At 37.4% G+C, this 112,155-nt stretch overlaps 6 protein-coding genes across 13 annotated transcripts; 5 read left to right on the top strand and 1 right to left on the bottom strand.

The window, feature by feature from the left end:
* The first annotated feature begins 6,085 nt into the window (after positions 1-6,085).
* On the top strand, positions 6,086-20,989 carry vaspa (vasodilator stimulated phosphoprotein a). Of its 2 annotated transcripts, XM_051120738.1 has the most exons (15): positions 6,086-6,195; positions 6,304-6,389; positions 13,114-13,285; positions 13,823-13,997; positions 14,091-14,160; positions 14,727-15,042; positions 17,856-17,907; positions 17,953-18,016; positions 18,248-18,296; positions 18,635-18,653; positions 18,743-18,794; positions 19,104-19,172; positions 19,256-19,310; positions 19,392-19,449; positions 19,542-20,989. In XM_051120738.1, exons 2-15 carry the CDS (start codon positions 6,385-6,387, stop codon positions 19,577-19,579), a joined length of 1,194 nt encoding a protein of 397 aa, XP_050976695.1. In that variant the 5' UTR covers positions 6,086-6,195; positions 6,304-6,384; the 3' UTR covers positions 19,580-20,989. The 2 variants fall into 2 exon arrangements, with proteins under 2 accessions (XP_050976695.1, XP_050976694.1); XM_051120737.1 differs by having other exon boundaries at positions 17,856-18,016.
* A 124-nt stretch (positions 20,990-21,113) lies between these two features.
* Positions 21,114-34,087, top strand: akt2l (v-akt murine thymoma viral oncogene homolog 2, like). 4 transcript variants are annotated; one of them, XM_051120734.1, is made up of 14 exons: positions 21,114-21,302; positions 24,518-24,611; positions 24,981-25,109; positions 25,199-25,310; positions 25,398-25,548; positions 25,639-25,770; positions 27,498-27,563; positions 28,080-28,148; positions 28,223-28,345; positions 29,819-29,947; positions 31,309-31,523; positions 31,615-31,702; positions 31,784-31,886; positions 33,676-34,087. In XM_051120734.1, the coding sequence occupies exons 2-14, from the start codon at positions 24,566-24,568 to the stop codon at positions 33,753-33,755; spliced, it is 1,443 nt and encodes a 480-aa protein (XP_050976691.1). In that variant the 5' UTR covers positions 21,114-21,302; positions 24,518-24,565; the 3' UTR covers positions 33,756-34,087. The 4 variants fall into 4 exon arrangements, with proteins under 4 accessions (XP_050976691.1, XP_050976692.1, XP_050976690.1 ...); XM_051120735.1 differs by having other exon boundaries at positions 21,114-21,311; positions 24,521-24,611; XM_051120733.1 differs by having other exon boundaries at positions 21,115-21,302; positions 24,521-24,611.
* Positions 34,088-37,193: 3,106 nt separating this feature from the next.
* Positions 37,194-42,780, top strand: LOC127172519 (NHL repeat-containing protein 3). Its single transcript, XM_051121822.1, has 7 exons — positions 37,194-37,338; positions 37,762-37,917; positions 39,143-39,293; positions 39,367-39,567; positions 40,027-40,118; positions 41,701-41,813; positions 41,888-42,780. Exons 1-7 carry the CDS (start codon positions 37,249-37,251, stop codon positions 42,126-42,128), a joined length of 1,044 nt encoding a protein of 347 aa, XP_050977779.1. The 5' UTR covers positions 37,194-37,248; the 3' UTR covers positions 42,129-42,780.
* A 1,771-nt stretch (positions 42,781-44,551) lies between these two features.
* emsy (EMSY transcriptional repressor, BRCA2 interacting) lies at positions 44,552-64,465 on the top strand. Of its 3 annotated transcripts, none has more exons than XM_051120974.1 (22): positions 44,552-44,606; positions 44,753-44,823; positions 45,599-45,665; positions 46,270-46,375; positions 46,458-46,557; positions 47,515-47,589; positions 47,693-47,868; positions 48,113-48,280; positions 49,557-49,816; positions 50,896-51,130; positions 51,212-51,430; positions 53,083-53,232; positions 53,319-53,492; positions 53,572-53,708; positions 53,782-53,958; positions 55,810-56,005; positions 56,302-56,466; positions 56,542-56,697; positions 58,323-58,477; positions 59,266-59,664; positions 61,644-61,997; positions 62,098-64,465. In XM_051120974.1, exons 4-22 carry the CDS (start codon positions 46,273-46,275, stop codon positions 62,284-62,286), a joined length of 3,588 nt encoding a protein of 1,195 aa, XP_050976931.1. In that variant the 5' UTR covers positions 44,552-44,606; positions 44,753-44,823; positions 45,599-45,665; positions 46,270-46,272; the 3' UTR covers positions 62,287-64,465. The 3 variants fall into 3 exon arrangements, with proteins under 3 accessions (XP_050976931.1, XP_050976930.1, XP_050976932.1); XM_051120973.1 differs by having other exon boundaries at positions 44,553-44,606; positions 59,245-59,664; XM_051120975.1 differs by lacking the exon at positions 51,212-51,430 and having other exon boundaries at positions 44,553-44,606; positions 59,245-59,664.
* A 21,920-nt stretch (positions 64,466-86,385) lies between these two features.
* Positions 86,386-92,053, bottom strand: lrrc32 (leucine rich repeat containing 32). Of its 2 annotated transcripts, none has more exons than XM_051121489.1 (3): positions 91,199-92,053; positions 90,690-90,780; positions 86,386-89,428 (listed from the first exon to the last, which is right to left on the bottom strand). In XM_051121489.1, the coding sequence occupies exons 2-3, from the start codon at positions 90,774-90,776 to the stop codon at positions 87,515-87,517; spliced, it is 2,001 nt and encodes a 666-aa protein (XP_050977446.1). In that variant the 5' UTR covers positions 90,777-90,780; positions 91,199-92,053; the 3' UTR covers positions 86,386-87,514. The 2 variants fall into 2 exon arrangements, with proteins under 2 accessions (XP_050977446.1, XP_050977445.1); XM_051121488.1 differs by having other exon boundaries at positions 91,238-91,528.
* Positions 92,054-96,488: 4,435 nt separating this feature from the next.
* klhl35 (kelch-like family member 35) lies at positions 96,489-109,396 on the top strand. Its single transcript, XM_051120386.1, has 7 exons — positions 96,489-96,522; positions 97,599-98,467; positions 101,506-101,690; positions 104,369-104,487; positions 104,571-104,759; positions 107,000-107,188; positions 107,287-109,396. Exons 2-7 carry the CDS (start codon positions 97,623-97,625, stop codon positions 107,467-107,469), a joined length of 1,710 nt encoding a protein of 569 aa, XP_050976343.1. The 5' UTR covers positions 96,489-96,522; positions 97,599-97,622; the 3' UTR covers positions 107,470-109,396.
* The last annotated feature ends 2,759 nt before the right edge of the window (positions 109,397-112,155 follow it).

Raw genomic sequence — 112,155 nt, 5'->3', positions numbered from 1 at the left:
AAAGCGCCGCGAGGCTTGACGCGCCGCCGCGTCTGCGCTCAGTTGAGTTTCAGTGAGGATCTGCGAGCCGAACCGCATACAGCTGACAGGAGACGCGCGTCAAACAGTCCACACAGCGACTCCACACTCATTTGCATGTTTCTTTGAGCGCTGACCTGCTCAGACATGAAGACGGGCAGCGCGTTTGACTGGGAAATGTCTCTGTTTGTAATGTGAACCACACCCGCTGGACACAAACAGACCTTCACGCTACACACCGAAGACACCTGAAAGAGTCCAGACGCGCTTTCATCTCTTTCAACGGGTTTTTAATGTTTCCAGAGACTTTTTACAATGCAGATAAAGGCGTTTCAACCTCAATCTGGTTTTGAGGAATAGATGATGGATTTGTGTGACTTTACAATTACATTTTATATCACACTGATTGCTTTATTTCGCTCAGATCAGTTGATCTACGGTGTATAAAAGCACGCGTTTCAAGCATTTTTGTTTGTGCAAAGTCACATGAATCATCTTCACTTTCATTTTAAGGCTTTTATAACATCTCGCTGTTTACAGTTCAGTCTGTTCTCAGATCAGTGATGTGGCGTCACCGTATGCAAATCAGACGAGCTGAAGGACACGCCCACAACTGTTCCAGTGTGTCCTCTATCTGTTCTCTCGCTTTACCTCTAGCAGTAATTCAGCCCTTCACTGTTGCTTTGTGCATATGCGGAGATGTTTTACGTGTATAAAAATTCATCTCCTCCCATTCTGTGCTTTACCTGAACTCTGTTTTTCTCTGGTTTGTGTTTGGATTGAGTGTAACTCATGCGTGTTCTTTCACATTCATTTCACTTCTAGTGAACCGCGAGTCACATGTGCAAATCACTAATAAACGACTTGACTGATCGCTTGTGTTTTAGGCATAAAGAAAGTAGAAGCAAATTCTTCATATTCATATTAAGTCTAGAAGTGCTTTGTTGAGTTTGTGTGACTGCTGTGGATAAGAGATAAACTGCAGTCTAATAGAAATAGTAAGCTATTTTTGTGAATGTGCGAGACTTCCGGTTCGTTATTAGCTGCTGTGGTAAAATAACTAGAAGAAGTGCGGTGGACACTAAAACTGATCTGTGCTACAAACCAGCGTGTTTGTGATTATGACGATGTGTTAAAATCATACGATAATACCAGTTTGCTGTATCAAGCAGCATAAAAGTGTTTTTGTATTGCTACAAAAGCACTGACACGGAAGTGTCGCACATTCAAAATATGGACTCTTAATTAAAAATAAAGTGGATGCTGTTGTTAAAAGGAACTGGCACGTGTTTATTTAATATTGTATGTATATTTTCATTGTATTATAAGTGTTGGATATCAACAGGTGTTTTCCCAGATCTGTTCACTGGTGACATTTACACAGAACATCCACAAGAGGTGAGCAAAGAGCTCGAGTCAAACCGCTCTCAGTTATTCGGACACGTTCAGTTCACAAAACTAATAACTGAATCATTCAAGTAGTAGAAACACATTCTCAATATAGAAATCCATGTATTGATCAGTGATTGCTGATTCTTCTAACGGGGAACGTTCACAACCAAGGCAAGCTGAACAGAAAGCGTTATTTATACATTATTAATGGATGTTTTATTTCTGAAATATTTCATTCAGAACGTTCGGAGAACATTCGAAAGTAGCGTTTCCATATTTTTGGAAAATTCTAAAATGCAAGGGCGTAGAATTTCGTAGGGATGCTCAGAACATATTACCTCCAAGAAACAATATGTTCTTATTTAGATCAAACAATTAAATATATCCGGGGTACCCGAAGTGTTTAGAACACACGTGCACAGTTCAACTTTATGTTGTTCTGCTGTTTTGTGTTCATCTGCTTCTCCCATTTGCTCTTTTTACATTGACTATCACTCTATAGACTAATACAATCAACTACAACAGTGATTTCTAATATATTTATTACAATACACACTGATAAATGTCAGATTGTGTTGAATGGTGTGAGATGTCTGGATGTTTTCAGCTGATGCCTGTTGAACTGTCAGCAACTGAACTGCAGCTCAAACTATTTCAAATCTAGTGAATTAAGCTACAAACTCCATCATAATGCACAATGTTTATATCTAACATGTATTTTGAGCTGCAGCTCGTCATATTAATGGAGTGTTTCACTAGTTAGCAGTAAACCGGTTACCACACCTTAAATATGGACTGGGTTTAATCCACTGCACCCCTGGTCTATACAACAAATAATACAACACAAGCCTCTGTTACTATATTGCTCTATGCTGTTTTGAAATTCAAATCTTGGAAAGCTCGATGTATTAAAATCCGTACCAAATGTAATTAGTCAGCATTATTTCTCCAAGTTATGATGTGTATATTCTGTCCCTAATCGAGCAACATCATTTTCAAACTCTTAAAGATCGCGCAAATTCTATTCTATTAAGCGCCTAACATTATCTGACTATAACTCTACCTGGTTTTGCCCAATTTCGTCAATGAAAATAGTCTGAAACAAAGTCACAGCTGAGCCGCATCTCTGTTCAAACTCAGCTCTTCCGTCTATAATGAACGTGCGTTTTTAAACGAGTCATTGATTCAATCGTAAAGAGAGTCGCTTGCTTTATTCTTGAATGCATGATTCAGTGATAAAATCAGTGACTTGCCGCCATCTGCTGACAGTTATAGTTTAATTTATAGTTTCATTTTCATTTTATCTTTTATTATTTTATTTAAATCATTTGATATTTCTATATTCAGAATGTTCTATTTGGCATTTTTGTATTATTAACGTTTATTATTAACATTTATCCCAACATGAATGGTATGTATGCTGAATTAAGAAACGTTTAAATCATTACCTGCTTAAAAATTGTTAACAAAATAATTGTTGAAACATGCATTTAGCCTGTACGAGTAAAAACACTATAACAAAACAGCATAAACAGTGATTAACTGTAAGGCAAATTACATGTATACAAAGCATAAATGTTTATTCAGATTTCAGAATGAGCATTTTGTCTTTTGTAAACATGGTGAACGTCCGATGTTTGTCATGTTCATCTGCTGTTGGCTACTGTAATGTATATGAACGTAACTTTTTAACAAGCAGAGGGAATTCCGGGCATTAAACAAATAAACGTTTACATGCTTAGGACGTTTGCGTTGTGAGAATGTGCAGTGAGACGTCACATATGAAAACGCTGACTTGTTATGTGATGTTTTCTCATTAAAGTCGTATTATTTCCTATTCATTCAATAGAATGTTTGCTAATAGGGAATAGCAATAGTGGCTTCAGTGGCTTCACTTCTATGACGTCATTTGCAATCCAGTTCTCTATTAGAGATCAGTGGTTAAACCATTGCGTCGCAGAATGATTCACTGTCCGATCGCGTGTCGCGAATCATTTGATTCAGATCGGGTCTTCAAAGCGCGTATCGCAAATCGTTTGATGTAAACGCTGTGAAATTCCCTCTATATGCAACATCCCTGTGAAAAATCAAGTTACATACTTAGGTATTGTCATTAATAAAGACCAAAAAACAAGATGTAAACTAAAATTTGGCCCTTTAATAGTGAAAACACAAAAGGAAACTGAATATGTGGCTGCAGAGAGAAATCAAAAAGAGGAAGAATTTTACTCTCTAAAGCTGAAGGATTGTCTCGACTGACTTACGCTGCTCTTTCCTTGGAGGTTGATAAAGGAACATTAAAAAAAGTTGACAGCATGTTAAACAACTTTGTTTGGAAAAATAAAACTCATTATATCAGGAAATCAGTAATAATGAATCCAATAAAACAAGGGGGGCTGGATTTTTTAGATTTTGCTACCTTAAACAACACTTTTAAAATTAACTGGCTTAAGAATTTTCTTAAAAATCCCTCTTCCCTTTGGAATATTATCCCCAATTATATTTTCTCTAAAGTTGGTGGCTTGAATTTTCTTTTACCCTGTAATTATAATGTCTCAAAAATCCCTGTCAAACTTTCTAATTTCCATAAGCAGATGCTCTTGGCCTGGTCCCTCATATACAAACACAACTTCTCTCCGCACAAATATTACTTATGGAACAATAAGGATATTCTTTACAAGAATAAATCACTTTTCTTCAAAGATTGGTTTGAAAACAACCTTCTTTTAGTTGGACAGCTTTTTAACTCACAAGGTAGACTTTATAATTATTCAGATTTTTTACAGAAATATAATATTCCTGTATCTACTGATGAATATGCGATTGTTTTCAATGCCATTCCCTCTGGTGTGTCTTTTCTGTTGCAAGGTTCTACATTTCCATGGCCGTGTTCTTACTCTCTGAATTTAACTGACACAGTGATTGGAGGTGTTTGCTTTTCTGAAGATTGTCGGAAAAATAACTATAAAATCAGAGCTCTCTTCCAGGCTGAGATAACAACAATTCCATATGTAATATCATATTGGAATAATATTGTAGAGAATATACCTTGGGAGAAAGTATGGACCTTGCCTCATAAGTATCTGCTTACCAATAAAGTAAAAGAAATGACATTTAAACTGATTCACAAATGTTACCCGACTAAAGTCTTTCTTAGGAAATATAAGCCTGACATTGAAGTGAACTGCAGTTTTTGTCTTCATTCATTTGTTTTGGCAATGCACCCACACAGAGAAATTCTGGTCTGACTTTTTGGTGTTTATCCAATCTTATTTTGTAAGTGACTTCTCATTTTGTTTTAAAGATGCTTTGTTTGGATTATTTGAATATTCTAAGGAAAATACAGGAAAATATTACAAAATTAATTTATGTTTTCTGTTTCTAAATTTCACATTCATAAACAATAGTTTACTGGCTCTAAACCTCTTTTTTCTTTGTTCATAATGGACTTGGATAGAAACTATTCAAAGTTCTGCTAATGCTATGAAAACTGTATCTCTGTATTCATCCTTTGTGTCATCCTAAGATGTAATTTTATTACCCTGTTTTTTTCTTTGTTTGTTACCCTGGCAACAAGTCTGTATATTCTTGTTTTTGTTTTTTGTTTTTTTAATAATTCAATTTTGTCTGTAATTGTACTGTCTTTGTGTTTTGGATATCTATAATGTTTAATAACATAAATAAATAAATAAATAAAAAAAATAAAACAAATCAGGAGCGGAACGCGGATTGCGAATCATTTGATTCAGATCAGAATTTCAGTACGGGTTCGCAAATCTTTTATTTCAGATCGGTTAATTTGGCCAAAAAAAAAAAAAAAAAAATATATATATATATATATATATACTTCCCCCTAATTTCTATATTTAGTTTTTTATTAAACAGTAAAAAAAACATCAAACCATTAAGGCAGTATAAAAACAATAAAAGAAAGAAAGAAAGAAAAAATGCACAAATAAAAATCCCAAATACAAAATTAACCATATTGTTTTATTAAAGTAGAAGTGTAGTAACCAACTTGTCTAGATCCCACTGTCTGTCGTCTTCCGTTTTGACCCCAGCAATCCCAAAATCCAACCTACACCCTTGCTCAAATGGACTGTTTACTTTATTCGCATAACAAAAGTTTCTTAGAACATGTTTTTGTCATCTGGGTCGCCTTATGAATGTTGGATGCCTACAAGTGTTTCCCAGATCCGTTTGTGTGTTTAATAACAAGTGACATTTACACAAATCACCCACAAGAGCTCAGCAAAGAGCTCGAGTCAGACATCTCCCAGTCCATCAGCTTATTTGATGACTAATAGAAGTCTAGAAGACGAATAGCAGTGCATTGATCAGTTCTTAGTTCTGAGCCAAAGTTCTTCCAAAGTTTCCGAACTTTTAACAATGTTCTCAAAACAGCACAAAGACGTGAATTTAAAGTTAATGGAAGGTTTTATTTCTTCCTTTCAGTTGGACGCTCATGTTTTTGAAATGTTGCAACTTTGTTTCAGAGGACATTCAAAAGTAACATTCCCTCATGTCTGCAAATGATGTAAATAAAACATTGAGGAAAACGTTTTCATAACTTAAAGGAAACGTTAGCAAAACGTTCAGAGAACTCGTTGGCTGTGCTGGTTTTTTAAAGGGCTCGGCGCTGCTTATTAATGCCTCCCTCGTCTCACTTCCGCTATTTATTATTAAGCTGATATTGTCAGGTGTGAGCGCGCGCGTGTTCGTGCGAACGCGCAGAAGTTGAGCAGCAGGACTGAAGCTCTGGAGATGCTCCTCAGCCTCGCTGCTGTCAGTTTAGACCTCATTTCTTATTCTGTCATTCTCATGGTTTTTTCTCTTTCTCTTGTTCAGCGGTTCATATAGTGTGTTTGATTGTGTTTCCCTCTTCGAAACCAGGAAACCGTTTGATGTTCAGCGGATGTTCAGTTTCTCTCGTATCTTCATCAGCAGCGCGGGTGAGATCGATCTCCATCAGTAATGGGGTGAGTGAAAACTGCCACATATTTCACCCGATTTCTGTTTCATTGACTCCGTGTGAGTTTCATGACATGTTCAGACTGATCTATACCTGATGACAGATGCGTTTGGTGCAAACATGAGCTGTTACACGAGTTACAACTGCAGAAGACTCTGCACGCGTTTCTTTGAGATGTTTCTAACGCACATCAGCGATTGATTGTCTAAACTTCAGCGCAGTTGCTTTGTTTTTCATTATAACTGAAGCGACATCAGATATGCATCGTTCAGCTCGGAGGTTCTTTCAGTTCATCATCATTATGATCGTGAGGAGTTCGTTGAGTTCCATCAGCACCGAAAAACACAGCTCTTAGAACTTACACTGATGAGAATTTCTAAAGATGAACTTTAGTGATCGCACAGGATTCACTGTCCAACCTGAGTGAGTGAGTTCCTCTGAATGATCATGAATCATTTAATTTCTGACACCGTTTGACTTTCATCTGCTTCCTGCTTCTTTCTCCATTGAGGAAGTGAAGCAGCAAACTCACACTCGAGTGAACTAGTAAACTCTGCTCTTCCTGCTAGTTTACCATTTGATTAAGTTGATTCTGAACACAAACACACAAATATCATAATCACTATTACATAAGTCACATTTATTTCTGTACAGTGCTTTACACAGTCGAGATGACAGTGGAGTAGCAGCTTCAGTGATAAACAGGAACACAACAGTGTCAGTGTTGCCAAATCCATCAGTTACGAAACATTCCAACAACTTTCACGAAGGTTAATTTGTAACTGCAGTATTGTTGTATTACATTGTTACATTTTGTTACATCTCAACGGATTGTTTAAAAAAGGTTTTTTGCACGTTGTACAAATGTTCGGACAAAACGTTCTAAAACAGTGTTTACCTTATTAATATTGGATATACGTTGAGGGAAAAGATTCTGAGATCAACATTCTTGGAATGTTCTTATGATGTCATTTGTACTTCATGAACGTTCTAAGAAAACAAGAAGTTTCTAGCATGACTTTTTGTGCACTGTAGCATGGCGACATCAAAGGAAGGAAGTATCTTGGGTTACCTTGTAAATACCATAGTATACGATTATAGTACTCACTCAGTAACCTTGATATTACTATCTGATGTGATCACAATACTTTTTTACTGTGTACTTCACCATATTTTGGAGATGAGAATGCACCCAGAAGTGAGTTCATCTTGACAAAACCTTCTTTCGGAGACGCCCTCGTTTGTAAAAACAGTATACAATGATAAATAAACGAAACTTTTTTTAGTTTTAAAAATGCAACAGTTTTCTGTTAGGGTTGCGTGTTGGTTAGAGTTTGATTAATAACTAGCTGTGTGAAAAACCAGCAGTGCTCAAAAGTCCACGTGCTCATCCAGTATTGGTGTGTTTGAACTGATCGGATGTAGAAGTGGCTGTGGTCTGCCAGTGTTTGTTCCATGAAATGTTCATCAGTGATGAGTGAGTAGTTTGTGTTTGAATCTGTCTATAGATTCACGTTCACCTTTTCACTGTCTCAGACAGAAGTACACTGATCTCGTGAAAACAGCAAAGCCTGACCGTTCGTTTCGTTTGCATAAGCTTTAATAAATAATCTGAAACAGAGTTTCAGCATTCATGAATCCGATAGAAACCCAATGAAGAAACGTAATCAGGAAGTCTAGAAAGCACTGAGTATTTACTCAGCGAACAGGCAATGTTCTCGTTACTTCTACTAATATTTTTAAATATTAAAAAATAAATGTTCAGTGTTATATTTTGGGTGAAAATAAAGCTAGTAGACAGTTGTAAGAAATGTTTTGGTAATCTTTAAATAACATTTTAATTACAACAAGAAAACTAGACATTTTAACATTCTTAAAATGATAAAAATAAACATTTAAATATCATTATATTTTGGGTGAAAATAACGTTTGATCGTTATAAGAAACCTTTTTTTTAACCTTTAAATAACATCATGAAAACTGGAAATTTTGTGTTTCAGGAATGTTCCCACAATGTTTTTATAATCTAAATTAAGTTATGGAAATGTAATTTCTGAATGTTCCCTGAATGTTCAGTTTCTTAAATGTTTTAAAAGCATTTTTTCCCGATTATGCCAGTGTTACATTTGATCATTTTCCAAACATTATGGACAGTGTTGGGAAAAGTTACTTTTAAAAGTGATGCATTACAATCAGTGTTGGGGGGGTAACGCATTACAAGTAATGTGAGTTACGCAACAATATTACTTTTTTTCAAGTAACTAGTAAAATAACACATTACTTTTGAAATTCTAAAAAAATATCTAAGTTACTTTTTCAAATAAGTTACTTTTTTCCCTATTTATTGATCAACAGGTCTCCTGTAACATGATGTTACTGTATTCTAGACTAAATGTGAACATGCATTAATTCATCTCACTCACAAAAAACAGATTCAGTATTCCTCAAAATGAATAAAAACAATGAAATGCAAACTCAGAATATGACTCAACCCTGCAATAATTAAATATGTTAAATAAACAAATATCCTTTATGTATTTAACCCTATTTTATTCATTAGTGTCTTTGCTGCCGACCTTCAATGATGCAATTCAACCATACTAATAAGCAAAAATGACTTTAGATAAACTAACGTTTGTGCTTCATTTTTTTTTATAGCTGAAGAGTGATCTCCTGCATGTACTTTTCTTTCAGCCTGAGGTGAATTCATTTCACTTTTGGTGTAAAAGGGCTTTTACATTAGAATTGTTTTATATTTAAAACAAAGAAGCAAGCCCTGCCCACATTTAAAAAGTAACACAAAGGTACTGTAACACATTCCATGTAAAACAAAATTGGGAGTAAAACAAAATTGTATTGCATTACTTTTAAAAGTAGCTTTCCCCAACACTGATTACAATATTGTGTTACTCCATAAAAAAGTAACTAATTTTGTTACTTAGTTACTTTTTATGCAAAGTAATGCATTATGTTTCTTTTGCGTTACTTTCTATATCTAAGCAGGGCTTGCTTCTTTGTTCTTAATATAAAAAGTTCTATTTTTGGCAAATGTAAAAGCTCTTTCACACCAAAAGCCTCAGACTGAATGAAAAGCTAAATGTACGTCTGTACAGTAGAAGACAGAAGACAGAAGTTTAACACCTTTCAGCAATAAAAAAAAGAAGAACAAATTTTAGTTTATCTTGAGTAATTTTGCCTATTATTATTGTTGAATTGGATCATCGAAGGTCAGCAGCAAAGACTTTGGTTAATAAACCTGAATTAAATACATAAGAGATACCTGCATTTAACATATTTTATTATTGCAGGTTTGCATCGTATTCTGAGTTTGCATTTAGTTTTTATTAATTTTGAGGAAAACTGAAAAACTAAATCTGCATTTTTGGTGAGTGAGTGAGATGAATTAATGCATGTTCATATTTATTCTAGAACTAAAGTAACATCTTACTCCTGATCTGTCAACATGAGAACTATTTAAAAAAGTAACTCAGATATTTTCTTGTAAATTAAAAAGTAAAGTGTTACTTTACTAGTTACTTGGAAAAAGTATTCTGATTCTGTAACTTGTAATGCGTTACACCCCACACCGATTATGGAAATGTTACATCTGAATGTTCTGAACATTCTGAAACAGTTACATTTTAAAAATGTTAGATGAATGTCAAACTAAAGCGTTTCAGAAATTTGTACAAATAATGTTTTTGTGCAAACATTTCAAAAACATTATTAAAGAATGGATAACACTGAACTATTGGAAGAACTGGAAGAAAACTTTGCCAGAACGTTTCCTGTTGTCTGATTGTGACCTGGTTAGTGACGTGTGATGGTGTGCTCCTGGTTCAGTGCGATTGATCTGCTGTGACTGTTGTCTTTCTGTCTTCTCACCTCTGATCTGCCCAATAGGTCAATGACACGTCTAAGGTCTTTATTCAGCTGCACTTCTGCTTCCTCTTGCTGCCTCTTATTACTCTCACTTCCTCTTCTTAACACATTTAAAGTCCGAGTTCGGTGGATGGGCATTCGTAACATACAGTGACCCCAAAAACAAAACATCAAGGATCTTTTCTCTTCACGATTGTCACGCTTGAGTCTCAGTGTGTTTGAATCAGCTGGTGTTTAGTGGACGTTTGACGTTCACACGGGTGTTTGTGCATCTTAAATGTGATCGGAACGACTCTCAGTCAGATAGAGATGTGATTGTCGTGTTTTCGGGGTGGTTGATTGTTAGTGAGGTGTAGCTGTCATTTCTGAGCGGAAGTCAAGTATTGTGTTACGTTGTTTAACTGAGAGTGTTGCACAGGAGGACAGACGAGGTTTCCCACATCCTCTCACACACACTCACTGCTGCGCATTTTCAGCGTGTCGGAGCGCATGCGTGTGCTTAAAGAGCGTGTGATCAGTTTCTATATGTGTGAACTTGCTGTTTCACATCTCTTCTCTTTTAATGAACAGCGTCATATTTTCATCAACAGCTCAAATGTTGACAGGTGAAACTGTACTCAAAAGTTTTTTTCTTGGTTTACTGCAACAGTGATGCTCTTCATCAGCTCTTTCTTTCATAAATCAACACACAGTTACTGGAGATGCAAAATGATAGAGGATAAAAGTAATGAATCAAAATGAAGTGTTTATGCCTAACATGAGATCACGATCACTGCTCTGCATCATTTCTGCTGAATCAAAGCCAGTACTTGGTTCTGACTCAAACCAGCAGTCGAACTGCCTTGGTGGAAAATGTGGAATTTTGTTTTCCTCTTTCACTTCACGCTTTATTACAAAATATGATGCATTTTGTGGAATTTTTACTTTCGTTTGTGCATTGAAGAAGTCCCCTTAATCAGCAGAAAAACGCCACAAACACACAATTCCTGTCAGAATCTGTGCCAGATTACAATTATTTGATCAGATTTTCAGATGGATGACATAATCTGATGCCTGATCCTGATTTGAAGGTCAGAATCACAGTCAGTGACAGAAGAAAAGGCAACACATGAGCCGTGTTTTTTTAAAAGTTCTTTAACATTAATTGGATCATTTGAACATATTTTTACACTCATTTGCAGTTTTGAAAAATCTTTCTTATTTTATGAAAAATCTGTATGTCTGTGAAGTTTTTGATGTTTCTGAACTCATCATCAAATTAGGAAATACTACGCCTTTTTTGCAAATCTGCAGAATTATCTGAATTAAAGGTGTTATCAGACAGTTTTTAAGTGTTTCTAAGTGTTATCAGACAGTTTTGAATTGACCGTGTTTAAATAAGTGATAACAGACCATTTTAAATGGTGTTATCAGACAATTTAAAGTTTTTAAGCATTATCAGACAGTTCAACATGTTTTTACATGTTGTCAGGCCGTTTTATGTGTTTTTAAATGTGTTAACAGACCGTTTTAAGTGTTCTTAAAGGGGTCGTCGGATGTCCATTTTCCACAAGTTGATATGATTCTTCAGGGTCTTAATGAAAAGTCTATAATATACTTTGATTAAAAATTCTCAATGGTTGTGTAAAACAACACCCTTTTTACCTTGACAAAATCAGCTCTGCAAAAATCATCCCATTCTGGTCGAGGCTGCTTTAAATGCAAATGAGCTCTGCTCGCCCCGCCCGTTTACTTTAGCCGCATTTAGCCACGTTTAGCCGCTAAACTTGCTAACTAGCACATTATTAGGAAAGGTGATCGAAAAGATTTATTAAAAACCCCTTATACTCACTTCTGCTGTAAGTGAAGCTGGATCACGAATGATTCGCGCGAACACCGACGGATATATGTAGATCGGGAGGTGCATTCCCTTCACAAACAAACGTAATCCACTGCATCTTCAGCGGCTCAGATGTCGGGAGTAAATGACGACCACTATGTTCATTATTACATCCAGCAACACAACACCTCAATCGCTCAATTGGAGATATTCTTGTCTAACTTACATCCCTGCTCCAGCATCAAAACAATGGAGGTCGGACTGTTACAGCTGATCTGAGGTAAGACGCTCATGTCAATCAACTATGGTGGGAGTGGCCTCTGTTGATGTGACGCCACAACGACAGGCATCTGAGAACGGCTCGATTTGAAAAAGGGGATATTATTTTTACAGATTAATTAAAAACCACTGCATGGATTTTTATCATTATAGGGTAGATTTGTACATACACTGACAACACACATTAATGTTCAAACAACATGTAAAAGTGAGCTTAGCTTCCGATGACCCCTTTAAGTGTTATCAGACAGTTTTAAGTTTTTTTAAAGTAAGTGTTAACAGTACATTTTAAGTGTTCTTAAGTGTTATCAGACCGCTTTGAATTGTTCAAGCAAGTGTTATTAGACAGTTTTGTGTTCTTAAGTGTTATCAGACAGTGTGGTCAGAAAAACACCCTAGTTTTGACTTTGACTTGAGTTTATATTTCTGTCCCAAGTGAAAGATATTTGTTCTTGTTTTAAATACAAAATCACTTTATTTGGATCAGTTTCTCAGAAAACAAGACTTTACATTTTAAGCCAATGTTCATCTTCAGAAATGCATTTTAATTTAAGAAATCTTAACTATTTTTAGCAGAAAAAAGACAGAAATATTAAGGAAGATCACAGTTTGCGGTGTGTAACCTGTCGCCGGGGTGATTCATTTTCTGGCACGTTCATGTTTCACTATATGAAGTTGAGCACAGTTGCAGGTTTTCTGGCTGAAGTCAAAGTCTGTGTGCGGTGTGTGATTTTCATGTGTTGTTTTGCAGCGAGCAGAGCATCTGTCAGGCGCGGGCCACCGTCATGATGTATGATGACGGCAGTAAGCGCTGGTTACCGGCCGGTTCTGGCGCTCAGGCCGTCAGCAGGGTTCACATCTTCCAGAACCCCAGTAACAACAGCTTCAGGGTGGTGGGACGCAAACAACAGGCCGATCAGCAGGTAACTGATGAGATAATAAAAACTCTTTAATGTGTGAGACAAGTTTAGACAATCATCGGAAGTTTAGCGTGTGTGTGTGTACGTGTGAAGCCACAGAGGAAGTGTGTGTGTGTGTTTGTTTGTTCTGGAGCGTATGAAGGATCTTGTCGTTGCTGTGCGTGCTGGGCATGATGGGAAAGGGGTGTGTTGTGTGCCGTCCCGGCAGCCGCAGATCTTGGTGGTTAATCTCAGAGATGTTTCAGTCTCACAGCTTCTGAACTGTCTTTCGGTTCCTGTAAATCATGTCAGTGTGGCGGCTCGCTGGCATCTGCTGCACAACACCACAAACAGATACGCATTAATCGAATTAATGGACAGTTCATACATGATTATTCTACTGCGTTCAATAGATTCAGTCCACATAACTGATATTATTTATGTATTTATTTATTTAACCTCTGAGAATATAAAATATGCATTTATTTACTTTATTAGTTTGGAGCTCTGGTGTGTTCGATGAAGATCTGATTCCTGTCTGTCATCTGTGTGTGTCTTCAGGTGGTCATCAACTGTCCTCTGGTCCGCGGGATCAAATATAACCAGGCGACGCCTACGTTCCACCAGTGGCGGGATGCGCGGCAGGTCTGGGGTCTGAACTTTGGCAGTAAAGAGGACGCGGCTCAATTCGCCAACGGCATGATGCACGCGCTCGACATGCTCAGCGGAGATGCTGGTAAGAGTTTACTAGGGTAAAAAAAACATGCTTGTAGGAGTAGAAATGTTGTATAAATGTACAGGAGTAAATGTTTTTGGTTTGTCTTCACAGGCGCGTGTCCTCCTCCTCCTCGACCGCCTCAGAACGGCCCGAGTGCTGAGGAGATCGAACAGAAAAGGAGGTATGACCATCATCATCATCTTTATCATGAAAATCAACCCTGTTTTACCTCACTTATTCTGCACAAATCAGAGTTTGTCTTCTTTTGAACTTTGTATTCTTCTGAATCCTGAAAAATAAAATGCATGACAATTTCCACAAAAATATTGTGCAGCACAACTGTTTTCAACATTGATAATAATCAGAAATGTTTGTTGAGCAGCAAATCAAATATTAGAATGATTTCTGAAGGATCATGTGGCACTGAAGACTGGAGTAATGATGCTGAAAATTCAGCTGCGCATCACAGAAATAAATTACATTTTAACAGATATTCACATAGAAAACAGCTGTTTTAAAATTTTTTACTGTATTTTTGATCAAATAAATGCAGCCTTGGTGAGCAAAAGAGACTTCTTTAAAAAAAATGACAAAGTCTTAATTAACCCAAACTTTTGAAAACAACTCAATCCCTCTTATTTACCATCCAGTCAAGTCCCGCCCACATTTATTGCTCATTAAACATCCTGTTTAGCTGTGAAATGTGTGATGTTACAGAAGTGAAAGTATAACCGTGTGTCTCCGTAGGCAGGAGCAGCAGGAGAGGGAGCGTCAGGAGAGAGAGAGACAGGAGAGAGAGAGACAGGCGTCTGCCGCTCCGGCTCCGCCTCCTGGTCCTCCTCCCGCTCCCGGTCCCGCCTCTGCACCTCCTCCTCCTCCCGGACCTCCACCCGCTCCAGGACCCCCGCCTCCCCCCCCACCACCACCTCCGTCAGGAGGAGGCCCGCCAGCTCCCCCTCCTCCGCCTTCAGGAGGAGGAGGAGGAGGAGGAGGAGGAGGAGGAGGTGGTGATGGAGGTCTGGCTGCGGCACTCGCTGGAGCTAAACTACGCAAAGTAGCCAAGGTCAGTCACGTGATCATTTGATGGTGAATGAGATGCATTTATGTTTGAGATTTCCTGTGTTGTAGTGCTTGATTGACAGGTGAGTTGGCCGTCCCTCACTGCCGTCCTGATGCGTCACAGCTACAGATCTGATCACAAGACCAACCCGGGTCCTCAGGATGACATGTTAAAATGAGCTAAAAGATGTTTCTTAGTTTAGTTAAAAAACATCAACTAAACAGCTATTTTTTTTGATTGTTCAAAATTAGCCAATGATCAGGTCTGATTATATCCAGTCAATCAAAAGGAAGAAAATTCTGGTGTTGAATTTAGCATTAACTATTTAAAAATAGCAACATTAAAGTAGACTCTATATGACTCTATGAATCACCTGTAGTTTAAGCCAGGGTTGCTAGATCCATGGTTTTTCTCTGCACTAAATATTTTTTTCTGGATAATCGGCTGCCGTTATCAATATCGGCAGATATCATTCTGGATAATCGGCTACCATTATCGGTATCACAGATATCATTCTGAAAAATCGGTTATCGGTATCGGCAGATATCATTCTGGAAATCCGGTTATTGGTATCTGGAAAATCGGTTATGGGTATTGGCAGATATCATTCTAGAAAATCAGTTATTGGTATCGGCAGGTATCATTCTGGAAAATCGGTTATCGGTATCTGGAAAAAGGGTTATCGGTATCGGCAGATATCATTCTAGAAAATCGGTTATTGGTTTTGGCAGGTATCATTCTGGGAAATCGGTTATGGGTATCAGCAGATATCATTCTGGAAAATCGGTTATGGGTATCGGCAGATATCATTCTGGAAAATCGGTTATGGGTATCAGCAGATATCATTCTAGAAAATCGGTTATTGGTATCGGCAGGTATCATTCTGGAAAATCGGTTATCGGTATCTGGAAAAACGGTTATCGGTATCGGCAGATATCATTCTAGAAAATCGGTTATTGGTATCAGCAGATATCATTCTGGAAAATCGGTTATGGGTATCGGCAGATATCATTCTAGAAAATCGGTTATTGGTATCAGCAGATATCATTCTGGAAAATCGGTTATTGGTATCGAGGTATCATTCTGGAAAATCGGTTATCGGTATCTGGAAAATCGGTTATCGGTATCGGCAGATATCATTCTGGAAAAGAAAATCGGTTATGGGTATCAGCAGATATCATTCTAGAAAATCTGTTATCGGTATCGGCAGATATCATTCTGGAAAATCGGTTATCGGTATCTGGAAAAACGGTTATCGGTTATCATTCTAGGGTATCAGCAGATATCATTCTGGAAAATCGGTTATTCTGAAAATCGTATCGGCAGATATCATTCTAGAAAATCGGTTATTGGTATCGGCAGATATCATTCTGGAAAATCGGTTATGGGTATCGGCAGATATCATTCTGGAAAATCGGTTATGGGTATCGGCAGATATCATTCTAGAAAATCGGTTATTGGTTATCGGTATCTGGAAAATCAGTTATCGGCAGATATCTGGAAAATCGGTTATCGGTATCGGCAGATATCATTCTGGAAAACCGGGTATCAGTATCTGGAAAATCTGTTATCGGTATCGGCAGATATCATTCTAGAAAATCCGGAAAATCGGTTATCGGTATCGGCAGATATCATTCTAGAAAATCCGTTATCGGTATCGGCAGATATCATTCTGGAAAATCGGTATCGGCAGATATCGTTCTGAAAACCGGTTATCGTATCTGGAAAATCGGTTATCGGTATCGGCAGATATCATTCTGGAAAACCGGGTATCAGTATCTGGAAAATCTGTTATCGGTATCGGCAGATATCATTCTTGAAAACCGGTTATCGGTATCTGGAAATTCGGTTATGGGTATCAGCAGATATCATTCTGGAAAATCGGTTATGAGTATCGGCAGATATCATTCTAGAAAATCGGTTATTGGTATCGGGAGGTATCAATCTGGAAAATTGGTTATCGGTATCGGCAGATATCATTCTAGAAAACCGGTTATTGGTATCTGGAAAACCAGTTATCGTATCTGGAAAATCGGTTATCGGTATCGGCAGATATCATTCTGGAAAACTGGTTATTGGTATCTGGAAAATCGGTTATCGGTATCAGCAGATATCATTCTGGAAAATCGGCTACCGTTATCAGTATTGACAGAGATAATGTGTGTTTGTGTGTATATATATATTTACCCCCCCGTCTATGCATCCCTGCCTCTGCTGAATTATTTTAATCCCTTTTGGGGATAAAAAAAACATCCCACAAACCTGCTCTGAAGTCCAATGATTTGTGATACAAAATGCTTTGCGCTTTGAGTCCTGATCTGAATCAAATGATTCACGATACACAATCCAACTAAAGTGTTTTGAAACAGTGAATCGTTTTGCGACACAATGGTTTAACCGATTCAGAATTTCCAAAAGCTCTGTTGATGCTGAGTTCTTTGCTCGCTTTCTCTATTGACATTATTATCCAGAGAAACAAGCACATCACCATCTTTAGAATATTGTCTTTGAACTTCCATTTGTGCAGTAGCTCTCTGTATATTTCTGTGGCATCGCTGTCTAAGAGTAATTTAGCTGGTAAAGTGGATTTATGAATTGTAGAGTTAAGAAAAAATCTTGGTGAACATTTAAATGTTTAAAGCAAATGTCTTAAATATCAGTAGGGTCAACTTCTGCCTATGAAGAGAGAAAAATGTTTTCAAAAGCATCCCCCCTCTGCTTTTTTTTACAAATCGCACCATGTATATATAATGTATTTTTTTTGTAATATTTACTCTAACCAATTTGCATGACTTTTCATGACCGTGTGTGTGCAGGAGGACAGTGGATCAGCAGCTCCTGCAGCTCCTGCCAGCTCAGGAGGAGGTGGTGGCGGCGGCGGCGGCGGTGGCGGTGGTGGTGGTGGAGGAGGAGGAGGTGGAGGAGGAGGTGGAGGAGGAGGACTGATGGGAGAAATGAGTGCAATTCTAGCTCGACGGTCAGTTTAACGCCACTAAAGTCATCATGTTTGCTCTGCAGTAGAAATATATACATACACTTACGTTTATATACACATGCATAAATTTAGTCAGAAACCATTCGCTTAGGCAGGAAGTGGCCGTCTAAAAGTCTCCTTCAGTTGCTTATGTGTCATTTAGAGTCAATCTGAAACTGATGCTGCAGCAGCAACACTACAGCAGCTCAACATCTTCATCTGTGTGTGTTACAGAAGAAAAGTTGCTGACACTCCAGCGGTCAAGAAGGAAGAAACAAGCAATGTAAGTCTGTGTATGTGTGTGTGCACTAGTATTTCCCTCATTATGAGGACCAAATGTCCCCACAAGTGTAGTAATACTAGTCAATTTTGACGTTGTGGGATCATATTTGCTCCCTGTAAGAAAATAAGCTTATAAATCACACAAAATGGAATGAGTGTAAAAATGCCTGTAGTTTTGTGTGAGGGTAAGGGGATAGAAAATACAGTTTGTAAAGTAGAAAAACCATTACGCCTATGGAATGAACCCATTGATAATGATAGGAATACCAGTCTGTGTGTGTGCGTGTGTGTGTGTGACGGTTCATCTGATCTCTGCTCTCTCTCTCTTTCTGTTCTCAGGCTGATTCTGTAGCTGCAGGTGAGAGTCAAATCACTTCATCATCTCACTGCACTTCCTGTTTACGGTGAACATCATGACCTCAAATGCTCTTTATCTTTCTCATTCAGACAAACCAGAGGTGGTGAAGAAGCCCTGGGAGAAACCGTCGTCTGTGTCACGGTAAAAACAGGATGACTGACGGTTACATAAACCTGCTGTGTGATTCAGAGTGTTTCGGGTGTTTTACTGTTACTTCTATACTTTTATATTTTCAGTTATTTGGTTAGGTGCTTTTGTCCTTTCTGTTAGTTTTTTTTTTTTTTTTTTTTTTTTTTTAATTCTAAATAGTTTTATTTCAGTTTCAGTTTTATTTCACCTAATCTTAGTACTTATTACGCAATATTTAAAAAAAAAGTGTTAACTTTATATCAGTTAACAAGCATGTTTTAATAGCTCTAGTTTTGGTTAACAATAACTGGTTTTGAACAGGGTGAATTCAGCAACTAAGAGTCAGGACAAGAGCCCGGTGTCTCCTGCGACCGCGGCTCCGTTGAGCAGGTACGTCGCGCTTCTGTTCGGTGATTTCTGCTCGTCTGAGCATCTGCGTGATGAAGATCCATATGTTTTGCTTCTTCCCGCAGGACGAGGCCCGGCAGCAGCACAGGCGACTCCACAGACATGGAGAAATTCAAACAGGTCAGTAGCTGCATCACACACACACACACATATGCTCTAAACACACACACTTCATCTAAAACACCACCTGTCTGATCGCAGGACATCCTGGAAGAGATGCGCAAGGAGCTGCAGAAAGTGAAGGATGAGATCATCAGCGGTCAGTCTTGTGCTTCCTCAGTCGCTCTTCTTCACAGAAATGCAGTGATGTGTTCGTGCTCTGACGCTGTGATTGTTGTGTTTCATCCACAGCTCTGATTGAGGAGGTGCAGAAGATCAGTACCGGATAGCTGCGGATCAGGGAGATCTGCGCAAACGTCTGCGCAGAAGCACAAACACAAGATGCTTCCTTCTCACGTGCACACGCTTCAAGATGCAAGAAACTCACTCGCTTTTACCCCTGTAGTTTTACACCCAATGCCTTTTTTGTGAATATTAGTGAAAATTAATGAATGTCAATCTTTCTGCTCTGCTGCTGTGTAGAGCATTTAGTCTGTTGCATTTGTGCTTTAATTTCATGTTTACATGTAGCGCTCTTACATGTACCACCTGCATCTAGAAACGGTGTCACTAGTTAGTTGTTTACATCTGTAATGATCAGAATACGTGGGATTCTGTGTAATTGCAGGTTATTTATCATGCACTGTTATATAAACCATGTTTGACAGGCAGGGGTTTTCAAACTGGGTTCCGCGACCCGCGAGGGAGTGTTAGTGGGTCAGTGGAAATATTAAAATACGTAAATATAAAAAATAAGGTTAAACTGTGATTAAAGCAAATGTGATTAAAATACATTTATTTTTAAAAAAAATTGAATAAAATGAAAATTTGATTAAAAATTGATTTAAAAATGAATAATTCAGATAAAATGAAAATATGATTAAGCTAAATTAATATAAAACATTTAAAATTAAAATAAAAATCTTAAAAAATATTTATTAAAAAAATTACAATTGTAATAAAATAAAAACATTAAAATTTAAAAATAAATAATTTGAATAAAAAATGAGTAATATAAACAGTTTTAAAATTAAATAATTTGAATAAAATAAAAAAGAACATTAAAATAAATTGGTTTTAAAAAGATTTAGATAAAATTTAAAATAAATTGGTTTACAAATGAATAATATGAATAAATGAAAGTAAAATAAATCTAACTGTACAGTTTTCTACTTAGTAAAAAATTGTTTTAAATTTAAAACGTTGATAAAAATAACAAAAATAATATTTTCCATATTTATAATAGTTTTTCACAATATACATTTATTTTTTTATGCATGAAATTACATTAATATAAATGTTAGAACGGGCCCCTTGCACCAGAATGATCGTATTTGGGGGCCCGTGGCTCCTGAAAGATTGAAAACCCCTGAGTTTGTTGAATCATGTCAGATAATGTGATTGAAAATGATCAGATGTGAGCCTCAGGGATGTGTATGAGGAATATCAGCTGTTTCAAGCGAAATCTGTATTAATATGTGTTATTTTGTATGTCAGTGACAGAAAAGTACTGTAGTATTACCATGGTACCACCAAAGTACTTTGTATGAGTTGAGAGAGTGTGTGTATGTTGAGTAGTTGTCGGTAAGTTTGTAAGGCATGTCGTTGTTTTACAGTAAGATCCGCTATGCAGCGCTTGAAAGTGCAAATAAAGCCGTTCGGCCTGTTTGAAGGCGCTCGAGCCTCGGGCCGATCCCGGATCAGTGTCTCCGCCTCACTCTCATTCCAGCTGCGGCTACTGCGACGCGCGCCGGCCTGACCGCAGATCAGCTTGCGCGGGGGGCGGGGCGCGGCGGTGACGTCACGCGCCGTGAAGCGAAGTGTGCTGGTGAACTGTGAACACGAGAGTCGGTCGCGCAAAAGCGTGTTGAATTTTCACTCAATCCGGATCGGGACGCGATAAATGAGGCGAGACAGTCGTCAATGTGCTCGTGTTTGATCACGATACGAGCGGAGCGATGGTTCACCGACAGTTTGTGTGCTAAACAACTGCTCAACACTGACAGTAAACAGGTAGTTTGGGTAAATCACTAAATTAACTCGTTTAACCGGTGTGTTTGACGGTAATATCACGGACAGTGTGTGAATAATGTCGGAATAAGAGCGAGTGTTCGGTGCGTGGCTGGTAAAGTCAGTTTGCTCGCTGAAGCTCAAAGTTCATGTTGTGTTAGTTTGTTCAGGTAAGTTAGCTTAGCTTCAACTACCAGCTTCACACGACTAACTAAACCTTCTCCTGGCGATTTTCACCACAAACCCCTTCACGACGCGATTCGTTGTGTTTAAACTCTTAATGGTGTCCGTTGTTCGGTTTACGGTAACCGCTCGGGAATACCATGTTTTGTAACTGTGCTATGGTAATACCATGGTGTTTGCACATTTACCGTGCCAGTAACATGATATTCGGTGAAGTAAATATCATAGTATTTGATTATGGTAATCATTCAGTACCATGGTATATGTCAGAGTACTATGATATTACTATGTGACACCACCTCTGTAGCTTTTTTTTTTTTACCTTTTTACTCTTTTAAAAAGTTTGATTTTAGTTAAAAACAATGTTCTGTTCAAGCCAAAGAAAATGTTAGAGATTTATATATTCTGGCAATTTTTAAAAATATATTTTTTTCTAAGTTTAAACACTTTTAAAAAGTTTTTTAAAAGCGTAAGAGATTAAATATTCTGACACTGATATAAACCGAGTTTATGCCAGTATTTTATAAGATTTAAATCACAGTTATTTAAAATATTTTATGGTCAAAACAAACATAGATGTTAAGAAAGACTAAACATTCTGAGACTAATATAAACCAAGTTTTTTATTAATTATTTAGAAAGTTAGTAAAAAAAATCCTGATCAATTCAAAGCAAAATGTTAGAGAGATTAAATATTCTAACACTGATATAAACTGCATTCATAAAGTAACTTTTAAAGAGTTTGTTTTAATTAAAATGTATTTTCTAACCAAAGCAAAATGGTAAAGATATATTAAGTATTGTGGCAATAATATAAACCATTTTTACAATATTTTCTAAGTATAAACTCTTTAAAAAAATTTTTTTAAGAGATTAAATATTCTGACACTGATATAAACCGAGTTTATGCCAGTATTTTATAATATTTAAATCACAGTTATTTAAAATACTTCATAGTAAATACAAAACATAGACGTTAAGAAAGACTACATATTCTGAGACTAATATAAACCAAGTTTTTAATTATTTAGAAAGTTAGTAAAAAAAGATAAAGATATATTAAATATTGTGACAATAATATAAACCATTTTTACAATATTTTCTAAGTATAAACTCTTTTAAAAGTCTTTTAATAAAAATAAATTAAATATTCTGACATTTATACGAACTGAGTTTGTACAGTATTTTCTAAGTTTAAACTCATTTAAAGTTAAAAAATAAAAGAAGAAAAAAAAGTTAAATATTTTAACTTTTGATAGAAACCCAGTTTGTATCAATAATATATTATAAGATTTAACTCACAGTTTGTTTTTGATCGAAAGTCTTATTTAAAATATTTTTTTATGACCAATACAAAACACAGAACAAAGAAAGCCTAAATATTCTGAGACTAATATAAACCAAGTTTTTAATAAAGTTGTTGATGTTTGATAAATTACTTAAGAAGTTAATTTTAAAAAATTCTGATCAATTCAAGATTAAATATTCTGACACTGATATGAACTCTTTTTTTTTTACAATATTGCAATATTATTTTAAAAAGTTTTTAAATAAATATTTTAATTTTAATTTAATTTTTATTTTAATTTTTAATTAAATATTCTTACATTGATATAAACTGAGTTTGTACCAATAATTAATAAGATTTAACTCGCAACATGTTTTTAATTGAAAAGTCATATTTAAAATATTTTATGATCAATAGAAAACGTTGACCAAGTTTTTAAAATAATATTTTATAAGTTACCTATTTTAAGGCGTTTATTAAATTTAGAACGTTAATTTTAAATATTCTGATCAATTCAAAGCAAAATGTTAAAGAGAGATTAAATATTCTGACACTGATATAAACTGCATTTTTAAATTAACATTTAAAGAGTTTATTTTAATTAATATGTTCAATTAATTAAAATGTATTTTCTAACCAAATCAAAATGTTAGAGATATTAAATATTCTGACAATAATATAAACCAAGCTTATATCAATTTTTTTTTTTTTTTTTTAAGATTTAACTCACAGTTTGTTTTTAATCGAAAAGTCTTATTTAAAATTTTATGATTAATACAAAAGACAGATGTTAGAGGAAGGCTAATTATTCTGATACTAATATAAAGTTTTTAAAATAATATTTTTGTAGGTTACCTATTGTAAGATTTAAGTTGATTAAAAATTCTGATCAATTCAAAGCAAAATGTTAAAGAGAGATTAAATATTCTAACATTGATATAAACTGCATTTGTAACTATTAAAGAGTTTAATTAATTAATTTTAAATGTTTAATTAATTAAAATCTATTTTGTAGCCAAATCAAAGTTTTAAAGAGATATTAAATATTCTGACAATATTTTAAACCAAATGATGTTTTATAAGATTTAACTCTGGGTTTTTTTTAATCAAAAGTCTGATTTAAAATGTTATGATCAATACAGGACACAGGTGTTAAAGAAAGGCTAAATATTCTGAGACTCAATATAAAGTTTTTTTATAACTCTTAAAAAAAATGTTACATAAGCAAAGATGTTAAATAACTGTTAAATATTCTGACACTCATATTAACTATTTTTTTTACCTCTTTTAAAAAGTTTATTTTTAATTTAAGAGTTTAATTAAAACGTATTTTCTATCCAAAGCAAAATGTCAAAGGAAGATTAAATATTCTGACACCAATATAAACTCTTTTTATAATATTTTATAAGTTTTTAAAAAAGTTTATTTTGAATCAAAAATTCTAATCAATCCAAAGCAAAGATTTTAAATAAATGTTAAATATTCTAACACTAATATAAAACAAGTGTTTGAATAATATTCATACGTTTAACGGTTTAAAAGGGTTTATATTAAATTAAAACATGTTTGAATTAATCCAAAGCAAAGATCTTAAAAAGATCAATTCAAACCTGATACAAAACAAGTTTTTGAATATTTTGTTTTAAACTCTTTTAAAAAATTTAGTTAGTAAATCCATTCCTGATTTTGCAGTTTACCTCTATTTCTCCTGTAAATCAGTGCATTTGACGCGGTTGTTTTGGTTCAGCAGTAGTTGAAGGTGCCGTGTGTCAATCATCCTCAAGCCCCGCCCATCATGACGGAGGTCAGCGTGGTGAAGGAAGGCTGGCTCTATAAACGAGGTACGGCAGATTCCCGCGCTGTTTCCTGTGGTTTGTGACGTCATGTTGCTGGTGTGTGTGTGTGTGTGTGTGTTTGTACTTGTTTTTGCTACATTGTGGGGACCAAATGTCCCCACAAGGATAGTAAAACCTGAAATTTTTGACATTGTGGGGACCGGCTTGAGGTCCCCATGGGTACAAAAGCTTATAAATCATACAGAATGAGATTTTTTGAGAAAGTAAAAATGCAGAAAGTTTTCTGTAAGGGTTAGGTTGTAAGGGGACAGAAAATACAGTGTGGACAGTATACAAACCATTGCACCTATGGAGAGTCCCCACAAAGATAATGAACCAGACGTGTGTGTGTGTGTGTGTGTGTGTGTGACGCAGGTGAGTACATAAAGACATGGAGGCCACGTTACTTCATCCTGAAAAGTGACGGCTCCTTCATGGGCTACAAGGAGAAGCCGGAGCTGACGGATCAGAGCTCAGCACCCCTCAATAACTTCTCAGTAGAAGGTGAGCAGTGCTGGAGACGCTGAAGCTGTGATAAATGCGCATGAGAGTGTGTGTGTGTGTGTGTGTGTGAACAGATTGTGTGTTTCCAGAATGTCAGCTGATGAAGACCGAGCGTCCGCGGCCAAACACATTCATGATCCGCTGCCTGCAGTGGACGAGCGTCATCGAGAGAACCTTCCATGTGGAGAGCAGCGACGAGAGGTGAACCTGAGCTCCAGCGCGCACGCACGCGTCTGATGAAAGCTGAAATAAATCACTGTAGCTCACTTTGCTTAAATCTGTCTGAAGGGATGAGTGGATGCGTGCGATCCAGGCCGTGGCCAATGGGCTGCAGGCACGGGAAGTGGACGAACCAATGGAGATCAAGTACAGCTCACCTGGGGACATCAGCGGTCTAGAGGACATGGAGGTGTCTCTGTCCAAAACCAGCTCTAGAGTGGTGCGTCTGTCTGCAGATTACAGTTACAAGAGTGGAAATCAATCATTAGTTTGCACTGATGATGATTATCATGATTGTTTGTGCTCTCAGACGATGAATGACTTCGATTACCTAAAGCTGTTGGGTAAAGGCACGTTCGGGAAGGTGATTCTGGTGCGAGAAAAAGCCTCGGGGATGTACTACGCTATGAAGATCCTGCGGAAGGAAGTCATCATCGCTAAGGTGACAGACTCTTTACTAACCTACAACGACGCTTCAGTTCCATGTTAAAAAAAAAAAAATAAGATTTTGAGAATAAAGTGGAAATATCGCCAGAGTAAAGTCGAAGTATCACGAGAGTCAAGTCGACATTGTGAGAGTAACATCAAAATATCGCGAGAGTAAAGTCAACATATAGCGAGAGTAAGGTCGACATGTCGCGAGAGTAACGTCAAAGTATCTCGAGAGTGAAGTCGACATATTAATGAAGTTATATTTTTAAAGTCAAAATATTGCGACTTTGGAGCGGACACGCGAATCATTTGATTCTTATCACAACGTCAGACCGTGAATCATTTGATGCAGATGGGATTTCAAATCACGTATCGTGAATCGTTTGATTTAGATCGGCACTTTGGAGCGGGTTTGCGAATCATTCAGTTCACGTAATGATTCTCAAATCATTTGATTCAGATCGGAAATTTGGACCGTGTCTTGTAAATCATTCGATTCGGATCAGAATTTTGGGGCGGGTTTGCGAATCTATTGATTCAGTTCGGGACTTCAAAATAGGTTCGCAAAAGGTTCTGTTTTTTTTTTTTTTATTAAACCGTACAAAAGATCAAACCATCAAGGTAGTGCAGTTATAAAAACAAAACCAAGAAAAAATAAAGTAAACAAATACAAGTTCCTTTAGAAAATTAACCACAGTTCTACTATAGTAAAAGTGTAGTTGTTTTTTTTTTTTTTTTTTGTATAACCACAGTTTTACTACAAATACCATGATTAAACTATGGTTAGTGTAATAAATTTAATTTATAGTTACTATGTGTGTTTGTTTTTTTTTGTTTTTTTTTTGGAGTAAGGAATGTGTTGCCAGGTTAAAAATGACAAATAATGTAATCTGTGTCCTCTAAGGTGTAAATTTATGATGAAAATGGAAATAGAGTTTTTTTTAGGATGATCAGACCTTTAGATAGTTTCCATGTACTTGTCTAGATCAACTTTAAATAAAGAATAGAGAGGTTTACAGCCAGATTTTTGTTTATGTATGTGAAATTTATTTAGCAGGAAACACAAATTAATGAAGTTATATTTTTCTATGGTCTCTTTTAAATAGTCAAACAATTCAAAGAAAACCTCTTTAAAACAGAAAGAAAAGTCATTTATAAAATGAGATCAGCAGAACATGAATAAATCTAATCAAAATGTCTCTGTGTGGTTCATTGTCACACAAGTGAATGACTCTTCTTCAGAAGAGACAAAAACAACTCACTTCAACTTCTGACTTGTATAAGAATTATGTCCATAAGCTTTTTATGAAGCTCATAAATGTGTTGTTTGATCTCTTCATTTGAAGAGAGAACTATAGTTTCTAAAGTCGCAAATCGCTTCTTATGATTGTCAAGGGTGTAATATTTAGTAGAAACGCTATGACATGTCCCTAACAGTATACACACAATACCAAATTGACCCTAGCAATAATTTTGATCTGCCATCATGTTCCCACCAGTGCCAAATCAAACTTGTTTTTAATGTATACAATTGTATATAATATATATTTTAAATTGGCATCACACTTGTTGCTGCCAGAATAACAGTCTATTTTAAAAATCTGATTCAACAGTTCGTTTTTGCCGTCACTCAGTCTCTGTGTGTCTCGAGTTATTAAATGTTTTAGTTTAAATGATATGCTAATATTTTTATTCACTGATGTAATTTTGAACGTGTGTGTGTGTGTGTGTGTTTAGGATGAAGTGGCACATACAGTCACAGAGAGTCGAGTGCTGCAGAACACCAGACACCCCTTCCTGACGGTCAGTGTGTTTGTGTCTGTGTGTTTGTGTTTGTGTGTGTGTGTGTGTGTGTGTGTGTGTGTGTGTGTGTGTGTGTGTGTGTGTGTGTGTGTGTGTGTGTGTTCCTGTGTTGTGTGTGTCAGTGTGTTTGTGTGTGTGTGTGTGTGTGTTGTGTGTGTGTGTGTGTGTGTGTGTGTTTGTGTGTGTGTGTGTGTGTGTGTGTGTGTGTGTGTGTGTGTGTGTGTGTGTTTGTGTGTGTGTGTGTGTGTGTGTGTGTGTGTGTGTGTGTGTGTGTGTGTGTTTGTGTGTTTGTGTGTGTGTGTGTGTGTGTGTGTGTGTGTGTGTGTGTGTTGTGTGTGTGTTGTGTGTGTGTTTGTGTGTGTTTGTGTGTGTTTGTGTGTGTTTGTGTGTGTTTGTGTGTGTGTGTGTGTGTGTGTGTGTGTGTGTGTGTGTGTGTGTGTGTGTGTGTGTGTGTGTGTTCATGTCACATGTATGAATATGTCTGTATATGTCTGACTGCCCTCTGTTGTGTTTCAGACTCTTAAATACGCCTTCCAGACCCCAGACCGGCTGTGTTTTGTAATGGAGTATGCAAACGGTGGAGAGGTATGAGTGTGTTTTTTTTTAATCAGACGCTGCTGTTTTCTCTCGTGCGGTTCTGACACGTCTCTCGTCCGCAGCTGTTCTTCCATCTGTCCCGTGAGCGTGTCTTCTCTGAGGACAGAGCGCGCTTCTACGGCGCCGAGATCGTCTCCGCTCTGGACTATCTGCACTCACAGAACGTCGTCTACAGGGACCTGAAGGTCAGACGCACACAAGACGCACGCTAACCTCTGTTTGCTTGATTTTTCATCACGGTTAAGATTGCTTTGGTGCATGAATTGTTTGAATTTCTTTTTTATCTTATGAAAGTTGCTACATATAGTTCTGGTTTCTTATACACTGCCACTCAAAAGTTTGGGATCAGTATGATTTTTAATGTTTTTTTTTTTTTTTTTTTTTTTTTTTTTAAGGGAGTCTCAGTTTAAGGGAGTCTCGGATACAGAGTTTAAAAGAGCAGCATTTGTTCAAAATAGAAGTCTTTTCTAATATTGTAAGTCTTTACTATGTGTTTTTATTCATTTAACACATCCCTCTTAAATAAAAGTATTAATTTTTTAAGAAAAAGAAAGAAAAAAAATGTACCGGCCGCAAACTTTTGAGTAGCATTGTATATTGTAACAAAATTTCTTTGTTAAATGCTGTTCTTTTTAACTTTTTATTTATCAGAGAATCCTAAAGAAAAATATCACCGGTCCCAAAAAATTATAAAGCAGCACAATGGTTATCAACATTGATTAATGTAATGTAAACATTGAGTAATGATGCTGAAAATTCAGCTTTGATCACAGAAATAAATTACATTTTAAAATATATTAAAAAAGAAAACTGTTATTTTAAATTGCAATAATATTTCACAAAATAACAGTTTTTATCTGTATTTTTGATCAAATAGATACAGCCTTGATGAGCAGAAGAAACTTCTGATCCCTAACTTTTGAGCAGTAGTGTATATTATCATGGCAGCACAAATCTACTTATTTACAGGATGTTCAGAATAATTAATCTAATTAATTGCACAACAATTTGGGCTAAGAAATGAATTAGTAGATTAGAGTTTCAGTTGTTTTTTTTTATATTTTAGATTTAAATATTTTATTTTATAATTTAATTAGATAACTGGTATTAATATTTTTTTTGTTTGTTTGTTTAGAAAATTGAATATTAAAATATGAAATATTTTTATAAAAATAAAATGAAACTCTAATTATGAATCTAAAAGCACCAGTAGTTGGTGTCAAGTCCCTGTCTTAATGAGTGAGTCATTGAATCATTCATTCAACTGATTCATTTAAACAACTGATTCATTCAGAAACAAAGCAAGTGACTGTCTTTATGAATGAATCACTGAATTATTGACTCCCTTGATTCGTTCAAAACTGGATTCATTCGGTAGCGAATCACTGCTGTGTTGAACAGAGATGCTCAGTGGTTCTGCTGTGGCTTTGATTGGAACTATTTTCATTTGTGAAATAAATCAAGACAGACAACAGTGACAAGATTGTGTTTAAAACATGTGAAGTCACATTTGCAATCATGAATCAGTAAAAGCAGTTCTGTGGAAGACAACAGTGTTGGTATTCAGATATTCAGTATTCATTCAGTTCAGTGAAGCTGAAGAAAATCCAGTTGTTGGTGTTTTGTGTTGATGATGATCATGTTCTCTGTTCACTCAGCTGGAGAACCTCATGCTGGATAAAGACGGACATATTAAAATCACAGACTTTGGTCTCTGTAAGGAGGGAATCACAGATGAGGCCACCATGAGAACGTTCTGTGGAACCCCAGAATACCTTGCACCGGAGGTACTGAACGACCCCCACGCTCAACAGGGGACCTCACGATGATAGTTTAAACCAAAAAATCATTAAAACATTAAAATCATTATTTACATACCTTTTTGTCACTTCAAACCCATATGACTGATTCACTTTGGCTTAAACTACATACATAGAGTGCATCACATATGGTGTGACCTTTTGGCCTTTATGACCTTTGGGTTACCTGGTATTGTAATGGAGGGACAGAAACCTCTTAGGTTTCATTAAAATACCTTCATGTGTGTTTTGAAGATTAACCAAACTCATACAGGTTGAGACAGAATAATTTTTGGTGAACTATCCTTTTAAAATGGATTAAAATAAGAAAAAATAATCATTGAATAAGCTAAAAATTAGGATTTTTCTTACTATCATTCACCCCATAACCTCTGTTTTGTCTTGGTAAAACCAGGATTCTTGGAAATGTTTTTTTTTTTTTTTTTTTTTAATTAATCAAATCTGAATACGACATGTGCATTTTTATAATGAATATACATTTTGTTTAATTATGTCAAACTCTTAAAATATTTTAGGAGTAAAAATATTTTTTTTAACAATTAATTTTTTTCCCTAACCTGGTAAATCACAAATTACTTGCAAAACACTTTAAAATATAGTGCAAATTCATTAGTTAAAAAAAAAAAACAGGAACCCTGAAAAACATCATGATTTTTGTAATCTATGTGTCTCATTTATTAAAATGTGAATAAAATGATCCTAACTATTTGACAATTTCTGAAATGTTCCTACAAATGATTTAAAAAACATCCATATGCACAAAAATACCTAAATACATTACATGCTCCTAAATTGCCATGACATCGCAAAGCTCATTTGCATTTATAATGATATTAACGTATATTGTGATAGTTAACTTTGACATACGTGACCCTGATCACAAAACACTTTCATGCCAAAAATCATTAGGATATTAAGTAAAGATCATGTTCCATGATGATATTTTGTAAATGTCCTACTGTAAATATATCCAAACTTAATTTGATTAGTAATATGCATTGCTAAGAACTTAATTTGGACAACTTTAAAGACTATTTTCTCAGTTTTTTTCTTTTTTTTTTTTTTTTCACCCTCAGATTACAGATTTTAGATGGTTTGTGCACATCATGCTTTTTTGCACTTCATGCAATTTTTGTTTTTGCAAGTCCTGATTGGTCCCTCACTTTTAGGAACAAATCTGATTGTGCAGGCATAAATCAGCCCCTTGAAACGTATTGAAATTCATTTTAATAATTTTCGTAATATGTGTCATCTTGAGAATGGTTAAGGAGTGCTGATCTGGAAGACTGGCGCGAGTGACGTCCGGTTTTGTTCCCGTGTGTGTTCAGGTGCTGGAGGACAACGATTACGGCCGTGCGGTGGACTGGTGGGGTCTGGGAGTGGTGATGTACGAGATGATGTGTGGACGCCTGCCTTTCTACAATCAGGACCACGAGCGTCTCTTCGAGCTCATCGTGATGGAGGAGATCCGTTTCCCCAGGAACCTCTCGCCTGAAGCCAAAGCGCTGCTGACCGGCCTGCTGAGGAAAGACCCCAAACAGAGGTCAGCATCACTCATCATATATATATATATATGACCGGAGCTCATGATGGTGTGATCAGGTGACATTGTGAACGCTTCTGATTGGCTACAGGCTCGGAGGCGGTCCTGATGATGCCAGAGAAGTGATGGGGCACAAGTTCTTCACCTGTATTCACTGGGAGGACGTGGTGCAGAAGAAGGTGATTCTGATCGTGAGTTTGCGTTGAAGGGTTTCGATGGAGGTTCTTGTGCTGACGTCTGGTTTCTGGTTTCTTTTGCAGCTGGTGCCGCTCTTTAAACCGCAGGTGACGTCAGAGACGGACACGCGCTACTTTGACGACGAGTTCACAGCGCAGAGCATCACTGTTACACCGCCAGACAAGCGTAAGTCCCTCACACAAACTCTGAAATGTATTAAATGTTTTAAAAAGTGAGTTGTTATAAAGTTTTTAATGAAATTTGACTTCATGAAAACTCTTAAATGGTATAACAAACATCTTAAACTTTTGCAATGGAAATAATACAAGGTGAGAACTGTTTTAGCGCGAGCACAGTGTTTTGGGGGAGCAATAGTTTTGAGAGCAAATGCAAAGTTTCTTTTAAGAATACAAATATTTTACGAGCGAACAAATGTTTTGCAAGAGAACCCACAGTATTCTCAGGGAAACGCAAATGTTTTGCGAACAAATGCAAATGTTTTGCAAACAGACACAAATGTTTTATGAATTAACAGTGTTTTGCAAAAATGTTTTACAGACAAATGCACCTTTTTTTGCAAACAAATGCAATTGTTTTATAAACGAACGCAAATGGTTTATGAATGAACAAATGTTTTACAAACAAATTCAAATGTTTTGCAAACAAACGCAAATGTTTTACGAATCAGCAAATGTTTTACAAACTAATGTGAATGTCTTATGAACAAACGCATACGTTTTGCAAACATGTTTTACGAACAAAAGCAAATGTTTTGCAAACGTTTTGAGTGAATGGCAATTTTTAATGATCTCAAATGTTTTATAAATGAGCAAATTGGTTGCAAACAAACATGCATGTTTTACAGACATGATTTACAAATGCAAATGGTTTGCAAACAAACGCAAATGTTTTATGAATGAACGTGTTTTACAAACACGTTTTACAAACAAACGCATGTTTTGCAAACATGTTTTATGAGCAAATGGCAATTTTTAACGAACGCAAATGTTGCAAATTGTTTGCAAACAAACATGCAAGTTTTGCAGACATGATTTACAAATGCAGATGTTTTGCAAACATGTTTATAAGCAAAAGCAAATGTTTTGCAAAGAAACGCAAATGTTTTATGAATGAACAAATGTTTTGCAAACATGTTTTACGAACAAACGCACGTTTTGCAAACATGTTTTATGAGCAAATGGCAATTTTTTACGAAGACAAATGTTTTCTAAATTAACACAACTTGTTTGCAAACAAACATGCAAGTTTTGCAGACATGATTTACAAATGCAGATGTTTTGCAAATATGTTTTATGAACCAACGCAGTGTTTTGTAAACAAACAGAAATGTTTTGCAAACATGTTTTATGAGCAAATGGCAACTTCTAATGAACGCAAGTGTTTTATAAATGAACACAAATTGTTTGCAAACGAACATGCATGTTTTGCAGACATGATTTACAAACACAAATGTTTTGCAAACATGTTTATAAACATGCAGATGTTTTGCAAACTAATGCAAATGTTTTATAAATGAACACAAATGTTTTGCAAACATGTTTTATGAACAAATGCAGACGTTTTGCAAACAAATGCAATTTTTTTGTGAACAAACGCAAATGTTTTATGAATGAACACAAATGTTTTGCAAACAGATGTTTTGCCTGAGAAGTGTTTCTAACAATAGTTTTATGAGTGAACGCAGAGCCATTGAAATATCATTTTTCTTACCATCTCATTTTTTCCATCATCATGTCTTCTTAGAGGTTCCGTAATTTGTATGCCTTTATTTAGAAAAAACACATTATTGCTGAATTATCAATGCACTATGCAAGTTTTTTTTAATGTGCTCCTAAATTTTTCAATTTAAGTGCGCATGCTCATGGTAAGTGTCAAGCCCTGCTGCCCTCCTGTGTTTGCTGTGTGCATGATGAAGTGTGATTGTTGTGTGATGAACGCTGTGCTTGTGTTCCAGTGAACCGTCAAGATGTGGAGGAAGCCGGGCCGTGCGCTCACTTCCCTCAGTTCTCTTACTCCGCCAGCATACGAGAGTGACGGACAGAAACCCAGACTCGTCTCTGCCGACGACCGTCCCACAATGCATCATGATGGACTCTGAGTGACCGACAACACAGATGGAGCTGAAGTCACGTGGTGTGTTTCAGTGTACAGATGGATCTCTCTCTCTCTCTCACTCAATGAATGTATCGATCGACTACGGTGCTCAGAATGTAAAGCCGAACACACTGCTGTCATTACCATCCCATAATCGTACGTCTGGATGTTGAACAGCACGTGATTTCACTCACGAGCTCACAGAGAAACACTAAGTGTCATGATTAGAAGTGCAACAAAGTGCTACAAACATTAAAGACTTTCAGCCTCTCTTTCAGATTCTCTGAGGTTTCAGTACAACCCTCATCATCACTGTCTCGTTTTAGCCTCAAATCTGCTTCATCTCTTCACCGTAAAAACCCCCACAGATTAAATGTTTCTACACACCCTACGAACACGCAAAACACAAGATAACATCCAAATGTTGTGCAAAATAATATTCAGATCTCCACACATTCAAACTGTGCAACACTCTCTAAATCATCATTCTGTTTTAAGTGTAAACAGTTTGATCATAATAGAAACTAAATGCATCACATTTAACCACAACAGCCAAACCAAAACTGCAACATTTCACATCCTAGTTTGATGTCTCGCTCATTAACCCTATAAAGCTGCTGTATCATATTTAATATGCACATTTCTACGGTCTCAACATGATCAATCTACTCCATGTCTTCTGTCGTCTGATTCATACTTTAGTTTGTTTTTTTTTATCCAGTCAAACTACTTTTAGAGTAAACAAAAATTGCAGCTGTAAAGTGATTCTTTAGTGATTGTCAGACATGACTGAATGACTCTGGCTTTTCTCCACTGCCACAGAGGATGTTAAATTGAACATTAAGTCTTGATATTAGAGGTACTACCGTATGGAAAGACATGCAGATCTCTATTAATTCATATGCATTCATACTTTTATTCATAGTGAGATGGCAGTGGCACACAAAGGAAAAATATGTTATATAAAACTAGAAATTGTAATGCATACGCATACGCATTCCCATACACATGTAAGTAGTTTTTTTTTAGGGGCTCTGTATGTTATGGAAGCCAGTTTCCACCACTGAATAAAAAAAATGTTGTGACATTTTATTTTACAATTCTGACTTTTTTTACTCAGAATTGCTGTTGTGTATTAATAAGTCAGAACTGTGAAATATAAACTAACAATTGCAAGTTATAAAGTCCAATTTTGAGGAGAAAAAAAGATTATATGTTCTCAGAATTGTAAGATATAAACTCACAATTCTGACTGTATTTCTCAGAATTGTGGCTTTGTCAGAATTGTCCTGCTATTTTGACTTTATATCACACAATTCTGAGAAAGTCCAAATTGAGAGATGGAATTGTAAGATTAAAAAGTTGCAATTATCAAATACAGTCATGTGACAGTGTTAGGACGCCCTTTGAGTCAACTGCCTGTAGATCCACTTTTAGCAGCAATAACTTGAAGCATTCATTTTCTGTGTGACTTTATCAGTGTCTCACATCGTTCTGGAGGAATTTGGACCACTCTTCTTTTCAGCGTTGCTCCAGTTTATTGAGGTTTGTGGGCATTTGCTTATGCACAGCTCTCACCACAGCATTTGAGTCAGGATGAGCTCTGGGCTTTTGCAACACCTTGATTCTTTTCAGCCATTCTGTTGTAGATTTGCTGGTGTGCTTGGGATCATTGTCCTGTTGCATGACCCAATTTTGGCCCAACTTTAGATGTCAGACAGATGCCTTCGCATTTGACTTCAGAATATTTTGATATACAGAGGAGTCAATGGCCAACTCAGTGACTGTGAGGTGCTCAGGTCCTGTGGCTACAAAACAAGCCCAAAATGATCAGCCCTCCTCCAGCATGCTTGTCTTTTGGTATGAGGTGTTTGTGCTGATGTGCTCTTTAGGTTTTCACCAATCTTGGCGCTGTGCATTATGGTCTCGTCTGTTCAAAGGACATTATTCTAGAAGACTTGTGTTTTGTTCAGATGCCACTTTGCAGACCTAAACTGTGCTCCAGTGTTTTTTTTTAGACAGAAGATGCTTTCTTCTGCCAAGCCTTCCGAACATGCCATTTTTGTCACATATTTTTCTAATGATATTGTCATGAACTTTATCATTTAACTGAGGCCTGTAGAGTCTGAGGTGTAGTTCTTGGGTTGTCTGCCATTTCTCTGAGCTTTACACGCTCTGATATTGGGGTGAATTTTCCTGGGACGTCCACTCCTGGAAGGAGAGGTGTCTGTTTTAAATGTCTTCCACTTGTGAATAAACTTCAAATAGTTTGGAAATGGCCGTATTACTCTTCTCAGATTGAAAGCAGCAACAATTGCTTCTCTAAGATGATTGCTGATGTCTTACCTCCTTGGCATTGTGTTAACACACACCTGAAGGCTCCAGACCAGCAAACTGACAAGCTCATGCGTTTATAGAGGCGCTCAGACCGATGATGATCAGTTAATCAAAGGTATATGATTATCAGTGCTTGACTGTTATTTACCCTCTTAATTCCAGTGTTGACAGTAAGGGCGTCCTAACTTTCACACATGGCTTTTCCATTTTGGCTTTATTTTTGTTCAGTGAATAATGACACGGTGCAATTTGTCATGTGTTGTTGTTCATCTGAGGTTTTATTTTCAAAATAAGACCAGCCAAGCAGCTAAATGATGTTCTGATACAGAAAACCATGGAATTCAATAGGGTGTCCAAACTTTTTCGCATGACTGTATAAAGACAGAATTATTACCAAATAATAATTAATACCGAATATAAAGATGAAATTATTACCAAGTAATAATTAATGCCAAATATAAAGCTGAAAAAATGCTGTATGAACTATTTATATTAAATATGGTCTGAAGATCTACTGAGAGGTTTGGAAATTTGAGTCTGGAAAAGTATAGGAACCAAAAACATCTCATCTTTTGAGGAGCGTTTATTTGTTCACCTCTCCATCATCTTTGGATTGCATTGCATTATATGTTTGGATCGTTTCAATCTCATTTTACTAACAAATAATTTCAGTAAATTATAATTTCAGCATATAAATATCAGCATCTGCAGCAAATGCATATTTTCATATTTTTCTTACTTTATTTTGATGAAAGGTACATTAAACTCTTGTATTTCAAATGATAAATTTCATATGTTAGGATTTATATGTCATCGACATGCTAATAACTGAAGTCTGCACGTTAGTCACATTACCGGTAGCAGTCATTTTTAATTACAAATTTAATTTAATGATCGTTTCTAATGATTAAATAACGTTACGTCACGTCGTTTTACCTAAAAAACTAAAATTAATAACTAACTTGTGTTTTTCGATCGTGACGTGCTGCGCAGCTGTCAAGTGTGAGCCAATGAGGTTCGAGGAGTCGTCATGTGATCAAAACAGGAAGTGCGCTGCCGCTGGATTCGGTGTGATGATCGATTGTCACGGGTCTCTATGAGAAAGCGCAGTTGCTGCTGTTTGATCGCTGTCATCATGGCAACAATCCTCTTCATCATGTTCATGTGCGGCTTCATCCGCTCTCACGTGAGTCTGATCGATCGATCGATGGATGTGGAGGTTGATTGATAAATGTTCGGTATTTAATGCCACGACACACCTGAGTTTATAACATCACATGATGTGTTTGTTTAAGTACTGTGCTGCTACTAAAAGATTATCGTGTTATTTCACAGAATGCCATAGTGCTGCCATGGTACAGGTCCATAAACCATGGTAATACTGTGGTACTGTGGTATATCCGGACTAGTGCCATGATGCTTTTGCTACTTTTTATTAGTAGAACAAACAAACTGGTGAATACCATCAGAACAGCATGTGTAAAATACCTGATGTTACCACAGTGTCCACGGTAATACCGCGGTATTTGCGGGTTGTTGGTGTGTTATTGGTTCAGTGAAGGGAGGTTTGGTGTGTCTGGAGATGATCTGTCATGTTGTTTGTTTTCAGGCGAGTGTGGCGCTGAGATCTCGGAGTGATTTCAGGGTTTCTGGTCGAGTGCTGTATAAGCTGGACCTCTCCTGGCCCAAAAACCCCGAGCATTTCAGCGGACAGGTGTTCGGAGTGGCTGTCAATCACGTGGCCGGTCTGGTGTATGTGGCTCAGGTGAGTCAGGAAGTGTGGACTGTTTCTCACAAATATAGGAACGTCAGCTCTCAGTTGTGGGAGATATTGTAACCACAGTTCAGAAATTAAAAAAAAGGCAGAATTACAGGAGGGCATTAGCCTACTTTAAACACACAAGGTTAAACTTTCAAGATAAAAACTTTGCCACAAACACATAATTGGAGGAAGAAAGTTGCAAATTTGCAGCAAAACTTGCAATAACTTTTTTTTTATTTTTTTATTGTGGCTAGAAAAAGAATTTTGAGGTTAAAATATAACATTTCGAGAGAAAAGACAGAATTGCAACAAACACAATTTGGGGAAAAAAATACAATTGCAAGATAAAAACTCACAGTTTGAGAAGAAAAAGGCAGAATTGTAACATAAACTCATAAAATGTTGGAAAAAATGTCAGAATTGGGAGATGTTAACTCAGAAGTTGCTAATTAAAACTTGCAATTACTTTTTTATTTTTATTGTGGCTGGAAAAAAATTGTGAGATTAAAAATGTAACATTTCGAGAAAAAAGGCAGAATTGCAACAAACACAATTTGAGAAAAAGGTTCAAATTGCAAAACTCACAAAATGAGAAAACAGCAGAATTAAAACTTGCAATTACTTTTTAATTTTCTACTGTGGCTGGAAAAAATTGTGAGATTAAAAAAAGAAAGAAGAAAAGGCCAGAACTGCAGCATTAACTCATCATTTAAGAAAACACTGTCAGATATAAACTTGTGATTTTTTTCATGTTTTATTGTGGTGGAAAACACTATGAAATAAAAACTTGTGACAAACTCACAGGTTAGAATTGCTAGATAAAAATGAATAGTGAGATAAAAACTATAGTTTCGAGACAGAATCAGAATTGCAAGAAGTGAACTTAAACGCTGCTAAATAAAACTTGCAATTACTTTTTTTCTGTGGTGGAAGAAAAAACTGAACTGCAAGATATAAACTCACAATTTTGAGGGAAAAAAGGCAAAATTGTGTCAAAAACATTGAGAAAAAGATCATTGTAGTGACATTTTAAAAAGGGTCAGAATTGCAAGATTAAAAACTTACAATTCCAAGAAAAAAGTCAGAATAATGACATAAACTGTAAGGTGAGATGTGGACACAATTACTTTAAAAAAAAATAATAATAATTTGTGTCAGAGTGTCCATCAGCTGTCACGCTTCATCCTGACGAGGCCCCCATGTTCCTGTGTGTGTTCATTCCTGACAGAGAGGTGATAACATCCCTAAAGTGCTGGTGTTCAGCACGGATGGAGACTTCCTGCAGGCCTGGAACACCAGCACTCTGGAAATGCCTCATGGGATTTTCCTGGCCAACGCGTCTGCGGATCCAACAGTGTGGATCACGGATGTCGGGAGTGGTGGGTTTTCTCTGCTCAGATGTGTGCGTGTGTTATGACATGTGACTAACGCAAATGTGTGTGTGTGTTTCAGGGCCGTATGGACACACGATTAAGCAGTATTCTCCATCAGGGAAGCTCCTGCAGGTTCTGGGATCTCCTGGGAAAGCCGGATCGTCTCTCAGTCCGCTCCAGTTTGACCAGCCGGCTGAAATATTCATCCACAGTTCTGGAGAAATCTACATAGTGGACGGAGACGGCGGCATGAACAACCGCCTGATCAAACTGTCCAGAGGTGCGATTTTATGCTGATTTTAGCACTGGCTTTCATTCAGTAATAACTATATGAAATATCTCATATTTGTTCACATATTTATTACTCATGGTAAATTTCTGCTTAATTCACAATATGTGACCCAGGGCCACAAAACCAGTCAATATTTGGGTCAATATTTGGTCGAGATACAACTATTAGAAAATCTGGAATCTGAGGGTGAAAAAAAATCTAAATATGGAGAAAATCACCTTTAAAGTTGTAAAAATGAAGTTCTTAGCAATGCGTATTACTAATCAAAAATTAAGTTCTGATATATTTACAGTAGGAAATTTACAAAATATCTTCACAGAACATGATCTTTACTTAATATCCTAATGGTTTTTGGCTATGGTATTAGTATGGATTTGTATGTGAAAATGTTCATACACAGATGAGTGAACGTGACGCACTGATTGGTTTGTGGTGTTTGTGTGTCAGATCTGCAGGTGTTGTGGATGCATGGAGAGAAAGGACAGGGACTCGCTCAGTTCTACATCCCTCACAGCGTGGCCGTCGACAGCTACCAGAGGGTTTGTGTCACTGTTCATCCTCACTTCATCAGATTTGCAGAAATGTGTCATTCCATCACTGTTTCACCAGTGGATCCTCTGCAGTGAATGGGTGCCGTCAGAATGAGAGTCCAAACAGCTGATAAAAACACCACAATAATCCACACCACTCCAGTCCATCAGTTCACATCTTGAGAAGACAAAAGATTTAAAGTTTAGAGCTGTTTTGGCTTGTAAACGGTGCTTGATCTGTGCAGATTTCTCTCCTGATTCAGACCAGACCACTTTTTCACTGGAGGAAGCGTTATTATGGATCATAGACTCGTATTCAGTCGATTGGATCAAATTAAAAGAGCCATTCATTTTAGAATGTTGACATGGCTTATAATAATTTTAAAAAGCACGTAGTGATGGTGAAACAGAGCTTTCTGTTTCAACAGTTAGGAATCAGTTAAACCATTGCGTTGCAAAATGATTCACTGTTTTGAAGCGTTTCAAACGGACCACATACCATGAATCATTTGATTCAGATCGGGACTTAAAATTGCAGATCATGAATCATTTGATTTGGATCAGGACTTTGGAGCGGGTTCCCAAATTAAATGATTCGCGATCTGCATCCGATTCCATATCTGAAATGATGGTTAGCGAATCATTATTCAGGTTGAGACTTTGGAGCACGGATCACGAATCGGTAGTTATTTAATTTAGACCGGAACTTCAGAATGGGTTTTCGAATCTTTTGATACAAATCGGAAATTTGGAGCGTGGATCGAAAATTATTTGATTCAGATCAGAACACTGGAGCGGTTTCATGAATCATTTGATTCAAATTGGAACATTGGAGTGGGTTCGCAAATCATTTGATTCAGACTGGAACATAGCAGGTCCTCAAATCGTTTTATTCGGACCAGAACTTCAGAGCGGGTTTGCGAATCTTTTGATTCAGATCATAACGTAGGAGCTGGTTCACGAATCATTTCATTTAGATCGGAACATTGGAGCGGATTTGTGAATCATTTGATTCAGATTGGAACATAGCAGGTTGTCAAATTGTTTGATTCGGACCAGAACTTCAGAGCGGGTTTGCGAATCTTATAATTCAGATCTGGTTCGCGAATAATTCGATCCAGATCGGAACATTGGAGTGGGTTTGTGAATCATTTGATTCAGATCGAACATTGGAGTGGGTTCGTGAATCAGATTTCTCTCCTGATTCAGACCAGGCCACTTTTTCACTGGAGGAGCCATTACTATGGATTATGGACTCACTGGTATTTTAGTTAAAAATGTCTTAATGATGGATTTGTTTCAGCTTTTGTCATCTCAAGATGTGAACTGATGGACTGGAGTGGTGTGGATTACTGGTGGATTATTGTGATGTTTTTATCAGCTGTTTGGTCTCTCATTCTGACGGCACCCATTCACTGCAGAGCATTTTTTAAAGATTATTTTTAGTCAATTTTCATTTTTTGCTGAACTACTCCTGTACGATCCTGTTTGACGGCATTACTGCAGTCAGATGGGTTGTGAGTGTAGTTTCTGTTGACTGTTGCTGTGTTAACCGAGCTGTATTTCTCCTCATATGTTCCTGTGTGTTCAGGTGTGGGTCGCAGACAGAGGAAACAAGCGCATCCAGGTGTTTAACTCGGTGACGGGCGACTGGCTCGGCTCGTGGGGCAGCTGTTTTAAAGAGGACGCGCCGTACTCCGTCAGGTACGCTAAACCCCTGCCTTCTCCAGGCCGTGTTGTAGATGTTTTTGCTGTAACGATGTGTTTCTGACCTGCAGACTCACACCGGACCAGAAGTACATGGTAGTGGCTCAGTTAAACACCAATCAGGTGACGCTGCTGGAGGCTCCGCCCGTGGGCATCATCGGTCAGTGTCAGGTGATCAGCACCGTACAGCTGGCCGAGGACGTCAAACCGCACCTGGTGGATCTGGATCTGAAGACCGCAGCGCTGTATGTGGCTGAAATTGGAGCCAATCAGGCGCAGAGGTTCATTCCTGTCACAGCCGCCGGTGTTTAGATGTTCGGAGTCGCTCCCGATTACAGACAAATCAGACGTCCGGCGCTGAAACCTGTTGGATTTGAGGTTGAAACGGTGAGCAGCGCTCGTGAATATTTAGTTTACAGTCGCACTACAATCGGCATCTGACGGCTTCGTTCAAATCAGAAATATAATGTTGATTTCAGATGATTTTCATAAAGGAATAAAGGGATCAGAGAAGATTGATGTGTTTTCCACAGCACTTTTATATTGTTATTGTGGGTATGGTGTGGTGAATATGTTTAATCTTGTGAAGTCATGTGAATTTATATGATAATTTAAGCTTTGTATATAAATGTATATTTCTATGTTTTGTCATCTTGATCTGTCACGACCCAAATCTCACATTTTACAGTTTTGACTTTACAAAGTGATGCATGTCGAGAGTTCCTGTGAAGAATTGTATTGGTATCCTGCGACGTGCCATGATTTTATGATGATGTTCATCATTTTAATTTGCAGTGATTGTTTGATGAGTGTCTGTGGTGATGGTTGTGGTTTAGTTTAGCATCAGCTGTTGATTGTGATTGATCAGATGTGATTGTGATTGTCATGTGACTGAAATCTATTAACTGGAGCACATCAAATGAAAATGTTCTGTTTGAAGTCAATAAACTGAGATGGGCTTTAATTTGTTTTGATGTGGAATAATATTTGCAGGGTTTGTACAAAGTGATTGAAGTACTTGAATTTGACTTGTTGAAATTAAGTCCTAAAAAACCTTTGAAAGTAGCAGAGGGTCTTGGAAAGTGCTTGAATAATTGAAAGACAATGTATCTGTGAAACAAATGTTCCAATTTTTTTCATTAAGCAAATATCTGTAAGGCAAACAAATGTTTTAACGTCCTTAACTCAAGTAAATGCACTTCACCAGCTACAATTCATCTTCCACACGATGTCATGATAGACTAATACAATCACATACAACAATTTTGTCAAATAATGCTCGTAGATTTGTGTTGGATGTTATCTTTGAGTGGAAATATTGGTGTTTTATTTATAAACATCATACTTGTTTCGCGTATTGCAGTTAATTTCATAAAACTAATAAGGAAAGCCAGTAGTAGTACATGACTGAAGACGCGAAAAGAGAAACAGACAAAATGACTCAATTGAACGAACCGTGATGGTTCGCGAATCATACAGGTCGGGACTTTGGAGCGCGGATCGCGAATCGGTAATCATTTGATTCAGATCGGAACTTTAGAACGGGTTTTCGAATCTTTTCATTAGATCGAAACATCTGAGCGCGTTCGTGAATCATTTGATTCAGATCATAACATCTGAGCGGGTTCGCGAATCTTTTGATTCAGATCATAACACTGGTTCGCGCGATCGAAACACTGAATCATTTGATTCAGATCATAACTTCGGAGCAGGTTCGCGAATCTTTTGATTCAGATCGAAACACTGGAGCGCGTTCGTGAATCATTTGATTCAGATCGAAACATCTGAGCGCGTTCGCGAATCATTTGATTCAGATCGAAACATCTGAGCGCGTTCGTGAATCATTTGATTCAGATCATAACTTCGGAGCAGGTTCGCGAATCTTTTGATTCAGATCGAAACATTGGAGCGCGTTCGCGAATCATTTGATTCAGATCGAAACATCTGAGCGCGTTCGCGAATCATTTGATTCAGATCGAAACATTGGAGCGGGTTCGCGAATCATTTGATTCAGTTCACAACTTCGGAGCGGGTTCGCAAATCTTTTTTCTGATTTTTTTTAATTCAACAGTAGAAAAGAACAAACCGTTAGTACAGTTATAAAAACAAAACAAAGTAGCCTATACTCAAATACAAATACAACAATTTTACTAATGTAAAAGTGTAACCATGTTTTTTGTATAACCACAGTTTTATTACAAATACCATGTTAAACTATGGTTAGTGTAACAAAACCATGGTTAAATTTGTGGTTGCCTCTGAATAGTCAAATGATTCAAAGAAAGAAAACATATTTAAAATAGAAAGAAGACAGAAATACTGAGGAAGGTTCCTCCTCTGGTTTATGTTATTTAATTTTTTGTATTTATTTATTTTATTTTATTTTATTTTATTTTATTCTACTTTCTATCTGGTATTACTTTTTTGTATTTGTCCTTTACTGTTTTTGAGACTGTTGTGGTTTTGTACTTGTTCTGTAGTGTTATAAATAAATAAATAAATAAATAAATAAATAAATAAATAAATAAATAAATAAATAAAATAATGAGGAAGGTGGTTTGCGGTTCTTGCAACATTTAACGCTATGACTTTATGAATTCTATGAATTCTGATCTATATACAAAGTTAAAAATGATTTACCACTACATTGTGACGGAATGCATAAACACAAGACAATAGCGCGCGCTCTAGTTCGCTTGAACGCGCGTCTGTCCAGCGCACAAAAGAATGTCAACAATGACGACGGGCATCTTCTGAAAGCTGCCCGACACAGTGCCTGATCGGATTCAGGTGAGCTCAAATGTTTATTTTTTGTTAACTAACATTACTTAAATCCGCGTTAAAATGTATTAGCAACTACCTACATGTATAATCCCCTCATATTTATTTAGTTTCACTGTTTTTTTTTTGCTATTTCGGGCTTTTCCCGCGGGCAGCTGTGAGCGCGGCCCGAGTGTTTTGGCGTCGGATAAACATGGCGGAGCTGAAGGACTGTGCAGAACTGAAGGTAAGTGCAAATTTAAGCATACAGCTGGCCTTATAAATGACACAGCGATGTCTTTGCTGGTGATCGGCTGTGATTTCACACGCACACTCAGTTCGGCCGTGAGCGCAGCGGCTCGGGTCTGTGTTTGTGTGTGTGATGAGTGGAACTCCAGACAGGCTAATGGCTAAAGCTAACCTTCTGCACACAACACTGAATAAAAACCCACGACAGAGAAACAGCGCTTCACACGCGTTAGTGTTTATTAAACACCCGTGTTTTCTGCCAAACATGTCTGTTAATGTGCTGTCTGGTGAAATACTTCGATCAAACTGAGCGTTTATCGCGATTATATTGATTCGACTCCATCATATGTGAAAGTGAGATCAAAACAAACGCTGATTTGAGATCAGATGACATTCTGCACTCATTCACACTAAAGCAGAATAATCACACGGATCTCAGCTGATCGCATCTGTAATTAGTTCTTTAACCTGTCAGAATGAAGCGGTTCCACACATCAAACAAACACCTGGAACGAGCTCATGTTTTATGCAGGAATGGGCGGGGCGAGCGGATTAACGGGATTTTATATGCAAATGTGCGCGGGCATTTGTTGATATACGCACATGACGTCATATAAATGTTATTTTGTGTGTCTTGTTGCTAATTAGTTTTCAAAAATGGTTTTGTTTGTTAAATAAAAAAAAAACTAAGAAAAGTGTTTTCATGATCTGAACCATTAAAATTCCTTCATGTTGTTCATCTTAAATGCTTGTGATGATGTTTTCTTCTGAAGGATTTCTTGAAGATCATTGGCTCTTAGAGATACAGAGAGTTTGCAGCGTCAGTCGCATCTGTCAGAGGTGAGGGGTTTAATAGAATAGTTCAGACAAAAATTTAAATCTTTTGAAAATGTGCTCCCCATCCAAGATGAGTGTGTTTCTTCATCAGATTTGGAGAAATGTGTCATTCTGTCAGTTGCTCACCAGTGGATCCTCTGCGGTGAATGGGTGCCGTCGGAATGAGAGTCCAAACAGCTGATAAAAACATCACAATAACTTCAAACATGGCTATGATATGAGTCCATGATCCATAATAACACTTCCTCCAGTGAAAAAGTGGTCTGGTCTGAATCAGGAGAGAAATCTGCACAGATCAAGCACCGTTTACAAGCCACAACAGCTTTAAACTTCAAAGCTTTTGTGTTCTCAAGATGTGAACTGATGGACTGGAGTGGTGTGGATTATTGTAATGTTTGTATCAGACTCTCATTCTGACGGCACCCATTCGCTGCAGAGGATCAGTTGGTGAGCAAGTGATGGAATGACACATTTCTACAAATCTAATGAAGAAACAAACTCATCCTAATCTTGGATGACCTGAGAGTGGGCACATTTTCTTTTTTGGGTGAACTACTCCATGTGCTGTGTCATGTATGTGTGATTCTGATGTCTGCTGTGTGTGTAGTTGATGATTCAGCAGGAGAAGCCGTTGGCGGGCAGCATGCCGGTGGTTTGGCCCACGCTGCTCGACCTCAGCAGAGATGAATGCAAACGAATCCTGCGCAAACTGGGTGAGACTCACAGAACCGGATCATCTGTGCTGTTGTATGTGCTGATCGTCAGTTCACGTGTGTCATATGTTTGTGTGTTCAGAGCTGGAAGCGTACGCCGGCGTGATCAGCGCTCTGCGCGCTCAAGGAGATCTCACGAAAGACAAGAAGGAGCTGCTGGGAGAACTCACTCGAGTGCTGAGGTGCCACACACGTCGTCACACAACACAGATGGGTTTCATTTTTGAATCAAATGTTTGGGTTGTTTTTTTTTGTCTGATTAAACCCCACAAGCTCACATTTAGACCCGCCTCCACTGTTGAGTGCCACACCCGCATTTCAGCATCCAATCAGCAGGCAGCAGATAAAACTAAGTCCCACCCTATATGCTTTCTTTGTGGATAATCAGTTTCAGTCACAATACCGAAGCACAAATCTACATACATTTCATCGTAACTACAGAGTGTTTGATATCTTAATGTCACAATTCTGACTTACTGTTTCAGAATTGCATGATATTAACTGACAAGATGTAAACAATCAATTGTGAGTTATAAAGTCAGAAATAAACATATTTTATTGGACTGTCCTGCTTTTAATGTATGTAGAAAACTCTTTTATGAAGAGACTTAGAGAGTTATTTTGTAGAATTTTGTCATAAAAAGTTGTAGAATTTTTATCATATGTTAATGTAAAAAAAAATCTTGTGTAAGAACTTGTGTTTGTTTGTTTGCTGGCTTTTATTGTATTTGCCATACTTGTATTTTTAAATTGTTTTTACCATGAACATAGCCTAAGATGCTGACATGACATTAAATACATATATACTACTACTATAATGTCAGAATTATGTGACAGAAACTTGCAATTCTGAGAAATAAATTCAGAATCGCAAGATTAAAAAGTAGCAATTGTGAGATAAACAGTCAGAATTACGTTTTTTGTATTTTTTTTTTTTTTTTTTAATGCAGTGTCAGAAACAGACTTCCATAGTTTAGGGCTGAACACTAGGACAGTTTGCATTTGGAGATGATATAAACAGTCATCCACATCTGATATGAGTGTATCTGGGTTTATGCGAGTATATGTAAGTTGGATATACATAAGTTGTTATTTTGCGCTGATATTGAGTGTGTAAAGTGTGTGTTTGGTTTGTTCAGTATCTCGACAGAGCGGCATCGAGCGGAGGTGCGCAGAGCCGTGAATGATGAACGCCTGACCACCATCGCTTATCAGTGAGTCTCATCCGTTCTAGTCAAATGAACCTGTCATGATTGCACTAGTGCTTTAGTGAAGTCCATGCAGAACTGCAGCTGTAATGATCATGTGTTCCTGCAGCATGTCGGGGCCCAACAGCTCGTCTGAGTGGTCCATCGAGGGCCGTCGGCTGGTTCCTCTCATGCCCAGACTGGTTCCTCAGACGGCCTTCACTGTGATGGCCAATGCAGTCGCCAACGCCACCGCGCACCAGAACGCCTCGCTGCTGCTGCCCGCCGAAACCGCCAACAAAGAAGGTACGGAGTCCCACGAGTGATGTTACTTCAGTGCAGTATTTATTCAGAATTTGATTTAGCTTTTATTTTGCTTTCATTTTCACATTTTATGTGCTTTTTTGTATATTTATTTATTTATTTATTTATAATAATTATTTTAATATTTTTAATAATATATTCTTAATAATTATCTGTTTTGTGCTTAATATAGGTAAAATAACTTTTATTATTAATAACATTTATTATTCTTTTATTATTTTTGCAGTGGTTGTGTGTTACTCGTACACCAGCACCACCTCCACCCCTCCCAGTGCATCGGCTCCCAGCAGCAGCAGCAGCAGCAGCGCAGCAGCGGCCGTTAAATCCCCTCGACCCGCCAGCCCTGCCTCCAACGTGGTGGTGCTGCCCAGCGGGAGTACGGTCTACGTCAAGAGTACGTCCCACACACACACACTCACACACACGTCATGCTATCCTCCCTCCAGGGTTCGTACAAGGTACTTAAAGTACTTGAATTTGACTTTTTGAAATTTAAGGCCTGGAAAACCCTTGAAAATATTAATATTCCTGAAGAGGTTCTTGAAAAGTGCTTGAATTATCGAAACGCAATCCATATGTGAAATAAGTGTTTAATTTTTTTAATAAGCGCATATGTTTCATGCAAAATGTGAATTTTTTTTACCCTGCTTGTCAGTTAATGTTAAAACTAGTGAGCTAAACCAGTAGTAGTACTGACAGTGTCGTGTAAACATGACTGAAGACGTGAAAAAAGGAACAGATGAATCGAATCTAGTAAGTCAGTGCTTTCACTGGAACCGATTGATTCAAACTCATGACTTCGGTCATTCATTTCAAGTGATTTACTAGCAAAAACCAGATCAAATTTAAAGAGCCATTCATTTTTAAACTTCGGTATCACTTTTAGTTTTCATTTTCATTTTCATCATTTTAAGCACTGTGTCAAAAAATGATTCACTGTTTCGTAGTGCTCCAATCGAATCATGTTTCGTGTATCATTTGATTCAGATCGGGACTTCGGAGCAGCTTTATAAATCATTCTGTGAATAAATGATTCGTGATGCACACTCCAAGCCCTGATCTGAAATGATAGTTAGCGAATCATCGTTCAGATTGGGACTTTGGAGTGCAGATTGCGAATCATTTGATTTAAATCGGGACTTCCGAGCACATTCGTGAATCTTTTGCTTCAGATCGGAACTTCGTAGCATTCATTGTAAATTATTTAATTCAGATCGGAACTTCGGACGCAGATCGTGAATCATTTGATTTACATCAGAACTTCGGAGCAGGTTTGTGAATCTTTTGCTTCAGATCGCTTCGGAGCGTTCATTGCAAATGATTTGATTCAGATCGGAACTTCAGAGCGGGTTCACGAATCTGATCGTGAATCAGGGATTTCGTAGCGGATTTGTGAATTTTTGTTTCAGAACGGAACTTTGGTGCGCAGATCGTAAATCATTTGATTTAGAACGCAACTTTGCATGTCTTTTTATTAGTATGTTTTTCTCTATCTATTTATCTTTTTTAGAATTTGAAAGAGAAGACATTGTTTGATAAGTGAGATCTCTGAAGTCCATGAACATCAAAAAAGTAGTGCTTGAAAAGTCCTTTAAAGTCCTGGAATTTCATTTTACAGAATCTGTACGAACCCTGTCCCTCAGTGTGTAACGTCTCGTTCTGTCTGTCAGGCGTGAGCTGCTCCGACGAGGACGAGAAACCCCGTAAGAGGCGGAGAACCAACTCGTCTAGCTCCTCCCCCGTGCTGCTGAAGGAGGTGCCTAAAGTGGTCGCGCCCATTTCCAAAACCATCACGGTTCCGGTGAGCGGCAGCCCCAAGATGAGCAACCTGATGCAGAGCATCGCCAACTCGCTGCCGCCGCACATGTCGCCGGTGAAGATCACCTTCACCAAACCCTCCACCCAGACCACCAACACCACCACACAGAAGGTCAGGCACGCTTCCTTGCTTCCTGCCACGTTGCCACAATCTTGCGCTTGTTTCCTGACATTAGGATGCTTGTTTCACCAATAATGCCACAATAAAGAGAAAAAACCCACTGGCCCAACCCCATCCTCCCCCAAAAAAGTAATATTGTATTATAATGAATAAGTAATAGTCAGAGAAAATCTGTGTTCTTAAGAGGTTATTGAGTGTGTCTTTATATATGCAAACATGGGGGAGGGGCTGTCTTTGTCTGACCAATGAGAGACAGTGAGAGGGTTGAGGATGTTAGCCACTTAAATACATTAAATATTCAATACGTTTTAATTAAATTTTTAAAAACAGCATAAAGGAAATTGGCAATCTTTGTTACTGAAGGGTTAACATAAAAGTTGGAAACCCACCACCGTTCAGACTTTTGGGATTTTTTTGAAAAAATTAATACTTTTATTCGTTTTTACTTTTAAAACTGTAATTTAAGGATGCTGTTCATTGTATTACTTATTAATTCATTAATACTTTTATTCATCAAGGATGCGATGGGCATCTTAAATTGATTAGAAATGCCAGTAAAGACATTTATAATGTTTCAAAAGATTTCCATGTCAAATAAATGTTGTTCTTTTGAACTTTCTATTAATCTGTGAATCCTGAAAAATAAGGTGTATGATGATTTCCACAAAAATATTGTGCAGCACAACTGTTTTCATCATTGCTAATAATCATAAATGTTTGTTGAGCAGCAAATCAGCATCTTAGAATGATTTCTGAAGGATCATGTGACACTGAAGACTGGAGTAATGATGCTGAAAATTCGGCTTTGATCACAGAAATAAATTACAGTTTAACAGATATTCACATAGAAAACAGCTGTTTTAAGTTGTAAAAAATATTTCACAATTTTTCCTGCATTTTTGAGTAAATAAATGCAGGCTTGTTGAACAGAAGAGACTTAATGACATCAAAATCCAGCCACAAATGCTTGAATGTTCCTTCAGAGCAAATGAACACTGTAATGACTTTGAATGAATCGCTAAATCACATATTTAACTGATTCATTGAGTTGAACTCTGTTTGTGCTGCAGGTGATAATCGTGACGACGTCTCCCAGCTCCAACTTCGTGCCAAACATCTTGTCCAAGTCGCACAACTACGCGGCCGTGTCGAAGCTGGTGTCGAGCGCCGCGCTGACCGCGTCCAACCAGAAACAGACCATGGTGATCTCAGCCAGCTCCAGCGCGGCCCCGGGGCCCAGTCCTGTCGCCGTCACGACCGTAGTGTCCTCCACACCTTCAGTGGTGATGTCCACCATCGCGCAGGGTGAGTGTGTCTCAGTGTGTGTGTGAGACGCTGCAGGTTTGCGCGTGTTTCAGCGTGTTCACGTGTGTGTGTTTGGTTCAGGCGGGTCGTCCGCGGCGGTGAAGGTGGCTTCCACCCGTCTGCCGTCGCCCAAGGCTCTGGTCAGCTCTCCGTCTCAGATCCTGCAGATTCCCAAAGCGCAGCAGCAGACGGCGGTTCAGGCTGCGTCTCCTAAAGGCCTGCAGGCCACATCCATCTCCTCTCCTCAGAGCGCCGGCGCCGCCGGAGCCAAACCCACCATTCAGATCAAACAGGAGTCTGGTGAGCACATGTGACGGCAGAAATAAACAATAAGGGCTGCAGTGTAATGAAATAAATGTCTGTGCTGCGTGTTTCAGAGCGAAGCACAGCACTGTTTTCGTTTACACGTCAGCAGTAATTTTCACATGTGAAACTGCGTTCATAATTTTCTTCAGAAAAATCGCAAAAAAAGTTTATTTTGTTTCAGTTAAAGTAAATAAAAAATGTAACTGCAAGCAGCAATTTTTGGGGTTTAAACACTTTAGAGCATATAAGGAAAAAGACAGTATATAATATTTTAACCACTTATAATAGCCTGTAACCACCTAAATCCATTAATAAAAAAGCATTTTTTGTCAAATCCAGGTGATTTACCATAGAAATATGATTTGTTTATAACATTTAGGTGTTATAGTGCCAGATGTGGTCCAATCTCCCTGAAACATTGCATGCTTGTTTAGAATCACCTGTCGCATGTGCTCAGCGGGTTTCGTGAAGTTTTGACTTTTCGTTTAGGCTTTATAGGCTCTTAGGTATATTTGGACAGGCCCCTTTTCTAAATTACCCGTTATAGCTTCCCAAATGGTACATTTCAACATGTTTTTGATAATTATTGACCTAGAGAGTCCAGAGAATTGTACTGCAGTGCTTTTTTCCCAGATTGAGCGAAAAACCCATGACTAGTATGCAAAAGTGGGTTTTTCAAATCTTTCAAAATCTTTCAAATGATTTAAAAAACGGTTTGATTGAAAGCAGTGGTTCTAAAGGCAAAGAGCTCTATCATACTATGTGAATATCTCATGTATGTGTGCAAAACGGCGCAATGTGCAATCGTTTATGCCCTGAAAAAATGTGATATCGCCCCCCAGTGGCTGATTTCTTTCAAATTTCTCTCAGACCTTTGTGGCCCTGAGTCAAACAGGCACACCAAGTTTCGTCCTTGTCTAATATAATTCATCGGCCAATGGTGGTCATGTTTTTTTGAGATATGCAAATGTCCCCATAGACACTTGTGGCACTTTGGACCAAGACCGTGCACAGCGATTTTCATGTTGATAGGACAAATGGTTGCCTAGTTATAGACATTTTTACACTTTTTACCATCTTATAATGCCACCAATTGGCCAAGCTCCGCAATGTTTTTCCTGTGGCCTCAGATTGAGCTCTTACATAAGTTTGCCAAGTTTGGCGAAGATATCTCATTCCGTTCAGGAGTTATAGGCATTTTACTAAAAGTGGCCCTGCCCCCTTCAAACATTTTGGCATGCTTTTGCAACTGTGAGTCGAAAGTTCAACTTTTTTTTTGATAATTATTGGTATTCACTCTACAGAGAATCTTTCTAAACTGGTTTGGTTCCAATCGGGTGAAAAACCTAGGACTAGTCTGCAAAACTAGGTTTTGCAAAAAATGCAAAATAGCTGAAAATTTCATACTTTTGATCGTTGTAGCGCCCCCGTCAGGCCGATCGGGGTGAGCCTTGGTGACGTTGTAGGCGGTGTGAGTTACTACCATCCCTCCAGGTTTCAAGTCTCTATGACTTACTGTTTGGTCTGCGCAATCAGTTTTACGCTGAAATTGCTCATCTGTGACCATTCTAACAGTTACAATAGGGTTTCAGCACCATGCCCTCAAGCCCCTAATAAAATCTCATTGATTTTGCATGTGTGTGCAGGAGTGAAGATCATCACGCAGCAGATGCAGCCCAGTAAGATCTTACCCAAACCCTCCAGTGCGGCTCTGCCCAGCAGTAGCTCCGCCCCCATCATGGTGGTCAGCAGCAACGGCGCCATCATGACCACCAAACTGGTGTCCACTCCCACAGGTACAGTGTCGTAAGAGTAATCAATCCACATTTTCAAACGTTGGTTTTGTTCAAAGAAAGACCTAATATTAAGTGCTGTGTTTCAGGCACTCAGGCGACGTACACACGGCCGTCCGTCAGTCCTGCTATCGGCGCACGTGTGGCCACGTCTCCCGCCGGAGCCACGTACGTCAAAACCACCAGCGGCAGCATCATCACGGTCGTGCCCAAGTCTCTAGCCTCGCTCAGCGGGAAGATCATCACCACCAACATGGTGTCGGGTAAGAGCGGGAAACACCAGCGCGCCAATAAGTTCAACGAGTCACGTGTGTCGTTCTAACGCTTTAACTGCTTTCACAGGAACCACCACTAAGATCACCACCATCCCCATGACCTCCAAACCCAACGTCATCGTGGTGCAGAAGACCACCGGCAAAGGGACGACCATCCAGGGTCTGCCGGGGAAGAACGTGGTGACGACGCTGCTGAACGCGGGGGTGAGGATACGTGACGCTCGTGTGTGTCTCGCTGGTGTGTGATTTGGTGATTTATGATGTCTGTATGTGTCAGGGAGAGAAGACCCTGCAGGCCGTGCCAGGAGCCAAACCCGCCATCATCACCGCATCACGGCCCATCACCAAAATGATCGTGACGCAGCCCAAGAGCCTCGGCGCAGGCGTCCAGCCGTCCACTACCACCAAAATCATCCCCACCAAGATCGTCTACGGACAGCAGGGCAAAACACAGGTCAGACGCCACTTATTGCAGTCAACTACAACCGGAAAAAAACATGTTAAAAAAAAGATGTTGTTACTTGAAATAAAATACATGTATTTTATTTCAAAGCAACATTTCTCATTTTTTAGTTTAACTTGATGTACTAAAATAACTAAACTATTATTAAATAATTTAAATAACTATTATTATGTAAATACATATGCACATATTATTTATACAGCTGTATGTAGAGTAAATAATGCACAAATCTGTACAAAAATCTTCTGTTCCAGATTCATACACATTATTATTTATTTAAGTTTTTATTTAAATGTTTTTCTGTTCTCATGTCAGATATGTATGTATGTATGTACCAGTAGCACCTTAAAAAAACCACATCACATTTCTTGTGTGTTTGCGCACACCTGGCGAATAAAGCTAATTCTGATTCTGGTTCTGATAAAACTAAGCAAAATAATAATGAAATAATCTAAGACTAAACAAAAAAAACTAAATAGCATTTAATAAACGTTATATAGACATATTAAAAATATATAATACAAAATAAATGTATAGCTGTAATAAATGTACTAAAAAAACTGAAATTAAAACAAACCTGAAACCATACTAAAAAATGAAATAAAATGTAACTGTGTATGGACACTGGTAACACTTTATTTTAAGGTATTTTAAGTTAATTATCCATAATTACATGCTCTGACCTTAACCCTAAACCAAACCGTAAAACAAACCAGAACCATATAGTAAGAACATGTGGTTATTTAATATTACTCAGTACTTAAACGTATAATTGCACAGTAACAAGGACACCTTAAAGTAAAGTGTAACCTAGACATTAAAAATTCCATAACGAAATTACAAATATAAAAATACACAATAAATACAAAAACTGATTAGGACAAAAACACATTTAACTAGGAAATTGCTAAAACTTTAACTAAAATTACACTATTAATAAAAACTGTAATAGTATCTTAGTGATGCTAAAATAACACTGGCCAGAGGTCATGACCTTCAGGTCACGCATCACTTTACATGTCTAACAATTCAGCATTCATGAAAGTATTTTTCTTATTTATGAACCAAAACAACCAGCTAGAGGAGAATCAAAACATTACAAATGTTGATTTGATTTGAAGCAAAACAGTATTTAACAGTAATTAATGACTTTAATGTGGAAAAGAGCTACAATCCCATGAAGCATTGCAAATAGCATAATCAAAATAAAATAAAAACAATGCAGGAACATAACCTATTTAGTTAAAGAGGTTGATTGTATGTGCAGAAACAGCGTATTTTATGTTTATTGTAAAATATGAATATATAAGCAAATATTTAAGTGTATTTGGGAGATTTTGCGTGTTTCAGTTCTCTGATTGGTGGAGATTTATCCAAGTACTGCTCACTGCAGAGCCAAATGGCCTCCAGCTCCCCCTCTCTGGAGGTCCAGCTCCGCCTCTGTGTGAACTAATGGGTGGAGTTAGGGTTAGGATAGCGTAAGGGGTAGGGTTAGGGTGTGGTTAGGTGTCTATCTCCACCCATTACCTCCAGCGAGGGGGAGCTGGAGCTCCAGCTCCTCCCATCTGGCTCTGCAGCGAGCACCCTCTCGATTTATCTGCAGAATTGTGTGTAAGGTAGTTTTTCATCAGAAATTCTGCTGTTGAAATAAGTTATAATAATGTAGTCTGATGGCTTCAACAGAAGCGTAAACTTTAACATTTAATAGGTTGTTGTAAATATGATTTCCACCGTGGAGAGTTTAAATGAGTTTTTTACTTGTGAGTGTTGCCTGCTAGTAGAGCTACTGGAGTTTCTGTGTAATGGCCATTAATGATCCGTAATGATGGTGTTGTGTGGCAGGTCCTCATCAAGCCCAAGCCCATGGCGTTTCAGACGGCGGTGGTGAGCGAACAGGCCCGTCAGCTGGTCAGCGAGACGCTGCAGCAGGTCACACGGAGCGTAGAATCCGCTACTGCATCCGGCCAGGAGGGGGCGCCCAAGGACGACTCATCCTCGTATACGGAGGGCAGCCCGGTGTCGTCTGACAGCACTCACGGTCAGCGCACGCAAGTCATGAGCTTCAGCGTGGAGACACACTAATGCATCTCTTGTGCTTATAATGAATGAATCTTTGAATCAACTCTCTTAAAGGGACAGTTCACCCCAAAATGAACAATCTCTCATCATTAGCTTTTCCTCAAGTTCTTCCAGACCTGTATGAGTTTCTTCTGCTGAACACAAAAGAGGAGTGTTGGTATCCAAACAGTACTTTTTTTATATCATCTTTTGTGTTCAGCAGAAAAAAGAAACATTATTAGTCAGAAATCTGTAAGAATCTGTCTCTGTGTTCAGACTCTCAGCCGGTGGTGCACGTGATCACCTCCAGAGGGCAGGAGTGGACGGAGCAGGAGGTGGCAGTGGAAGCGAGTCCCACCATCATTTACCAAGACGTGACGGGAGAGTCTCAGTCGGCCACGTCCACCATCAAAGCCCTGCTGGAGCTGCAGCAGACCAGCGGTGTGTGTCCGACCCGCGCGTCTGAGCATCTGTGTCATGTTCCTGCTGCATTAACACGTGTGTGTCATGTTACAGTAAAAGAGAAGAGCGACGCCAAACCGCGCCAGCACACCATCGACCTGAGCCAGATGGCAGTGCCGATCCCGGTGACGGCGGAGAGGAGACAGTCACCGGAGCCGTCGGGTCAGAGCGCGGGAGAGACGGACGCCGTCACTGAATACATCCCCATCGGTAACAACAACACCTCACCAGACACATCTCAACTCTCCTGAAAATGGTCATAAACAGTCATAAATGCATGCAACAGACTGTTTAAGGGAAGACACTGCAGGCGAAAGCAGTTTTTTCATGCACCTGTCAAGTTTGACATTTTGGACTTTTTTTTTAGGCTAGTGAAAGGAAAACATCCAGGAGACACTGTTAAGTATTTCTTTTATAGCACTTTATCTACTTGTGTCAATAGATTTCAATTTCAGTACATATATTTAAAGACTCTTTTCTCAAATTGAGTTTTTTTACACTGAGCCATAAATCTCCACTTCAGCAGCACTTACACACAGCAAACTTTACATTTTTATTCCTGTCTAAAGTTTTTACTGAGGGATTTGTTCATATATAATTAGCTTGTAAATATGCAGGGTTCCTACGGGTCCTTGAAATCTTTGAAAGTTTGTGAATCTGAAATTTTTTTTTACGCATTTTTAAAAAAAATACGTAGGTACAGGTTCTTAAAAGTGTTTCAAATTGTTCCCTCCAGTACGCTACTGTGTTATTTCACCAACACTTCATGGCCTATGCATACTAGCTTGCTTGATTTACGTTAGTTATGCAGATGTATGCGTTACGTTAACTTAACGTTACATGAGCATGAGCTCTTTTCAATAAAATCAATGCAAAGTTCATATCAATGTAGAAAACAGTATGGGATGTACCAAATATTCTTCGGTTTTATGCAAAACAGAAATATGGCAAATAAAATATCAGATCCCTGTCATATGGCCAAAAAAATGCATAGTTAGTTAGTGTTTGACACATGAAAACACATGATAACAATGTCTCTTACAAGGTAACATGATGTAACCTTGCTCTCACTTGAAATGTGTCCCCACATGTTAAGTTCTTGAATTTGAGCATATGGACCTGGAAAATCCTTGAAAGGTCCTTGAATTTGAAGTTAAACAAGGTGTGGGAAGCCTATATATACAAGATTTTATTCCCCCAAAATATGTGAAAATATGTTGTTTTCTTTCTGTTCTGAGTATTTTCTGAATTGTGGAGTGACAGAAATGATACCCAAAACTCCCTCTGTACAAACATTTGACTCTATTGTGTCGAAAAAAGAATTTTGAAACTGTCTTCATCCAGTGTTTCGATTTTTGTACTAGAAATGTATGCAAATTAGCACATATTTAATTAAATAGTAACTCATTTGCATTTTAGAAAACTTGTAATACAAAAAATGTTTGGAATTATCAATGTAATCAATAAACTGGGTAAATAAGACGATGTTAACTATGTTAAATTTTTTTATCCTATTCACCTGCAGTGTCACGCCTTAATTAACTAAATCTGAATTTATTTATTTTGAGATAGATAGGTATTCATTTTAATTTTGCAGGTCTTAAAGAGTCTTAAAGTGACCCAAAAATGGAACTTTTGTCATCATTTACTCACCCACACATTGTTCCAAACCTGTGTGTTTAACCAAAGCTGTTAGTCCCCATTGACTTCCATACTATGGAAAAAAAGTACAAAGTAGAAGAAGAAAACTCACACAGGTTTGAAACAAGTACAGGGTGAGTAAACGATGTGAACTGTCCCTTTAATTAGATTTTAAAGACACTGTTGTTGCTCAGCTGTTTCAGGTAAAGTGTGTAAGGCTGTGATCACAGGAGACGTCGCTGCATCCAGCAGCCAGAGTCAGGCAGTGTCCCTTCCGCCATCAGCAGTGCCGACGACAGCCAAGAGCAGCACCACCGCATCCGCTGCCTCAGGACATGCAACACAACAGGTCAGAACCACAGCGAAACGCAGTCATGTGACAACATATGCATCTGACAGGGCAAAAATGCATTAACACTGCATTTACAGCTGCGCTGCGTGTTCATGCATTTTGCAAATTCTTTTATTCAAAGCAAATTTCATTGCATTGCAGGTACACATTGAATCACTTCATGCATTTCCTGGATTTCCTTAAGCCATAACTTTGGTATTGAGCTGCAGGAATGCTACGAGATTGATGTTTTAAATATGTGTGTATAAAAAATTACTGACCAGGTATTTTTACCAGCCTTGAAACTGTATGTGCATTATTTTATTTAAAAAACAGGCAGAACAAATTGGGGAAACTTCTAATTGCAATAATAATAATAATAATAATAATAATAATAATAATATTATTATTATTCATTAAAATGATAAAAATCACTATAATACTATTGAACTGTAAAGTATCTCTAATTTTGTTTTGTAATTTTATATAACAATTATTATGATTAATTATGTAATTATTATAAAATCAATAACATGTAATATAGCAACAATACAGTTGCATTTGACACTGAATTTTAAGCAGGCACAAAGCAGCCTTAACTCTTAACTGTAAAGACGCCTTGTGAGCACCAGAGGAAGCTGTTTCACCTTAACTAGTTTTACTACCAAACTTTACACAGTTGAATATCAACCCCAAAAAATAAACAATTCTGGTGTCAAATGAACTCAAAGCAGTCCAGTGCTCAGCGCTGTTGAAGGTGTGTGTGTGTGTGTGTGTGTGTGCAGGTGGAGGCGTGTGTGCCGCAGGTGAAGCCGCTGCAGGAGCAGATGGTGGTGGAGGAGGGCGAGTTAGAGGGCGACACTCTGGATCCTCAGACGGGTCTGTTCTACCGCTCGTCTCAGCAGCACCGCAGTCCTCCGCCCAAACCTGCGGCCGGCCCGTCTGACACGCCCACTTCCTCTAAGAGGGCGGAGCCGCTCACGGCCAGAGTCTCCATACAGAGAGTTGCCGCGTCTGCGTCTGTAGGCCCTCAGCTGGCGGCGGCGCTCGTCTCCTCGAACCCTCCACACACACCGCAGCTGCCCAAACTGCAGCAGGCGCCCTCCTCACACCACCGGCCCAACACACACACGCAGCTGTCGCAGCCGCCGCCGTTGCAGGCGCATCACCCCGTGGGCTCCAGCAAGACGCCCAGCAGCAGCCAGGTGAGACCTGCATCCGCGCTGTGCGTCTCAAATGTCCCTACATTGAGTTTGGACCGAATTGATGCGTCTCATCCACTGGTGACACTCAATGATCACATGACATGCATCTAAACAAATAAAGCATTTCATCTGTAGTTTTATGAATATGATAACTGTGATGAAAACTGTGATGATAACTAAAATAACTGATTACAGCTATGATGATAACTGAGAACTAATCATACATGCGATGATAGTTATAACGATAATTATGACAATAGTGTGATGATAAATGTGATGATAGTTGTAACAATAACTATGACAATAACTGTGATGACAGCTATAACAATAACTGATGATGACTATGGCTATAACTATAACGATAACTGTGAAGATAACTATAAAGATAAATGTGATGATAGTTATAACGATAGCTAACGCTAACTGATGATACCTATGGCAGTAACTATAACGATAACTGTAATGATAGCTAGAATAATAACTTTGATGATAACTGTGATAACTATATAAAATAACTGTGATGATAGTTATGATAACTATAACAATAACTAATGATAGCTACAACAATAACTGATGGTAACTGATGATAACTATGATGATAACTGTGATGATAAATGTGATGATAGTTATAACAATAACTGATGATGACTATGGCAATAACTATAACGATAACTGAAGATAACTATAAAGATAAATGTGATGATAGTTATAATGATAGCTGATAATACTTATGGCAGTAACTATAACGATAACTTTAATGATAGCTATGACGATAACTGTGATGATAACTATAGATAAATGTGATATTAGTTATAACGATAACTAATGATAGCTACAACAACAACTGTGGTGATAACTATGATGATAACTAAAATAACTGATGATAGCTATGATGATGACTGATGATAAATGTGATGATAGTTATAACGATAAATGATGATAACTATGGCAATAACTATAACGATAACTGATGGTAACTGATGATAACTATAAAATAGCTGTGATGATAACTATGATGATAACTGTGATGATAAATGTGATGATAGTTATAACGATAAATGATGATAACTATGGCAATAACTATAACGATAACTGATGGTAACTGTGATAACTATAAAATAACTGGTGATAGCTATGACAATAACTGTGATAACTATAGGTACATGTGATGATAGTTATAACGAGAACTATGACGATAACTGTGAGAGCTATAACAATAACTGATGATAACTATGGCAGTAACTATAACAATAACTGTTATGATAGCTGTGATGATAACTATAAAATAACTGATGATAGTTATAACACTAATTACGACAATACTGTGATGGTAAATGTGATGATAGCTAGAACGATAATTGTGGTGATAAATATGGCGATAACTATAATAACTGTGATGACAGCTAGAATGATAACTATGACGATAACTAATGGATAGCTATAATGATGTCTGTGATAACTATGATGATAACAGTAACGATAACTGTGATGACTATGATGCTAACTGTAAAGATAATTTTGACGATAACTGTAACAATAACTAACAGTTACTATCATGATAACTGTATTGTTAACTATTACGACAACTGTAATGGTAAATAAAACATTAACTTTTATGATAACTAGAAAGACGTAACACTGACTATATTAGTGTTCACATGTGGGGGTGATAACTTTCTGTTTATTATAAGCATACATTGCTGTTTTGTTGTCTGTCGCTTTAAATGCTCAAGCTCTTTTAAGCAGGATGGATTCTGATTGGCTGTTAATGTGTTTATTGTTCATTAGCTGGAACAAATTACTCAGAAAGTGATTCAGCAGTACTGTTCCTCTGTCATTATATTCTATTTTTAAAGAATTGGAGTGATAATTAAAACTTTATTATTGCTGTGATGTGGACTCATTGTTTTCTTTGAGTCATTGTTTTATGAGCGTTCTGGCAGTGAGTCAGTGATGTTCTGTGTGTGTGTGTGTCTCAGGTGCAGCAGCCAATCATCACGCAGGGCGCGGCCGTCACCAAGATCACGTTCGGCAGTCATCAGTGTCCGCCCGTGTCCAGCAGCGGCGAGGCGTCGGTCAAGCTCCAGCCGGAGTCCAGCTCCAGTCTGACGACGACAGAGAAGACCTCCTCCTCCGTCTCAGACATCCTGAAGATCTCCATGATGGAGGCAGAGATCGACCCCAGCGTGGAGCCCATGGTGGTGGACTCGTCCAGCGACTGCGGGCCGCTGACCAAAACGCCGACCGCCTCGCCGCTCATCAGCAGCTCCAAACAGACGCTCGCTCACGGGCCCTTCGGCCGCGTCAAGAGCAAAGACCTGGACATCATACAGGTGAGACTCGGTCTACAGACCTGCTTTTGATTTATTCCTACATATATACAGTCAATTCCATATTCATGTCTGAAATCGTGTGATGTGTGTGTGTGCTCAGGTGATCCCGCAGTACTCCATCATGCCCGACTCCAGCCAGTCTAACGTGGTGGTGGAGCCCAGCGGATTCCTGGAGATCACCGACTACACCAGCCAGCGCCTGGACGAGGAGGCCGCCATGGAACAGGAAGTGGACAGCAGCAACGACGAGGGGGCGGCGGCCAGCCCCATGGCCGACCAATCACAGTGAAGCGTGTGGATTTGATTATTTCAGAGGAGAGAGACCTTCTGTTTGTTCTTCATCACGGCTGTATAGAGAATCATGCAGTGAGTTTGTGCTTTAGAGCGAAACCTTACTTTGTGGAGAATCCGATTCCTGACCGAACGATAGGAACGTTTGTGTTGATTTCTACTTAAAGGGACAGTTCACCCAAAAATGACCATTCTGTCTTCATTTACCGATCAAACCTGTGTGTTTCTTTCTTCTGCTGAGCACAAAAGAACACGTGATGAAGAATGTTAGTGAACAAACAGCCATTGGTAGTCATTGCATGGCATACTAGGGGAAAAAATACTATGGAAGACTTTAACTACCCGGTTACCAACATTTTGAAAAAATGGATAAACACGACAGAAGATATTTCATAGGGCCCTAAAATGTCAAACCCTAAATAAACCCTAAATAAATATTTTGAAAAATGTGTGCAATCAAACAGCTGACGGTAGCCATTGACTTCTACAGTATGGAAAAAAAAAATACTATACGAAGTCAGTGGGGACCAAAATATCAACATTTCATGCAAGAGATTTCACATAGCCCTGAAAATATAATTTTTGTCAAAAATGGTAAAATGGTAAAAAAAGGTAGCCATTGACTTCCATACTAGGAAAAAAAAAATATGGGAGTCAATAGGGACCAAAATAACTTTGGTTGTGTTTAACAATTCATGCAAGATATTTCACATAAAATTTAATTTTTGTTAAAAATGTTAAGAATGTTAGTAATCAAACAGCTGACGGTAGCCATTGACGTCCATACTAGGAAAAAAACACTATGGAAGTCATTGACTACCAGGTTACCAGCATTTTTAAAAATATGTTGTATGAGCTGATAAACACGACAGAAGATATTTCATAGGGCCCTAAAATGTCTTTTTTGTACAAAAACTAAATAAATATTTTTAAAAAATCTGTGCCATTGACTTCTGTAGTATGGAAAAAAATACTATACGAAGTCAGTGGGGACCGAAATATCAACATTTCATGCAACGGATTTCACTTAGTGTTGAAAATATAATTTTTGTTAAAAATGTTGGGAATGTTAGTAACCAAATAACTGACGGCAGCCGTTAACTTTTTGACGGAAGATATTTCATAGGGCCCTAATATTACATTTTTTGTAAACAAACAAACAAACTAAATAAATACTTTAAAAAATGTGTGTAACCAAACAGTTGATGGTAGCCATTGACTTCTATGGCATGGAAAAACATATTATATGGACCAAAATATCACATAGTCCCAAAAGTACAATTTATTGTTGTTAAAAATGTTAAGATTGTTAGTAATCAAACAGCTGACGGTAGCCATTGACGTCCATACTAGGAAAAAAACACTATAGGAGTCAATGGCTACCAGGTTACCAGCATTTTTAAAAATATGTTGTATGAATTGATAAACATGACAGAAGATAGTTCATAGGGCCCTAAAATGTTATTTTTGCTAAAAAAAAAAAACAAAAAACAAAACGAAATAAATATTGACGGTAGCCATTGACCGCTATAGTATGAAAAAACATAGTATACGTTTAAGTCAGTTGGGACCAAAATATCAACATTTCATGCAAGATATTTCATATTTCCCTAAAAGTACAATTTTGGTTAAAAATGTTAGTAACCAAAAAGCCATTGACTTTCATAGTAAGGAAAAAAATGCTATGGGAGTCAATGGAGACCAAAATATCTTCTGTTGTTTTTAACAATTCACGCAGAGCCCTAAAAATATCATTTTTGTTAAAAATGTTACAAATATTAGTAACCAAAAAGCTGACGGTAGCCATTGACTTTCATAGTAAGGAAAAAAAGGGGACCAAGAGCTGTTTGTTCACCAACATTCTTCAAAATATTGAAGTAAATGGTGACAGAGGGGTCACTTTGCCTGAACAGTCTCTTTAGTTTATAGTTTTAAGTAGAGCTGATGGACTGGAACCTTCCAGATGATGATGATGATGATGATGACGATGACGAGCGCTGCTTCATCAGGACGTTTTGTGACTCCGCCTCCGCTTGTGTTCTGCTCTCCGATTGGTGTAAATAGCGTTTGACGGTCGTGCCCTCGCTCATGTAAAGCAGTGTCTCATTTGAGTCTGGTTTGTGCTCGATGGATGTACCGCTCAGCATTTTAACTCTATAAACTTTACTACAAAGCTCTGTTGTGTGTGTGATTGTGCGCGTGTTTGCACAGGTGAGCGGCTCTCGGGTTACGGGCTGAGGACGGGCGTGTCCGCAGGTGCGCTCGCTTATTCCTGACACTGAGCATGTGCTGCGGACCGACTCTCTGTGTGTGCGGAAAGTACCAAGCCATTGTAAAGGCCGTTTCCCTGCGACTCCTTATTGTGATGGAAACAAACGCGTGGTGGGTGTGAGTGTGGGACGGGGGGGTTTTGGTGTGTGTGTGAACGCGCCGGTGTTTCTGGGTGGATTCCCGTCCTGTGGAGTGGGCAGAGACGCCAGGGGACGATGGGACTTTCCTGCCGTCCTTACGGATCGGAGCGCGCTCCTCTGGGACGGAGGCGCATTTATTTGAATAATCACCCAGCGATTTCCCTCATGTCATCCGTGTCGTTTCATTTTCTCTGAAAAGCACTTTGAGTTTCAGCTGCTTTATAGAAGACAATAGCGTCCTTATTTAGATCAAGTTCTGTTTTCATCTGATAGTGTCGTGCCATTAAATCGATAGCACTTACATTTAAGTGCCCAACCAACACCGTTTTTCTATTTTTATTTAATAAAATGACTTTTAAAATGATTAGTATTAAAAACGTTTTTCAAGTAGTGTTTTAATGCATCATATTTTCTAAAGGTGTAACAATGTATCGTAATGTATTATACATAATTCATGAGATTTTAGGTGCATTACAAGACATAATCAATGCATTAAAATTACTTTTTATAATGCATTATATATAAAGGTTGTAAAAATATATTAGAAAATATGGCCATGCAAAATATATTTTTTATCTAATTAAATCTAATTAGGAAGCTTGTCTCGTTAACTGACATCATGAAACTTATAAGGTTTATCAACAGTTTATTAAGAGCTTAAGAAATGAAAAAGAAAGAAATTAGGGCCATATAAAATACTTTTTTTTTTTTTTTTTTTTTTTTTTTTTTCCCCTGAGATTTAGTTTTATTTTCAGCAGGTTCTGTTTTTGGTTTTAATTTTTCTGGATTCTATTATAATGCTGTTATTAAAGTTTAATCATTAGAAAGCGTGTCTAAGTTATTAAAAATATAAAACTTATACAGCAATTCAAAATTTTACAAAAAACATTTGTAGGACCATGTGAAAGAAAATTGTTATTTTTTTAAATTCTGTTTGTTTTTTTTAAATAAGACCATTTTAATGGTTTAAATACGTTGTAATAATCAGAAAGCATAACAAAGCGTAAACAATTTAACAACCATTTATTTAAAGTTGAACAAAAATGCTTGATTTTTCTTTACATTTTGTTTCTTTTTTGCCAAGTCTATTTTGAAAGTTTAATTTCTAATGAATTAATTCAACATTAATTTATTAAAAAGTTTAGCAAAAAATAAATTTGTAGGACCGTATGAAATACATTTCATTTTTTTCTTTTTTTTTCCAAATTCTGTTTTTGTTTAAAAAAAATTCAGTAATCCATTTTAATTGTTTTATTTATATTTTAATAATCAGAAAGCATAACAAAGCTTAAACAATTTAATAACAATTTATTCAAAATTATTTTTCTTTACATTTTCTTTCATTTTTACCAGATTTTCGGTTTAAATTTTTCTCAAACCCATTTTAATGATTTAAATAATGTCTAATTCATTAATTCAGCAACAATTTATTAAAAGTTTAGCAAAAATACATTTGTAGGACCATATGAAATACATTTCATTTTTTTCAAATTCGGTGTTTGTTTGTTTTTTTTTTTTTTTTTTTTTTTGCATTTTAATGTTTTAATTACATGTTAATAATCAAAGCTTAACAAAGCTAAAACAATTAACCAACAATTCATTCAAAGTTGGACAAAAATGCATTATTTTTTCTCAAACCTATTTTAGTGGTTTAATTCATGTCTAATGCATTAATTCAACAACAATTTATTAAAAGTTTAGCAAAAAATACATTTGTAGGACCATATGAAATGCATTTAATTTTTTTAAGAGTTCTGTGCTTTTGGTTTATCATAACCAAGTTGAACAAAAATGTATCATTTTTTTATTAAAATTTAGTTTGATTTTTGCCAAATGTTTTGGTTTAAATTTGTCCCAGTCTATTTTAAAGGTTTAATTAATGTCTAGTTATTTAATTCATCATTAATTTATTAAAATATTAGCAAATGCAAATATAATGTGCTCATTCGGTGAAGCGCTGAATCTCGCTGCGCTTCATCTGTCTGTTGGTCTGTTGTTGAAGTCCTGGTGATTTCTGTCTCCTCATGTCGTTTCAGTTTCTCAGAAAAGCGGCGTTTATGTAACAGCTCATTAAACTAATTTGTTTTCCCAGAAATAATTGGCGTGTTGCATAATGCGTTCGGTCGGGTGGAGCGAGGCTTTGATTAACACCACAGCCAGAACCAGAACTTTAATAAATGCTAATTTAAATAATCTGTAACACCGCGACTATAACAACAACAACAGAGGAGCGACATCACCGCAATCACTTTCACTATGATTGTGTCCAACTGATAGATATCTATATTCTCCATTAAAAATTACAAAAAAAACTTTTTCAAAACATTATTTCAGCCAGTTGCCAAAGCAATATTTTAGATTTTTATATAACTCAGTGTACTAAAATAACTCAAATACTAAAATAAAATTATATATATATATATATATATATATATATATATATATATATATAACAATAAAAAAAAACCCCACAGAAATAAATGACTAAAACTTTAAACAAAATTTAAAAAACTAAATGTACATTACATATTTATGTCATGATAACCGTATGATGACACTGAAGCTGCTGCAGTGTTTCAGCCATGACGTCATATGAGCTCAGCATAATTTCCCAGCTGATGTCATCTGTGTGTGTTTTGCTTTTAAAGAGCTATAAATAAAAGCTTTAATGTGTTTAATGCAAATAGTTGTCGGGATCCACCGGACGTGGGACTTTCAGTTTCAGTATTGAACTAATCTGCCTTCAGACACTGGAAAACCCCTGACACCGAAGATGACCTTCATCTGCTGACAATTATAGCGCTGCTCTCAAAGCAGCCGGCAGGGAACTGAAGGGGAACGGCCGAATTTGAAGAAGTTGTAAAGGTGACAATCTTCCAGAGAGCTGATGAAGATCACAGTGAGCTCACACGCTCAAGATCATATCGAAAGCAGAAGGAAACGCTCCTGGATGAGTCTGAGCAGGTCTGGACTCGTGATGTGTGAACGGAGCCCGTCGGCCCCATGCGTCTCCCGTCCTCAATTTACGAGCCGAGCGTCCAGCTGCGGCGGCTCACGCGGGCGTGTTTGCTTTGGACGCCCGTATTTATGTTCCTCCTGGAAGAATTTCCGCTCACGCACGGCGATGCTGATTTGTGGCGAGTGAAGCCGAGTTTGACCCTCAGCCGTCGCATGAAATAAAGCAGCTGGGAGTTTGTTGGGTGTAGAAACAGTTTTACCCAGAAATCACTAGTAAATCATACAAACCGTGAAATTAAAAACATTTTTGTTAGGGTTTTTATTTAACTATAATATGTTATGCATTATGAAAGTATTTTAATGCATTAATTATGCATTGCATGACTGCATGAATAATTATAACCACAGTTATAACGCATGTAACAACTCATTTCAGATGCAAATATCATGCATTTTAACTTTAGTAGCAGTTGTTTATGAAAAGATTGTTTATGAAGCATTACACTGAAAGACATTTGATATACAAACTATTTTCACTCAGAAATTGCTAGTAAATGTTACAAACAGTTTTAAAGTATCTGAATTCACTGAACATGCATGCAGTCTTGTTTTCTGAGAAATAATAAATATTTGAATTTTTATTTTAAAGAATTGGTAAATAATATAATATTTATTAAAAATGTTAATTATTTTAAATAATAATAATTATTACTAATAATAATATATTTGTTTATTTAAGTGTAATAATACTCCTAATTATAATTATTTAAAATAATAATTAAGGTTTTTTTTTAAAATAATGCTTAAATAAATGAATAATAATAATAATAATAAATATAGTAATACAAATTCTAAAAAATCTTGTTTTTCTTAAGCCTCAAATACAAACGTTCATAAATGTTTTCTGAATTTTCATTTATTAATTAAAAAGAACTGGCTGATTATTTTAATATTTTATTTCAGTATTATTTTCCAGTATAATAAAAATATATATGTTAAATAATATATTGTTTGTTAAAATATTAATGATTTAAAATAATAATAATAATAATTCTTTAAAAATTCCACAAAAAGGTTAAATTATCATTTAAAGAATGGTTAAATAATTCTAACAACAACAATAATAATATCATATTTATTTAAGTATAATAATGCTACAAATTATAATGATAGTATATAATAATAATAATATTAAATAGTCAAAATAATTATTAAAATTATTGAAATAAATTAAAGTAATTATAATTTTAATTTTTTTTTTATTCCACTGGAAAATAATACTGGAGTAGTCTGAAATAAAATATTAAACTAATCAGCCAGTTCTTTTTAATGAATAAGTGAAAATTCAGAAAACATTTGCAAACGTTGTATTTGAGGCTTGAGAAAAACAAGAGATATTAATGAAATGAAGTGAGTTTATGAGTAAACCAAGAAGAAATTGTTACACCTTTAGAAAGAATAATGCACTAAAACATGACAAACTGTCAAATATTATAACGCATTTTAATTTTGTTTACGGTTATTTATGAAAAGATATAATGCATTACAATGTACGTTATGAAGATCTTTCTAATGCATTATACACAAAGGCTTTAAGTGTTATTACAATTTCATTACTTGAAATAAAACAGGTGACTGAATTCAAATCTAGTTGCTAAAAGAAACATTTCTCATTTTCATTTAGTTTAATTTGATGTACTAACATACATAAAAATGAAACAGACACTACTATAAAATTACTAAATATTTAGAATTAAAATGAAAATGGAAAAAAAAACTGCTTCAAAATATGAATAAAACCAATAATAGTGTGTCAGCGATGCTGTTGCTCGTGTTCACACCGAAAGTGGAGTCACTCCTCATGATCTGGTTCTGTTCTCACACACTTCAGTTTGTACAGGAGTGACACTGGATGAAGATGAAGATGATGATGAAGACCACACAGGCAGGTGTGCCATTTCGTTGTTTTTATTTATTCATGTTGCTTTTATTCTGTTCCATCTGTTGTGTTTTCTAAAGCGAGTCTGTCGTCAGGTGATTGACAGCTTCAGTGATTTTTCTGTATACAGTTCATTTACTGTTTGGGTAATGTTTTATTTTTCATGCTGAGATGATCAATGGCTGCATCCACCGTGTCACAATACATAATATATCTAATATATCTCTATATTTGTTTTAATAATTATTACACTCAGGTAATAGTTCAGCCAGCACCAACTCAAATTAATTATAAAATGAAAATGACTAAAACTAAAGTAATGTAATAATTTAAAAAAATATATATAATATTTGTAATAATTTTAATGTAAAACCTACAAAAATACTAAGATTCTAATATTAAAGAAAGAATACTATAACTGAAAATGCTGAAAATAAAAACTACTTCTTACAAAACAATGCTCTGATAGCTGGTTCTGTCTTGTTTTCCAGTGCAAATGTCTAAACATTCATAAATCAAGACGTTTACTGGAGATGCAAAATGACTTCAAGATGTTCAGTCTTGTTTTCTGAGAATCTGATCAAAATGAAGTGAGTTTATGATTAAAACAAGGACAAATATCTGCATATGCAGTCAGAAAAATCCACTACATTCCAAAGGAAAACAAGATCCCTTTATTATATATATATATATATATATATATATATTAGAAATATAAATATATATATATATATATGTGTAAATTAAATGTGTTGATTTATGAACGTTTAGACATTTTTCACTGGAAAACAAGACAGAAACACAGTGTTGTGACCACAAGAGATTTTCACATTTGCTGCTTTGCAAAATTATAATACAAGTGGTCACATCCAGTTTCATCGACTTTGTTGAACGTAATGATTTAGTTTTCGCACATCAGTCGCTCTCGTTTGTGTAGAAACACTCTGGTTGTGAGTTGTGAATGGTAATTTTCATATTTAACGCTGATTTCTGACTGTGAGCATCATGAACTCCAATTAAAAATGAAATGAACTGATTTTTAGCCTCACTGAAATCCCAAATACCCATCAGCCCCTCTGTGATGTTTCTCTCACAGCTTCAGGTTCCCATGTTTGTCATGAGATGAACAAATCAGATGATTATGAATTATGATACATGACATTTGTTCATCTGGACAAATATAGTCAGAAAGCCTAGTAAGGGCATGTTATTGTTCGAAGATGAAGTGAATACAGACGAGTGACTCAGACAGGAAGTGACGATCGGGTTCTGAGAGTGTCTGTGTGTGTGTTTGTGTGTGATGATGTGGGATGTTTCAGACAGTCGGTGAATGTCAGATATGAGCGAGCGGCTCGTTCTGTTCCACAGAAACACTAAGGTGAAGTCCTTCAAAAGTACCAGCAAGTGCCCTTGAGGAACTAGTGTGCACTTCAGTGTTTCTCCACCTTCACGACTGCAGGAGCACAAATATCACCGACATAACATCACAAGACCCTCCACATGAAGTCTGGCTTGCGTAATCAGATTCCAGAAATTAGGTGCTTGTGATTTGAGCCTGTTCCATTTTAAAACACTCATAATCATCTTAATAAGTAGTTGCATCTGATGGATTACATGATTATTCACACAATGGAAGTAAATCATTCATAATGTCTCGATTTGCCCTAATTATTCCTTTCTCAAAATCCTACTGTGCGTCATGGCATTTAGCTTGGGCTATATTTACAAATGTCATATGATATAAATTTGCATGAAAAAAACACTTCAAGCGATTAGACCCTGTCTGAAACATTTATACAAATTATTAAACATTGAAAAAAATGATATATAGCTGTGAAACATGTCTTCATCAAATCCACTGACCTTCAGGACAGACTTTGGGCATGCAAATGATTATTTTCATGTTTATGTTCGTGTAATGCAGGGATTCCCAATTGTTTTTGTCAGCCAAACCCCTTTGACATGAAATATTAACAAAAAATACGTCTGAGGAAGTTAATAATTGAGTAATTGAACACACATTTGCACGTTTACAGTTCTGTGATGTCAGTTAATGGTCACATTGACATTAATATGAGTAAATATTTCTAGTCTTAGTGTTCAAGTGTTTAAATTGTTTATATTTGACATTTTTTCAATTAATCGTTAGCTTATTATCAACTCACAAACTCACTGCAGTTCTCACATTAAGGCCAGTTTGAAAAAACCTGGTTTAATGTAATGTTTAATGCACTTTATGATGTTGATATAACAAAAAAAAAAAAATATATATATATATATATATATATATTTCATTTAACTTTCTTATATCAGTATGGTATATTTAATGGTAAGTTTAAAGTAATTTAACTAAAAAATAATCTAAAAGTAATCTATTAGATGTCAGATTACATTACCTGAAATGTGTAATCTGGATTACGTTACATCATGTAATCTGTAATCAGTAACAGACTCCAATTTATAAGTAATCTACTCAGCTCAGAACAACAAAGATACACTGTCAGTTTAATGTTGCGTATCTTCAGTTATTTGTGTTTTTTAAGCGTTATAAGTTTGTTAATATCACCAGTGTTGGGGAAAGTTACTTTCAAAAGTAATACATGACAATATTGCGTTACATTAGTTACTTTTTAGGGAAAGTAATGTGTTACGTTACTTTTGTGTTACTTTTTAAATCTGGGCAGGTCTTGCTTATTTGTTTTTAATATAAAATGTTCTATTTTTGTCAAATGTAAAAGCCTTTTCACAACAAAAAATGAGTTACATTTCACTGTTTTTATAAATCTGCGCTAAATGCGGCTAAAAGTAAACAGGTTTGTCACTCCACAGAGAGCAGAGAGGGGCGGGGCAAGCAGAGCTCATTAACATTTAAAGGGGTCATCGGATGCTAAGTTTACTTTTTCATGTTGTTTGAACATTAATGTGTGTTGTCAGTGTATGTACAAATCTACCCTATAATGATAAAAATCCATGCAGTGGTTTTTTTAATCTGTAAAAATAATATCCCCTTTTTCAAATCGAGCCGTTCTCAGATGCCTGTCGGTGTGGCGTCACATGACAGAGGCCACTCCCACCATAGTTGATTGACATGAGCGTCTTACCTCAGATCAGCTGTAACAGTCCAGTAACTTTCCTTGTTTTGATGCCGGAGCAGGGATGTAAGTTAGACAAGAATATCTCCGATTGAGCGATTGAGGTGTTGTGTTGCTGGATGTAATAATGAACATAGTGGTCGTCATTTACTCCCGACATCTGAGCCGCTGAAGATGCAGTGGATTACGTTTGTTTGTGAAGTGAATGCACCTCCCGATCTACATATATCCATCTGTGTTCACGCGAATCATTCGTGATCCAGCTTCACTTACAGCAGAAGTGAATATAAGGGTTTTTATTATGAATCTTTGCGATCGTCTTTCCTAATAACGTGGTAGTTAGGAAGTTTAGCGGCTAAATGCGGCTAAAGTAAACAAGACCTTCTTTCCACAGACAGAAGAGAGGGGCGGGGCGAGCAGAGCTCATTTGCATTTAAAGGAACAACCCCTTAGAATGGGATGGTTTTTGCAGAGCTGATTTTGTCAAGGTAAAAAGGGTGTTTTTTACAAAACCATTGAGAATTTTTAATCAAAGTATATTATAGACTTTTCATTAAGACCCTAAAGAATCATATCAACTTGTGGAAAATGGGCATCCCATGACCCCTTTAACATAGGACAGGAGGCCGGTCAATAAATAAATGGGGAAAAAATTAACTGCCATTAGTTATTTGAAAAAGTAACGTAGATATTTTACTGTAAATTAAAAAGTAGTGTGTTACTTTACTAGTTACTTGGAAAAAAGTAATCTGATTACATAACTCAAGTTACTTGTAATGTGTTACCCCCAATACTGAATATCGTTTGCGCCTGTAGCTATATAGGGCTTTTGCACTGTGGGCGTCCCAAGTTCGAATCCAATCTCGTTGACCTTTCGTGATCCCACCCCCTTCTCTCTCTCCCACTTCACTTCCTGTCCACCTACACTGTCCTATGTAATAAAAGGCATACAAAAACACCAAAAAGAAATATTAAAAAAAAATACTGAATATCACTACATTTGAATAAAAGACTTTTTGGAGACTTTCTTGGTCAGTTTTCTGACTGAGTACTGTTTTTGGGTCAGTAGTGACGCTCTTGGTGTGTTCATGAAAGAATATTTACTCAAAACCAAGAGGAATCCTACAAAAGCAGCTGAGAGTGTGTTTGTTTTAATCGTTGAGACTAAACGGAGACGTCAGTGTTTATATCAGTGGATTCTTTTCTGTGTCAAACATGCTGTGTATTTATAGAGCTCACCTCGTCTCTTCTGCAGCCAAACAACTGCAACCATTCTGTCTGGAATCTTGTTGTTGATGAATGCGCCGCTGGAGTGTGTGTGTGTGTGTGTGTGTGTGACTGGTATTCGCTACGTTATTGGGACCAAATGTTCCCGCTAGTATAGTAATACAAGTACATTTGAACATTTTTTGGTCCCCATGAGGAATCAAGCTTATAAATCACGCAAAATGAAGTGGTTGAGAATCTAGAAATGCCTGTAGCTTAGTATGAGGGGCAGGGTTAGAAAACACAGTTTGGACAGTAGAAAAACCAAGTACACCTAGAGAATGAACCCATAAATCACATATACAGGAATGTGTGTAAATGTGAGACCACACACGTGTGCTGTTATTCATGAGAGATCAAAGCTGAGATTCCTCTCTAACACACAGAGCTGTGATGAGTGTGGTTTGTGCTTTTGTTGTGAATGTGTCTGTGGCTTTGTGGGATCATCGAGGCTCGTGATGCTTGTAATTGTGCAGAGAAGCGTGTTTCTTCTTTTTATAGATATATAATGTTTTATTGTCCTTGTGTCGAGCGGCTGTATGATTTGTTTGTTTGTGTGAAAAACATGAGAACATTAAAACCATCTGAAGGTCTGTCTCCAGATGTTATTTTATGTTTTGTAGGTCAGATGGTTCGTGTTCTCATTAAAGACGCTTCAGAAGAATAAAAACAGTCGCTGCCAAAACACAGAGTTCCTTCATACTGACGTCAGCCAGCAGAGACCCAAAAACTGTTTAATTAGTCATAGAACTAATCGTCAGACTCATCTGATCACCACACATCCACCCGGAACATCTCAGCGTTTACATGATTCACGTTCATCCATTCGGCAGACACTTTCATCCAAAATGAGAAGCATCACAAGCAACTACCAACTCCATAGCAACACCTTGGTGACCATAACATCATTTTGGTAACCTTAGCAACATCCTGGCAACCATAACAACACCCTGGTAATCATAATAACACCCTGCCAAACACATAGCAACACTCTGGTGACCTTAATAAAACCCTGGTAACCTTAGTAACACCCTGGTAACCATAATAACACCCTGGCAACCTTAACAACATCCCAGTAACCTAACACCCATGTAAGCATAGCAACACCATGGTAAGCACAATAACACCCTGGCAACCTTCACAACATCCTGGTAGCCTTGGCAACATCCTGGCAACCATAACAACACCCTGGCAAACACTTAGCAACACCATGGCAACCATAACAACATCCTAGTGGCTTTAGTAACACCTTGGTAATCATAATAACACCCTGGCAAACACTTAGCACACCCTGTCAACCATAACAACATCGTAGTGATCTTAGCAATACCCTGGTAACTGTAGCAACAACCTTGTGGCCCTAGTAACAACCTGGTAACCATAGCAACACCTTAGTAACAATAATAATACCCTGGCAAACATTAAGCAACACCCTGGCAATCGTAACAACATCCTGGTGATCTTAGTAACGCCCTGCTAACCATAGTAACACCCTGGAAAACATGTGGCAACACCTTGGCAACCATAGCAACACCCCGGTAACTGTAACAACAACTTGGCAGCCATTGCAACACCCTGGCGAACACATATCAACACCCTGGCAACCATAACAACATCCTGGCAAACACATAGCAACATATTGGTAACCATAACAACATCCTGGTGATCTTAGCAACACCCTGGTAACAATAGGAAAACCCAAAATCAGTGGTTCTCACACTTTTTGTACCAACCCTGCTGAAAAAAAAAAAAACAGCTAAAACCAGCCTAGGCTGGTTGGTTGGTCTTAGCTGGTTTAAGCTGGAAGTAGCTGGTTTTAGCTGGTCTCCCGGCCTGTCCAGCCAAGGAAGTGGCCAAAACCCCCTAAGACCAGCCTGGATGACCAGCTGAAACCAGCCAACCAGCTTAGGCTGGTTTTAGCTGTTTTTTTGTTTTGTTTTGTTTTGTTTTTTTTCAGCAGGGAAGTACCACCTTAGAAAATATTTGTCTCTCCAAGTACCACCATAATGACCAACATCAAAATATAGTAGTGTAGTAGGCCTGACTACAGCCCTGAAACGAGATTAAAAATATCTATTGTTGTCAGCCACTTTAACATTTTAAATAGACAGTTTGAACATTAACACTGCACAGTGCTTACAAACAGGTAAATTAAAAAAAAAATTAAATTAAAACTTAAATAATGATTCAATTAAAATGTACTAAAAGTAAAATAAAATCTGTACTGTACTTAAATGTAAAAAAAACTTTACTCAAATAAAGATTAAAATGAATTAAAATTAAAATTGTGTTTTAACATTAATTTATATTTAATTTAGTGATTCCTGAGACATACCACACTCCACACTTTGAGAAGCACTGCCCTAAATCATACAAACACCCACAGAAACCAATATCAAGTCTCAGATAACATAACAACACCCTGGCAACCACATAACAAGATTGTGAAAGCCATAGAAACTCCCTGACAATTATTGAAGCACCCTGGAAAGCACATAGAAATACATTTGCAACCATAGAACAGCCTTGGTAAACACTTATGAACACCCTGGTAACCCACGACACTCCAGCATCCCACCGGTGAGCTGAGAATAGTAAGAGCATTCATGGGTTTTTTTTTAGAAGATATTAAATCTGTCAGTGAACTAATGAACACTGTGATGTTTCCAGATGAAGATCAGAGACATCTCTCCTTTCTTCAAGGACAGACAGAAGGAGCCGTAGATGAGCTGAGACTGACCATGATTCCTTGAGCCGCTTCATCATGGTGAAATTACAGCGCTGTCACAATCTAGTGCCGTTGTTCAGAAAGAGGAAAGTGCTTCATCTGTGACCCATCTGACCTCCAGAAAGTGAGACTGAGCTTGCATCTTACTCACAAAGAGCCGTTCGGCGTGACTCACGTCCAGCTCATGAAGCCCCACGTCTGCTTACAATTTACTGATTTACTGCAGGAACTTCCTGTGCCTCTCGTCAGCTCACGCACCGCTGTTCATTATGCTGTGACGCCGCAGTCCTGCAGAAAACATGGCAAACTAGTAACCCCTTTACAACAAGGTCTCGTTTGTTAACATTAGTTAATGCAATGAGCACATAACTCTTTTGTTAATGTTAGTTTATAAAAATGTACTAATATTGTTTTTGCTTTATATTACTGTAGGCTTAAATGAATTTCGACTTTGTTGAAATTCCATTGAAAAACGGAAGGAAACACAAACATTTCGTTATCACGGATCCTCTGGGTTCATCTTTGCTGGAAATGCATCAGCACTGTATGTTTTCAGAGATATGAGACGTGTATTAGAGAAGCGGATCTTCTCATGACACTGAATGGACAGCCTTATATGGGAATGTGTGTGTTTGGGAGGAGATGGAGCCGCTATCAGTAATTCCCACATGTGTAATTAAACCCCATACATATGTCTGTCTCTCTATCTGTGTGTCTCTGGAGGAGCGTCTCAGGAACGTCATGTAGTCATCAGGGACTGGAGGAGGTCATGAGAAACATCTCCGCTGGCAGATCTACAGAAAAGCTTTTGTTGTCGCTTCACAACATGCGAGGGAATCCGAGTTCTTTACAGTAAAACACTCACCCGCACCGACGAAACGCCCTGAAAGCGAGTGGCAGTCAGTGGTTAGTGAAGGTTAGTTAGTTGGACCACCTGTCCAAACAGTGCGTGTCGTCTGGAGCTGCTGGAGACTCGTTCGTCACTGCGCTCCAGTCAAATGAAAGTCTGCTAATTGACACCAGCTGTGCTGGTAAAGTCACCGCTGGAGCTCAGAGGATCTTGTGAGGAAGCTCATGTTCAGATTCATGTGAATTCGCCCTGTTGTGGTTTTTGAAGAACTCAGTGGCTGATAAAAGAAGCTTTGACTAATACTGAGAATAAAGCTTTTTAATGTCCCTCACTATCAGGCTCTTCTAGAGAATTATGAGATCTGATGAAGGCCAGACGCAGCGGAAAGAAACGTCACTGGCCATTCAGAATGAAAAGTTTAACTTTTGAAACAAAACATGAGTGGAAACTGATGGTTCAGTTTAATATGATGAAGAATGACACTGAATCATGGAATAATTGCTGACTTGAGGTGATGAAGTAGCCATCGTGCGCTAACTTTCATTATAACAGTTTGACTGGACCAAGTCACATTTATTTATATAGTACTTTATACAGTGCATAATGTTATGGAGGCTTGTTTTTAGGCCTAATCTTAACCCTAACCCAAAGTTAAGGGAAAAGTGAATTGCAAGATACAAACTCAGAATTTCGAGGAAAAAAGCCAAAATTACAAGATATGAACAGATATAAACAGAATTATGAGATAAATATCTAGAATTGAGGTATAAACTCAGAATTTATACAGATATAATTTATGAGGTATAAACAGAATTATGAGGAAAAAAAAAAATTGAGCTATAAACTCAGAATTATGAGAAAAAAAACTGATATAAACTCAGAATTCTGAGAAAAATAGAATTCATATAAACTAAATTCTGAGAAAAATTAGAATTGATATAAATTCAGAAGTATGAGGAAAAAAACAGAACTGATATAAAGTCTGAATTACAAGAAAAAGTAGAATTAATATAAAGTCTGAATTACAAGAAACAAATAGAATTGATATAAGTTCAGAATTCTGAGAAAAATAGAATTGATATAAACAGAATTATGAGGAAAAAATAGAATTGATATAAACTCAGAATTATGAGATATAAAGTCAGAATTATGAGAGAAAAACAGAACTGATATAAACTCAGAATTACGAGAAAAAATAGAATTGATATAAATTCAGAATTCTGAGAAAAATAGAATTGATATAAACAGAATTATGAGAAAAAATAGAATTTATATAATTCAGAATTATGAGAAAAATAGAACTGACATAAATTCAGAATTATGAGGGAAAACAGAATTGATAGAAACTCAGAATTATAAGGAGAAAATAGAATTGATAGAAACTCAGAAATTTGAGAAAAAGTTCGAGTTGAGCTATAAACTCAGAAATATGAAATATGAAGTCAGAGTTATGAGGGAAAAACAGAAATATTTTCTAACATTCTGTCCAGGGACTACAGATGAAAAAATTATGATGAAGTTTCAGTTTCAGTTTTAAAGCAGCTCTACCCAAGACAATAGTGTCATTACTCAGATCAGCACAGTTCAGGTTTTGTTCTCGCCTAATAGTGTCAGTGCTGTCACGAATATTAGGTGTTTTTTAAACCCATGTTGGGGGGAACTCTGTTCAGATGTGTGTGTGTGTGTGCTTCAGAGTTCATATGTAAGTGGTGTGTGTGATTGATTTCTCTCCTGCTCTGTTCTTTCTCTCCAGGAACATGCGGAGTGAAGTTTCTCTCTCCAGGGATCAGAGAACGGGACAGACCGAAAACCCGGACCCAGATGTTCCTGTAAGAAACTGAGCTCCAAACGACATTAAAAACCAAGGTACTTTCTGAGAAACACCCGAGGTTTGCTGTCGTTTCACCATCAAAACCACATTAACAGCCCACAATCACCCCTTATGTAACGTACAAACTGTTCATGACTGATTACATTTGAGCATGAACAGATCAGTCTGAATCAGATTTGATCCATTCCCATGAACCTCAGCTCCTGAAAAACACTTGACAACTGAAAACAAACACAAACAGCAACAACAAACATATGAGAGCGGCGGCCGTCGGCGGGTCGAGCCTTATATAAGCGGATGGGTGTTCGGTAAGCCGAGCGCAGCTCTTTGTCCATGTTTACAGAATTCCAGTTTCAGGGCTGCAGGGTGAAGCAGAAGCACAAAAGAGTGAAATCCTGGAAAAAGCCGCCGCGAGGAGCGTCTCTGATGCGCTTGTGTGTGAAGCGTGATTGTTGGCCTCTGGGCGACTCGCTGAACTCTCGCTCTTTTCATTCTGCTTTAATCATCTGGCTCAGATGTCCGCTCATCTGCTTCTTACAGCGTTTCCTTTAACGTGACAAAGCAGCAGAATCACGTGATCCGGCAGAATCCACATCCAGACCTTCTGAAGGCCTCAGATTCAACACAGATCTCAGTCAGACGTGACCCGCTCACCAACACTAACGCTGCAAGAAATGCTTTTCTTCCTTGTCTTGTTTTCCAGTACTTTAAATCAAAATACAGTCACTCGAATGTTTACCTCACTTATGGGCACAAATTTGTCCCTGAAACATGGTTTAGCACAAACACACACAGGACGTGATGACATCAGCATTACTAACGGCATTTCTTCTGCGTATCAAAGCGCCGAAGTGAAATCAAAGGAATTCTGGGTGAAATTAGCAGCAGATGGAAACGGGCTGGAGCGCAGACAGAACAAACAAATCAGACACAGCCGATCTCACAGGATCTAAACAAATCATTCCAGTCATGTTTGTTTGTCCGCCGGACTGATATTACACCACCCACCCGTCGGACCCGTCCTGATCGCTGTCTGGATCTCAAACTCACCCACCCACCTGACTCACACACACACACACACACTGAGTGTTTATTAATAATGACTGTTCTGTTTAAACACACATTGGTTGAGTTATAAACTCCAGTGAGTGGTTGTGTTTTGACACCAATGTGACGCACTCAAGAGATCTACATTTGGTTTGAAGCTCACTCAGCACCCATTAAAACAAGTATGTTCTGTATAGCATGAATATGGGTGATATTAATGGCCTCGTGGGATAGTAAAGCATCCATCAAATGCACACTTTAGAATCAGTGACAGTACAGTCGTGGGTCATCCAGGTCATTTTCACCTACACTGTAAAAATAAAAAAAAGAACTGTAAAATTTATGGTAAAAACTGTAAAAATGCTACAGTAAAAACCACAGCTGCCATTTTTACAGTAAATTTTACAGATTTTTTTTTTTTTTTACAGTGTACTGTTGTAAAACGTCTGATAGTTTGTCACTGTACACTGTAAAAATGGCTTTTAATTTAACAGTAAAAGACTGTAAAAATGTTACAGCAAAAACACCTTTAATAGTTGGCAGTAAGTTCCCCTATTATATATATATATAGTGACAACCCTCTATTGGAAATTACATGTAGTTTTATGGTAGTATACCGTAAAAGAAACATATAATTTACAGTAAATAACCATGTCTGCTTCGGTGGTTATCAGTGCATTACAAAAGGTACAAAACAGATTTCAGTACTTCAGTAGGTTGGTATATTAACATTAAAATTCTGGCAATCACAGCTGCCGATTTGTAAATTTTACTAAATTTTTTTTTTTTTTTTTTTTTTTTTTTTTACAGTGAGTAGGGGTTACACGGTAATAGGTTTTTACTGTAGCATTTTTACAGTCTTTTACCGTCATTTTTTACAGTGCACTATTTTTTGGAATATGGACATGCAGCTCTTTTGCTGTACTGTTTTTCACATATGTGACCCTGGAGCACAAAACCAGTCAGAAGGGTGCATTTCTAGAAATTGAGATTTATACATTATCTAAAATCTAAATAAATAAGCTTTCCATTCATGGTTTGTTAGGACAGGACAATATTTGGCCGGGACTATTTGAAAATCTGGAATCTGAGGGTGCAAAAAAATACTGAAAAATACAGAGAAAATCCCCTTTAAAGTTGTCCAAATGTCCAAGTTCTTAGCAGTGCATGTATTACTAATCAAAAATTAAGTTTTGATACATTTACGGTAGGAAATGTACAAAATATCTTCATGGAGCATGGTCTTTACTAAATATCCTAAAGATTTTTGGCATAAAAGAAAAATCGATAATTTTGACCCATACAATGTATTGTTGGCTGTTGCTACACATATACCCGTGATACTTCAGACTGGTTTTGTGCTCCAGGGTCACATATATTGTATGCAAGTAGGCATATTGAGATGCAGCACAACTCCTCTTTACTTAAATGGGGAAATACTGAAATCTCAAAAACTTCCCAAACTCACATTTGAATAACAGATTTCGAATCAGGTGTTAAAATGACTTCACCAATAGACTGCATCAGTGCACTTGTTTAGCATCATTGGTTTCATAAGTATTTTTCTCATACATTTTTCCATAGGAATTTTGCAAAAATTCTTCATTAAAGCGCTATAATCCATGAACCAAATCAACATGACAAACTCTGATCTGAAGCACAAATGCATTTGAAAATCAAACAAAATGGAGAAATTCAAAACTATTGATTTAGAGATGTGAATTGTATATATAGAAACTGTATAGTTCGTATATATTGCAAAATATCCATATTATGCATGCAAATACTGCACACTGCTCTTATATTTTTACCATTGAGATGTAAAAGCAGTAATATTAGTATGCAATAAGTAATAATAATATATAAGTCATTTTGTCAGTGTTTATTGCAGTGGGTGGATATGCAGAGTGTTCTCTGATTGGTGGAGATTTCTCTGCAGAATCATGGGTAATGTAGTTTCTCATCAGTAATTACAAAAATAAGTTGAAACAATGCAGTCAACAACCTCGTAGATCACAGCAGTTCTGTCTTAAATGGTTTATAGGTCATCATTACAAATCACTTCTCTGGGGCAATGAATGGGATTTGTACTTCTGGACGTGTCTGTTGTGCTCTATTGGTTCTTTTATTTCATCATACGGCCCAGTGCACATCTCACATTCATAGTAATATGCTGGTTAATACACGCCGTCTTTGTTTCAGTTGAGTTTGTTACATTCAGCGTGAAAATACAGAGACAAAATTAATGTTTCTTGACTTCTGCATCATCTCAGACGGACTTTAACTTTTTCTAAACAAACATAATTTTGGCAAAGTAAGGAGTCTCAGAAGGCAGCACATGTGTAGTGCTGTTTATTGACATTGCTCACTGGGTTTGATGTTACGATGTCAGTCTTGTGCATTCACATGTTATCATAATGATCGTAAATATGAGTTCTCTAGTCGGAAATTGGACATGAATGGCTTCTCAAGTCCTATTTACAATTTGAAAATTCACAGATCATTTTGATACCCAAGTTCCTGAACTTAGCAGCAAGAAACTTTGGTTGAACATTTTCAGATTTCCCCAAGAAGTAAACAAGGATGAACGTGATGTACTCTACAATTCCTATTCTTTCTGAAAACAAGCACTTCAACAGGACAAACTCGTGATTATGACTTCAGAAGTGGGAAGAAGGAAGTTTCCGACAGCGTATGAAGCATCTTTCCTCATTCCTGACAGAGGTGGATCTGATCGACTGGACCGGTGGGGAAACACATGATGATGATGATGATGATGATGATGAACACGACTATTGTTTCAGAGATTCCAGAGAAACAAAGACGCTCTTCACGTGACTCTCGTCTGGTTTCTAGTAATTACACACTCATGTAAAAACAAGAACGTCCTACACATCATAAAGACGGGATTTACAGTAATTATATAAATAACGCCGCTGCCATTATAATGCATAATTGCCAGTCTTCAGCTCGTACACAAACAGAACCTGATATAGAAAGAAAGCGCTCAGAAACTCACGATGGTTTACCGCCGTCACGTCAGGAGGAATCACGCTCTCCTTGATCTTCGCAGATGAAGGCTTCATTGTACCATGAAAACGTACAACGTAGAAGAGTCCATCTGTGACATCATCACATGAGCTCATTTACATATCAGCATCACATGACCTCATTTACATATGAGTTGACCAGTCCGGTCACGCTGAGGTCACGAGGAGGAAGTGCGATCGATAATTTTGTTCCTAAAGTGACTGTTGATGAGTCTGTCACTGGCTCTTATTAAAGGAGGAGCAGATTAAAACTGCACTAGAAACCGTGTTACTCATTTCACACGTGAAGAGGCGTTTACACTGAAGACTTGAAGAAAAAACACCAGTTTCACGGTCAGGCAAAAAATAATCAAGAAAAACGAAATGATGACCTCAGAGAAGATATTACACAGCGCTGGATTTCGATTTCTGCTATTCTGCTGATTTGCAAAGAAACCCGGATTTGATGACGCTGAGCTCTAAAATATGAATAACACATTTCCATCACGTTCAATATTGTGACTAAATAAGAATGAAGAATCTAATTCAAATGTCAAATGTTAGTCAAATGTCAAAAGTTTTAATGACAAAAAGAATTATTCAAATATGTCGTTTAACTTAAAATCTGCAACAAAGTGGAAACATTTGTTCAGATACACTGTAAAACTTCTCTAAAAAGTTTCAACTTCACTTAAGTTCAGAAGCTGCATTCAATTTTTAAGTTAAATCAACCTAAAAGTCTCACTACAATACAATGCGTTTAAATGACTTGTACTTTTAAGTTGATTTAACTTAAAATGTTTAAGTTGAAACTGGTAAAAACTTTTATCAGTATATTTTTCTCTGTAAAAAAAAAATGCAGCTTAAAATGTGTTCAAATATCTTAAAGTTACTAAAGTTACTGTTTTAAGTAAATATACTTACCACCAAATAAAATAAACTTATCATCAATCTTATCATTTTAAGTCAAGCATGAACACTCACTATTTTAAGTGGAAACGAAACACATTTTTACTTACTTTTATGTGAACTTTAAGTTATAACGAACTAATTGCAGCAATCATTTTTTAGAGCTCATGTGGTTTGGCTGCAGTAAAAGCAGAAAACATCCGTCTCGTGTTTGCATTACACTTAACATTGAAATCAGGATCAGGCAGCACAATGTGCTGAAAATTGATCAAATAGTTGTAATGTGGCTCAGATTCAGACAGGATTGTGTTTTTATGCCGATTTATCCCACAAATGCTCAATGAATGCAACAGTGCTTCATATTTTGTAATAAAGTTTAACCACTTTGGAATCAGCAGCTCAAAATGAATAATGAACAAGCATTGGGGTTCATTCAGCACTTATGCTGCAGAGCCGTGTGATATTTGATCATATAATTTGAAAGATGACATAAATGAGCCTTTAAAGAGCTGAAAACAGTGGGGAGCCGCAGCCAAACAAACAGCAGCGTGTCTTTGAGAACTTGGTGTTCCATGTTTGTGCTGCGCATTTCCTGTAGCGCTACTTCCTGTTTGGACAGGCCTGGTGGGCATTGTGCTGGAGTCGCTCTGCCAGTCCACGCTGAGAACCGAGAGCCCATTTCCATTCATCTAATTACTGACCATCCGTGCTGTTTAACAACCTCATAACTGACAGACAGCAGAGCGTTTGTGCTTCTGTCAATTCATTATCGCTGCAGGACTGTTTGTTTCTGTGAAACACACGCGCTGTAGGCCTGAGCAGCTGATTGCATCCGCTGGGATTTAGTAAACGGTGAAAAAGTGGGTGTGAGACATCAGAATGCAGCCAAACCGCATGCGAGTTTCCTAAAACAGTGACTAAATGCGTGTTTGACTGTTGGCTAATATTATCCAGTAACATTTGAGTGATGTCACTGAATAAGTCATTTTAGAGAACCAGTTCCTTTTTAGGTTATCAAGCAAACTTCTTTGGAATTGAGTACACTTTATTTGTATGGATGTTTTACTAACTGTGAGTAACTGTCAACTTGCAGTCATGAGAGTATTCGTTTGTTTAATGTCTGCCAACGCTTTATTTTGATGGCCTCCATGCAGTATCTTTGAGATCATATTATAGCTTTGTAGTGGATTTTATTTTTATATTTTCTGCTTTCGTGCTCATTTCAGTTAAAGTTTCAGTAATTTTGTTATGTGGTTACATAGTTTCCTTTCCATTTTATTTATTTATTTATTTTTGGTCAATCAAGTTCAGTTAAATGAAAAGGAGAAATGTTGCATTGGAAACTGAAATAAAATAAGTTTAAGTTTTTTATATTTTATGTTATAGTTAACATTTTATTTCGTGTAACAATTTTTTATGGTTTTAGTTTTTATTAAAACCTCCAACAGACATTCTACATAACATTCTACATTCGACATTACATAATCAGATTACTTTTTTCAAGTAACCAGTAAAGTAAGGCATTACTTTTTAATTTACAAGGTTTTTAAAAAATAAGTAACATTTGTGCACCATTTTTTTATTGCTTTTACAGAAATGAATTTATTTTTTTCTTCAGCCTGAGGCTTATTCATTTCACTTTTGGTGTGAAAGGACTTTTACATTTGCCAAAAATAGAACATTTTATATTAAAAACAAACAAGCAAGCCAGCCCAGACTTAAAAAGTAACACAAAAGTAACGTAACACATTACTTTAAATAAAAAGTAACTGAGTAACATAATTAGTTACTTTTTTTTTTTAGAGAGTAACAAAATATTGTAATGCATTACTTTTAAAAGTAACCTTCCCCAACACTGCTACTGACCATTTGCAAATACATGTCTGCTAATACTCTAATGCGAGTTATATATGACATGTAGTTGCAAAGTTACTTTATAGTCAGTAGTGGAGTCTCGAAATACAGTGTGACTTTGGAATAATGTGTTTTATGATGTTGATTTTAGCCTGAAATCCTGAAAACAGTGAACAGACCACATAACAGAGACATTTTATTTAGGAAAATACTTCATAAATAGATTTACACAGTAGTTCATTATACAAACAATGTGTTAATAGTTCCTTCATATAGTACTGGCGTGTAGTGGCTGCTCATACATGACGTGTGTGTGTGTGTGTGTGTGACTCGTGTGGGTTTTGTCATGTGTAACTGGAAAGCAGAAGGCGTGGCTGTGACTCGGACGAACAAGAGGAAGCTGCTGTCAGTATCGCGTCAACAGCCTCTGAAACAAACCTCTATTAATATCCGTGGTGATGATGCGCGCTTCCCTCAACAGGGATTTCCTGTCTATCTTTATCCATGCCTAATATAGACACCAGGGTCAAACTTATTTCAGCTCCAGGCTGGAAATATCTTAAAAAAGACCCGACTGACCAAACAAACAGCGCAGCCGGTGTGTGTTTGTGTTTGGAGTGGAGCTGAACCTGATCACCGGTCCAACACAGTTCAGTGTCACTGAGAGAGGCTGAATGAATAAATCATGAAGGCGAATGCAACGCTGCGTTCACCGATAGGAAACTGAGCTCAACAACAGGAAAGCGACGCTGAGAGACGCTCTGCTGCAGGTGTTCCACTAAAAACACTTTTTTCATCCGGCCGATGAAAATTCCTTCAGCTAATGCACAACACACAGCCATGTCGATATTGAAAACACCCTCTTACAATCACACATCTCGCTCTAGAACTCTGTCCGGTGAATCTGCATCTGTTTTTTGCATTATGCAAACGTATCGCGGGTACATTTCACTCCCATATTCACAAATCACAACGGATAAAGTGCGTGCATCAGAAAGTGTAGTGTTATTGCAGAAGATCAGCACAAAAACATATCATCATTTGTGCAGTCCGAGGGCCGTGTTCTTGCATCTGCTGGCTTTGAATGCAAGAGCACGTCCCGCGCGACCTGTCTGTGAGTACTGCATGCATTTCTGTTTAAATAGCAAATGGATGTGAATGCAAAAGATGGTGATGAGGATTTCACATTGAGCTTGTTCCAGATCACCCACGCATCACATACTGAAACCCGCTGCTGCGGCGGCTGTCATGCATGCGGCACCACAGTCAGGTGAGAACGCTTTGGTTTCTTTTCCTTCTTTGGTCTGCAGACTCAAGCCTTGATGCCTCTTTTGAATCCGTGTGTTTTGGAGTGACAGAGTTTCAAGGCAACCACCGACACCAACGACAGTCCGAGTGCAAGCACCACGATCACGCTGATCCACAGCACCTTTCTGTCCACCGGCTCGCAGTGCTCCGGTTGCACGGCGCTCACGCTGATCTCCACGCTCTCCGAGTCTCTGGTGTACCAGCAGGTCGCGGCGGCGATGTCCGGCACGGACAGCCTGCCCTGCTGGAGCAACGTGAGGAGGTACGGGTTTCCGCAGCAGCTCAACGGGTTTGAGCCCACGTATAAAGTCCTGAGTGTTTTCTGCAGCGCAATCACCGTGTCGGATGGCAGCGTGACCAAACTGTTTTTCTGCAGGTTCAAGGACTCCACAGAAGACTCTCCGCTCCACAGAGAGACGCCCGTGAGTCGGTTCACCGACAGATCCAAGGACTTCAGTTTGCGGAAGAGGGTGAAGTCCACGGCTAGGGTTTGGAGCTGGTTTCCTCTGAGAGAAAGATGGGTGAGAGACGTCTCCAAACCCGAGAGAGACGACAGCTCTAAGTACATGCCGGGATTCTGGGAGAGATCCAGAATGAGCAGCGAACTGCCCTGGAATGCACCCGGAGGAATCGACATGAGACTGTTCTCCGAGAGGTACAGATAGCTCAGTGTTGGGATAGAGGACAGCCGGATGCAGTCGTTTGTCGGACCCTGCAGGGGAGGACAAATGCTGAACAGGTTTTGCTGAAGATGAAGGCTTCGTATGCTGGGAAGCCTTGAGAAAATCCCGGCGTCTAACATGCTGAGAGCGTTTCCCTGAAGGTGCAGCACCTCCAGCGCAGCCAGCGTGTTCTCGCCGAAGGATAAGTTCTGCAGGTTGTTGTAGCTGATGTCCAAAGTTTTCAACGAGTTCAGAGGGATTTCAGCGTTCACGCTGAAGCTCTCTAAACAGTTATTGCTGATGTTCAGGCTCTCCAATGAAACCATGCTGCTGAAGAACGAGGTCGGGATCGTTTTGAGCTGGTTGTAGCTCAAGTCCAAGTAGAGCAACTTGGGAAGATCCTGGTGCCTCTGATTGGTGCAAAGGCAGAGCGGTTTGTCATGGTCGGTGAATAGATACCCGCTGGCCTTCAGGTTCTCCAGCTCTTCTAGTGGACCTGAGCAGTTCACACTTCTCAAGAGGTTTCTGGACAGGTCCAGATATATGAGTTTGTTCCTCTGGGGAAGGACGGGGAAGTACAGGATTTTGTTTTCTCTCAAATCCAGATACATCAGCTCGAACTCCAGATCCGAATCGATGGTCTGGAAGCTGGTCAAGCTGTTTTTGCTCAAGTTTAGCGTTTTGAGCTGCACGAGGTTGAAGTCTGTGATGCATGAAATGGAGTTTACGGACAGATCGAGTTCGGAGAGTCCCGTCAGGGACTCAAAAGCACCTTCTTCGATTTCTATGATGACGTTATTGTGCAGGTCGATGTTTGTTAAAGCCTGAGATCCGTTAAATGTGTCCCTGCTTATTTTAGTAATGCTGTTCCCGTCTAAAGAGAGGTTGGTGAGGAGCGGAGCATCGCTCAGGAAATAATCGCTCATGTCAGTGAACAGACCGTTTCCCGACAAGTCCAGATGCCGCACGGATGCGAGCAGCCCAACGTGTGTTTTCAGAGCCGCGTAAAGGTCCAGGGAGTTTTCTGACAGATCCAGCACCTCCAAAAGGCTCATGTCCTGGAAGAAGCCCGGCTGGATGAACTGGATCTTGTTGGCGTGGAGGTTCAGACTCCGGACGCCGGAGAAGGCCGGAAGCTCCTGGTCCGTGAGGTTCTGCAGGAGGTTCCGAGACAGGTCGAGGAGGTGGATGGAGGCCGGCAGTTGTGCCGGGACCCGTCTGAGGTTCAGACTGCTGCAGTCGACATCCTCGTGGACCTTAAAGTGACCAGAAAGAGTGCTGTTAGCCAACATTGTTTACCACAAGCGATGTGCAAACCGTTCTGACGTACGCTGTGCATGACATCATACAGCTGTTTCCTGGAATATTTCAACACAATGGACCCCACAGTTTTTAAGCGTGACGTATGACTGAAAGCAGTTTTCAGTTTACACTATCTGCGCTTCATCTACATGCCTGCACCATTATTTATGCTCTCTAGATAGCTGTGGCGTTTCAGGTTTTTCCCTCGTCTCTGGGACTGACCCTCCGTTTCCGGCAGAGTTCAGAGTTCGCCGAGAGGATGGGGACATAATGGAGCGCTGATGTGTTTCATCCTACACACACTTCCTCTGCGCTCATTAGCCTCGTGTCACCGATGTCCAATCGCATGGTCAGAGGAGATTTCCTGCCCTGAGCACAGTCATCCTGAACTCACTAACCTGGTATGATCAGTTCATCTTATCAGACTCTATGGTTTAGTCTGCGACCGTCTCCAGCCTCCTCACTGGACACACTGGGAGGATGTTTCTGCCTAATATGGTTCTCTAGATTTGAAAAGTTTAAGAGCGACTCTAGTGCGAATACATTTAATTAACACCAACGTTGACTTGATGAGAAAAAATTGAGTTCATATTTGATGCCTTTAGATTACAGACTTATTTTGGCAAATCTGAGCATCTGAAATTCTAAAGCAGACAGATCACTCTGCTTAATGGCCACTAAAGACCACAAAACCAGTCTTAAGTATCACGGGTATATTTGTAGCAATAGCCAACAATGCATTGTATGGGTCAAAACGATCAATTTTTCTTTTATGCCAAAAATCATTAGGATATTAAGTAAAGATCATGTTCCATGAAGATATTTTGTAAATTTCCTACCGCAAATATATCGAAACTTCATTTTTGATTAGTAACATGCATTGCTAAAAACTTCAAAGGCATTTTCTCAGTATTTAGATTTTTTTGCACCCTCAGATTCCTGATTTTCAAATAGTTGTATCTCAGCCAAATATTGTCCTGTCCTAACAAACCATACATCAATGGACAGCTTATTTATTCAGCTTTCAGATGTCTTAATCGTGACCCTTATGAATGGCCACTAAAGACCACTTAACTCGAGCAACTGACGCATAAAGACTTGAAATCTGTATTTAGCCTTTTTAACACTTCAAATGTTGTTTCTAGGCAAAGAACTGAACAGAGCATCTACAGTAGTTTGCTCACTCAGAGAGTCATGAGAGATGCTGTAACTCACCACTTGGCAGGGTGAAGCTTCTGCTGGACGTCTGTACGGCGCGACCTGGTTCACCACGAGCATCAGTATCCAGAGACGTGTCCCCATGATGCTGCAGAGACACAGACCGATGAGTGAATGAATGAGGATGAATGACAGACAGACGCAGCTCATGACATCACGCGGCACGCGCTCACGTCACCGCTTCTGTTTTTAACTCGTGTGATGGTGTCTGCTGAAGTGGAACACTCAATCTTTCTCGATGTCAACAGATGTGTCACTCCTGTCTCGACTGCACTGATCTAGTTTCTTTGATATTTGACATGAACAGAAACGCCCACATGTGATGAGCACAGCAGAAATATTAAAGGTTAAAATCTATTTCCACATTATGTTAAATATATATCAGAGGGTGATGTTTCAGCAGAAGTTAACCCTCTGATCTCCAGCAATTACTCATCTCGTGCCAATCAAAGGAAACCCGTAAGCCGCAAGATCAGAAAAGCAAACATCCGAAACATTAGACTGACTTGAGAGTGAGAAGCGCAGGTGTGTCTCAGGTGTGTCACCTCAGTAGTGTGCTGCTCCTGTGCTGTTCTCGGCTGCTGACGGTCTCATGCTGGTCTCCTCAGCGCCTCGTGTGCTCCTCCGTCTCTCGCTCTGCTCCGCTACACATCCTGTGAGAATATCCTGCAAATACGCTCTTGTTTTTTCCTCCTGCGCTCAAGCCTTGTATGGGATTGGACAGCTCTGACCTCCCTCTCCCTCCCTCGGTGTGTGCCTCTCTCTGTCGCTCTGTGTGTGTATGTGTGTGTCTCTCTCTCTTGCTCTGTAACTCTGTTTCTCTTTCTCCCTCTCTTATTGTCTCTCTCTCTCTTTCCCTCCCTCTCTCTCTCTCAATTCAATTCAAATGCGCTTTATTGGACAGCATTGTACAGCATTGCCAAAACATCGGCAGTTACATGAGCAGTGAACAAAAATAATGGTTATATAACACATAAACAAAACAAAAACAAATGAATTATTCTAATACATACAATACAAACATTTGTATAAACAACAAAAAGTAACTGTAACACTTAGAAAGGTGTCATTTGCAATATTATTTAATGTAATAACTAAGATGAACAAGCTATAAACAATACATTTATTACACTAATTGTTAATGTGAGTTAATAAGAATACCGTATAACGTATAGCCTTGTGGGCAGCGCGCCTTTGCGCAACGGGCGTCCCGAGTTCGAATCCCGGCTGGAGGACATGTCTCATCCACACTGTCCTCTAACAAAAAAAGCAAAAAAATCGTTAAAACAAGAAATAACAAGACAAATGATCATGGCAATGTTGCAATCTTGTGCTCGCGCTCTGTGTGTGTGTGTGTGGGTCTCTCTCTCTGTTCCTAAAACATGTTTAACACAGTTCCTTATTAACCTTGATGCACCTTTTTCAAACACGGTCAGCTTCCACATTCTTTTTTATTTTCTCTTTCTTTTGTAACTTTAATGTTTGTGTTGTCTACATTCAAACTGACTGAAACCTGATGTCACGGTTCAAAACACGCGTTGGACGCAGCGCGTCATTGTTTTCCTCTCATATGACTGTCAGATCCCGCCGCATCTCCAGGGATTCCCGCGCGTCATTCAGGATTCCCGGTTGGAAACACGCTTACTTTTCGCTCGAGCGCTTTGCTTTTGCTTTTTCTTGCCGCGACTCGCGCGCTGCTCGTGTTCTGTTGAGTCAAAGGCAGAAAGCACCGCTACGACACGCGAATCCATAGATGTCAGTGCAGACGCGTGTGATCCGCTGTGCGCGGTTTTTGAGGTAGATCAACAAAACACTTATGAGCTAGATAACTTATGATTCTTCATCATGGTGGTGTTTCTAAAAACAAACGCGCTGCTAATTAACATTTCGCACAGATTGCTGGTGTTCTCTGTGATGTGAGTCTCGTGAACCGGACGCTCACAAACACGGCGGCGTTTGCCTCCATCTAGCGGATGTTTTTAGAAAGTGATTGTGAATTCTGTTTCTGAAATTGTGGGGAAATTTGCTTGAAGGAAGAGTTCAATTTATTGAAAATATGCTGAAATTAAATGCACTATAAATTGTCTCCTTGCAACCATTAAAAATGTCCCTGACCCACCAACGGATATACAGCACATCTTTACCGCAATTAGTCATAGAAAAGGAGGTTGCTCAGTTTTCTATGCCTTAATCAGAGATGTTAATGCACCTAATTTAAGTGGACTTAAATTGGCATGGGAAAGAGATCTGGGGGAAACAATCAAGGATGAAATCTGGAAGCAGGTTGTATCCGAATGGCATACCCGTGTTCGTGAAATTCAATCCGAACTGATAAACTATAAAATTTTAAACGGGTGTTACTGGACTCCAAGCAGGATGGCTAGACTCAAATTAAGAGACGATGACCTATGCTGGCGATGTAAAACTGATACTGGTTCTATGGTTCATATGCTGTATGAATGTGATAAGGTTAAAGAACTGTGGGAAAAGATTGTACATTTTGTTAATAACACTTTCAGCATAACACTACGCAAGAACCCTGCTCTCTGTATGTTGGGGATTTTACCGGAAGATGCATGCCTCTCCCGGCAACGAAGGCAATGGTGCCGTCTCGCTTTGGTGTCTGGATGTAGAGTCATTCTGAGACGTTGGAAATCTGTTACGCCCTCCTCGTTTAATGAATGGCTAGAACTCATGTCCAATATTGCCAGCTATGAACGTGTGATATTTAGAGCCTCAGGACGCCCTGATATTTATATGAAAATATGGGGTTCTTTCCTTGCATTGATTGAGAAAATTGTATAAAGAGAAAAGTATAATGTCAAATATGCTCTGTCTCCTTAAGATTTTATGTAAAGTCTAAGATGCCACGGTGTGACTAAATCCTAAATATGTAATTATTTTTATTTATCTTTATTTAATTAATTTTTTTTTTTATGTATTTATTTTTATTCTTTTTTCTTTTTTTATGGGGGTGGATGTGACTATTGTAAAATGTCATTTTCATATGTCATACTGTCATATATCTGACTGTTATTGTTAAGTATTGTATTAAGCCAATTTTGTTACTGTCAGTTGTTTAAATTCAGTTTGGACTGTTTTATTGTGTTCAAAAAAGCAAAAAAAAACAAAAAAAAAACACTGGCTTTCACTGGAGGAAGTGTATTATGGATTACGGACTTGTATTTTAGTTAAAAACTGTCTTGATGGATGTGTTTTATCTTTTGTCTTCTCAAGATGTTAACAGATGGACTGGAGTGGTGTGGTGTGGATTACTTATGGATTATTGTAATGTTTTTATCACCTGTGTTTGGGCTCTCATTCTGACGGCACCCATTCACTCCCATTGGCGAGACAGTGATGGAATGACACATTTCTACAATTCTGATGTAGAAACAAACTCATTCTAATCTTGGGTGGCCTGAGGGTAAGCACATTTTCAGCAAATTTATATATATATATATATATATATATATATATATATATATAATGTGTGTAATTGTATTTCAAAATATGGTCAAAAATATATATTTACTAAAATATGTTTCAAAATACATTTATGTAAATAGTTTGACTTTTTTTTTTTGCATATTTTTGAATATATATTTTAAAAGCATTTTAATGTATCTTGCCCTCCATGTATTTTCAGTACATTGTCATGCTTTATTTGCTGTCTATAAAACAAATATTTAAAAATTGTTATCACATATGAAAACTGTTATCAATTACTGAATCATTATAAATCTATTTTGATCTCTAGCGGTGTATTCCATCCACTTTTGCATTTAGGCTAAACGTAGGCTATACTGTAAGATTGCAAATGGATTTTCTTGTCCCAAAAATACACTTTGAAATATATTTTGGTATATGAATGTTGAAACTAAATACATTTTCAGGTTCAAAAATATGTTTCATTTAACTTCATTGTTTACAACACACACAGCTGCTCAAAAGTTTGGGATCAGTAAGACTTGTAATGTTTTTTAAAGAAGTCTCTTCTGCTCATCAAGGCTGCATTTATTTGATCAAAAATGCTGAAAAATACAGTAATATTGCAAAATGTTATTACTATAGAAAATAATGGTTTTTATTGTAATATACTTTAAAATATAATTTATTTCTGTGATGCAAATCTGAATTTTCAGCATCATTACTCCAGTCTTCAGTGTCACGATCCTTCAGAAATCATTCTAATATACTGATTTATTATTAGAATTATCAGTGTTGGAAACAGTTGTGCTGACAAATGTTTTTTTTTTTTGGAACCTGTGATTCTTTTTGTCAGGATTCTTTGATCAATAAAAAGTAAAAAAAAAAAAAAAAAAAATTTATTTGAAATAGAAAAGTTTTCCAACAATATCCACTACTGTTCAAAATGTCCGGGTCAGTACATTTTTATTCTTTCTTTTTTTTTTTTTTTAAGAAATTAATACTTTTATTCACCAAGGATGTGTTAAATTATTAAAAAGTGATAGATTTACATTGTTAGAAAATATTTATATTTTTAATAAAAGCTGTTCTTTTTAACTTGTTATTCATCAGAATCCTAAAAAAAGAATCACAGGTTCCAAAGAAATATTTGTCAGCACAACTGTTTTCAACGTTGATGATTCTAATAATAAATCAGTATATTAGAATGATTTCTGAAGGATCATGTGACACTGAAGACTGGAGTAACAGCTGATGAAAATTCAGCTTTGCATCACAGGAACAAATTACATTTTAAAGTATATTAAAAATGAAAACCATTATTTTATATAGTAATAACATTTTGCAGCATTACTGCATTTTTCAGCATTTTTGATCAAATAAATGCAGCCTTGATGAGCAGAAGAGACTTCTTTAAAAAACATTACAATCTTACTGATCCCAAACTTTTGAACAGCAGTGTGTATTTAAAATATTTTGGCTAAAAAAACCCATTTAATTGCTGTATGGGTTTTACTGCTGTAAATATTACAGTAAATAATGCCAGGCTTTGGCAGGTTCTTTGTAATTTGACAGAATTTACGTCTTTGCCCAATTATTTCCGGGGTAAAATTGGGAAACAGGAACACAATACTTCATCAACACTTTTTTATAAAGACTTGAAATTACAAACAATCTTAGTATGTTTTGTTTTTAATTCAGCTTTTATTTGGCACCTTAAATAAGCTTAAATTGTCCTAGAATAGCTGCTGAAAACATCAGCTTCTGTTTGCTGGGACTCCCGGTTTGCGTTTACCTTTGAAAAAAAGTCATGTCTGCATAATTATTAAACAATAAAAGCTGATTTAAACTGATGTTTTAATTTTATTTCCAAAATGTGAAATTACTACTATAGCTTAAATATCAATATAATACAAAACTGCAGTAAATCAGTGTCTTATTGCTTTTGTTAAATCAAAAACGCCCAGATGCTCAACAAATAGCTACACAATGTGTGTTTATCATAATCATACGATAAAAGACTCATCCGGCCTGTTTTATGAAAGTCAATATTTTAACAGCTATAGATGTTCCCTGTTTGTGTTATTAGTTCTAAAATAAACTCTGTAAGATGGACAGCAGCTTTCAGAATTTGTGCTAAAACACACAGCTGTCTGTTGTGTAAGGAGTCATGATTTTGCAGAAGATGTTTGCTCTACAAGCTCTACCAACGAACAGGGAAGGGAAGTTAATTTAATGGGAACAGGAAATGAGATTCCACAGTAGCCTGCGACATCACTTCTGTTTATGTGCACAAGCTCCTCCCACACGGAGCACAGGTATAAATGATTCGGACAGGTGACGCTGCATTCAGTTTTTTATCGCTGATCTGAACACTCACTGAGCACCGTCATTTACACAGGTGAGCTCTGATAAATGTGTATATATATATATATAATTCTGAGTCAGTTCTTTTCAAGACTGTTTTGCATTTCTAATAATAATTTGTTGCATTTGTTGCGTTTATGCAAAATGCAGTTGAAAGACAAACATTAAAGAATCAGTTTTGGATAATTCATGCATAATGTGACCGCAGAATGTTTACAGTGCTTAAGGGAAAGTGTTTGTTGGATTTTCCTTTTTTATTTCATACATGCATGCCTTTAATATTTTAAATAGTCCCGCAGTGTACAAATTATCCCATATTTTTGTGTAATTAATGTGATGTCAACTAAACTAAACTTATTATACTAAAACCAAAAGCTAAAAACATTATTGTTACTTGAAATCTGTGTTATTTTAGCATCGTTGAGATAGTATTATAGTTTTTACATTTATATTTTTGATTTTCATTTTAATTTTAGTTAGTTTAAATAATCATTAAATATTTCACTATAATTTATTAATTAAAATATTATAATTAAGGATAATTTATTATTTTTTATTTAGTTAAGTACATCAATTTAAACTAGATGAAGATTAGCTTTGAAATAAGATTTTTATATTTTACTTTATTTCATTCCAGTTAAAGTTTATTTTATTGAAGGTAACAAGAAGTGTTTTTTATGGTTTTGGATTTAGGTTTAGTTAAGTACAATAACCCTATTTGAAATAAAAATTTACTGAAACAAACTCTCATTTTAATTTAGTTTAACTTGATGTATAACTAAAACAAGTACTGAAATAAAAATTAATAAAAACTAAATAGACACATGAACCAAAACTACCAAAAATGACAAAAACACAACAAGATTACTAATCCTAAATTAAAAAAAAAAAATATATATATATATATATATATATATATATAAAAATATATATAAAAAATTAAATCTGCAATCTAGTATCTCAATGATGCTAAAATAACACTAACAATAATGTTTTTATGGTTTTAGTTTTATTTAACTATAAGAACTGTGTGTAGCTGAGACTTTTAATGAGCTTGTATGTGAAACGAAATAAAATTCAAATATAAAAGCTGTGTTTTGGTCTTCACAGTCTTCACCGTCATCGTTCACCACAATGGGCTTCGGCACGAACGGCGAGCTGATGGACGGCAGGTCAAAGGTCAGCTTCTGCTCGGGCTCCTGTCACGCCGAGCACATCCTGCAGGTGCTGAACTCCTACCGGCGCAGCGGCACCTTCACGGACGTGGTGCTGCAGGTGGACGGCTGCGAGTTCCCGTGTCACCGCGCCACGCTCTGCGCCAGCAGCCTCTACTTCCGCACCATGTTCAGCGGCCCCTTCCAGGAGAGCCGGCAGCCTGTGGTCAAGCTGCAGGGCATCTCCAGCGCGGCCATGGACAACCTGCTGGACTTCATTTACGAGGGCCGGCTGAAGCTGGACGAGGAGAACGTGGAGAGCGTCTTCCAGGCGGCCGACCGGCTGGACGTGCCCGTTCTGACCAAAGCCTGCGTGCAGTTCCTGCAGGAACGCGTCAGCCACTCCAACTGCCTGGGCCTGATGGACTTCGCCAGCCTGTACGTGCTGCGGCCGCTGCAGGAGCGGTGCCAGACGCTGCTCTACCAGGACTTCCAGGAGGTCCTGCGGCACGACGAGTTCCTCGGCCTGCCCAAAGCCCGCGTGCTCGAGCTGCTGGCCTCTGAGCGGCTGCAGGTGTCCGAGGAGGTTCTGGTGACCGCCGCGCTCCGGTGGGTCCATCACCGGCTGGACGAGCGCAGGGGGGAGCTCAAAGAGCTGCTGGAGCGGCTGCGTCTGCCTCTGCTGGATCCGGCGTTCTTCACCGGCACGCTGGAGGCCGACGAGCTGGTGCAGGACTGCAAAGAGCTCCGACCGCTGATGCAGGAGGCGCGCATGTACCGCACGTACGGACGGGAGGTGCAGTCGGAGCGCACAAAACCACGCCGGTGAGTCACGCCGCCGTCAAACCCAAACATGCCATTGGTGCATATCTTCATTTCTCATTCATATTTGTGACCCTGGACCACAAAACCAGTCACAAGGGTCAGTTTTTGGAAGTTGAGATCCATACATCATGTGAATAAATAAAAAGCTGAATAAATACAACTGTTTGAAAATCTGGAATCTGAGGGTGCAAAAAAATCGAAATATTCAGAAAATCACCTTTAAAGTTGTACAAATGAAGTTCTTAGCAATGCATATGACTAATCAAAAATTACGTCATTTACACAGTTTCTTCATGGAACATGATCTTTACTTAATATCCTAATGATTTTTGGCATAAAAGAAAAATTGATCATTTTGACCCATACAATGTATTTTTGGCTATTGCTACAAATATACCCGTGCTACTAAAGACTGGTTTTGTGCTCCAGGGTCACATTTGTGTTTTAACACTTCTTAAGCTCAGCTTTATGCTTTTAGAAATTTCAGAGAATATTCGGCACCATATTTGCAGATATTCAGGTAAACAAATAAAAACATTGGATTTTTTAAAATAATGAGTTCCAACATTCAAATGCATTGGTTTCTGCAGGTTTTATGAAGACTTTTTAAGACCAAGTAAAGAAAACGTAACAAATAAATTTAATTAAACACAATGTGTCAGTATGGTCTTTAACTTGCAACAAATTTCTATTACTTTTACATTTATTTCACAAAACAAAATTTGAAGGCTTGAATATCTCTGCCCCAAACACTGGAATACGGAAATAACTTTTTATCAAAAAGAAAGTTCTTCCTCAGTACTTTTGTCTTGTTTTCCAGTGGCTGAAGGTTTTTAAATCAAGATACATTTACTTGAGATGAAGATAAGAAGATAAGCCTAATTTTCTAAAGAAAAGAGTTCAGTTACATAACACTTCACATCATTCATTTATCATCTCTAAAAAATGTATGTAGATTTAAGAATGTTTAGATATTTGTACTGAAAACAAGACAAAATACTGAGGAAGAGATGCATTGTTTGCAGTGCGTGAAACATTTAATGCCACGACTTCTCTGCTCTAATTTAAGACCTTTTAAGGTCTTCATTTACGGATGGCTGAATTAAGACTTTTTACAACCCACAGAAACCCTGTTAGATGCAGTGTTGCCAAATCTGCAGATTTCCCGTGGAATTGGGGTAATTTAACACTGTTGCCACGGGTTGTTTTTCATGTCCTTGGGTTGACCCTTACGAAAAAGAAGTTTATGCAACTTCTTTTAAACTAAAAATAAGAAAGTATACTTTCAGTATACTTTTTTATGTCCTTCTCATAAATGTACTTCTCAGAGAATCCGTGTTTTCATTGTTACACACTAAAGGCGCTATTGACATTGAGATGTATACATCGTCTGAAAGCTGAAATAAATAAGCTTTCCATTGATGCATGGTTTGTTAGGATAGGACAACTATTTTAAAATCTGGAATCTGGGGGTGCAAAAAAAAACAAAATATTGAGAAAATCACCTTTAAAGTTGTCCAAATGAAGTTCTTAAAAAAATCGATAATTTTGACCCATACAATGTATTTTTGGCTATTGCTACAAATATACCCCAGTGACTTAAGACTGGTTTTGTGCTCCAGGGCCACATATTCACATAACAAAATATATACAGATTAATGCCTAAATAGGGACATAGTAGTGTACTTAAAGTATGATGTAAAGTTCACTTGAAGAAAACTTGCAAGTATAATTGCAGTTGTAGCTACTAAACTAGTAGTTTACTGAGACTATACTTCAAAGTGTAGTAAAAATGCATAAAAAAGTATTTAATTAGTAAACTATCAGTATACCTATAAGTTCACTTTTAGTATACTTGCAGTACAAACTGAAAACATTGATGTAAACTAGTTGTGTACTCAAAGTTTACTACTATAAAGTATACTTTTATATACTAGAAAGTGGGCCAGTTTAGTCCCAATGAGTATTGAAATAGTACACTTAAAAGTATACTACTAGTACACTGATATTTGTATACTTACTACGTAAAGTATATTTAGAAATATACTTAAACTTTACTTAAGTATACTTAATAAAATAAACTTGAAGTATACGTCTTTTTGGTAAGAGGATGTGACCCCAATAACGTAATGTTTAGCCTGGGGATGTGATTTTTACCAGGGGAGCTGCTCAAAATGTGATTGGGCTACTTTTAAGTAGCAAAACTTTGGGCGGACTTTGTTGTGAAAACCTGGCAACCTTGGTTAGATGCATTAGTTTCCAGAAAGATTAACTTATTATTTAAAAAAAAAAAAATCAAGTTTAGCTGGATACCTTGTAAATTATGTTGCAGAATGTTCACTGAGATGTACAAATGTCTCTTTTGTAAAACGTCATGTACAGTACTTATGTAAAGTTTTTGTTGTCTAAAAGTTTTGTATGTGTAGTCCACTATTTATTATAGTATTTATAGTATGTATAGTCAAATGGTTAACCGTTGTGTAAGTCTGTAATTGCTTTTCTTATTCGTGTACTGTTGTATGTTTATATTATGCTTAACTAGTATGTAGCACCGTGGTCCTGTGAGACACGACATCTCGTTCTGCTATATGCCCACACATGTAGCAGAATGACAATAAAGCTCGACTTGACTTGACTTGAGATTAACATCAGACTGAGCTGAACATACCACACAAATGGAATCTGGGGGTTTAAAAAACATTTCTTTTTAAAAAAAAATTGTAATGTGTAATTGTTGTGTTTAATTTGATATTTTGCTGTTTATTGCATTTTCTGTAGCACTTTGCGATTTTCTTTCAAATGTAAAGTGCTTTATAAATAAAATGTATTATTATTATTACTATTACAAATAAAACAGCAGCAGCAACAGTACAGACGAATGTATTGAACAAAACAAGCAACACTTTTGGCACAAATGTACCGCCATAATAAACTACAAACTACAAACTACAGCAGATCATAGATGAGACACACAGCTGCTGCTGACCAGGTGATCACTGATTAATAATGAACGTGTGTGTGTGTGTGTGTGTGTTCAGGTGCTCTGGCTGGGCTGAGATGATCTTTGTAATCGGCGGCTGTGATAAGAACGGTTTCTCCAGACTGTCCTTCACGGAGAAGCTGAACCTGACGTCTGGAGAGTGGACGTCCGCCACCGCTCTGCCCGGTTACTCCAAATCTGAGTTTGCAGCCTGTGAACTTCAGAACGACATCTATATATCAGGTATACAGACGTCCCAAACACTGCTCGTTCCCTTCGTATCCATCACACTGACGCATCTGAAGTCAGCGATCAGTCACATAAATAGCCTTAAAAAATCTCTCACAAAAAAAAAAAAAAAGTAGATTGATCTCATTCGAAAGTGAAACATTTGGTTAACTGCTAGTTGGTCAAACTGGTTGTCGGCACTCAGTCTTTAATGCTGCGTTTCAGCAGCTGACTCCAGATCAGTCTGCACGCATCAGTGGCATTTCCATGTTACTCTATCAGCTCAGCATCAGCCTGGAACATTCCGTCACGTGATTCCAGAGAATCCGATCGGGATCGCGCACACAAACACACCACGATTATCATCTCATGCGTGACTGTGGGCTTCTGGTTATAAACCCCTCTCCTCTGTGAAACATAAAAGAAGAAATTTTGACTTTTTTGTTTGTGCACTGAGGTTAAAGTCTGAAATTTGTTTAGTTCAAAATATCTTTAAGTCATACAGGTTTGGAAAGAGATGAGGGTGAACAAATGATGACAGCATGATGGTGTGTAAAATGACAGTTTTGAGTGTCAACCAGCACATTTCATATTTAGAATCTCGCATGATATTCATGTAAATACGTGTGAAACTGAAAACCGTTGCGAGTGATCTGACCGTTTAACGAACGCAGGGTTTCCCAGATGGAGGTGTGTGAGTTGATGAAAGACTAATATTAGATCCAGAATGAAAGTAAATGCAGCTGCATGAATCTAAATTGCGATACAACATAGTGCGGCGATCAAATCAAAGTCTGCGGTTGTGTCGCGTGTTTCAGAGTGAACAGCAGCACTGTGTTTATTTACACATGAATGCATCTGAAAACAGCCTGCGCTGAACGTGAGTTTTAGGAATGCAGCGTGCACTAGATTCGCTTTATTCACAATGACATCAGCATAGCTGCAGCATTTTTGTTTACAGCATTTCAGCAATATTCTGTGAAAATAAAAACTTGAGGGTTTGAGTGGTCGAAAGTGAAGAATTTAAGTCATTCGATATTAGTATTCTATCATTTAGTGTTAGTTGGTTTACATGACAAGTGAACGGCCTTAAAACAGTGCAGACGGCTGACAAAATGTTCTCACCACTTTCACTAATGTTTTATGAAGTTCAAGAAAACGTCCATATTAGCTGTACCTACTCAAAATTTTATGAGAAGACGTTCTGGGATCAGCATTCTTAAAACGTGCTCATGATGTTGTTTCTACTTGATGAACGGTCTAAAAATGTTTTTGTAACCTTTAAATAACATTCAAATCATGACAAGAAAACTGGACATTTAATGTTTTTAGAATTTTAAAAAATAAACATTCAAATAATGTCATATTTAGGTGAACAACTAAGAAATGTTTTTGTAAGTTTTGCATTAAATAATCAAGAGAAGAAAGCTGGGCATTTCAATTTTTTAGAAACATTCCAGAACAGCACTTTATAATCTAAATTTGTTACAGATCATTATAAAGCAGCTTCACCCTGAAAAATTGGAAAATAGGAGACAAATTCAAATTCTCATCCAGTGTCAGCGATCAATATTGTCAAACTCAAGAATATTACTAGATAATTTACTGCTTTTTAAGCCCAAAATAAGCAAGCCTATTGAGTCTCAACAGCATTATTATGAGATGTTTTCATAAGAATTCAAACATTGCATAACACTTTCAACAAGGGACCAGTTCTCACTATCAACTAGTTGATTAGCAGCATGCATTGCATATTTTTAAATCATTTTATCATCTTTAAATTCCTTGTTGTGATTATTTTTTATGATTATTTTAATTCATTTTGTAAAGCACTTTGAATTACCATTGTGTGAAATGTGCTATGTATATATAAAAAAATTGCCTTCCCTATTGGCTGTTTGTTAATACTTATAAAGCACATATGTGACCCTGGAGCACAAAACCAGTCTTAAGTATCACGGGTATATTTGTAGCAATAGCCAACAATACATTGTATGGGACAAAAATATGAATTTTTCTTTTATGTCAAAAATCATTAGGATATTAAGTAAAGATCATGTTCCATGAAGAAATTTTGTAAATTTCCTACTGTAAATATATCAAAACTTATTTTTTTAATAGTAATATGCATTGCTAAGAACTTCATTTGTACAACTTTAAAGGTGATTTTCTCAGTATTTTGATTCTTTGCACCCTCAGATCCCAGATTTTCAAATAGTTGTATCTCGGCCAAATATTGACCAATCATAACAAAGCTTTCAGCTTTCAGGTGACGTTTAAATTTCAGTTTTGTAAAATTGACGCTTATGATTGGTTTCGTGGTCCAGGGTCACATAATGTCTTGTTTTGCATGACCATATTTTAGATCCCTTTATCCTTAAACACAATACCTAAACATAACAACTACCTTTCTATTAATAAGTGCCAAAATTAGGAGTTTACTATTGCAAAAGTCATAGTTAATAGTTAGTTAATAGTGAGAATTAGTCTCCAAACTAAATTGTGGCCACATGTTGAAATTGTGATCACAATATTTAACATAGTTCTGTAACTGCAGTTTGATTGAGATTAATTGGAAAAACGTGATTTTCAAAAATTTTCAAAAAAAGTTTTGCAAATGTTTTTGAAACTCTTTGTTTGTATATGTATATATATAAATATATACTGTATATAATGCATGTGTGTGTGTTTAGGCGGGCAGCTGAACAGCGCAGACGTGTGGCGGTTCCTGCCTCAGTTCAGTCACTGGGTGCGTGTGCAGGGTCTCAGCCGCGGCCGCTGGAGGCATAAGATGGTGTCCATGTGTGGGAAGGTGAGCTCAGCTGAGACAGTGTTCAGTCTGATGGGTTTGAATGCATGTGCTGACTGTGTGTGTGTGTGTGCGTGCGTGTGCAGCTGTATGTCGTCGGCGGTTATAACGGCCGTGAGCGTCTGTCCAGCGTGGAGCGCTACAGTCCGCACGAGAACAAGTGGACGAGCGTTTCTGACCTGCTGCTGCCCGTCAGTTCGGCCGCTCTCAGCAGCTGCTGCGGGAAACTCTACGTGATCGGAGGAGCCGTGAGCGAACACACCAACACTGACCGGGTGAGAGCCTGTCCCGCTGCCCTCTGAACGAACATGTGTCTTTAGATATCAAGAACAGACTAGATAGTAAAGTTCATAGACAAGCTTTAAGTTGGTTTGAAAAAGCCTAGCCAGAAAGTTTGAAGTGGTTTCGTTGCTAGGGTACTTGGGGTGGTTAATAGGGCGGTTGCTATGGCTCCCGGGTGGTTGCTATGGTACCTGGGGTAGTTGCTAAGGTGTTGCTATGTGGTTGCTAGGGTACTCAGGGTGGTATCTAGTGTGTTACTAGCACATTGTGACATGTTTTTAACATGATTAGCATGTTATTAGTGTGTTTCTAGCATGATTAGCATGTTACTAGCATGTTGTTAGCATTTTTACAGCACAATTAGCATATTACTAGCATGTTGGTAGCATGACCAACAAGTTACTAGCTTGTTTCTAGCATGATTAGCATGTTGTTAGCATTATTAGCAAGTTACTAGCTTGTTTCTAACATGATTAGCATGTTGCTAGTGTGTTTCTAGCATGATTAGCATGTTACTAGCATGTTGTTAGCATTTTACAGCACAATTAGCATATAACTAGCATGTTGGTAGCATGACCAACAAGTTACTAGCTTGTTTCTAGCATGATTAGCATGTTGTTAGCATGATTAGCAAGTTACTGGCATGTTTCTAACATGATTAGCATGTTGCTAGTGTGTTTCTAGCATGATTAGCAAGTTACTAGCATGTTTCTAACATGATTAACATGTTGCTAGTGTGTTTCTAGCATGATTAGCATGTTACTAGCATGTTGTTAGCATTTTTACAGCACAATTAGCATATTACTAGCATGTTGGTAGCATGACCAACAAGTTACTAGCTTGTTTCTAGCATGATTAGCATGTTGCTAGTGTGTTTCTAGCATGATTAGCATGTTACTAGCATGTTGTTAGCATTTTTACAGCACAATTAGCATATTACTAGCATGTTGGTAGCATGACCAACAAGTTACTAGCTTGTTTCTAGCATGATTAGCATGTTGTTAGCATGAATAGCAAGTTACTGGCATGTTTCTAACATGATTAGCATGTTGCTAGTGTGTTTCTAGCATGATTAGCATGTTACTAGCAGGTTGGTAGCATGACTAACAAGTTACTAGCTTGTTTCTAACATGATTAGCATGTTACTAGCATGCTGTTAGGATTTTCCAACACGATTAGCATATTACTAGCATGATGGTAGCATGACCAACAAGTTACTAGCTTGTTTCTAGCATGATTAGCATGTTGCTAGTGTGTTTCTAGCATGATTAGCATGTTACTAGCATGTTGTTAGCATTTTTACAGCACAATTAGCATATTACTAGCATGTTGGTAGTATGACCAACAAGTTACTAGCTTGTTTCTAACATGATTAGCATGTTACTAGCATGCTGTTAGGATTTTCCAACACGATTAGCATATTACTAGCATGATGGTAGCATGACCAACAAGTTACTAGCTTGTTTCTAGCATGATTAGCATGTTACTAGCATGTTGTTAGCATTTTTACAGCACAATTAGCATATTACTAGCATGTTGGTAGCATGACTAACAAGTTACTAGCTTGTTTCTAACATGATTAGCATGTTACTAGCATTTGTGTTAGGATTTTCCAACACGATTAGCATATTACTAGCATGATGGTAGCATGACCAACAAGTTACTAGCTTGTTTCTAGCATGATTAGCATGTTACTAGCATGTTGTTAGCATTTTTACAGCACAATTAGCATATTACTAGCATGTTGGTAGCATGACTAACAAGTTACTAGCTTGTTTCTAACATGATTAGCATGTTACTAGCATGCTGTTAGGATTTTCCAACACGATTAGCATATTACTAGCATGATGGTAGCATGACCAACAAGTTACTAGCTTGTTTCTAGCATGATTAGCATGTTGCTAGTGTGTTTCTAGCATGATTAGCATGTTACTAGCATGTTGTTAGCATTTTTACAGCACAATTAGCATATTACTAGCATGTTGGTAGCATGACCAACAAGTTACTAGCTTGTTTCTAGCATGATTAGCATGTTGTTAGCATTTTTCCAGCATGATTAGCATGTTACTTAGAAATATTTGAGTGGAATCTTAAATGAGTTTAAATGTAGTTAATAAACTTTGAAAAGTAAAAATAAAAAGTTTTTTCAGATCTTGCATTAAACGGCACAGTATTTATTTCATGACTGTAAAGAGGCTTGTGGTGATTTTCTGATCTCCATCACGTGCTGCAGGTCCAGTGTTACGATCCGGTGAGCAACAAGTGGTCGTACGTGTCGTCCTGTCCGTTCTCTCAGCGCTCCATCAGCGCCGTCACGCTCAACGGCTCCATCTACGTGACCGGAGGTCTGCTGGAGCACATCTACTGCTACACGCCCCGCACAGACTCCTGGAGCCGAGCCGCGACGCTGCCCGTCAAACTGGTGCGTGACACGGCCTCCGCGCTCGCTGCGTATGACTGTGGGTAACACACAAAGCACTGACCCGCCTCTGCGTGTGTGTGTGTGTGTGTGTGTTTCAGGAGGGCTGCGGACTGACCGTGTGTGACGGCAAGGTGTGTGTGGTCGGCGGTCGTAACGAGCAGTCGGTTGCGGTGGATCAGATCTGGGCGTTTGATCCGGTGAACGGTAAACTGACGGAGGAGAAGCCGCTGACGCGCTGCCTGAGCTATCATGGCTGTGTGACCGTCCTGCAGCGGCTCTGAGCGTCCACATCAGCTCACCGTACCACACGCTCCTCCATGTGCCACACTCACCATTCATTCAGTACAAAACTGTGTGTTTGTGATGATAACAAAAGAGCCACTGAAAGCTGTTTCCATTATTATGACATTTAAACTCGCAATTCCAAGTTTTTACATAAGAGCTTTGGCTGTTTCCACGACTGAACTGTATCATATATCCTATATTTCTCGCAATTCTGAGTTTATATCTCACAGTTTTATCTTTTAACCTTTTTCTTGCAATTATGACTTTAAATCTCATAACTTTGAGTTTGTAACTCATAGTTTGTGTCTCATAATTCCAAAATGTATCTCTCATAATTATGAGTTTATATCTCATAATTCCGAATTTAAATCTCATAATTCTGAATTTAAGTCTCATAATTCCGAGTTTGTGTTTCAGAATTCCTAATTTATCTCAGAATTCTGAGTTTATATAGCATAATTCCGAATTGATGTCTCGTAATTCTGTTTATATTTCATAATTCTAAATTTGTATCTAATAATTCGAAGTTTATATCTTATAATTCCGAATGTGAATCTCATAATTCCAAATTTAAGTCTCATAAATCCAAGTTTGTATTTCATAATTCCTAATTTATCTCATAATTCTGAGTTTATGTCATAATTCTGAATTTATGCCTCATAATTCCAAGTTTATATTTCATAATTTCGAATTTGTATCTCATAATTCTGTCTATATCTCATAATTTTAAATTTAAATCTCATAATTCCAAGTTTGTATTTCATAATCCTGAAATTATCTCAGAATTCCAAGTTTTTATTTCATTTTGAATTTATCTCATAATTCCGAGTTTCTATTTTATAATTCCAAATTTGAGAATTATATTTATTCCAAAAAATAAAATATATTCCAAATTTATCATTTGAAATTCTGAGTTTATATCTCATAATTTCAAGTCTCATAATTCAATGTTTGTATTTCATAAATCTGAATTTATTGCATAATTCAGAGTTCGTATTTGAAAATTTAGTTTGTATCTCATGATTCTGAATTCATGTCTTATAATTCTGAGTTTGTTTTTCATAATAATTTATCTCATAATTCCAAGTTTGTATCTCATAATTCCGAATTTAAATCTCAGAATTCTGACTTTATATCTTATTTTAAATATATGTACTTTATATTTTTTTTCCTGCAATTGTGATCTTTTTCTTGCAATTCTGAGCGCAAAATTTAAAAAAGGTCTTTGCAACCTCCAATCTCACAATTCTGGATTTATATGTTGCAGTTAAATCTCAAAATTACGAAAGAAAGTCAAAACTGAGATAAAAAGTCGCAGTTACTTTCTTTTTTTATCCCATGAAGGAAACAAGCTTTCATAAATACCAGTTTGCAACATCAAGCATCATAAACAGACTGTTTTGTACAACGGAATTAACGAATGACCCGGAAGCCTCGCACGTTATGTAAAAAGTGACTGAACTTGTTCTTACGTTAAAACTAAAGTGGATGAGTGAGATTTCTGCTAAATGAGATAATGCAGTTCTTCATTTTTAGAGGATGAAACACAATCAGTTCCCCTCGACTGACAAACAGGAAGAGCTCCAGAGCAGCTAAAGACTTCTGCAGAAGCTGCAGCGGGAATGCGAGAGCGTCACTAATGCACTAACAATCATATAATTGCTGGTTAACTGAAGTCTGCTGATGTATTTCCTCTCATCTGTGTTTGTGGAATCGTTAGCGTTCAATAATACACAATGATTTATTGTCTAGTTATAGACTTGAACTGCTGGAAATCCCAAATGTGAATCTGAATCATTATAGACTGTGAACTTATTTTAACCACTTTGTATATATGATGTTATACACATTTAAATAAAGACTGTGTCATTTAATGTTGCTGGAGTTTTTGCTGTCTCAAACTGATTTATTTATAACACCAGACTGAATAAATACAAGTAAAGCTGACATAAAAATATTGTCATTGGTCATCTGTTGTCACTAGTGCTGGGAAGGAACTAGTTACATGTAACAGAAGTAGGGAATTTACTTACAAAATATTTAGTTACAGTTACTAAGAAAAAATGTGTAATTAAATTACAGTTACTTTTGAAAATGTTAATGATTACGTCTACATTTTTTAACACACACACACACATACAGATTGAATTGACCTTTTTCATAAATTGCATTGATTGCTCTAAAATGAGACACCAGTGTTTCAGAAGTTTAGGACACATGTTTATTCTATATCTGTTTTATTTTCTATTTGGGTTTAGGCATATACTCTATTTTTTAAGATTAATAGTTTGTTTCCGAGGCATTGTTAGATACAAGTGTTTTCTGTCATAACTATGCAAACTGATTTCAAAACCAGTATCATAGCTATTAAACTATTTATTAGTAAATAAGAGATATTAATTCTGAATTTGTGGTGTCTGTGCTTTAAATTAAATTATGACACGGCTCTGTGGAATGCTTGATTCTGATTGGTCAGTCATGACATTCCAAGGTGTGTTATTCCCTGATAACAACTGGTAAAAGCTAATAACACACACTCAACCGGGCAAATTAAGTTGGCGCTATACACTTCTTGGCGGAAGCTTTGGTTAGCTAATAAAATATTAAAACTCAATATTATGTGTACAATTTCTTAATTCTGTCAACTTGCTGCTTACTAGAAACTGGTTTCTTCACGAAAACTTTGCATTCAAATATTTCAACTGGGATCAGTGTTTTGTGTCTAATTATTTACTTTTGTGGCCATCAGTTGTGTAATAAGCGGGATAATGTACATCCAACCAGTTGTTATCACAAAATAAAGATGTATGTTATCCCTTACTTATTATAATCTTAATTCAAGTGAAGAAGGATTTTGAAAGTCTGACAGTAATCAGTGTCGAGTGCTACTGTAAGATTAACTCTGCCTGGTTTTAATGTTTCAAAATGATTAACAGTTGAAAAATATAAGAAATTTAGAAAAGTAATCAAAAAGTAATCAAATGTAATAAGTTACATTACTTTAATAAAGTAATTGAAAAGTTACACTACTTATTACATTTTAAACAGAGTAACTCGTAATCTGTAACACTGGTTGTCAGATCATAAAGGCGTTGTAAGTGCTGAAAATATTTGTCTTTTATTTAGTGTTGTGGTTTTATATTTCCGGGGGTTTGGTCACATGGGTGATGCAGGTGGACTTTTACCTGATTGTGTTTCCTGTTTGATAATGGGGGTGAGTAGCGGGAGCGCTCACTTTCTGTTGATCGTTCAGCACGTTTTTAATTTTTTAATCGTGCATTTGTTTGTTACATCGTGTTAATAAATCTTAAAAGAAAATGCAAACGAACTTGAACGCGTCACTGAGGTTTTCCTTCTACGTAGCCTCTCAGGCTGTCGCTACACTTTAGTCAACAGAAAAGGGCATTTGGATTATGGACGCAATTTGGAAACGGTTTTCCTGGCACATCGTATGTCACTTCATCACTTCGTATTGAGCTGTGAAATGGAGAAGCGGACACGACCCGCACAAAACGGCCGAAGAGGTAAGTCTGCGGTTTTAATGGATTATAAACTGCTCGCTGTTGCTTGAGACGCGGTGAAAGTCGCTACGTTGGATTAAACGCAGTTTGTGTTGCTCTAGATTATTTTGTGTGCTGCTCTACTGTGCTTGTTCATTCATTGTTGGTCTCAGTGTTGGGGAAATTTACTTTTAAAAGTAATGCATTACAATTTCGCGTTACTCTCTGGAAAAGTAACTCATTACCGTACGGTACGTTACTTTTATCACTGTTCAGCTATAAAAAAAAACCTTATTTGTATGGTTGAATTGCATCATTGAAGGTCGGCAGCAAAGACACTGGTTAATAAAATGGGATTAAATACATAAAGAATATTTATTTAATGTAATTATATTTTTATTATATTTAATTATTGCAGGGTTGTATCATATTCTGAGTTTGAATTTCACTGTTTTATTCATTTTGAGGAATACTAAATCTGTTTTTTGTGAGTGAGATGAATTAATGCATGTTCACATTAAGTCTAGAATACAGTAACATCATGTTTACTCACAATTTCCAGACAGGAGACTTGTCAATCAATAAATGGGGAAAAAAGTTAGAAATTCAAAAGTAATGCTTTACTTTACTAGTTACTTTACTAGTTACTACTAGTTAAAGTAATATTACGTAACTCACGTTACTTGTAATGTGTTACCCCCCAACACTGATGAATGCGTGCTGAAATTCTTCTTCACATTCTTCAGAAGAATAAACAGTTGATGGAATGTGATGACAGTGTGTCTCAGGTGTGTTCAGTGTTGAAAGTGATAAAGGTGCTGATGGATGATGCATCTAGGTTGCATAGAAATGTTACCTTTACTACCTTCTGAGGAAAAAAAACAAAGAACGAATGGTTTGATTCAGTTTCTAAGAATGCTGAACAGTGGATGGCTGAGGCCAGGAAGTTGTGTGACAGATGTTTCAAGTGCTCGAGCGATGAATACAGGTTCTGCAGAAAGTGATGATAAATTCCTGTATTGCACCTTCTGATTCTCTTGAGTTCAGGCTTGTGGAACCACATGCAGCATCTCAATATATCTGTGAGTCTGATATGACACCTTCTGTTGAAGTTGTGTCCACAACACACAATACTTTGCTTCCTGATGTACATCTACAGACTGGAATGGATTCTGGTGATTT

Source organism: Labeo rohita, chromosome 10 (assembly GCF_022985175.1).
Source record: "Labeo rohita strain BAU-BD-2019 chromosome 10, IGBB_LRoh.1.0, whole genome shotgun sequence".
NCBI classification, from domain to species: Eukaryota; Metazoa; Chordata; class Actinopteri; order Cypriniformes; family Cyprinidae; genus Labeo; species Labeo rohita.
The sequence above is the reverse complement of the archived record's forward strand: the minus strand, read 5'-3'. Positions and strand labels throughout refer to the sequence as shown.

Excerpts from the sequence above, each read along its gene's own strand:
- lrrc32 (XM_051121489.1), bottom strand. The coding sequence starts at position 90,776 with ATGGGGACACGTCTCTGGATACTGATGCTCGTGGTGAACCAGGTCGCG. Across the intron at positions 89,429-90,689 it reads AAGCTTCACCCTGCCAAGTG|GTCCACGAGGATGTCGACTG; the intron begins GTGAGTTACAGC and ends GGTCACTTTAAG.
- vaspa (XM_051120737.1), top strand. Across the intron at positions 18,795-19,103 it reads AAACCGTCGTCTGTGTCACG|GGTGAATTCAGCAACTAAGA; the intron begins GTAAAAACAGGA and ends GGTTTTGAACAG. Across the intron at positions 19,173-19,255 it reads ACCGCGGCTCCGTTGAGCAG|GACGAGGCCCGGCAGCAGCA; the intron begins GTACGTCGCGCT and ends TTCTTCCCGCAG.
- emsy (XM_051120973.1), top strand. The coding sequence starts at position 46,273 with ATGATTCAGCAGGAGAAGCCGTTGGCGGGCAGCATGCCGGTGGTTTGG. Across the intron at positions 46,558-47,514 it reads GAACTCACTCGAGTGCTGAG|TATCTCGACAGAGCGGCATC; the intron begins GTGCCACACACG and ends TGGTTTGTTCAG. Across the intron at positions 48,281-49,556 it reads GAGTACGGTCTACGTCAAGA|GCGTGAGCTGCTCCGACGAG; the intron begins GTACGTCCCACA and ends TCTGTCTGTCAG.
- klhl35 (XM_051120386.1), top strand. The coding sequence starts at position 97,623 with ATGGGCTTCGGCACGAACGGCGAGCTGATGGACGGCAGGTCAAAGGTC. Across the intron at positions 98,468-101,505 it reads GAGCGCACAAAACCACGCCG|GTGCTCTGGCTGGGCTGAGA; the intron begins GTGAGTCACGCC and ends GTGTGTGTTCAG. Across the intron at positions 107,189-107,286 it reads CGACGCTGCCCGTCAAACTG|GAGGGCTGCGGACTGACCGT; the intron begins GTGCGTGACACG and ends TGTGTGTTTCAG.
- akt2l (XM_051120734.1), top strand. The coding sequence starts at position 24,566 with ATGACGGAGGTCAGCGTGGTGAAGGAAGGCTGGCTCTATAAACGAG. Across the intron at positions 28,346-29,818 it reads TCGTCTACAGGGACCTGAAG|CTGGAGAACCTCATGCTGGA; the intron begins GTCAGACGCACA and ends CTGTTCACTCAG. Across the intron at positions 31,524-31,614 it reads AGGAAAGACCCCAAACAGAG|GCTCGGAGGCGGTCCTGATG; the intron begins GTCAGCATCACT and ends GATTGGCTACAG.
- LOC127172519 (XM_051121822.1), top strand. The coding sequence starts at position 37,249 with ATGAGAAAGCGCAGTTGCTGCTGTTTGATCGCTGTCATCATGGCAACA. Across the intron at positions 37,339-37,761 it reads GCGGCTTCATCCGCTCTCAC|GCGAGTGTGGCGCTGAGATC; the intron begins GTGAGTCTGATC and ends GTTTGTTTTCAG. Across the intron at positions 39,568-40,026 it reads CCTGATCAAACTGTCCAGAG|ATCTGCAGGTGTTGTGGATG; the intron begins GTGCGATTTTAT and ends TTTGTGTGTCAG.